General features: G+C 45.0%; 4 protein-coding genes across 4 annotated transcripts in view; 1 reads left to right on the top strand and 3 right to left on the bottom strand.

Annotated features, from left to right (window-relative positions):
* Positions 1 to 49,202: 49,202 nt before the first annotated feature.
* LOC134039184 (melatonin receptor type 1B-B-like) lies at positions 49,203 to 67,759 on the bottom strand. The gene is made up of 4 exons (XM_062484891.1): positions 66,872 to 67,759; positions 50,731 to 50,849; positions 50,086 to 50,430; positions 49,203 to 49,941 (listed from the first exon to the last, which is right to left on the bottom strand). The coding sequence occupies exons 1-4, from the start codon at positions 67,083 to 67,085 to the stop codon at positions 49,516 to 49,518; spliced, it is 1,104 nt and encodes a 367-aa protein (XP_062340875.1). The 5' UTR covers positions 67,086 to 67,759; the 3' UTR covers positions 49,203 to 49,515.
* Positions 67,760 to 73,068: 5,309 nt separating this feature from the next.
* On the bottom strand, positions 73,069 to 123,723 carry LOC134039177 (protocadherin Fat 3). The gene is made up of 52 exons (XM_062484882.1): positions 123,584 to 123,723; positions 119,715 to 122,686; positions 119,434 to 119,568; positions 119,066 to 119,267; positions 115,325 to 115,443; positions 114,325 to 114,523; positions 106,979 to 107,040; positions 105,019 to 105,333; positions 104,721 to 104,931; positions 104,525 to 104,596; positions 103,344 to 103,477; positions 102,875 to 103,150; positions 102,185 to 102,395; positions 101,560 to 101,774; positions 101,105 to 101,263; positions 100,236 to 100,357; positions 99,702 to 99,884; positions 99,478 to 99,592; positions 98,998 to 99,279; positions 98,183 to 98,533; positions 97,701 to 97,874; positions 96,733 to 97,263; positions 95,918 to 96,282; positions 95,360 to 95,513; positions 94,548 to 94,655; positions 94,228 to 94,411; positions 93,710 to 93,930; positions 93,042 to 93,494; positions 92,006 to 92,140; positions 91,449 to 91,866; positions 90,957 to 91,153; positions 90,000 to 90,153; positions 89,628 to 89,861; positions 88,931 to 89,323; positions 88,588 to 88,802; positions 88,352 to 88,489; positions 87,013 to 87,156; positions 86,012 to 86,209; positions 85,524 to 85,801; positions 84,799 to 85,361; positions 84,195 to 84,326; positions 83,914 to 84,071; positions 82,948 to 83,464; positions 82,661 to 82,814; positions 81,196 to 81,352; positions 80,590 to 81,000; positions 80,128 to 80,383; positions 79,525 to 79,620; positions 78,719 to 78,778; positions 77,474 to 77,512; positions 76,948 to 77,013; positions 73,069 to 75,978 (listed from the first exon to the last, which is right to left on the bottom strand). Exons 2-52 carry the CDS (start codon positions 122,667 to 122,669, stop codon positions 75,212 to 75,214), a joined length of 14,388 nt encoding a protein of 4,795 aa, XP_062340866.1. The 5' UTR covers positions 122,670 to 122,686; positions 123,584 to 123,723; the 3' UTR covers positions 73,069 to 75,211.
* Positions 123,724 to 124,304: 581 nt separating this feature from the next.
* On the top strand, positions 124,305 to 139,278 carry LOC134039182 (multidrug and toxin extrusion protein 1-like). Its single transcript, XM_062484888.1, is given in 12 exon segments — positions 124,305 to 124,602; positions 124,742 to 124,843; positions 125,106 to 125,174; positions 125,397 to 125,545; positions 125,866 to 125,908; positions 125,997 to 126,041; positions 126,163 to 126,260; positions 127,364 to 127,461; positions 128,156 to 128,269; positions 128,388 to 128,455; positions 128,592 to 129,361; positions 139,240 to 139,278. Coding segments are annotated over 11 exon segments (1,167 nt in total). The 5' UTR covers positions 124,305 to 124,428; the 3' UTR covers positions 128,799 to 129,361; positions 139,240 to 139,278.
* Positions 139,279 to 144,082: 4,804 nt separating this feature from the next.
* The window catches only part of LOC134040007 (protocadherin Fat 3-like), a 3,218-nt gene continuing 3,121 nt past the window's right edge, over positions 144,083 to 144,179 (bottom strand). The window contains 1 exon segment of the mRNA XM_062486226.1: positions 144,083 to 144,179. This exon segment is cut by the window's right edge and continues 1,599 nt beyond it. Within this exon segment, the coding sequence (XP_062342210.1) occupies positions 144,083 to 144,179 (97 nt within the window).

The following is a 144,179-nucleotide window of genomic DNA, read 5'->3' as shown; positions in this document are numbered from 1 at the left end:
CCTCACACAAAGGCATGTGAGAGGTTCCTAGCGCAGATTTCATGTTTGTGACAACGTGTTCCTTCTGTGGCTTCATTGTCACGATAATCTGTGAACTTGCTTGTCCTAGACTCATCTTTCCATCAATCTGTTTACAAGTCAATCTGCCTGTCCATTCATACCATTCCATCCATCACAAACCAATCCTATTTGTTCACTTATTCATCCATCCATGCTAAACACATACATTTACACGCCACAGTACTGCATTGGCACAGTCGCAGTCTAAATCCATTATGTACCAAACAAGCTCCCTCTGCCTTCACCTCCTCCTTTTCATCTCTCTTTGAGATAATGTCGATAACAGCCTCAATGACCAGGAAACAACCAGAAATCATTCTATCGATTGCCTGGCCCACAGGAAATCTGTTACAGGGGGGTGAAGCTAGTGGACCCTACGGCACGACACCAAACACAAGGATAAGGTTGGGGCTCGACAGGGTGTTTAATGAGGAATGGAGAATCAGGGCAGACAGGACAGGGCAGGCTTGGCTGGTCGGCAGACAGGAACGAGTTGGAGGCACAGGAGACAAACGTTAGGTTAAGCAAACAAGAAACTCTGGTAACAAGATTCAAAACGTTGGTTGCTAACTAACTGGGGTCAGTAGAACTACCAACTGGCAAGGAGTGACTGGAATACCGGGGTTGAGAAACTGTTGGGTTAGGGGTGCCTAGGTGGTTCACCGGGTCGACAGGCCTAACGTAGGGCCCAGGGTTCGATTCACTGTCTATCAAATAAATTCAATAAACGCCTCGAAAGACCCAAAAATCTTTCAAATAAAACAGTTGGTGAGAGAGAGCGACAGGCTGCAGCAAGGGCGGAACAAAATCATGATTTGCTCCTCCTAATTCACTCCTCACCACACCATGGTGAGGAGTGACCTTAACGCTAACCCTAGCCTTAACTAGCTAGGTGTGAGGAAATGGTTGTATCCCTTTAACTATCAATCCCTGCTTATTAATGTTTACATTATTGGGGGATTTATAATGACCCAGAAACAATTTTCACATCTGTAGACCCTGTTGATCTTAACTTGTGTGGTAGTCCTGTCCTCAAACACACTTCTATTCTACTGTAAACTACAGTACCCCCCCCCCCCCCCCATACACACACACAAACACCCTTTGCAGCTAAGCGAGGGACAGACACACAAAGAAACTCAAAGAAAATCTCTTGCAGAAACTAATCTCTAGTCTCTCACTAATACGCTGTAGCTATTTTCAACCCACACAATCACTAATACAGTCCCCTATTTCCCAGCATCAACACAATCAATGTGACAGTTTTTGAGCGAGGTTGTGTGCGTGTGTTCCCCAGATGACAACATCAGAGACAAAGGGACCTTCCTATCACCAGAAGTCTGGTGGGGGGGATCTGAACCACTAGAAGTTTCTCTCCTCCTCGTCTTCTCTCCTTTCAGAGTGGGAGCCCAACGGTGGCTTTTGTGAAGCTTCTCAGAAATGAGAAGAAGATGCCGGGTCTTTGTTCTCCGTAGTGTGAGGAGAGATGCTGCGCTTCAGGCCAGGAGTCTGCCACCGCTCTGTAAACACCTGCCAAACACGCTTACGTAACAGGCGTCAGCGCTCAGAACATCTCCTGTATTGTCTTCTGCCTGCCTGCTTCCATCCGGGGGTGGGAAACACGAGTCCTGTCATTTCTGGAAGCGTCTCTTTGCGACGGTGTTGGCTGAGGAAAATGAATGGCAGACTCACGAGCAGAAGCACGCGAAAGCGCCGGGAAAGCGATAGCGCCGCGCGCGAAAAGGTGGGTCGAGGCGGGAATCCAACCGCCAGCTTCCACATGGGAAACAGTTATGGCTGGCCAGGGTAATCTAACTTTCAGAGGCAAAGAGAGAGAGAGAGAGAGAGAGAGAGAGAGAGAGAGAGAGAGAGAGAGAGAGAGAGAGAGAGAGAGAGAGAGAGAGAGAGAGAGAGAGAGAGAGAGAGAGAGAGAGAGAGAGAGAGAGAGAGAGAGAGAGAGAGAGAGAGAGAGAGAGAGAGAGAGAGAGAGAGAAATAGAAAAGAGAGACCAGACTAAAAGAACCAGCGAGAAGGACAGAACGAACGAAAGGTGAAGACATACCCCTGTGAGCAGCGCTTAGGTTAACAGATCGAAGCACTGCCAGGGTAGACACAGTCGAGGCAATGACTCAGTGTCCTGCCTCAGGCCTTGTCCAGGAAAACATCCTCTGACCTACCCAGCAATTAGTCACTCTCCTTATGTCAGCACAAACACCCTCCCCCATCATCCCGGGGCCAGGTTCCCACATATCTGTCGGACACAGGGCACACAGAGGTCCTGATGACCACACAAACTATGCGGAATGATATCCCGCCTCGTAAACATATGCTGCACACCACGGAGGAAGGATGTGACTGCAAGCTTGCGTGCAGAGCGAAGAGCCAGCTCCTGAAAAGAACACAGGGAAACACCTAAAAAACAAGGGTACAGAACATGACATGTTCTACGCATTTTCGGAAGTGTTTGAAAATAAACACTCAAGTAATGCTATTAGTAAAATAATCCAAGTTTGTGTTTATTGCATGGACAAGGGAATGAACAGTTGAAAAGGATATGGTAAGAGCCTGGTAACACCACGGAAACAAACACAGCTTCCTTTTAAGGTACAGTTTCATCTTACTTACTGAGTAAATAGCCATGTGTTACCTGGTATCACTGTGTAACATATATATTACAAGCTCATAATAAGGGTAACGTTGACAAAGTAATATTCGGTTACAAAGGATATGGTAAGAGCCTGGTAACACCACGGAAACAAACACAGCTTCCTTTTACAGTACAGTTTTAGTTTACTTACTGAGTAAATAGTCCAAACATGCGCAAGAACTTACCCAGTATCCAAGAAGATTTACCATGATAGTAGAGGAAAACTCTTCCCGCGGAGGTTGTTACCAGCCAAGTAAATGAGTATGGCCATCATCGATAAATGTATCTGAAAAGGTATTTTATTGGAAAGTACTATCTTATATTATAATTAGACGTGGATTGTTACTGACATAAACCTTAGGTAACTGCAGGGTAATAGTAAAGCTTTTTCTTAGTAATTCTGCTGGAGCTTGGCCGTCTTTACCTACTAAGTAGCAGTGGTATTTACCCAATAACACATTATAATTTACCATATGTATCTCCTGTAGTTACCAACTTACTACCAGCGGTATTTAAATAGTAATATTTATAAGTTTCCAGGTAAATGCAAAGTTTAGTTTTTTTCTGTCTTTACCTAATTATTACCAGTGAAAATAACCCAGCAGCAAGTTCGTATTTAGTTAATGGGTAAATACTTCGAATTATCTCTGTATTTACCACCTTGGTACCAATCGGTAATACCCAATAATACACAAAACATACCCTTTATTTTCTACAAAAATACCTAGTACTTAAGGGGTAAATACTTTGAATTTTCTCTGTATTTACCACCTTGGTACCAATCGGTAATACCCGATAATACACAAAACACACCCTTTATTTTCTACGTAAATACCTAGTACTTAACCCTTGTGTTATCTTCGGGTCATTCTGACCCATCAGTCATTGTGACCCACCGTCGTATTGCGACAACTTACCGCATACAAAAACAAAGTGAAGCATTTTCTTTTAACCGTTGGGCTGTCTCAGACCCCCCACATTGCGAAGGTTAAAAGAAAATTATTTTTATTTGTTTTTGTATTGGGTAAAATTGGGTAAACACAACGATGGTTCGTTATGAACCTTTGGGTCATGTGACCCGAAGGCAGCACGAGGGTTAAAGGACTGTAAAAGGAAGGGTTACTGAAAGATCCAGCATTCCTTTTAAGAGAATCCAATTAGACAATGCTTTTGTTAAGCTTGTTTTTTTAAAGGGTGACTGTCACCTAATTGCAAAACTCATAATTACTCCTGTTAATTGGCTGTATGGCACCCCTTTCCAATTTCGATTAGTAATGGATGGATGGAGACCATGGGAAGAATGCAAGAGAGAAAGGTATAGAAAGAGAGGTTTGGAGAAGTAGTTAGCATTGAGGGAATTGGGCAGTAACAACCTTGTCACCTTTTCTTCACTCATTTGCTATCTCTCTCTCTCTCTCTGCTGGACAGAGAGAACAATGGAGAACAGGGAGGAGCGCTACTATGGCATCCGTGCACTGGGATCTTAAGTGTAAGAGACCAATCATAAAACCTCTCTTCACCTACTTCAATCTTGAAATGAATGTATGGGGCGAGAGAGAGGGAGGGGTGGGGATGGGGGGTGTTATCATCTGGCTTCTTATCCACCAGCCACACCAAAGGTTCCTGATCTCGCATCTTTCACGGGCACTACTGGACAAGAAAAACATGAAATAGCCATGTTTCCAGCTGACGTCTCGCTAAGTTGCCGTGTCATTTCTGGGCTCGTAGCCAAGCGAGTGGGCTGTGCTACGGCGTGTTCCTGTCTCTGGGGACTCAGGCCTCATATCAAAGGACGTCTTCTCGTCTCCCACACCCAAGCGTTAACGAGGTGCGTGGCGTAGCACGGCTATCTCACTTCCTGCTTTATCATTTAATTACTTGCAGATGACGCCCACACCCAGCAGATGAACACGCACGCGTTCTCTAACACATTTTCCTCTGCTTTCAGACAACTTATTTTGCTTTGGGAGGTGTGTTTGTGTGTGAGTGTGTGTGTGCCTGTGTGCGTGCGTGTGCGTAACTGCAAAAAATAAGACGTTTTTTTTTTTATCCGGGGTGGGATTCTAACTTCAAAGACAGTGCAGTGATGGCACAACGCTAGTCAACAGTCCGTCAGCGGGACATCAAAGGGGACGAGCACGGCAGAGCTTTACTAAACAGATGTCTGACTCCTCTTCACCCACATGCCCAAGCACAGGCCACAGACCTGGCAGATCTTACCGTGGCAATTCAATAGTTGAACTAGTCCAATGATAGCCTACCAGAGATGTACACAGTCAACAGCAGAGATGTGGCGAAGGAGCTGTTGTGCCCTTTCAACGTGGGACAAAGGAGAGTCGACGGTAATGTGAGAGAAAAAAATAAGAACAGGTGAAGACGGATGAGTGAGACGGTCGCAAAATCGGACGCCAAACGAGGATGTGTCACTGATGACACACCCAAGTTGACACTGATGCATTGTGGGAAGAGGAGAGGAGTGTATGAAAATTCTGCTCTAGTTCACATTATCACTGGAAGGGAATAACATAAGAAAAAGAACAAGAGAAAAAGAAACATACATTCTGCCCCCCCCTTAACCTTGGTGGACAGGGTGCGTAGACAAAGATAGATAGAGAGAGGGGGGGAGGGGGGGGGGAGTGAATGAGAGCAAGACAGCGTGGAATAAAAGAGTTCATCTCTGAAATCTGTTTGTGTGTTTCAGAGGGACGCCTTGGGGTGCCATGGGGTGCACAACAGTGTGTGTGACAAGCTCCCCAGTGACAGGAGCAGAATGTGCACATGCCGCAGGCCCATAGCCGCTCGTTAGTCCCGTGAGTTTGTGTGAATGTGTGTGTGTGCTCGTGTTGGAGTCCAGGATGTTTACTTCGCCCTCTTCATTCCATCAAGCCAAGCCAGTAGCATGCGGCAGGGTAAGACAGACTCCTCGTTGAGCCCTGAGGAACACAATAATACTCCACCTCATTCTATATCTGGCTGAACTCTCTCTCTCTGTCTCCAAACAATGTTATCTTAACTCTCTCCCAGACATGTACCGATTCCTCTGGGATGTTGTTTGCTCAGACAGAAAGAGACAGGCAGGCAGGTCTGAAGGCTTGCGTTTAACCTGTTTACGCTCCTGTTTCGCCCGCGAGACAAAAATGCTGCCTCCCCCTTCCTCAGTTACGACGCACTAAATTCTAAAAAATATATTTTTTAGACGCTACACATGTTATACATCGTTGGAAAGCTACGATTCTTGTGCTTCCATTGAAATAAACCAATTCAAGATCAAGTCGCAATAGCAAGCAAAGTCAACGTCTTTTTCCGGTGAACATTCCTTCAACAATGCCAAAGAAAAAAGTTGTACTCACCCTAAGTTGTTCAAATAGGTCCAGGTGTGCAAATCATGCCATCAAAACTTGATCTGCGTAAGTCCCAAGGGTTCAAAGTATCTAACCATGTAAAGTAATTCGTCCAAATACAATGTTTTACGTTCATGAATAGCCATTATCCTTTGTTTCATTATGCAAGTTAGCCGAAGGAAGAAACAACTTGTTCACATAAAAGTGTTATTTTCTCCGATTTATCAACGGAGTATTTACAAAATGAAGGTCTCAAAATGTCCGTTGAACCCTCCCCTTTTGATTGACACCTTGTTCGACCCAATAGGAGCTTCCATGCCCCGTTGACAGCCCTCTAAAGCCAACTAGGTCTGTGCGTCCTGCCCCCCCCCCGCCCCCCCCCCCCCCCCACACTCGTTCTAAACAAATTTCTCGAACTGGCTTCGACTGGCTCTGAAATTAGCTCGTTAGCCTTGTAGCTGACAGCTAGCTGAAAATGCCAATACCTCATTTGTATGCGTCTGTGGAGCCTTCAAAATAACAGTCGATTGCGCAATATGGTTGACAGAATCAGTGTTCTTTGTGCGCCAATCCTTGGAATCAGATAAAGCACTCCAATGTGTTCATGCTTCAGTTTTTGTGTTTCAGTATTACTAATTAGGGATTTAGCTATTATATATGATATTTCTAAGTACCAGAGATGGGCCAGAGATAACAATTATGAAAAATAATACCTTTTTATTTGACCTTGACCTTGGTTACAAAGGGTCATTTTGGAGTCTCCAAAAGACCCTTTTAGAAAATTCCTGGATGTACTCTTATAAAAACATGTGTCAAATATGAATATATTGTGGTATTATGTTTGACTTTTGATTTGAATTGGGTAAGGCTTCAACCTGTGGTCCAATTTAGTCTTCCAGATAATACCTACCACCTCTAGGCCTCTTCAGGCCTCTGTTTTCAAAACAAAATCTAGGCGGAAATAGAAATTTTCACTTTCCTTGTGTTCAAGCTTCTATTACTCAACACTAGAAGGACTGACAGGGGTCCTGACAACAGGGGACATAACTTCAGAGTGTCAGCTTTCAAAAGAGATCATTTACATGCATGTACTCCAAATGGTTCAAGAACAGCTTCCAATTTACTTTGGGTATGCTGTTTAGGCGTTTTCAGGCAAATTTAACAGGAACATGAAAAGGTTAAGCGTTCTCTGTGTTTGTGCATCTGGACGCTGCCTGACCGAGGCATTATTCCACTTCCATGAATCATTCACTCATTAGAAATTGGGAAGTAGTCCACGGTTGTTTATTCAGAGTTCGATGGATTTTTTATTATGTTCAGTGCTGTAATTGTGAACGAAAGAAGAAAAAAAAAGATATTCAAGGCCTGAAATTTTACCGTGAATTTGGACTTTGCTAAATTAATCGAAACGTTTGCGCCGGCACATACATTCTTTCCTCTCTTCCCCTTCCCTTTTTTCTCCTTCCCTCCTCTCCTTCCCACCACTCACCATCCTTATTAGAAGTGACAAAACACGCTCCACTGAGCACCACCCTGGTATGCGCTCATTGTGCAGCCCTTATAAGGCTGACATCCCAGCAGCAAACAAATCAGCTGTGTGTGAGTGTTTGTGTGTGTGAATGCATCCGCATGCTGGTGCGAGTGTATGTGTGTCTACTGCATAGTTGGGGCAGCATGCCTGCATCTGCCTGTCATTTATAATTGCTGCTTGTGGTTCCAACCGACTATGGGTTCAAAGGCTGTATTTTCTGACCTGTTGATATGCAGGGACTAGGACTGAAGCTGTAAGTGAAGCCCTCACTGTTGTCTTGGAGATAAGGTTTTACCGTATTTTTCGGAAATAAAGCCACGGTTTATACCCCGTTTTTAAATTTTTCTTGTGGTGGTGTGGTTTTTATTTTGAAACGGCTTATAGCACGTTTTTATAACAAAACAACAGTAGAAACACTTTTTTCTTGAATGCTATTTAAATATTAGTTAATTCCCGGGCATTAAAAAACATACATTACGCCCTTACTTACTTTTGTTTTCGAAGTGTGTTACAAAACGGCATGCTGTAAGATTCCTTCCGAAAAAAAAAAATACTTTTTTACAAGTTTATACAAGTTTTATTTGTAAGTATACTTAAGTATAAAAAGTATACTATTATCATCGTACTTAGAGTATACTAGCAATGTATTTATTTATATACTATTTTTATACTAAGTAAACTAAATTGGCCCACTTTTTAGTTCATTTACAGTTTTTTGAAATGCTTACAAATTCCTTACTTTTCACACAATTTCTGAAACCTGACACAAACACCAGAACCACACCTCAAATCTGCAAACCCATAAGCACATTTTGGGCCTTTGACTCAGTTTTCAATTTCATAAAACACTTTTTGCAAAACACAACACACAATTCTCCACGTAACACACACAATTCTAACAGGAAGCATCTTGATTTTCTTTTAAAAACACAACCAATCAAAATGACACACTAATTCATCAGTGCCTTACACTAACTCCTCACAAAAGTTTGGTTTCAATCTTGTTTTCGTGTTCACCATGAATTTTTCATAATCTCTGCCATTCTGCTTGTACAAAAATGTAGCCTACAAAGGAGCTCATGAAAGAAGAGCTTTAGGTTTTGAATAACTGTGTGTATATGATATATACAAAAATGTAATATAATGGCAAAAGTGTTTGCAACATGAGACAAATGTGTGCTTTTGAGACGTGTTTGTGATATTTTGAATACAGTGCTTCATTTTGCAAGAGAAGCAAGGCATTTTGTGTGTGCAGTTGTTGGATTTGTGTGTTACAGTTTTTTCCAATTGCTTACGTAATGTAAATACTTCAAGAAGTAAACTTAATAAATGTCTATTTACTAGGATTTACTAATATATTTAATTGCTTGGGGCCCCTCAAAGGCCGCCGATCGGGGCACTCACTAATTATTAGCTGAAGGAAGCTAATTACTGCCATGAGCTTACGAAGGAATTATCCAGCTCTTCTTATCAAACGTAACAGTCATTTAACTCATGGTTACAATAGTAAACCAGCACAACAATGACAATTACCAAGCAAAAAAACACTACATTCTAAGCAGACACATAAAAAAAACGAAATTCATAAAGTTGTATTTCGAACAAACGGCAAACTTATCAGCACATTTTAACACTCTATTTACCGCCTTGCATCATGGGAATAGACCAGCCAATGAGCCACGCTATCTTAATTTTTTCACGTTGTTATTTCGTTCTTTAGTCAGTTTGACAGTATAACCTTCAAATGCATAATGCAACCCTTTTGTCTACTTCTTTCTCTTTCTGTTTTTTCCATTAAAACTCCAATTGATCATTATTATTATAGTATACGAGTATAGGGCTTCAAAATGTTTTGGCAGTAATTAAGGTTACAGCTTTAGTAACTAAAAAGATTCAATGTGCAATGCATAATAGATTTTCCAAGACATGAATAATTAGAATATACAAGATCCAAGCATACTTCTTAAAAGTATATCAAAAGTGAACTAAAAGTGTCCGATCCATTTTGTAGTATAGTTATATTATACTTTAATATACTTTTTTTCGTAAGGGATCGCCTATACTCGTGCATTGCTTGCTATAATTGTTCCTGTATCAAGTGCGGCATATATTCCAGTGGGGTTTATACTCAGATTTACAAACACAAAGCTTCCATTCTGGTGGGGTGCGGTTTATAGAAAATGCGGCTTATTTTCCCCAAATACAGTAGTCAGACGTGATAATTGCTTGACACAGTAAACTGAGGCAAAAGTAAATTTGTTTTCATAGGCAATGGAAGCAATTGTTACCTCAGTCTTCTGCCCAGCAACAGCTGTGTGGGCAGGGGTGGCGCCAGATAATTTTTAAAGGTCCCATGACATGAAAATTTCACTTGAGGAGGTTATTTAAAATTAATATGAGTTCCCCTAGCCTGCTTTTGGTCCTCAAGTGGCTAGAATTTTTTATAGGTGTAAACCAAGCCCTGGGTATTCTTCTCTGCCTTTGTGAAAAATGCTACTTTTATGACATCATAAAAGTAGCATTGTCCGCCCAGACAATCTGGCACGCCCATGAGAAACTGAGCTACAACCGTCTGGATCAGTACCAGCTGTCTTTGGTCCAGCTTCAAACCTCGGACAAGTTAGCCAACTAACATCATTTTGTTGCTTTACTGTATAGCCTATGGTTACCTAGCTCAAGTAGACTATGTGTGTAAATACACACACTGTAACGCCAGTGTTGTACCCTTTGTTATTTGGATAACTGTTCTGCTGTTGGTGTTATGGCGTGCGAGATTGCCGCCTCTTCCCTCCTCATTAGCATTTAAAGCTACAGAAACAGAAACGGCACGTCCTGAGGAAAGCTCATTGTGGGACTGCTCGTAGTGGCTGTAATTCTGCACCAGGGCTGAATTTCGGGAAAGAGTCTTCAGATACAGTATTAGGGGACCACTAAGGCCTATATAAAAGCATCCAAAAACAGCATGTCATGGGACCTTTAATAATGCAGGTGCTGAGGGGGTGCTAGATCATTGACAGGGGGAGCTGCGCAATTATATATAAATACTAATAATAAGTAAGCAAAACTTTTCCACTCGTGATGCTAAGTTGAATGGAACTGCAGCTGTGCTAACTACAACTGCAGTTGTACTCCGTACAATTAACATACGATTCTCTGATCGGATTTTCTAGAATTTATTTTTGGAGGTGCTATCGGGGTGCTTTGGTCTGTCTTGGAGGTGCTGAAGCACCTGCTAGCTCCTCCCTAGCGCCGCCCATGTGTGTGGGACATTAAATTATTGTAAAAACATTAATGTCCGAATGTCAGATAGGTGTGAGAGACTGCAAGAGACTTACCCCATCAGCTACTGTAGGTGTGAGCAAGTCAATACATACACACACACACATACTATATGGCCATAATGTGTTTGTCTTGATGTGCATGTGGTAATCCAAGCCAAACATATAATTTATGTAACAGCTGCTTTGTAAATAGTTCTGTCACTCTGAGCTGCAAATCGAATCTTCTTCTTTCCAAGGACCCGTCTTCCCATAGCCACAACACAAAAGCCTTTTCAATCACATTAATCCTGTCTGAATGTACGCTATATGCAGCAAGCATTATATAGGAGACGTTGCCTTTAATGGATTTGTTTCTGTTACCAGCAATAAATATTCAAGTATCTATTTGTGTTCCACAATAAGTTGAAGTAGGTCAAATGAAACTGTACCCGGTCCTCTTTCTTTCTTTCTTTGTGCCCTCGGACAACCTGTGACCGCTTAGAAGTTTGTGATGTGTGCATGTTGTGTGTGCACGACAGCTGCGAAGGAATGAGAGGATGGCAGAATTGCGTGTAAGATGTTGGTTGTCACACCACAGTATCTGCAAAGTGTACCATTATACTTCTGTATTCGTTGTTTATTAATATAGTGAAATGTGTTTCTGGGATAAGAAATTTCCTTCTTCTCAATTCGAATAAAACAAAGGTGCACATTTTTGGACCTAAAAAAACACAGAAAGAATTGACCTACTTAAAAAAATTACAGCGGGTGCAAAATGTTGCTGCTAGACTATTGACCGGAACCAGAAAGTATGGCCACATAACATCTATTCTCGTCTGGCTCCCTATCCAAGCCAGAGCTGATTTCAAAGTTCTATTACTAACCTACAAATCTCTGCATGGATTGGCACTACTATACCTCTCTGGTCTTCTTGCACCCTATCACGCCGAAAGGTCACTAAGATCCCAAGATGCCGGCTATCTGGTGGTTCCCAAAATTAATTTTAAAAATTAATGTTCTCATATAGAGCACCTCTTCTCTGGAACAAATTACCTGTCTCAATTAAGGAGGCTGATATTGTTTCAACATTCAGAATGAGGTTAAAAACGTTTTTGTTTAGTTAGTTCTACGACTGCTAAAGTGTGTGTGTATGTACTTTCAATGTAAACCTGAAGTGTGTGTTTGTCTGTATATGTATCATATATAACTTTTGAATTACAAATAAAGCTTTGATATGTTCATGTCGCCCCATCTAGATTTTACAAATAAAGTAAACCTGTTACTGTATATTGTTACTGTTATTGTTTCTGTTACTAGTTGGAGACGACGGGGGACGGGCATTCCCATTCCTATAAGAATAACGTATTTTAGAGTTTCTCTTTCCTGGAACAGATTTCATGTTCCAACCGAGGGGGGCTGGCGCTATCTTAGTGTCTAGGGCTGCATCAAATACCCTTTTTGCTCTGCTAAATTGCTGCACTAGTCCATACTTGACCGGTGGGGATCTCATCTCTAATTACTGCTCTCCTCTCTCTGTCCCCCCTCCACACATCCCCTGTGGTGTGGGGGGTTTGAGCTGTCAGCATCTGCCTGGTCGTGGGTCGTCAACACTGGACCGGGTCGCCAGTGGACGTCGATCTGTGACAGTCTGCCAAAGCTGGATCTAGTCGCCAATCGGAAACAAGTTTTTATTCTATATTATTTTATTTATCCTATTTTATTTTATGTTATATTGTATAGCTCTGCCAGTAGTTTATTTTATTTATTTTATTTTGTTGTACATTTTCTTTTTGTTCATTATGTTTAAATCTTTGCGCTGTATGCACCTGCCCACCAAAGTAAATTCCTTGTTTGTGACCATTTACTTGGCGATTAAACACAATTCTGATTCTGATTCTGGTCTCCATGACGGACAACAGCGAGTTCCCAGTCCCTTTTCTCACCCCACAGCCTGTGATGCTGCACCGTTCACAGTCCCCAGCCCTGTGGCTACCTCATCTTAAACTGACATTTACCAACTGCCCCAAGTTAAACACTGGATTTTGGGGTTTCAACACTGTTTCCACTTCCCTGCTGTATGACTATGTTAAGCCTGTGTTCTGCAACTCTCTTTCACCAATCTCTGGAGGAGGGGATCCCTCATTGAATTGCTCCTCCCAAGGTTTCTTCAATTTTTTCTCCTTTAGTGAGTTTTTCTGGGAGTTTTTCCTTGTCTTCCTTGAGGGTTTAGGTTGGTTGAGGGGCAGTTATATGGGTGTATGTGAAGCCCTCTGTGACATTGCTTGTAAAAAGGGCTATACAAATACTTTTTGATTTGATTTAATTTTTAACTGGTGCTACCGAGTCAAACTCATTCGATATACAGCCCACCCTCAAATTTCTAGCTTTTCTGTGGCATTGCCGGGAAAGCATTAGGTAATACATTGCAATTTATTCTTTTAGCAGGGGTGTTTATGAAAGGTTTATGTATTTTGTTTATAATTCCTATCCTATGAGGTGCACAGTTTTACGGATGTCAACATTAACCATTCAGTTGTCTTGGGGTCATAATGATCCAAAAGCGTATTCAAACCTAAGAAAATTACATAAAACATTAATCTAAGTAAGCACACAAAAACATCAGTTTAGCTCCCACAAAAAAGTAACACCTATTTTTTTAGGACCCCGGGTGATAGTGACCCAATGGTAATAGGTAGTATTACCAATAACTATTTCTAAAGACAATATTAGGGTAAAAAATACCATAAAAGAAAGTTGACAGTCTACACCTCCTGCCTCATAGTCAGTGTTTCATTTCCAACCCACTTTGCTGGAGTACAAATACAACTGTGATTGTGTTAGTATCCAAATACTGCACTGTTTTAGTGCATTCAAGGACTCTTGCACACATTTCAAAACACTGTAGCAAAAACCTCAGGTTCCCAATGCCTCCTTTCCTCTTCTGTGGCACACACAGCCTGAGCCGAGCTCTTTTGAGCTGCCTCCCCTCCACCTCACAGCTCTTTCTCGCCCTCTCTTTTTTCATCTCCCCCCCCCCCCCCCCTCTTCCTCACATCCAGTCTTTCTCGCTCGCTCTCGGACTACGCTTTGTCTTTCTTTCTCCTATCCTCACTCCCTCTGCTCTCCAGCTCAGCTCATCTGAGGGCCATCTCATCTCGGAACATGTCTTGGCCATGAGGCTCAAACCACTGACACCAGAGAAGCAGCGAAGATTATGAACTCGAGAAAACAACATACAATTAAAGTGGCAAACACACACCCCTGCCTTAAACCGATTGAAAGTGATACAATTTAATGAATTCTAGGCACATTTTGTTTGTGGTGTTACAAGGTAGCACAGGGGTGCACAAGTGTTTTTTGCTAAATAAGTGTATACAGTACAGAAGACTCAAATGGTGAGACAGAGAGAGAGGAATCTCTAAACCCACCTAATGTGGCTGTGTGTGGTGTTGGTGGAGCCAGTGGGAGGCAGTCATGGATTATATGGGAGGAGAGCAAAGGAGAGCCAATTTGCTGACATATTTAGGACGCATTAATGACAAAGCGAGATATCAGCCGTGTCATGGATGATGTCATACCTTATCTGCCTGACAAATGCTTACATTGAGTGAATGCTGCGTATCCTGGCAAACCCACAAACACACACACTCACCCCTTATCTGACGATTGAAGACTGACAATGTTCAAAAACATAAACAAACTACTGACACCAGCATAGTCTCAGGGGTGTTTTAGGGTGGAAGTATACTGCATAAATCAAAGAACAGTTTTTTTTCTATAACTTTGGCTTTCAAATGAATTCCTTGGCAGGAATAAGAAAGGACAAAGAAGAGCAATTACGAAAGCAAGGCCATTTTCCATGATCAAAGGACTCAACAAAGGTGAATTTTAAATAAGTAAACTACTGGCTAAGCATTATGAAAGACAGATTGTGTGAACAGGAGGAAATGATAGCTTCTGTGCCAGAGTAAAATGTGGACAGGGCATGAGCAAAGACCAAAAGAACTTCAACCACAATCAAAGTTTGGCAAACTAGCTTTTTGCCCTCACCAGACATTGCGCACACTAGTAAAAATGTGTTACAGCAGACTCTTTCATCCAAAGCAACGTACAGTACAGGGAGGATTTGAACATGCTTTTTCTCATTTCTTTCCATCTCATTTCTTTCCATCCGCTGTTGGCCACTTCAACAAGACCAAGGGCTCACACTGACTTTAATGACTTTAATCAGTATCTGCACAATGACACCTTGCAATTTGCACTATTTGTATTTTTTGTACTATCTGTATTTTTAGATTGTAAATTATGGCTCTTTATATATTATTTTTTATTCTAAATCCCCTTAGTATTAGCTAGACTTTGTTCCTTTTGTATAGTTAGACCACATATTTAAGCTTTAAGATTCCTATATGTTTAATGTATGCACCTTCCTGCCAAAGTAAATTCCTTGTCTGTGCAAACTTTCATGGCGATTAAACCCCTTTCTGATTCTGAATCAGAATCTTCTGATTCTAATGCAACTTCTTGATCTGCCAAATGCTCTAACCATTGAACAAATAACCTCCCAATTTCTGGAGAACAGAAACATCTTTTAACATGTTTTATCAAAATAAATGTCCTTAACCAAAGCACACAGCCCAACCAACATTAGAGGGGTTCATTTAGGTGTCTGAATGTTCTTCAGTGTTACAGCCAAAGCCAGACTGAAACCCCCTTCAATCTGAGGAATGACCTGAAGATCACAGTTCTCAGATACTCCCCACCCTATCCAGCAGAGCTTCAGAGGATCTGTAATAAAGCCCACAAAAAGCTTCCCCACAGTTAGATTACCTATGAACTCAAAAGCTTTGCCTCTGCTACAAAGTACTGAATACAGGACATGCAAAGATTGAATATGTGCCCATGGAAGTAAGATAAGAGATGAGTAGATACAACTGTATTAATCCTCAGAAGGGTACATTTGGGTGTTACAGCAGCAGAAACACAGGCAACTTTTTTGGACAAATAATAAACAAAAAAAACAAAAACAATTTGACATTTAAATGGCACTGTAAACATATAAACAAAACCAACATAAATATGTAACCAATAACATAAATAAACCAACAATGTACATGTAGTAACAAACAGTGTAATCGTTAAATGTAAAATGTTCAAGTTTACCCCATTTGGGTGTAACAGCAGCAGAGAGACCGGTGGAAAATAGAGATAATACATATAATTAAATAAAACAACAACATTCAAGTAAATTCATCTCATGTTGATAGCGCAGTAGTGTAAACAATGCATTGTGTTTTCCGAGATACTAGTCCTTTCTCTGTGTCACAGTGATCCTCCTTTTTCGTTCTGTCCTTTTGTTTCCTTTCTTCTCTTCACTCGTCTTCGCCTTGGTTTGTTTTCTAGTTTCTCTTTTTCTCCACCTGAATGCTTTCCCAGCTCCTTGAGTTCATGAATACTACGACACATTTTCTCCTTTGTGGGACGGCTACATTTTCAAACCTTTTCTTAAACAATGAGGATGGGAGTGCACGACCATTAGTAGCTATAAATCGCAATGCTTGTCATTATGAACCACACTAGTGCAGCAAGCTAAGTGCCACTCATCTGGAGCTGGTGAATAATGGGCTTTTCCAAGGTAAAAGCCTTCTCGCTCCCCAAAGTCCCACTTCAGGCAAGATGCTGCTGATTGGGTAAGGTACAAAGGACAAGTTTTTTTCCCCTCAAGGCCCTCTCTTTTTTCAGTCAAGATGATTATGGCGGATGTAAATAACAGGACACAGAGACACACAACCAGAGATTTAGGATAGCTTTTTTTCCGCTGGAATAACACTTCCCTGTCACTGATTAGAGTCGATGAGCGCCTCCGGAGCGAAACGTTTTATCAAGCCATATCAGATCTCATAGCACACATTGAGCACTGGAGAATATTGATAAGTGGCTTTCCAGGATATACAAGAGCCCAACTATATTTCAGCATGGAGGGAATATTTTTGGTTTATGATTCCACGTAAATTTCTGTGGCTTAATGTTAGCCAGAGGTTGTGTTAATGTTAATCTGAGCTGTGAGATGGCCTGAGGAGTCTCTGGTCTTCTTGTGGGATTTTAACATATTATGTTAAAGAGATGACTGCAGAATTCAGATAAACCAGGAGTAAAAGAGTACTTTTACATGTCAATACCGTTTGAGGACCACGCACAAGCTCATCCACATGTGCACAGGTGCTCCAATGTTAGTCCATGACTTTTGGATGATGTGAGTGCCACTGTAGAACAAACTGTGTGTGGGCAGTGTTTGGCTGGCTTGGTCTTGCAAGCGTTCAGTGTGTGTGTGTGTGTGTGTGTGTACGTGTGTGTTTGTGGGCGCATGTGTGTACATGTGTAAATGACTATGGGTTTTTCTGTTGTCTTTCCGACCACATCAGTGTTGTTTGTCAGGCTGCCCTTCCCTTGAATTAATTATTACCAAAGTGCGGTAACAGACAGACACAGCACACAGGTAGCTGGAGACACTCATTCTGTAAGTGTCACTCTCCTGCTCGAAGCAGAGCACTCCTCTAATGAGGAAATCATTGCATTTAAGAAAGACTAAAATGTTTAATCAGTTACCTGGGAAGTTACAGCCAGTATAACTGTTAAACGGAAGGTTCCAGATGTTTAAAAAAGCAACAACAGAGAAGAAACACTTGAGTGTTTGTCCTCTTTTGGGTAGTATCCTTAATCCATATAAATCCTTTGCCTAGCAGTCATGGATACATTACATTTACATTTATTCATTTAGCAGACGCTTTTATCCAAAGCGACTTCCAAGAGAGAGCTTTACAAAGTGCATAGGTCACTGATCATAACAATGAGATAGCCACAAAACATTGCGAGTAGCCAAAACATGAAGCACACATTGTGAACAACCAAAATAAGTGCCAAAGGGAAGAACCATAAGAGCATGTAGTTAAACAAGTTACAATTAAACAACATGAACTGCTATAAGTGCAAGTGTACCTGTGGAAAAAAGCAAGCAACAATAATAAAAACAATATATCACAGCGAGTACAAAAATTTAAGTCAGTTACCACTAACCACAAGAGCAACAAGTCTCTAAGCAAGAGTCATTGTGATCCTTGAGGAAACTAACATCGGGTCAAGCGAACCATTCCTAAGTACCGTTGTACTCCCGGAATAAGTGCGTCTTGAGCCTTTTCTTGAAGGTGGAGAGACAGTCAGTGTCTCTGATGGAGGTGGGGAGTTGATTCCACCACTGGGGGGCCAGACAGGAGAAGAGCTTGTGTTGGGACCGGGTGGTCTTGAGCGGTGGGACCACCAGGCGGTTGTCTGAAGAAGACCGTAGGTGACGGGTGGGGGTGTAAGGCTGCAGGAGAGACTTGATGTAGACGGGTGCAGTCCCGTTCACTGCTCGGAAGGTCAATACCAGGGTCTTGAATCTGATACGGGCCATGATAGGTAGCCAGTGGAGAGAGATGAGGAGCGGGGTAACATGGGAGCGTCTGGGTAGATTGTAGACCAGGCGGGCCGCTGCGTTCTGAATCCTCTGAAGGGGGCGGGTTGCACATGCTGGGAGACCAGCGAGCAGCGAGTTGCAATAGTCCAACTTGGAGAGGACAAGTGCTTGGACTAGCAGCTGGGTGGAGTGCTCAGACAGGTATCTCCTGATCTTCCGGATGTTGTAGAGGGTGAATCTACACGACCGGGAGACCGCAGCAATGTGGGCCGTGAGGGAGAGCTCGTTGTCCATGGTAACCCCAAGGTTCCTGGCAGAGGATGAAGGGGTCACAGTCGCAGATCCCAGGGTGATTGAGAGATCGTGGGAGATGGAGGATTTAGCCGGGATGATGAGAAGTTCTGTTTTGGCGAGGTTCAGCTGGAGGTGGTGCTCGGTCATCCAGGCGGAGATGTCTGTGAGGCAGGCCTCAATCCTAGCTGAGATCCCCGGATCGGTCGGGGGGAACGACAGGTACAGCTGCGTGTCGTCAGCGTAGCAGTGGTAGGAGAAGCCATGGGAGGTGATGATTGGTCCAAGTGAGGTGGTGTACAGAGAGAAGAGGAGGGGTCCAAGGACGGAGCCCTGTGGGACACCAGTGGAGAGCTGGCGAGGGCCTGACAGTTTGCCTCCCCAGGAAACCTGGTAGGATCTTCCCGACAGGTAGGATGAGATCCACTGGAGTGCAGTGCCAGTGATGCCCATCTCAGAAAGTCTGGCGAGCAGGATCTGGTGGTTAACCGTATCAAACGCTGCAGAAAGGTCCAGCAGAATGATGACGGATGACCTGGAAGCCGCTCTGGCAGACTGGAGGGCAGTGGTGACTGAAAGGAGGGCAGTCTCTGTGGAGTGGCCAGTCTTGAAGCCCGATTGGTTGGGGTCAAGCAGGTTGTTCTGAGAGAGAAAGTTAGACAGTTGGTTAGATACAGCACGTTCAATTGTTTTTGAAAGGAAGGGTAACAGTGATACCGGTCTGTAGTTCTGGAGAACGGCAGGGTTAAGGGAGGGTTTTTTGAGTAGAGGGGTAACTCTAGCCTGTTTGAAGGCAGAGGGGAAGGTGCCAGAGGTAAGAGAGGAGTTTAGGACATGGAGAAGAAAAGTTATGATGGAGGGGGAGATGGTTTGAAAGAGAGGGGAAGGTATAGGATCAAGGGGAGAGGAGGTGGGGCGATGAGAGAGAATGAGGTCAGAGATCTCTGCCTCAGACAGGGGAGAAAAAGAGTTTAGACATTTAGTTGGGTCAGTCATGGAGGGTGAGAGGGTAGGAAAGGTGGGTTTAGGGAACCGACTGCTAATGTCGGCGACTTTTTTCTCAAAGAAGGAGGAGAAGTCGTCTGCTGTCAGGGTGGAGGGAGGGGGTGGGGGAGGTGGGTTGAGAAGGGTGGAGAAGGTAGAAAAAAGTTTGTGGGGGTTTGAAGCAGAGTTAATTTTGTTCAGAAAGTAGAGGGTTTTAGCACCAGTTATGTGAGAAGAGAAGGATTTGAGGAGGGAGTGATACTTATCAAGGTCCAGACCGCCTTTGGACTTGCGCCATCTCCTCTCAGCTGCCCGAAGGGTGGACCGTTCTTCACGAATAACATCCGTAAGCCACGGGCAGGAGGGAGAAGATCGCGCAGGCCTGGTTGACAGGGGACAGAGAGAGTCAAGTGATGCAGTTAAAGTGGTTAACAAGGTGTCGGTGGCAGTGTTAGTGGGGTGAGACGAGAACTCGTCAATGGAGGGGAGGGAGGATGTTACAATAGAGGAGAAATGGGAGGGGGATAGGGAGCGGAGGTTGCGCCGGAAAGTTACAAGGGGAGGGGAGGTAGAAGGAGTTGGAGGGAGAGAGATAGAGAATTGGATAAAGTAGTGATCAGAAATATGCAGTGGGGTTACAGAGGTTAAGTCAGTGATACAGTTTCAACTATATGATTGTCTGAGTGTATGTTGCTGTGTGTGTGTGTGTATGTGTGTGTGTGAGTGTGAGGTGATAAACAGCTCATAGCCAGTGGGCAGCAAAGAAACTCCATCTCTTTTGTCCTGCTGACCCCTCAGCACAGGCTGACCTACTTTCAGGAAAGGAGACGTGAGGCAGGACATTATCCAATCTCTGAAGCGCAGACTCTTGGGAACATAATGGGTGTATCGTATATACTTAGTTTCTTTAGGATTATTGTCCTATCTTTCTTGACACGCATGACACGTGAATGTTCCTTCTCTACGGTCTGTAATTAATTACCACCGTTGCAATGCATGTAGAAGGGCTTGGAGTACACTTGGCCAGGAAGGGGCTCAACGTGGTCCTGTTGGCATCCGCTCAATAACACTCTACCGTGTCGCTGCAGACAACACTCCAGAACACGGCTACACTCCACAATCAGCAATGGACGCTCCCGGCATAAGGACCCAAGGTGTATATATATATCCATGCCTGTCCCCACTTAAACTAATTGGAAACCAACCCCCGCCCCTACTTGTGACGTCAACACGGGAGAAAAGGTGACAGAGGTGAATCAAAATAAAAGTTCCCTACACTCCTTGGTCCCACCGGCTACAATCCACCCCCTCCAAATGAATCGGCGACCCGACGATGACAGCTCAAGTCCTGGACTCTTCTTCTTCTGTACTTATTGGTTCGTTGTTCCTGGCACCCACTGCTCGGGGGAGGTGATGGAGATGAGAATGCTGACCTTGCTTGGGTCTTACTGAGCGTCGCAAGGGGGGGGTCGTGTCTTCAGACCCAGGATCCATTTCAACAGCAAGGGGGGTGTCAGGCGGTACAGGCATATCCAGTTCAACAGCAGGAGGGGTATCAGGCGGTTCGGGCAGGGCTTGCGGTTCCTCTCCACGGTACCAGACCACCACATCCCCCGTGTCACTTTCCTCTAAGGCTGGAGGTACCCCAGATAGTCCAGCTCCATGGGTCAACGTCGTTTTGCCTCCCTCTGAGGCAGGAGATACCCTGGGTAACCCGGCTCCACTGGTTGATGCGGTATCACGATCTTCTGTGGGTCGTAATCCGTCAGGGACGCCCCGCATCTCGGACCGATGTACCTGCCGGATCCGTCCATCCCCAACTGCCGGGGCCACTGTGTTAACTACGCCTGTTCCAGAGGGGCCACGTATCACTTGGAAAGCTGACGGATTCCAATAATCTTGAATTTTATTTCTTCCTTGGACACGGTTTCGCAAATAAACGAACTCCCCTTCTTTGAAGCCAGCATCATTTACTTGGTCATTATGGTTTTGGTTACTCGTTGTCTGACATGCTCATGAGTCATTCTGACGCTTTGTTGGTGCTTCTGGACCCACTCCTCCAGGGGCTGGTTGGTTAATGCAGCCTCTCTGGTCCCAAGCAAGAAATCCACTGGCAGCCGGGGGTGGTGTCCAAACATCAGATAGTATGGAGTATGTCCGGTAGTCTGATGGGGTGTGGTGTTATAGGTAAAGGTAACCTGAGGAAGATGTTGTGGCCAGCGTCGCTTCTCCTCCACAGGCCTTGTGCGTAGGAGGTCGTGCACGGTACGGTTAAACCGTTCACACTGTCCATTACCCTGTGGGTGATACGGCGTGGTTCGACTCTTCTGAATCCCATACATCTGGCACAGCTGCTGGATCAGCAGGCTCTCAAAGTTTCTGCCTTGATCTGAGTGAATACGGGCAGGGGGCCCAAACCGATGGAACCATTGCTGCACCAATACCTGGGCCACAGTTGGTGCCCTCTGGTCCTTAGTGGTGATGGCTTGCGAGTACTTAGTGAAAATGTCCGTGAGGATGAGCACATTCTCCCTTCCATCACTGGCGGGTTCCAACACCGTAAAGTCGATGGCCAGGATCTCATTAGGCCTGCAGGGTGCCCCAGTAAGTGCGGACCTTGGGTTTTGCCAATACACATCGCTGGCACTGCTGGCGCCCTAGCTCCATGTCCTTGGTCATACTTGGCCAAAAACATTGGCTCCGTAGAAGTTGGAGTGTCCTTTCAGTGCCCTGATGACCCTGTCCGTCATGTACACTCCGCAAAACTTCTTCTTGTAAGCACTGGGGTAGTAGCAGTTGGACCGTCTCTGGGCCTCCCCCCGGGGTGTGGATTAACCGGTACAGCACCCCCTCCTGCTCAGTCAGGCGGTCCCACTGCCGGTGTAGCGCTCTGCTAGACCTGGACAAAAGTTTTCGTTCTCCTGCCCCTGGCCGCTGCCCCTCCTGATAGTACTTCTGTACTGGTCCGATGACATGGTCCGATTGCTGCAGCAGGCGGAGGTCCTGAGGTGTACGCCCTGGCAAAGCGACTACTTCCTCACATTGTCCCACTGTGAAAGGCACTTGAGCAACCTCCCCCAGGGCCCCCAGCACTGGGACCTCTTTCCCAAAGGCAAACCTTTCTAGATATTGGCGGGACAGAGCATCCGCATTTTGATTGTTCTTCCCAGGTCGATACTTGATGTTAAAATTAAACGATGCCAATTGAGAGGCCCATCGCTGTTCAGTCGTGCCCAGTTTAGCTGTCTGCAGATGACTGAGGGGGTTATTATCAGTGAGAATGGTGAAGTGATTACCTAGCAGATACTCCTGAAATTTCTCCGTCACTGCCCATTTGACTGCAAGCAATTCCAGCTTCATGGAGCTGTAGTTCTCCATATTCCTCTCTGCCACTCTAAGACCTCTACTGGCAAACGCCACTGGCCGCACTTTGCCCTCATGGTCCTGTGCGAGAACAGCACCAAGGCCCCCGTGACTGGCATCTACCTCCAAGATGAAGGGCTTCCTAAAGTCGGCATATGCCAGCACTGGAGCTGAAATAAGTCTCTCCTTTAGGGATAGGAATGCTCGCTCACAAGCTTCATCCCACGCGGATGCCAGAGGGACTGGAAGAGTCTTCCCCTTTCTGCGTGGCCCACTGAGCTTTCCTACCAGTTGGTGTAGAGGGGCGGCAAGCTTTGAAAAGCCCTCTACAAATCTACGGTAGTAGCTTGCAAACCCAAGAAAGGATAGCAGCTCTGCCAGATGCCCAGGGTGTCTCCACTCTTTAACCACCTCGATCTTGGCTGGGTCAGTTGACACCCCCTCAGTAGACACCACATGCCCCAGATAGCTGACCTGGTGTTGGAAAAAACTGCATTTGTAAAGTTTAACCTTCAGCCCCTGTTTATTCAATCGTCCAAAGACTTCTCCCAGTCTTTCGAGATGTTGCTCAACCGTATTGGAAAAAACAATCACATCGTCCAGGTACAGTAAAACAGACTGGTATCTGCGATCCCCAAACATGCGCTCCATTAAGCGCTGGAAAGTGCCTGGGGTATTACAAAGGCCAAAGGGCATTCTATTAAACTCGAACAGGCCAAACGGTGTACAGAAAGCAGTTTTTGGTTTGTCACGCTCAACTACAGGAACCTGATTGTATCCACTTACGAGGTCTAAAGTGGAGAACCACGTTGCCCCAGACAGCGCATCCAACGACTCCTCTATGCGGGGGAGGGGGTATGCATCCCGACGGGTCTTGGCGTTCAACTGTCTATAATCGACGCAAAGGCGGAGACTCCCGTCCTTCTTGGTAACGAGGACAATAGGGGACGAGTACGGGCTGCTACTCTCCCTGATCACTTTACTATCCAGAAGCTGTTGAATATGCGCCTTCACGGTCTCGTACTGGGAAGGTGGAATTCTCCTGTAAGGCTGGCGGACCGGGACATCGTCCGACAATGGGATTTCATGGCCAATTACATTTAGTCATTTAGCAGACGCTCTTATCCAGAGCGACTTACAGTAAGTACAGGGACATTCCCCCGAGGCAAGTAGGGTGAAGTGCCTTGCCCAAGGACACAACGTCATTTTGCACGGCCGGGAATCGAACCAACAACCTTCTGATTAATAACCCGACTCCCTAACTGCTCAGCCATCTGACCCCCCCCCCAATTAAGGATGTGCATCCCAAGTCTCCGTCGTTTCGGGAGAAGATACTACTGTATTGAGCGAAAAGAGCCTGGGCCTGGGAAACTTGGGGCTGAAATAGTTCTGGAAAATCAGGCATAGTGAATTTGTGTGCACTGGTGCGTTTAACCACCAGGGCCCCCCGCTTCAAGACAGACTGAGGCCACAGACTGTCCAATTGGGCTTGTTGCTTAAGAACCAGGTCTTTCAACTCAAAAAATTCTGAAGATGGAGTAACTGTAGCTGCACACTGCGATACACCCTGTGCTTCACTGCTTCGGCCCGAGACACGAAGGCTACGGTCGCGATCCCTTTGCCCCTCCTCCGCCCACCTAATGGCTTCTTTTCAGACATCCAGAAGAGACAACCCCCCATTTTCCCGCACTAGTCTCTTGAGTTCCCTGCGTAACATAGGATCACAGACATTCTCGCAAAACTGGTCCCTCAATACAGTATCAGTGTTACGAAGTGAATCACTCTTTGCCTGTTTTATCTTATCCATCAGTGCCATTAATGCATTCAAACAAACTTTCATGTTCCTTTTGTTTACGATCAAAAAAACGCTGCTGCCAGTATACATACGACTTTGGACATCCATATACCTCTTTTAAGACTTTGATAATCATATCAGGATCTTCGCGAGTTGCTATAGGTCGATACTTTATTTCGTTACGGGCTTCACCCTCTAAGTGATCAAACAAAAACAAAGCTTTTTCAAAAGCTGACATGTGCCTCAACCTTATACAGCTTTGGGCTTACTCCACCCATTCTTCCACCGACAGAGACCCTGCAGTTGCAGAGCTGGACAACTTGGGGCACCGCCGCTCCCGAGGCAAATAAAAGGCCTGTTCCTGTCTTGCCAGCTGGGTGCTACTCCCACTAGCATCATGCCCAGGGCCTCTCGACAGCCTCTCATTCTCTGCCTGGAGATGCTCCATACGATGTCGCAGCTGTTCCAGCTCCAACGCAGCCCCCTCCGCGTCAGTCATCTCGTTGCTAGCTGCTGTTCTCTTTACTCGCACGCACACTCAAACACGTACAAAGCTACACGGGTGCTGATTGACTTGACCAACCTAGCGACACACTTTTGTTCAAGAAACTTGATCCTGCCGACTACGCCAAATTGTAGCCCTTGGTAGGCCTATCACCAGACTACGCCACCCCTTGAGCTACCCTGGAAGAGCAAGGGAAACTCCCAATAATAGTCCAACACAGGTTCTTTGGCAAAATATAAAATATTAATTTTATTCTTGGTTCTTGTTAAAACAAGGTGTCACTTGATTGTCAAATAGATAAATACATAGACCATACATTAAAGGGATTTCATGGGAGATAACCAAGCCAATGGGCAACAGTCCAGAGCCACTGACACCCAGACTAACAGGGGCCTACCTCCAATACCACACGTGAAGGAGAGCACACACTAAAAGCTCATTGGCCACACCACTGCATGCGCACCACTCAGGCACATTAAGAAAAGGGGGTTCACACTTCACTGCATTACACTGCACATCATGTCAAGGGTGAGAACAATATTCTTGGAGGAAAACTGGCCGCCCTGTAATCTAGGCTTGGGCCCAATCAATACCCGGGCTATTAATGGAGGGGAATGACACAAAGGAGACAGATAACAAAACAAAAAAAAGAAAACCTCTAACCTGGGGCTCACAATATCCTCCTAACCACATATATATCACTAGGCCACCAGGCTAGAGTGGAAAACAAATATCATTATATTCTAAAAGCAGCACCCGTATTTACATTTAAACAAACATAAGAGAACAGCAGCCAACAATGCTGTATAGCTGCGTGCTTCTATAGCTTCTTCGTTGTCTAAAATACCTGATACACTGACTGCTACTACCACCGTTGCAATGCATGTAGAAGGGCTTGGAGTACACTTGGTCAGGAAGGCGCTCAACGCGGTCCTGTTGGCATCCGCTCAATAACACGCTACCGTGTCGCTGCAGACAACACTCCAGAACACGGCTACACTCCACAATCAGCAATGGACGCTCCCGGCTTAAGGACCCAAGGTGTATATATATATCAGAATCTGAATCAGAATTCGGTTTATTTGCCATGTATGTTATACAAACACGGAATTTACTGTGGCAGGGAGGTGCAAAACACTAAACATATACAGATCTTAAATTAAGTAAAAGTACAAAAGTTTAACTATTTCTAAGAACTAAACAATCTAAGAATACAACAATTTAAATATAAAATAAAATATATATAAAAATAAGAATAATGAGCAGCGTGAATGGTCAACATAGTGCAATTGGATACTGAGATAAAGTGGCTTATGCATACTGAATTGCCATTAGATGGACTTATAATAGTTAAATAAGTGAATGAATGTCAATGGGAGTCCTTGGCCTTGTTGAAGAGGCCAGTAGCAGATGGAAAGAAACTGTTCTTATGGCGTGAGGTTTTGGTCCTGATGGACCGCAGCCTTCTGCCAGAGGGGAGTAGCTGGAACAGGGAGTGACCAGGGTGGGAGGGGTCGGCCACAATCTTCCTCGCACGCCTCAGGGTCCTCGAGGTGTGCAGGTCCTCGAGGGTAGGCAGATTGCAGCCGATCACCTTCTCAGCAGTGCGGATGATACGCTGCAGTCTGCTCTTGTCCTTGGCAGTGGCAGCAGCGTACCAGACGGTGATGGAAGAGGTGAGGATGGACTCAATGATGGCTGTGTAGAAGTGCACCAATATTGTCTTTGGCAGGTTGAATTTCTTCAGCTGCCGTAGGAAGTACATCCTCTGTTGTGCTTTTTTGGTGAGGGAGCTAATGTTCAGTTCCCACTTGAGGTCCTGGGAGAGGATGGTGCCCAGGAGGCGGAAGGACTCCACAGTGTTGACTGGGGAGTCGCACAGGGTGATGGGGGTGAGTGGGGCTGTATTCTTCCTGAAGTCCACAACCATCTCCACTGTCTTAAGAGCATTGAGCTCCAAGTTGTTCTGGCTACACCAGGTCACCAGGTTGTCAGCTTCCCACCTATAGTCAGACTCATCCCCGTCAGAGATGAGCCCAATGAGGGTGGTGTCGTCCGCAAACTTCAGAAGTTTGACAGACGGATGACTGGAGGTGCAGCTGTTGGTGTACAGGGAGAAGAGCAGAGGGGAAAGGACGCAGCCCTGAGGAGATCCGGTGCTGATGGACCGGGAGTCAGAGACTTGTGTTCCCAGCTTAACGCACTGCTTCCTGTCAGACAGGAAGTCTGTGATCCACCTGCAGGTGGAGTCGGGCACGTTCAGCTGGGAGAGCTTGTCCTGAAGCAGGGCAGGGATGATGGTGTTGAAGGCAGAGCTGTCCACAAACAGGATCCTGGCATAGGATGCTGGGGAGTCCAGGTGCTGTATGGTGAAGTGGAGGGCCATGTTAACGGCGTCATCCACAGATCTGTTGGCTCTGTAGGCAAACTGCAGTGGGTCCAGGAAAGGGTCTGTGATGGCTTTGAGGTGTGCCAGCACAAGGCACTCAAAAGACTTCATTACCACAGAGGTCAGGGCGACGGGTCTGTAGTCATTGAGTCCTGTTGGCCTTGGCTTTTTGGGCACAGGGATGATGGTGGAGGACTTGAGACAGGCTGGCACATGGCATGTCTCCAGGGAGGTGTTAAAGATGTAGGTGAACACCGGAGACAGCTGGTCAGCGCAGTGCTTGAGGGTGGCAGGAGAGACAGAGTCTGGCCCAGCTGCTTTGCGGGGGTTCTGCCTCTTGAAAAGTCTATTAACTTCACCCTCCTGAATGGAGAGAGTTGTCACTGTAGAGGGGGTGAGGGAGGAGGCCCCGTGGAGTACAGTCGTTTAGCCTCTCTCACCGCCTTGCTAAACCTGTTCTTCGACTCCTTGAATCTGTCTCTATCCCCACTCCGAAATGCTTCCTCCTTCTCTGACCTCAACCTTCTGAGCTCTGCTGAGAACCAGGGCTTGTCGTTGTTGAAGTTCACCCTGGTGCGTGTTGGAATACAGCAGTCCTCACAGAAGCTTATGTATGATGTCACAGCCTCTGTGAGTTCATCCAGACTATTGGTAGCAGTCGTGAACATATCCCAGTCAGTACAGTCCAAGCACGCCCGCAGATCCTCCATAGCCTCACTGGTCCACTGTTTTGATGTCCTCACAACAGGTTTACAGAGCTTTAATTTCTGCCTGTATGCAGGAATCAGATGGACCATGGTATGGTCAGAGTGACCCAGTGCTGCACGAAGGACGGCATGGTAGGCTCTACTGACTGTAGTGTAGCAGTGATCCAGAGTGTTCTCTTCTCTGGTTGGGCATTTGATGAATTGTCTGTATTTAGGGAGTTCGTGGCTGAGATTACCTTTGTTAAAGTCGCCGAGTACGATAACAAGGGAATCCGGGTTTGCTCACTCCACACTCAGAATCTGGTCGGTGAGCATGCGTTGGGCCTCTTTAACCTGTGGACCCGGTGCCATGTAAACGCCAACCAAAATGAGTGACGCAAATTCTCGTGGCGAGTAAAAAGGTTTACAGTTTATAAAAAATGATTCCAGATCCGGAGAACAATGTTGCAGAATCACTGTCACATCTACACACCAGCCACTGTTGATGTAGAAACAAATACCACTGCCTTTGGTTTTGCCGGAGAGTGCAATGTCCCGGTCAGCTCTCACGAGTTGAAAGCCTGCCAAATGTAATGCAGTGTCCGGGATCAAATCGCACAGCCATGTCTCCGTGAAGCACAAAACCGAAGATGAAAGAAAGTCTCTGTTTTTCACCATCAGTAGCTGAAGTTCGTCCATTTTATTGCACAGTGAATGTACGTTGGAGAGGAAAAAACTTGGAAGCACTGTTCGGATTCCACGTCTGCGAAGCCGAACTAACGCTCCCGCTAGCTTTAATAATAGCATCCCCTTCTACAGCGTTTCACTGCATGAGCAAAGCCTAGCGCGGCACTGGCTAGAATTCCCACTAAATCTGCCGCTGGAAGCAGAAAAGTGGGAAACAAATCCACAGGAGTTGTAGTCCTGATGTTTAGAAGTACTTCTCTTGTTAGAGAACCCCGGAAATCTTGGCAGAACACTGAATTAACAGACAAAACAAGACTAAACAGAGCGCACCTAGCAACCGAGGCAGCCATCATCGGCGCCATCTTGGATCGAAACCAGGATAATAGGGAAACAGACAGGATACTCACAGTAACAAGGGTATGGGTATATAACAAGGGTATATATCCATGCCTGTCCCCACTTAAACTAATTGGAAACCAACCCCCGCCCCTACTTGTGACGTCAACACGGGAGAAAAGGTGACAGAGGTGAATCAAAATAAAAGTTCCCTACACTCCTTGGTCCCACCGGCTACAATCATCTGTCTTGTTTGGTTCTGTGTATTAATTTCCTGTTTTGTGCCCATTTTTTGTCTTGTACTTGTACCCTTATACTTGTGAGTATCTTGTCTGTTTCCCTATTATCAAGAATAAACCCTTGTTTTGATGTTCTACCTGGCTACCTCTCCTGCATTTGGGTCCTACCCCACCCCACACTGTCACACTTGTAGATAACATTCACAGAGGAGTGCAAATCAGAAACCATGTTCAAACTAATAGAGTTCTCTTTTGTATTGTGTTCAGTAATGCTAAAAAAAATTAGACCATGTATCAGAGAAATCAGACCTCCTCTGTTTTCTGAGTGATTGTGTGCCTCTCCTTCCATTTGGGAAATTGCATAGCTTAACCATAATCAGTGTGTTTGTGGGTGGGTGGGTGGGTGTTTATGTGTTTTTCTTTCGGTACATTACTGAATAATATAAATGTCTCTGGCCAGGGAATGGCTGAGCACTTGGACCCTGGGCACTGCTGATATAGCTGATACCAGCCCACGGGTGCACAACACAACAACATTAGCAAAGGAAACAAAAGTTGAAAACACAACAACATTAACAAAAATTAAACATTTATAAAAATGCTGCATTTAAAAAAATAAAAACTACTTACAACACCACAACATTAAGTGACCGCACAACATCCGAGAACACAGCAGAATTAGCCCAAAACACAACATTGGCAGAAACGCTGCATTTCAAGTTGCTCACAACGAAAGTGTTTTCAACTTTTGTTTTCTTCGTTAATGTTGTTGTGTTGTACACCCGTGGGCCACCGTATCTGAACACTGCTCCTGGCTGCCCAGGGAGGAAGGACAGCAGGATGGGAGAAAAGCAGAGACTAATTCCTCCGATGGGGGACCTGGTGTGTGTGTGCCATTTGTGTGAGATGATTAAAGGATTCTTCTCTTATTATTTTTGTCAGTGGGAAGAAAAATTCTGAAAGCAAATAGAAGCTGTAATGACTGGAGTGGAGCGTAGAACGAAAGAATTTACAGGATTTGTGTAGATTGTATTGTAGTTTAATTAATTTACAGTGTGAGGAAACAGTATTGAGCAACAATGTTTAATAGCTACTCAAACAAGGTTTATTAGAGAACGATCAGAATCCTTTCATAATCATAATCATTTCCTTAATGTAACAGGTGTTGGACAGAGGCTGTCCAAACAACCTGTCCAATAATAGCATCCAGAACATAAACTGCATAATTGGGTATGTCTATCTGTAAAGACTTCAGCCGAAGACTACAGCTTTCAAGCATCTGCAGGAACGCCATAAAAATCCCCCATCTAAAACATTTCAAATGTGCCGGACACCCACGGTTTCAGGTGTGTGGGTTACTGTGTTTGTGTGTGATAATGGACCCCCCCTCCTCCCTCATAATTAGGAGTCTGGGGGTCGGCTGGATAATACATTAAGCCATAACGTCTCACTGTGACCTCCTGTTGACACCTTATGAGTCTCTGGCCCCCTACTTCCCCCATCCCACTTGCATCTCGCCCACTTCTACTTCCCTTCCCTTCTAAAGGACTAGTGCACAGTGCCTGTGATGCAGTCGGTGATCACGATGTCAATGTAACACACAAATACAGATTACTTGAACTATAGATAGTGCACAGTGCCCTTGATAAAATTGGTGGTACAGATTCTTGGAATTACAGATTATAGTGCAGTGCCTGTGATGCAGTTGGTGATGACGGTTCTTCTCAGTGATCAAAATGTATTATATTGGTTCTCTGTTAAATTGTCTTACCACCACAAACATCTAGACATTTAGTTCATAACAAAAATCTTTATATGCACAATGGTTGAGCCAGTAATTGTAGGCCTAATTCACCATACAGTGCTTGCATGTACAGTTCTGCCTAAGGGGTGTTTCCATTAACGTTTGTATTATGCAATGCTGTAAAATAGTTCTGTATTTTATGTATCGCATTTGCATAAATAAGACACGACAACTGACCGAGGAGACTAAATTCGTACAAACATTGTTCCTATCGTATGCCCGTTTGTGGATCGCTAGATCCATGCCTCAAGAAACGACCAAGGAGCCTAAAGTGGTAAGAATAGTGCCCATGTCTTTGATACAGGATGATAAAATACACCATATTATTTTATATATTTGAATTAAAAAACGATGATTTTACTACATTAATTGTTGACTACGGTGAACATTTGTAAAGTTGTAAACTTTATAATTATGTATTAAATATTACTGTGTAAGCCTATTTGACGGTATGTAACAGACGTAGCCACGCTCCGTCACGACAAGGTATCGTTCGGCATTCACGGGATTCGAACGCTCGACCTCCGACTTGCCAAGCGCGACCAACGCCAAAGAAAAGATAGCTCTTCATTGACGCAGGTGGCCTGCTACATACCTGAGGAGTGAGTCTCACGGTTTTCACACCGTTACACTTACGTACTTTACCAATGTTCACCCTATATCATTTAAGCTACCTAACTACACAATGTTGGGAACAAACGGACGTTCCATGTGGTTACCCTGATAAAAATGAATGAAAATAAACGGATTGATCTGTTGAGCCAGCATGCCTGTAGTTGTTTCTGAACGGTTTGTCTATTGGCAGAGAGAAATTATTTGTCACGCGTTGCACACTAGAGTGCAGACATACCCAGGGCCAGGTTAAGGTCATCTGGGGCCCGGGGCAGAAGCCTCCCCGATATTTTTAAATATATATATATATTATTATTACTATGATTTTGATCAATATATATTAGAGAGAGGGATTGGTAATTAAATTATGACAGACAAAAATATCAGTATGTGATACATTGTAATGAGTGGCAGCTGCTGGTCTTTCAAAGAGGGGAAGCTCATTTTCGGCCTACATCCTAAAAAATGTTTTATTTATTTGGCTGGTTCACTGGCTAGTTCCCCCTACGACACTATCCTAGCCTACTGAATGAATGAACGAACGATCTAACAAAACAATATTATTAATAAAGGAGGAAATGTGGAAATTAGGTTAAACTGAAACAAGGAACGTGGTGTATAATTGTATGAAGAAAATTGGTTAGCAATTTCGCCAAGCAAATACTAAGAAATAGATTGCTGCAGTTTGTCTTTCAACTACAGTTGCAAAATCCGCGATGGGACTGAGCTTGAATAGCTTCGGTGACTTTTTGTAGTACAAAATTACTGTCAATCAAAAGGAGATGCAGTCTTTCGACAGACCCTCCAATCATCACGCGGAAGCCCAGCGTCCAGGCCAGCCCACTCCTCCATTCACCCCCAGAGACGCTGAGGGTCCGAGGCGGGACATAATCTCAGCATTCATCCAATGACCGTATAGTTTCGAAGCACTGAAAAAAAATGGTAAAAGCAGCCCCATTGAAGTCCATGGAAGCTGAGCTTCAACAGGGAAATGCACTGTGACGCTACGGGAATGTATGAGAAGGAAATCAGTCAGTCGACCTGCTAATATATGTAGCTGATTCTGAAAGAACTCGTCTTCGATATGAACGTGTTCTAACGCATTTAAATTGTTAACACAATAGTAAATATTTGACCATTCATTTTTTTTAATTTTAGGGGACGCTGAGCTTCCCTTGCAGTCTTAAAGAAATCGCCACTGATTGTAATACATTGTAACACGCACCGCTAGCCAGCCACGATGTCAAATAAATTGGAACATGCAGTCTAGCGTGCACACACACAACCCAGCGAACACATATATACAAACAACTCGATTGAACAATTTAATTATCAGGCTTTGGCCGCCTACTGAAAAGAACATAGGCTAGATAATCAGTGTGGGACTAGTTTAAGTCCACTCGTCTAGTTTTTTTTAAGGCAAAGTCACGAATCAAATCGTTGAAGTCAATTTGGGGAAGCAGGTCAAACTCGTTTGACATCACCGTCATGCGAAGCCATTGTTGTCTTGCATGCTTTGATACCGGCAACGACACGTGACGCTAAGAGAACGTGGACTTCACTACGGGTGGGTAAATGCATCAAAAATATGTATTATTATTATTAATTTTTTCTCCCGTGCCGGGGCCCTCTAGTGGCCGGGGCCCAGGGCAGCAGCCCCTCCTGCCCATTGCACAAACGTGGCCCTGGACATACCGAGAGAGAACCTCCAAGTGGATTTTGAAAATTCAGCGGAGATATTCTAGGAGATGGACGACATCAAATTAATTCTTGAAGTTGAATAACACGTTTCCTAAATATAGCCTATGCCATGTTTATGTAACATGTTAGCGTTAAATGTGAAAAAGGAAAGCTCAGAGGAGGTGAAAGGCTTGATGACCCGCGCGGAGAAATGTGCGTCTGGTGTGAACAATAGACATAAAGAGTAGACGCCGTGTCGACCGCTACTGCCTACTGGCGCTGACGAGCCGTGGGGTCGCCATCTTGGAACTGGCACCCGCTCCACTCAGTGTAATCAGTTTGGTAGGGGCAATGAGCTGTCAGCGCATTTAATTACCGTATTTTCCGGACTATAAGGCGCACTTAAAAGCACTTTAATTTTCTCAAAAAACGACAGTGCGCCTTATAATCCGGAGCACCTTATATATGGATTAATTCTGGTTGTGTTTACTGACCTCGAAGCGATTTTGTGTGGCACACGGCGCTCTGTCAAAATGTTTTTGTACGACTTTGTTAAACTACAAAGCCGCACCGCTTGCAGCATTACGGCTACCGTAGTCAGGAGCGTCGCGGAATAATACATACTGTGCTTCAACATAATATTACATTGTGAATACGCTAACGTTCGATTTAGCAGTATCAGACAGTTTTTTTTACGTGTTACAACTGAACAATGTTGAGAGTTATTGTGAACACGTTCAATAAAGTTTGACTGATTGACGTATCTGACTTGAGAGTTATTGTGAACACGTTCAATAAAGTTTGACTGATTGACGTATCTGACAGTTTTGTTTCGCTTAATGCGCCTTATAGTCCGATGCGCTTTATATATGAAAAAAGATCGAAAATAGACCATTCATTGACAGTGCGCCTTATAATCCAGTGTGCCCTATGGTGCGGAAAACACAGTAATCATACCTCACTGAATACCAAATTGATTTTCATGCTGGTTTTTTTTGCTGCAAAGGTCATACATGTAGTCATGATACAGGACATGGTTATTCTAGTCATGAAAAACAACCAATAGTACGGTAATGTTATATCTTACTTGTGAAAAGTCATCCCCCGAGCACTGTTTACGATGATCCGCCGATTTGAGCAGGAATATGCTGCACAGTGCTGGCATCTTGTTATTTCTGCTGCTACGCAACTAGGAGTATGCCCGGTCCAAGATGGCGGCCGCATTACTTGCGCCCAGCAGCCAATGTGGCATCTACTCTTTATCAGAGCCATAGAAAAAGAGAGTTGCGACACTTCCATAGACTCCCATTGTTATCGAGGAATGCGGAAGTAAAGCGTGTCACATGCGACCTGTAGTTCCAAACATTGCATTTTCCACCGTTCAACCCCATTCATTTTCAGTGTCTCCGAAGCAAGTTAGCTGGTAAATTGATGAAAATCCTTCATTTTTTCACCACCACATATAAATTGTTATTATTAGTATTTCATATAGCTAGCTTTAGATAAAGTTTATCGTAAGATTATAGCTTGTTTGATTCGAAACGCAGTTAGAGCTAGACTGTAGGTCTAGCTAGTATCTAACATAAGTAACACTTTTACTGAAGCTAGCTAGAGAGCACGTGTATCACAACCAGAAGTCAGTTGGCTTATAGTCTGTCAAATTAGTTCTAATTATTGGTGTTCGTTGGCAAAGTAAGTCATACAAAGTAAGTCTTCTATATATAGGTCTTATTAGCCTAGTTAGTAGAGCTAGCAACAATGAATATCAGATTAAGGGGTCCGAAGTAAGTTAGCTGGTAAATTCACGAAAATCCTGCATTTTTTCATATTTCTACCACCACATATCAATTGTTATTAGTAGTATTTTATATAGCCAGCTTTAGTTAAAGTTTATCGTAAGCTTGTTAGATTCTAAATGCAGTTGGAGCTAGACTGTAGGTCTACGTAAGCAACACTTGTACTCTAGCTAGCTGTAGGCCTACATGTATCATAGCCAGAAGATCACCACAAACAAAAGGAGTGGAAGAACACTGGACATATTGTACAATAAAATGTTTTATTGAATGCAGTTGGTTGCCTTGTTTATTCTGTTCTATTTACCAAACTCCTTTCTTGTCTTAAATTGAGCAGTTGCTGGTGATAATGGTTAGATTCAACTTGCATCAAGTACTACAAATAAAACTAGAGAGGGTACAATTTCTGGGGAAATTGTAGGGTGTGCTTGCTTGCGTCGGTTGCACAGGGGTCCGTTTTTGAATGACATTTTTACAACTGATATTTCTGTATATTTTATATAAAAATGCATACTTATTATTTATAAAGATTATATAGATTTAAAAGCTTTTTTTTTGCTGATCATTTACAACTGAAAATACGAGTGAAGTGTAGAATGAAATAGATGTCTTCTCATTTCCCCTGCAAGAGGCAGCCTCATCGTTGAATCAAAACGAATACATTTGGCAGACCGGTGTAAAAATTGACCTAATCTCTATGACTTAAACGTCCTTTTAAGTTTTTCCCTTCTCGTGATATTTTAAGGAATTTAGTCTACTCATATTGCATTCATTCATGAATAAAGAACCCCCTTTGAAGATTATTCTACGACGTTACCGGCAGTAGAAGATGGAATCGCGATTCAAACGGTACCATCTGCTAACTGAAAATATGCCCCCAAAAACGTAAATAAGCTTGACATTTATTTAGTGGAAAATCGCTTTCATAAAAAGCTCAGTGGTAGCAATCATTGTCAGTAACAACGCCAAGTGCGATATAGCCCTGTGTGGAGAAGCTGCCCCGGTACTACGGTACAGTACTAGACTACTCCTGTGTTCGTTCGTCTTGGTAGCGATTGCGTTGGTTGAATTGGATTTAACGTTCCGTTGTACGGTTTAGGCTGAAATTAATTATTTTCATGAACAGATTGACAAAGTTTAGGCTGTGGCAATGAAGTTAAGGTTAGTAGTTAGATAGACTTTTGGTTTAAGTAAGGGGAGTGCCGAACATGTTCTGTCGCCGTTTGACTTCCTACAGCTGTGTAGATGTTTTTGTAGTGTCTCGGGTAGGCTACAGCGTTGCAGTGAGCAACACTGGTTTGAAACCACAGGTAATTATAATTTCACCCACAAATCGTTTACTTGTAATGTAATGTCATAATAAATCCTACAACGAAAATGTATTTGTGAGGAATGTTTATTTTAACGATTGAAAACAGATAACGCTACATCATAGACCACTGTAGTATGTGTTGCCCGGGCAACACAGGCTAATGTCATGATGCTAATACTTCAGTGAAATAGTAGACTACTGTTTCCGAAAGTAGATGTACTTCCTTAATAATATCAGCTTATATTGTACATTACACATCACAATTGTGTGTCATATCACAAAGTAAAATTAGTAAGTAGTTATCACCTGGCCTCTTTGCTTGTGGCGTTTCTGCAGCTGCCTTGCAGTAAAGCTATAGTTAGCCTAGCTATCTCCCAGAAGTTAACGAGCTGCTAAACTAATATTCTGCTAGAGGTAGTCACGCGGGTTTTCGTGACGTTAGTGACGTAAGTAGCGTCATTGACTGTGGTTAGCAAGTTAGCCACCGTTAGCTTCACTTTTCGACACAAAAACGTAATTTCTACTTAAACCGTGCAACGGAACGTAAATCCAAATACAAGCAACTCAATCGCTACCAAGACGAAACTTTTGACACCTACGTTGTCTATGTAGGCCAAATATTGACTGAGTTTTAGAGGGGCAAAAAGAAATAATAACTAGAAACGGCTGTTCCTGCGAAACAGCAGTGAGAATGCTGAAAACCTGAATGGGGATAGCTGACCATGCTAAAAAAGCTGAAAATAGTGAAAATTTAGTAGAAAGTTATAAGCTGAAGCTTCAAAGCAACCGAAAGGTATTTTTGAAAGGGGCTGGAGCAGCATTCCAACAATGATTTGAAAGGATTTACCATTACTTTTAAAGGGAGAATAATTTGCACAAAAACCTTAATATTTTAAAAAGTATAAAAGTGAGAAATGAGAAAATACCCGCAAGCTGAAATGAATTTCAAAAATGTGTGAGTGACACAAAAGAGGCAGTGTGGAAGCTGAACTGCATCATCTGCATCATCTTAACAAAGCTAAGAGCTAAAATAGCCTACAATGCGGGAGAAGCTGAAAGCTGAACTGTTAAACAGAAGAAGTAGGCTAGCTAGTCGGAACAAGAATATTATCGTTTTAACAGCTGAAATTATAGTTGGGATAGTAATAGCAGTAGCAGATGTAGCCTACCATTGAGTGCGTTTACTCGGCTTTCTTAGTAGGATTCAATGTGTTGATGGAATGAAACATACAGCAGTAGAGCCGATACAGGAAGACACAGCGACACTTTGTTGCAGAAGGATGATGGTGCAAGTTTTGTCCGTGGAGCATACAACGATTAATAAAAAAGAATCATGTAGACGCGTTTATTGAGTAATCGCATAACTAATTACACATGTAAACGGAGTAATCGTATTATTGGCATAAACCGACAATTGCTAGTAATCGTGTTTCTCATGGTCAAGTAAACGTACCAATCACCTGTGTGAGAGACTGAGTGGTGCGTGTCTGTCGTTACGGTGATGGTGCAGCTATGATTGCTAACGCGCTGAGGGCAGAGAATAAGAGAAATGTAGCTAGAATCCACACCTCAAACAAGATAACCTAGACGCAAAACTGTACGTCCAATCCAAAATATAAGGATATTTTCCGAGACCCAAGACTCTGCCGAAACCAGAGATATTCTTTATATGTCTGTGCAGTCAGAAATACGACTCTACCTGCAGTTTCAAAAACGTGTTCCTTTTGCTTTCCTGGTGCTTGTTTGTTTGGTTGCCACGGTGATGGCGCAGCTGTGATAGCTAACGAGCTAGGCAGAGAGAAAAACGAACATTTACCTAGCATCCACACCTCAAACAAGTTGACCTAGACGCAAAACTATACGTCCAATCCAAAATATAAGGATATTTTCCGAGACCCAAGACTCTGCCGAAACCAGAGATGTCCTTTATATGTCTGTGCGGTCAGAAATACGACTCTATCGGCAGTTTCAAAATCTTGTTCCTTCTTGCTTTCTCTGACTGATTTTACTCACCTCTCCATTGAAGTTAGTGAGAGAATTTGAAAGGCTGCTCTCGCTTCAAGGCTCATAGCTGAAAATCTGTAAACGTGAGCTCTTTAGTAGTTACATTGGCTGAAAGAGGACAATTTTTCCCATATTTTAAGGTATAACTTGTTTCTGTAAGTTAAACTATATGAACGTTAGAGGAATTTGTTTGACAAATTAGTTGAATATCAGAAAAAGAGCAGCCAGCAGAGTGGCACTCTGCTTGCTGCTCATTCATAAAAATCAAGAAGGAGCAAACATTTTAATGTATTTCAAACTGTCATAATTCAAAATTGGCTGAACATTTGAAAAAGCTGAATCATTTGGGAATAGCTGAATGTCTTGTGAACATTTTAAAGGTTGAATGGTGTCTCTAGCTGAAAGTAAGCTGAAGTAGTTACGTTTGAAAGAGGAGGAAGCTTTTTAATGATTTGAAAGGATTTACCATTACTTTTAATGGGAGAATAATTTGCACAAAAACCTTAATGTCTTAAAAAGTATAAAAGTGAGAAATACCAAAAGTCATAGCCATCATCTCCTGAAGGAGCTGAACGTTTTGATACAAAAGTTGTAGGAATCGGTTAAAGTATGCAGAACGAGTTAAAGGCCAAAAAACGGCGGAAGAACTGAGAAGTTGAAAAGCAATAGTGAGAATGCTTAACAGCATTCTCACAATAAAGAGAAACAGGAAAACAATAGTGAGAATGCTTAACAGCATTCTCACAATAATAAAGAGAAACAGGAAAACAATAGTGAGAATGCTTAACAGCATTCTCACAATAATAATAACTAGAAAAGGCTGTTCCTGCGAAACAGCAGTGAGAATGCTGAAAACCTGAATGGGGATAGCTGACCATGCTAAAAAAGCTGAAAATAGTGAAAATTTAGTAGAAAGTTATAAGCTGAAGCTTCAAAGCAACCGAAAGGTATTTTTGAAAGGGGCTGGAGCAGCATTCCAACAATGATTTGAAAGGATTTACCATTACTTTTAAAGGGAGAATAATTTGCACAAAAACCTTAATATTTTAAAAAGTATAAAAGTGAGAAATGAGAAAATACCCGCAAGCTGAAATGAATTTCAAAAATGTGTGAGTCACACAAAAGAGGCAGTGTGGAAGCTGAACTGCATCATCTGCATCATCTTAACAAAGCTAAGAGCTAAAATAGCCTACAATGTGGGAGAAGCTGAAAGCTGAACAATAGTGAGAATGCTTAACAGCATTCTCACAATAATAATAATAATAAAGAGAAACAGGAAAACAATAGTGAGAATGCTTAACAGCATTCTCACAACTAGAGAGGGTACAATTTCTGGGGAAATTGTAGGGTGTGCTTGCTTGCGTCGGTTGCACAGGGGTCCGTTTTTGAATGACATTTTTACAACTGATATTTCTGTATATGTTATATAAAAATGCATACTTATTATTTATAAAGATTACATAGATTTAAAAGCATATTTTTTTTCCTGCTCATTTACAACTGAAAATACGAGTGAAGTGTAGAATGGAATAGATGTCTTCTCATTTCCCCTGCAAGAGGCAGCCTCAACGTTGAATCAAAACGAATACATTTGGCAGACCGGTGTAAAAATTGACCTAATCTCTATGACTTAAACGTCATTTTAAGTTTTTCCCTTCTCATGATATTTTCAGGCATTTAGCCTACTCATTGCATTCATTCATTAATAAAGAACCCCCTTTGAAGATTATTCTACGACGTTACCCGACAGTAGGAGATGGAATCGCGATTCAAACAGTACCATCTTCTAAATGAAAATATGCCCCCCAAAACGTAAATAAGCTTGACATTCATTTAGTGGAAAATCGCTCATTCATAAAAAGCTCACTGGTAGCGATCATTGTCAGTAACAACGCAAAATGCGATATAGCCCTGTTTGGAGAAGCTGCCCCGGTAAATTGTACTACTACGGTACAGTACTAGACTACTGCTGTGTTCGTCTTGGTAGCGATTGCGTTGGTTGAATTGGATTTAACGTTCCGTTGTACGGTTTAAGCTGAAATTAATTATTTTCATGAACAGATTGACAACGTTTAGGCTGTGGCAATGAAGTTCAGGTTAGTAGTTAGATAGACTTTTGATTTAAGTAAGGGGAGTGCCGAACATGTTCTGTCGCCGTTTGACTTCCTAAACAGCTGTGTAAGTTAGATGTTTTTGTCGTGTGTCTCGCGTAAGCTACAGCGTTGCAGTGAGCTACACTGGTTTGAAACCACAGGTAATTATAATTTCACCAACAAATCGTTTACTAATGTCAGAATAAATCCTACAACGAAAATGTATATGTGAGGAATGTTTATTTTAACGATTGAAAACAGATAACGCTACATCATAGACCACTGTAGTATGTGTTGCCCGGGCAACACAGGCTAATGTCATGATGCTAATACTTCAGTGAAATAGTAGACTACTGTTTCCGAAAGTAGATGTACTTCCTTAATAATATCAGCTTATACTGTACATTACACATCACAATTGTGTGTCATATCACAAAGTAAAATGAGTAAATAGTTATCACCCTGGCCTCTTTGCTTGTGGCGTTTCTGCAGCTGCCTTGCAGTAAAGCTATAGTTAGCCTAGCTATCCCCCAAGTTAACAGATGCGAAACAAATGTTCTGCCAAAGGTAGTCACGCGTGTTTTCGTGACGTTAGTGACGTAGTGACGTTAGTAACGTCAGTGACTGTGGCTAGCAAATTAGCCACCGTGCAACGGAACGTAAATTCCAATAGAAGCAACTCAATCGCTACCAAGACGAAACTTTTGACACCTACGTTGTCTATGTAGGCCAAATATTGACCGAGTTTTAGGGGGGCAAAAAGAAATTAAAAAAAAAAAAATAATAATAATATATATGTGAGAGAACAAAGGTTGTGCTCTCGCCGAAGGCTTGAGCACACCCAATAATAATAATAATATATATGTGAGAGAACAAAGGTTGTGCTCTCGCCGAAGGCTTGAGCACACCCAATAATATATATGTGAGAGAACAAAGGTTGTGCTCTCGCCGAAGGCTTGAGCACACCCAAAAAGTGTTGTTAATGTGGTAAATTGTAAGTGGGCTGATGAATAAAAAGTCCCATTTACTTCAACAGTCGAAGGTTAAATGTTAAGTGGAACAATATAGTTAGTCCTCATAAGGCTACTGTTTGGTATGTACAGTATGGTACAGTACAGTTGGTACAGTATGGTAACTAGCATAGCCATTTCTAGCTCTGCTTCACAATATTGCGTTATGTATTATAAGTTCATGTAATACATACATCTTAATAAAGTATCATACATACATGATACAACACACCAGTACCCAATTGACATTGGCCGGGTTTCCCAGATTCGTTAAGAAGCTCTTAAGCGCTAAGAGCTTCTTAGGAGCGTTCTAAGAGCGCTGTGAAAGAAGGACGTGTTTCCCAGAGTCGTTCTTAGCTTAAGATCTTTCACTATCTATCTTTCACTAAGAAGGAAATGTAAGATCAGCCTGACCCACTCTTAACAGCCTTCTTAGCGACCAAACGCTCACTGCAGCTGCATCAGGGAAAGTTATATCTGACACTCAAAGGAATACTAAAACCATGCGTGATGATAAATGTGCGCCCACAGTTGCAGAACAAGAAAAATGATAGCATAAGAAGAAAAATAAAGATATAAAAATAAATAATTGCCCATGTGTTCCTAAATAAAATGAATCATCATTACTATCACTCATTACGTTTTCACACACATTCGGCATATGCATATGAGTTTACATTAGCTATAAAAACATCAACAACCCTGTGGTATTTCACAGATATCAGGGAAACTGACAGGTGTAATTGAACTCGGCTGGAACCTCATCAAGAGAGGCTCCACCTGCTAGTCTATATAAAGGCGTTGCTGAAGTCCACGCGTGTGAGACACCATGGCTGCAATACAGCATATTCTCGCTGCTAATCAACAGCGTCGCCGTGCGCGAAGCCAGACAGTTTATATAAATGCCTATGTGCGTCAGCACTTCTCCCCACTGAATGTGCTGTCGGACCGGGCTGTCCAGTCCAAGTACCGGCTTCCCCGTGTGGAGATCCAACGCCTCGTCAGAGGGCAACCCGATGCAATTTTGCCCTCAGCCCGGAGGTGCAGCTCCTGGCCGCGCTGCGTTTTTACGCAGTGGGGAGCTTCCTGGAGGTGGTTGGGGACGGCACCGGCCTCAGCAAGGCATCGGTTTCACAGAGTGTGGCAGCCGTGACACCGATCCTCCTGCGCCATGCCCGGACACACATCAGAATGCCCACCATATGGGACGAGGTCCGCCAGGTCCACCGTGGATTTCATGCCATGGCTGGGATCCCCCGGGTGATTGGTGTCGTGGATGGCACACTGATCCCAATCCACAATCCCTCCCTGGTGGATCCGTGCTGGATTGGGAGGAAACATTACGCTGCCTTCAACATAGGGTGCCACCCCCCTACTCCCAACATTAAACCCACTACCATCACACAACCCATACCAACTATCATGTAGGCTATAGGGCTTGAAAGCTAGGAAATGACGCAAAATGATCCACAGAACACATGGTTGAAAAGGAAAATAAGTTTATTTAAAAAAAAGAAGAGAAACAGGGTGTTGTGTGTGATTTATGCGCTGATAAAGTGGTGGGTGATCGATTTGCCTGGCATCGATTGACTTAGTTTCAGCACCACGGCGGTGGGCAGCTCCCTCTAAGAGCTTCTTAAGAAGCTTCTTTGGCGGGATCCTAAGAAGGCAGTTAAGAACGCGTCTGGGAAACACCCCTATCTTAGCGCTCTTTCTTAGTCGAACCCTTCTTAAGAGCCTTCTTAAGTCCTTAAGAACGATCGAATCTGGGAAACCCGGCCATTTTGTGTTAATGTACCGAAAATGTCCGTGGATCGAGATGGTGCTGCTGTCTGTCCCGCCGAAAACCATTCAGGTTGACAGCAGTGGGGGTTTTGTTTAACTACAGCGAGCTACCGGAACCACGTGACAAAAAAGCTCTAGCTTTTTTCCTGTGTTTCACTGGCAGTGAGTGTTCACAATGTTGTATTTCACTCCATTATACACCAAACACGTCAGGGAGGACTACCTTTTGTAGATACGAGTCTGCTGAAGATAGCTAGAATATCGGATTTCTTTAACCGAGCCTGTTTCATTCATCATTTGCCTGAGAAAGCGACTTCCGTTGGCCAGCTTCATTGAAAACCATTCAAACCGGTTGACAGCAGTGGGTTTTTTGGAACTACAGCGAGCTACATGAACCACGTGATCATGTGTCGGCGAGATCAAAGCGTGTCGCAACTCTCTTTTTCTATGGCTCTGCTCTTTATTATGTCTATGGTGTGAACAGCCTAGCGCCATTCGTAGCCGATCGTGGCGCTTCCGGGTCCTTCAGTCAACTCAACATGGCTGAGAGTTGAGAGCAAACCGAGCAAAACTGGCAGCGAATTATGTTTTGACAATGTTGAAATTCTCGTTGGAATCTAAACCCATTCTAATTCGTACACAGATACACACACTGAGATTCATGGCATTATTAGAGAGATGTATCTATTCTTTTTATTTAGTTAGTTCATTTGACTCAGTGAGTATGCATAGAAAACCATTTATATTTTCCAGTAGCAGGGCAGATGTTTTTTACGTGAGACATGCAAGCTTCTTGGGTCCCACAGGTGCATAAAAGTTAGTCCAGTTAGCCACTCAAGAAAGCAAAATTATGCATTTTATGTATGTATGTTCGTGTTCAAATCTGTATTGTGAATTCTCGGAAACAGTCATTCAGGTACATGGCAGCTGTGAGGTTTGTAGTAGGTGGAGGGTGTGAGAATCGCTGATGCACTGAGCCTTCTGATGGGTACAAGGACAGTAAAGTCTGTTTTCTATTTTATATCTATTTTACCAAGCACCATGTTATTCATTTGTGCCCGAACCACAGTTCCCAGACCAATCCTATGAGGAACTACTGCAGCTATGGGCGTGGTTGAAGTTAATCTGTTATCGATGGTGATAGTCAGATGATTCATACAATCACCAGCCAAATACTTTTCGAAAGTGCCTGCTCTTTTCCAAACAGTTTCCAAGGACAACTTCCCAGACGGTTACGTCAAACCATCTGGTGAGTCACATCACGGTGCATCATTGACTTTACCAGCAACTGTAACATACAGTAATTGATTAAAGGGGTCATTGACTGCAAAACCGAGTTTACCTTATCATAGTTGAATAACGACAGTTCGGTGGGTAAAATGGACATACAGTGAACCTCAAAGTCCATTGACACCTCTTTCCTATGCAAATCTCACAATTTGAAACTGCTGCTGTAAAACGGTCGGTTGACGTCAACTCAGTGGCTCCACCCTATTTGGCTCTGGTCTGTTCATTTGTCACGCCCCAGTAGATCTCAGACACTAGTTTTAGCTGTGCGCTGCTCTGTGTACTTCCACGGGAATTACAAAGAAGAAAGTTTCTAACCATTTCTCCAAAGACAGTTTTGAAAACCTTAGACAATTTAAAGCAGGATTTGCTAAGAGGCTGTTGCAGAAAAGAGATGCTGTTCCGACCGTATGCTCATCACAACCGCAATCTTTAAGTATGATTTTGTCGCTAACAGTTATTAGCAATGCTAACGTCTCCTGTATCTAGCACCGGTAGAATGTGTGATGATTTAGTTTCTTGGCAATGGGGCTAACGTTATTTCATTTTCCTGATTGTGTTTCATTCGAATAAATAACCTGTGTTGTCATATAAATCTACAATTCACAATGCATGTTTGGCTATGTTGCGTCTTTGCTCCGCAGCTTCGCTCATTGTAAACCAACCAATCAGTGCGCAGCTCTTCTAAATATTTATGTGCATACCATAAAAGGGAGAAAACCTCTCGTTTTATTTCTAGGGCTATTTCACAAGGTTGCATTCGGGAGCATAGAACAGCACCCGGGCCATTTTCAGCCCAACCAATGTTACATACCCTATTCGGAGACCTTAAGGAACAGTGTACCCTATAAAATCAGTCAATGACCCCTTTAAAGTCCTTTTTATAGGGTATTGTCTATGACCCTTTTTCAAGAAACCCCCCAAAAAAATCTAACTATGCCCATCATTTTACAACTAGATTCAAAGACATTTAATGTGTTATTGGTTCTAACTTTGTGAACCTCTTTTATACAGTACATGCATATCTGGGTACTATGGCAGTTTAGTGTAACTGCGAAAGAGCTAATATATCCATTTACACAATAGTTACATTTTGCAGAAGGCCATTCTAATACCAGTCTGTTTCCTTGTGGTGGGATATTAAGCAATAACAAACTGAGAAGCACTCTCAGTATAGAAGTACAAAGGACCAACATATTTTGGCAAGGGGTTAGAAAGTTTGTGGTTAGCAGCTGTAGCTTTAAAAGACAAACATTAAACAGCTTCATTAACATACCATTGGCCGCATTGTTTTCTTCATATTCTTAGGAAAGCGTATGAATGCTGATTGGGTCCTGAGGTGCAATTTATTTTCATTATGTTCGTAATATGTGATTGCTGTGTTGTAAAATTCAGCTACTCCATAGCATGGACAGATTAAATACATGATTTCAGCTTTGGTTCAACCGATGTGAACTGCTCTAAATAACGGTTCACCAACCCCAATGTTTCTTCAACGACATCACACAAGGTAACGATCATGTTGATTTTTATTTGTTCAATCAGGTGTTGAGGCTCTGAAGAAAACATGTAAACACATAACACTTAACTCTCGATCCACACTCATCCCTTTGTTCCCCTCTTTTTTTGCTCCCAAATTGTGGTTCATCATAAACAGAAGAGAAAACACTGGCATGCAAGTTCACTGTTGCCTGTTCCCTGGGACATGATATGAGTCTCTCATGTCCATACTTGACATTTACCAGGATGGAAGCTGGGTAGTGACTCAGCAGAGCTATCCTACCCAGCCCATCATACAAATACCGCATTTTCAGCCCACACTCCTAAAAGGATTTTCTCCCCATCCCTGTCTGTAGTCACTCTGCCAATCAGCATAGTTTGAGTATGCAAAATGTGTAGTATGTTTCTAAGAGGCAGTTTGAGGCAAAAATATCAGTCTTCATCTGTTGTGCTTTTTTACAAGGAATTTGAAGCCACACAGTTCAAGACACACTGACCCAAAGTGTCAAGTCATTAAAAATAAAACATTTTGGCATAAACACTTTGATGTTTTGGTTCCGAGGTGATGATTTGGCACTTTGAGTTTGTACTAAGTTCAACTTACTAATAAACACTGTGAATTAGTGTTATTTTCATGGGTGTAAGGCATTGTTTTTTATAGTATTAATATTATGAAATAAATAACATACATTTCTAAGTTCATTCTCACAACCATATACTCTATATTCCATAGATGTATTCTATACATTCATAAATTAACATGACAACCTACTGAATTATAAGCATAATAAAACCCTATTTTGACTCAAGCAAATATACAAAAAGAGAATGTACTGAACAGAGTAAAATATATTAAATTACCTTCTTTTTTGATTGTGTATTCTACTTTTTCTGGCATGGATTCAGAAGAAAACGTTTCACAGGCACCTTGAGCTCTGAGGTGAAGGAGCACTTTACCCAAACAACACTTTTGATAATTACCTACTGATACAATTAAATCCATTGATGTAAAAAATATGTTTTTGTTGGTTAATACTGAATGTATTCTCAATCTTCAAAGAGTGTGGTGTGCATGCAAATGGTATTGTAATAAGATCATTAAAATGTTCTCACTTTCCGGGGGAGGGGGGGAGATTGATGAAAACTATTTGTTTTCAAGAAAAGTGCTCCTTAACCCGTTAAGGAGTAGCGTCGCACATATTTGATCATTCAAATGTGGGTCCCACAGCGTAACGTCGCGCATATGCGATTTCGAACATTCCAATTGAATATTTTTCGATAGACAAAAACAATGCGACAAACACTTTAGTATGGCCAAAGAGTATATAAGAACAAGAGGCGAAACTCTGATGCTTTTTTGGTAACAGTCACTAGGTGGCGCTTTGGTAGTGCGGCTGCCATTTTGGGGTGAATATTCCAACTGGAGTTACTGGACAACAGCACAGATAAGATAGTTACATACTAGCTAGTTATAGCTAACAGTCATTTTTTATATATTTGTTTTGTGTTGACGTTAGCTAGCTAGCGGCGGCTGCTGTGTACCTAGCAAGCATTAGCAGCATTTGTATCAGTTAAATGTACGTAGTTAAATATCAGCTAGCTAATATTCAACTGTAAAGTATACACCATTTAAAGTATCCCTTGGTAAATCAGCCTCTGCCGTGTAGAAAGGGACATTTTAGAAGAAAGGTTGGTTAACACCAACATTTAGTGGCAAAATCAATTTTTATGTCTACAAAATTATTTTAGATATAGTATAGTATAGTAAGTTTAGCTAGCTGGCAAATACTGAGGAGAGCCTCCCGAAGTTGAGTTAGCCAATGTAGATGCTAGCTAACGTTAGTTTGCTAGCTGTAGGCTATATAACATTTCACTGGGCCTTGCAGCACTTCTTGATTTACTGAAATTATTATGAAATGTTATGTTCTACAAGCCATTTGCCTACTGTAGCAAGTCGCAGTATTTTCAACCCCTGATAGTGTAACTGAGACGACACAGTAAATAATTCCTCTTTCAAGTAATAAGCCCCCGTTGACGTGTTGAGCATTAAATTAGCTGAATAGTATGTGATCTTGGGATGAAGCCACTTTTGTGTTTTGCTAATGTAGAATTCGGTCAAATATAATCGGTAAAATAGACGTAATGAGTGGCACATAACGTTAAGTAACATGGCTTTTCTTTTTTTTTTACTTGTCCAGTGGGGCAAGTAGGCCTACATTTCTCTTCCAGACCTACAAAAAAATCCCCAGACAAGCCTTAATGTCGAGCCCTGTACATGGCTAGACTCTTGATACAGATCAGAATCCATCATATCTTGGACACCCAAAATCAACGAATCTCACAGCCAAACAGCGCAATAGAAAATGTGCTTTAAAGAATTTCAAACCAAACTTTTTTTGTGGAAAAAAAGTGGAAGACTTGTCTGTAAGTCTGTGAAATAAACTGTTAAAAGGGATTCGATGATCACTAGTCTAATGATTACGTTATACTGTGTTGTCATCATTCAGTTTTTTTTAAAGAAAGCAGCTGATATTGCCAAAGCAACAGCAAGCTAGTGGACTGCCGAGTCGCTTTCACCCCAAAATGGCGGAAACGTAGCGCTGCTACTGGGCAGTGGTGTTGCAATGGAGCGTTCTATTGGCTTTCACTTCTTGTCAATATAAGTTCTTTGGTATGGCTTCAAAATGTACCAATGAGGAAGATAATAAGTAACACTAGCATTATAGCATTGTAACAGTGCTAGGAGTGTTATGCTATGTAACTAGGTAATGGAAGCTAATTAAAGCTAGCTAGCTTTCGTTTTGGAAAAATTACTTACGCTGTGGGGACCGTCGGAAATATTTAGAACTCACGCATCTAAAGGTATTAGATATGGTAAACCTTCATAAGAACCTTGCCTCACAAGTTCAAATTAACATCACCACAAGACAAAGGCAGGCAGCCTATTACAAAAGAATGGACATTTCAGGTCACAGTTCGGAGTGTGTCTTAAGTACATTAATGCTATACCAAAGACTCTCTCTAAAGGAGATGCCAGCCACAGTTACCAGACAGAGGGTCCGTTCAAGCTAAGATTTCATACTTCTGTCTTTCAGGTCTTTGAATGACTCGTTGTTGTTAAACTGCGGCCCCGGGGACGGTCTGCTTCTACCGGCATCTGTGGCGGCCCGTGACGTCTCTGTGTACAGCAGGCGCGACACCCACACGGACGTGATAATGCGCTTGTACTCGTTCCGGAAGTTTCTGTTGAGGAGGCCATAGATAATGGCATTCAGGCAGCTGTTGAAGTAAGCCATGAAGTAGCTGACCACAAACAGCCACTCAGGGATGCGAGGGGCCAGACGAGGCGGGTCTATGGCTACAGCCAAGCCAATCAGGTTGAGTGGAGCCCAGCAGATGGCGAATAGAATGAAGACCACAAACATTGTGACAAAGTTCCGCATGTCACTCGGTTTAAGGCGGGGGCCCTCGTTGGTCTTCACTTTTCTCCGCACCTACGTGAGACACAGACAAAGAGTTAGCAATGTCAAACAGAAATCTCAACTTCCTAGCAATCCAGGAAGTCTCAAGTCATCATGAGACACATCTCAGCAAATGACAGCACAGATCCCAAGGCAGCAAACCAGGAACACACCCACCTGGATGACCAGCACCCATATTCGTAGGTAACAGAATGTCACCACGGCGATGGGGACCAGGAAGTGAATCACCACCACGGCCACAGTGTAGGAGCTGCTGACGTTCTGGGCAAAAGTGCAGGAGTAGACCCTGGGGTCATAGCGCAGGGAGCCCACAAACAGGTTGGGGAGGATGGCCAGGACGGTGAGCAGCCAGATTAGGGCGACGAAGAGCAGCGTGTTGCGGCAGCTGTATAGGCGGTGGTAGGAGAAAGAGTGGCAGATGTAGCAGTAGCGGTTCACGGCGATGCCAGTAATGTTGAAGATGGAGCCGATCACGCTGAGACCCATGAGGAAGCCACTCACCTACGTGTATGTGTGTGGGTGGATGGGTGTGTATTATGCGTGTGTTTGTGTGTGTGTGTGGTTGTTTGTGTGTGTGTATGTGTGTATATGTATGTCCGTGTGTGTATTGGGGTGGTAGGAGTGGGTGGGGTGAGAGGACAGGGGGATGGAATTGTGTAAGCAAGAGGGCGGCGGGAGAAGAGATTTAAACCAAAGAACAGGATGAAAGAAAAAGAGAAAAGAGCAGGAGAATGAATATCTGATCCATTTTCTCTTCCTTTTTCAAATTTCAATGTATAAATACGGCGAATAATTTCTCACCATGCACTGCGTGTCACCGAGGGACCATTCGTCGTGAAAGAGTGCATAGAGGACCAGGGGGTATGGGTAGAAAGCCACCACCAGGTCTGCAAACGCCAGGCTAACCACAAACACATTACCTGAGGAGGGAGAAACAGAGACATCAAAGGTCAGACGGAAGACAAAGAAATAGAGGAAAAAAAGCTTTCTTTACATACCAGAAATTTCCTGATGACCCCTATTCAGTTCAACAGTAACTTGTTTTACATGGAGCCACTTATAGTCTGTACAACAGCACCAGGTTAATGTTGAGGTGTTACAATCATGGCAAATGAGTCCAGTTAACCGGAATTTCCCCTTTCTCATCAGCTAACTCCCCTTGACATCTCTGCAAGACAGTCACACACCAACACTACCACAGAATGCATATAAATTGGAGGACACGCACGCCTTCTGAAAAAGCAAGTAAAGCAAAAGAGTGACATTTCGTAACCTCTCCACTATACAACTTCTTTCCTATCATCATCAAGCTTCCCCTGAACAATGACTGAGAAATACGTACTGGCACCGAGGCCATAGTCTTATTTCGTGTGTGCGTGTGCACATGTGCCATTTTCTCTGCTTAATGAAATCAAGACTGCATTTGATTACACAGCTTTTATCATGCCATCCATCTTCATCCCAAAGTTTCACTATCCCTCGCTATCTCTTGTACTCACCCTCCACACCATCTCTATCCTCCGCTTAATGATCACACACGCACACACTGATAAAACTCAGAGCCACAATCAATGTATTCCCTGTAAAATAATATTACACGCCAGACCCATGTGAACAAGTGCTTTTTGTGCTGATTGCCATGTGGGAGAGCACAACCAAATTTCTGTCTCACCCACGATCACACTCACTCACTTGCAGAAAGCAGACATCCAATCTCTCTTTCTATCTTTTGTTCTCTCTCTCGTTCTCTCTCTCTCAATCTCGATTTCTCTCATTCATGTTCTCTCTCTCTAACATGTTCTGGGGATTACTGTCAAACCCACATTGGAAGGGCACTCTTAGCCAGACGTGCATGCGCACACAATCTGTTGAGACCTCTGCTTGGTCTTTACGTAAGCTGTGGCTGATTGAGACGACCTGTTGATAAGAAGTGTCACTCAGCCGGTGGCGGTACACACACACGCACACACACAAATGAGCTACTCTGACAAAAACAGGAAAACGTGAGAAAGTATTGTGTGCTTGTGTTTTTGGACAGATTTTGATAGATTTGGCAGGGGTCACATAACACACTAACTGGAATCCTCTACCATTCAGCTGTAAGCCTGATAAGCTTTGCTGCTATTTTTCCCAGGGCAAGAAATGAAAGATGAACATCTGTGATCAAGCAGGAAGGTGTGCACACACACACATCCTATCACGCCGGTGCTACACCAAAGTCAACTGTTCAATAAGCCATGGATTAGTGTCATTATAATGACATTTTCTCATTATGAAGAGTTTGGAATTCTAAAATCATATTGTAATCACGTTACACAAATCAGGAATGAAGCCCAAAGCTGCCGTTTAGACACACATCGGCGAGGCCTACCAGTACAGATACTGTGGAAAGATTGCCACGGCGACTGACTTTGTTTGCATTTAGATTCCTTTTAGCTGGGAAGAAAAAGACCTGTGGGTTTGAGGGTTATGATGTGTCCTTGAACAAGGGAAAATATATTGTGTTAAGGTGAGACCAGAGAAAGACAGGTGGGAGAGAAATCTATGTCAAGAAAATGATAGAGAGACCAGGGGCCTCATTTATCAACCGCTCGTACGCACTAATATGTGCGTAAAACGTGCGTAAGAATGGATCCACGCAAAATTTTCTATTTATCATGACAAGAGACTTCTTGGAAGGGTGCGTAAATCTAAGAATCGTCAATACCAGAGGTGGAAAGTAACTAAATACATTTACTCACATTACTGTATTGAGTAGTTTTGTTGTGTAATTTTTATTTTTCAAGTAGTTTTTAAAATCGGTCATTTAAAATTTACTTGATTACGTTTTGAGTCAAGTATTGTATTTCGCTAGATTACAAATCCCATCCATTGCATGAGTAAAAAAAAACTGTCCTACTGGCGGTACGGACAAAAACCCCGAAAACAATCGGGTTTATGTAGCTCGAGTTGCTACAGCCAGCAGCTAACGCAGCCTGGCAACTGCAGCGCTACACTCTTGGGGTATGAACATGATGGAGGCTAATGAACATGCCCCCAGACTGTAGCTCTGTAGCTTCCTGGCTGTCTTAGCTGTAGGCTGTAGCAATTTTACAAGTATTAGACATTAAGCGCCCAGCCTGCCATCAGAGTATTTTGCTTTTTTTTCTGAAATGTCCCCGACAGCGATATTTTTGTTATATTTTAGTCATTTATGGAGTCAAACACTTGATTTGGCCTTGATGTGCTTATTAACTGTTGTATGGCCCTCACTTTCAATTGATTGTTTGAAAACGTTTTATGTAATGTTCTGTCCTAAAATTACACGTTTATAAGGGTATTACATATCATATGTGACATGTTATATGTTGTTGTTGCATTTGTATAGATTTGTATACATTTTTATAGATTTTTATTTAATTAAAACAAAATAGTTTTGGATTTATGACCCCTTGTCATATTTTCACTACATGGGAGAGTATGTCCCGCCCCGTTTGACATATATAGATTTTTTATGTAACTAAGTAACTTTTACTTAAAGTAGGCTACATTTTAAATGAACTACTTATTACTTTTACTTTAGTAATCTTTCAGATAGGTAATTTCACTTGTACTTGAGTAATATTTCATCAAAGTATTGGTACTTTTACTTGAGTACAGTATTTTATTACTTTTTCCACCTCTGGTCAAAACTATGCGTAGCTGAGTACGAACAATTTCAAGTGGTGAAACAAGGCAATTGCATCGTGAACACGGGAACTCAATGTAGGCCTATAAGATTGAAATCAATAATGAAAGCATTTCGCAAGGATTTCCATGAAATATTGAATTCATGAAATATTGTAATGATATACGTAATTGAACACCATAAAGGGAGTTGTTAATATTGGGGAATTTATGTAATGTAGTGTAATGTATGATACAACAATAGGTAATATGCTCGTGGACCACTATAAAAGACGGCACAAACTACTTTTTTCTTATTTCTGCCAACAAGCGTCTCTGAGAAGATGCTGAGTTAACAGCAATCGCTACCTTTTCCCAAACAATGATTTTTTTTGGGTGGTCAAACCGTCAAAGCACCGCTTAGTGTTCCGAATAAAATGTTGTGGTTGCACTCAACCTCCGACACCAAAACCTCCATTTCCTTTTGGGAAAAACCAAAACCTCCACATTTCCTTTAGGGAAAAAATATTTTTCTTTCCTTTATTTTCTTGTTCCATTATTATTATTATTATTATTCAGGGAACTGGGATCAAGCGTGTGTAGAAATTGTTCTTACGTGGAGGCTTGGAATATTCCCAGTAACAGTTCCAAGTGCGATTTATCAACCATTGGTACGAGCGGCGTACGCACACTTCTAGGAGATTTTTCTTGATAAATATCACCTGTTCTTAGTGTATAATCTTGTGCACAAACAAAAGTATTTGCATATGAAACGCCCCATATTATCTAAATTAGTTGAATCACCACCAATAAAAAGGGAGCTATCAAGTTAAACTGTACCAAAGTGTTTCACAGGAAAAGGTCAACTGGCCACCCCAAACTGGATAAACAAATACTTACAATGTTGTGAGTCTGCCATCTGAATTTAAGGACTAAGAAAAGTATTAAGTGCAGTCATTCCTGCCCGACCAGAACGACAAGACCACCAGACATGGTAGTAGAAGCTCTCTTTCTTCCAGACTTTCATGCTCAGCTAATTTCCCTCATCTGTCTCCTAATCTAAAAGAACAGTGATTTAGGACGCCTGCTGCTTTTCTCCTCCTCCTTCATCTGCCCGTGTCCATTCCACCCTTCCATCTGTTTTATGGGCCTAAGCAGACTGTAAAAGACAGGGTTTGCCATAACTCTCAGGTCCGGGCGGTTTAGTAAAAAGGCTAAGCTATGACGCTCTTCTGGAGGTCATGGATTGGTACCGTATCAGACTTGAACCGTACGGAAGGGTTGAACCAGACAGGAGGCAGAAAACAGGGTTATGTTGGTCCCAATGCACAGGATACAAGGGTGGAAAATAACTGCATTGGGTCAGGACTGGGGAGACTGTACATTGTTTGTGTGTGTGTGTGTGTGTTATATCCTCTAATGGTATTGGTTTTATGGGTAACATAAAGACTGTGACAGCCAAGATCTAGTGTTCAAAAGACTATAATTTAAGTAGCAAGTTGTTAAAGAGAAAAATGTTTATAATAAAGTAGGACTGTCAACAAATGGTGTAGTAAACCTTTTCTACTGGCATGTTCATTCCAGCTGTTTACCTTCACCTTCACCAGAGGTAGGAACTACTTTACTAGATGGATAGAAAACAGAAAAATGAGTGTGTATATGAAAAGTATACAACTCTCTGGATTGAAACATGGCATGATGAACCTATTTGCAGATTTTGGGGTAGACCGTTTTTTTGTATGAATATGTAAAAGCTTGTTGTGTTCCCATTCATTTGAACATGCGCACGTGCACAGACACAGAAAACCACAACTGCGGATGGTTCAAACGCTTGATTGTGGTGCATGTGCCCATATAAAATGCATGGGTTTTCCAAGCCTGTACAGTATGTTCCGGACTGTAAATGGCCGTGATAATGCCAGGGAAAAATATCCGGCGGCAAAAATCTATAGTAAGATGTTCATCAAATTGACATCTGGTAACGAAATTACTCTGCATTTGTTTCCTATTCCTCTCATGTCAACCGATGCACTGCAACAGGAAAGGGAAAACAGACGTACAGTATGGAAAACCAACGAGCGCTTGTCAAACCGGCTCAAAAGGTACAAAATCATCTCATTCTAATCGCTACAAGGTAATCCTCATTTGTAACTGCTCACACTGGATTAATACGGATTCTGTTGTGTTGTCCTTGATTTATTCATCCTTTGATTTAAACACCATTCCCATAATGAAGTCATTAATTACAACGAAAAAACAAGGAGTAATTTTGGGGGGAATTGTCTGTACGCTGACGTGGAAGACAATGTTTTAATGAGAAAGTGAGTAGCAATTAGTTAGGAAAGCAATAACACAAAAAAGTTTTAAAAGTCGAAGTTGACCACCCGAGTTGACCTCCAGCCCTTAACTCGGTAAGACTGTTGTGAACACGGTATACAGTCTCTATTAGCTAGAGAGTATAGCAGACCACCGTGCGGATTAAAACTATGGTGGATGACCCCTCCTTAGCCCCGTAAACACGCACTAACACACAAAAACACACACCCGCAAACAATGAGAGGGGGCGAGAGATAGATCTCACACTAACAAGGGTATTTGGGCGGGAATAGAACACGCAGTTCTCTCTGTCCAGCCATTACGTTCTGCCTAGGTGCCGAACCTGTCAGTGAGCCGGCTTTGTCCATGGTGCTGAACCTGTCAGTGAGCCGGCTTTGTCCATGGTGCTGAACCTGTCAGTGAGCAGGCCTTGTCCATGGTGCTGAACTGGCCTGTCTGCCTGCATGTTGGCCTGTCTCATGGTTCTTGGTGCCAAGTTTTTACCCTGCCAGTAAGTAATTCTCCAGTGTGTTGCGAATGCACTAACGCAATCTATCTGGCTTCCTTCCCAGCCTGTCTCACTCTATCCCCCACTCAACAAGGACCACAGCCGTGCGGTCAGCCGAGCGGTTAGGGAATTGGGCTAGTAATCCGAAGGTTGCTGGTTTGATTCCCGGCTGTGCAAATGACGTTGTGTCCTTGGGCAAGGCACTTCACCCTACTTGCCTCGGGGAGAATGTCCCTGTACTTACTGTAAGTCGCTCTGGATAAGAGCATCTGCTAAATGACTAAATGTAAATGTAACATTTCACAGAGACAACAGAGTGTGGAATGAGTGAAAGAGACAGAAAGAGAGAGACAGAAATAAATAAAACAGCGCAGCGTCAAGGCGCAGATGTACCCTCCTTGTCTTAGACAGTTAAAGAGAGGCACGAAAGCAGATGAAGAAGCCGAACCCACTGATGAGGCAACAAACTACAACTCTCATAAGCCATGAGAGTCCCTTCATAAGGATGAAGAAGGGTCCCCCTCCAACACCAGACCACAGAATCACTGTGCTCGTACTGTGAAGCCTACAATTATTTAACAACGCCACATAGTGACCTCTAACTGGACGTAACAATTCAGATGCAGCACCAGCAATCTTCCTCCATGCTGGGTTTGCAGAATTCCTCATGTTCCCACCAGGTGGCGCTATACAAAAAGTCTGACTCCTGCTATCAACTAGAACGCCTTGGACGCAGGGACACGCTAATCCTCTGTTTACCATTTCAGTTGTTCGTCATCAGCTTGGCAGCTTTCCGGGCATGCAGACAGGATGTTTAAGTTATCCCCCACGCAAGAGCATACAGGAAGAATAAGGGAGGAATGATTGGTGGGGTGGAGGGGTTGCAGAAGGAGCGTGTCGATGTATAGGGCTTTTATGGCCCTCAACTTTATAATTCCAAGGGATTGTGGACTGGTGGGGGGGTTGGGGGAGCACTGGACCAACGGCATTTCGGTTGGCCTCTGCCATTGTCATGGAGCTGCCCGATTGATAAGGGTTGAGTATCCCGCAGTGCGTGGTGAACAGCCCGGGTGTCGGAAGAGATGTTACGACCAGCTAACGAGGGCCTCACCTCCCGCTAGCTCAACAGCACTGCAGGAAGTCCCAACGAACTGCTTAGCGCTCGCTGAGCACAGCCCAGACTATATCTGAATCTGGGATGATGAACTGGCGAGATGATTCAGTTTGGCACCACAGTGTGTATTTGTGTGTGTGTGTGTCTATGTTGTGTGTTTGTGCACGCACGTGTCTTTATGTGCGTGTGAGTGTCTGTGCGTGACAGACGGAGAGAGGAAGAGACAGAGACAAGTCCAGGAAGATCGAGAACGAGAGGTGAGAGAGTAAGTCTGACAAAAAGTGCTTTCAACAACAAAAGATGAGGTAAAATCACTTTGCTAGGTGGAGCAAACGGAGACTCTTCACTTTTCCAGGGCGTTCATCCTTCTTAGGATCACAGCTGTGGAGGATTCACTACAGTTCACAAGATTCTTCATCTTCGAACACGTCGGTGTGCAGTCAACATTTGAGCATGATCATACAGGACATGACAAAGCACTCTTACAGAGAATGCTGGCCTGGCTACAATGCCCTGTGTTAGCAGTTCCAACTCTCTCTACCTACCTCCCTCCCTTCTCTCTCACTTTCTCACTTTCTCTCCCCCTCTTATTTTCCTATTGCTCATGCCTCTCTTTTCTGTAAAATGAGAGGAACCACAGTACATCAAAGTGTGGTGATTAAAAGGGGTCTCTGGAGTTGACCAGGGATAATTTCTGAGGAAGGGTATGTGTGTGTGTTTGTGTGTGTGTGTGTGGGGGGGGTATATGGTAAGTAACATAAGGACACATTGAAAAGCTGTGATGGACAGGCTTGATGGTTTGCACCCATGAATTGCCAGTTTTGATGTTCTCTTCAAAAAAGCAAGAGAGGGAAGAGAGAAGTTTCGAGGGTAGGCATGGCGAGACATCAACTGGAAGGAAACAGATGGCGTCACAATGCAGTTCCTCCGATGCAAGCTGGAACGGACAAAGCCTGTTGAGAGATGAGCGTCAATGAGTCCTAATACTCTGCGGTCCGTGACATACCGAGCGTGTTGCACCGCTCACGTCACCAAGAACAAACCTGAGCACACACACACTCGAAGATACACATGAATTGTGATGATCAAATAAATGGACGGAGAATACATTGTATGAAAGCGTTCTCTTTTACGGCTAATCCCCATCAGGAGATAAACCCAACTTTTTGTGGCCTGCATGCTGAGGGAATAATACAAGTTTCAGTTTTATTCCGTGTTCGGCATAAAACCAAAAACACCCCCAGAGCCTGTCCCAATTTGTTGAACCTGAACAACAGAATGACAGCTCATCTGCTTGGCTACTCAAAACAAATGTTCCATGGGGTCTTTCTGCTCAGTTTCAGCCCCTATGGCTGACTTTCTCTGTCTTACGTAAAAAGGCACCGTCGTCGCTGCCATCTGATTTTGTCTGACGTCTGAGGAACTTGCCGGCGAAGTCGTAATTAATTCTAGTTGACAAATGCGCAGACAATGAAGGCCTTAAGAGGCTCAGGGCGCTCTGACTCGTGACATTTAAGAATGATGATATTTTTCCCTTCAGACTGGGATTCACAGCTCACGTGCACATACTTTCAGAAAACAAGTCAGTCGCATAAATTATGTATGTTAACCTGACATTATTAGCAATTGTATGTATTCTTTTTATTATTTACCATACAGATACGTTATCTAATAGGCCCATACAGAGATGTCGATTGAGTCAATGGCTTGACGGAATGTTGAAGGTAGAAAACACGTCTGATTTTCATCAATTATGCAAAGCCAACCACCTGCTACAGTAGCACAACAGTAGTTCCAAACTGCTCAAAAAGACATAAATTGGCACTAATTTCAATAAAATTCTACTTTCTTTGCTGTTTGCATGCAAGCAATGTCAGTGAAGGCTTCAGAAAGCACACATAAATTTGTCTGAGTATGAAATCAAATCAAATCCTTAAAATGTGAGACCTTGGTTTCCACAGTGTCTTCGAAGAGTGAATTAATTTTTTTCGTGACATCAATGAGGTCAACAGGGAGGCTTCTTTGTACACACGCGTGTTCCCATCTCTCTTATGTAGATTAAAAACTCAAGTTGTAACTGCATATCTACAAAAAGATCTCCTTTCGCTCAGAAGTAGAAAAGGCCTTATTAGTGATAAAACAGATCTCATTCGGAAAAGGATGAGAAGTGTTTTTCCATTAGTGTTTTCCTTTCAACTACTTCACAAAACCTCTCCGTTGTCACCAAGTTGGAAAAGACAGAGCTTGAGCCTTGATTTGTTCAATGCAAATAAAAGACCGCAGTTCTCTGTAGTACATCCTTAATGTCAGTTCTCAAAATACTTTGCGTTAAGAGACTTTGCCTCGTAGCAACTGGAGCAGTGATTTCCTGACATCAAGTCATGCATTATTTTTACAACTGAGGACACTGCAGCTCACAGCGGGACAGTCTACTTACACAATTACTGTCACGTAAGGCTTTTCTGTGATTGTAGTCGGTAAATTTTTCACTATAGCTACTGTATTGATGTCTTTGTCTACTTCAAGTTTAACAGCATTTTAAGACAGCTCAGCTGAAAACGGGGTGTGAAGTGTGGTTAGGCTTTGAATGTGCGTGGGAGTGGGAATCCAGCTTTTCTGAACATGTCAACCACAGTGCTTGAATCGGTTCACATTGAAGGGTACACACTCTCCTAAACAGGTGCAGTTAGAAAGAAGAGGGAGCGAGAGGAGGGAGGGGGTGAGGAGAACGAGGGAGAGAGAGATGGAACGAGGGAACAGGAGGGTGAACGAAGTGAAGGAAAAGAGAGAGGGGTTGCTTTCTGTGGGACTTTTCGAGCTTTGTCAACTCAGTGTTGTGTGGTTGCGGCCAAAGTCATTCATGTTCTTCCTTCTCTTGTCTCTCACTTCCTTCATCCCCACACGTCCCTTTTTCCTCCTCTTCCACGCTGTACTTGTATCTTTTCGGCCTCTCCCTCGCGTCAAACTCTGTTCAACTTCGACACTGGCGCAGCACCACAACTGCACCTCTCCCCGTTTTCCTCATCCAACTTCTCTCTTTTCTCTCCTCACTTCTCTCACTGCTCTCACTCTCTTCTTTCAGTCACACTCGCTCTCTCTCTCTCTTTTCTCCAACCCATCCCTCGCTTCAACCACCTCATCGCCCACCATGGCCTTGGGGGTCTTTAGAGATGGTTATATAAGCCTCGTCAAATTATCACAATGCATGTATAATGGATAGGAGAGAGTTGTGCTGTGGCAGAGGATTTGAGAAGGAATAAAAGGCTAAAAAAGGACTCATCCTTAGCTTGGCAGCTGAAATAGGTCAATCAGACATGTCCATGGACGGGATGATAAATGTTTGTGTGTGTATCTGTATAGTGCGCATGCTGACGTGCATGTGTTATCGTACAGCGTATTTCCCGCTGTGCTGCACTCCAAGTTGTATATAACAGGGGTTTGATGGAAGTTCCATATGGCAGTGCTGCTTCCCATATCTCCAGCAGGGACACTCATCATGGGGGGGTCATGATGAGCCCTTTCTCTCCCTCTCACAGAGGGCTGTCCTTCGCTCCCCCTGCTCAGCAGGGAACGAGAGAGAGAGTTGGCTAGAACCTTCCAGCATGACATGAGAGAAAATGGTGGGGGGAGGGGGGGGGGAGAGGACCAGAGCGTGAGAGAAAGAGATGAACAGACAGAGAGAGGGCTGCTGTGGGTTTACGATGCCCTCCAAAAAGAAACCACAAGGTCTACTGCTGTCACTTCCTCCCCACCCCTGCTCCTGGACCACTCAGACTCATAACACCGTCCCTGAGGGATGTAAACAGTCAGCAGCACTCAACAAGCAGCAGTACCTACACAGTGACACACGCACGCACGCAGACAGAAACAATACACGCACGTTTAAAGGCGCCATCACGCGCGCAGACAGAAAAAATGCGAGTTTAAAGGCATAAGCCCGGCACAGAGACACACACACGCACAGTGTAGAAAAACACTTTGACCACAAGTGCACACAGACGCGCAAGTCTTGTGTGCACTCTCCCTCTCCTCATGCTAAATGGACCAGTGGGATGAGTCCTGTTGGAATAGTAGAAGACTTCTGTATATGGCAAATGGATAATGGCTGTGGAACATGGCACAGGGCCAAGCAATTTGCAAAAGGACGTTCCTCTTGTATGTTATTCCCTGCCATCCCCCCCCCCCGCCCCCCCACAATTTTTTTCTTCTTCATGGAATTAAATCAATGTAATCCATGCATCAGATTCTCAATTCATTTATCTTTTTTACCTCTCTCTCTCTCTCTCTCTCTCTGCAATGCCATCTCCAACTCAATGTCAATCTCTGACTTTCTTCCTCTCTCTTTACCTCAACAGGCCTAATCTCTCCCTCCGTCTCTGAGCATGCCACCTTGCAGAGTCAGGTGTTGAGTGACTCAGAGAAAAACAGCTGTGGGAGCTTTTTAATGTTCCTGCTCCTTCATGTGAACACTCTCCCAGTACCTCTCCCCATGCCTGGGTCACCTGGCACATTTTATTCTGAGTACTCACAGCCACACACACACACGTTACTTTCACACGCAGGCTGATGAGTCTGGAAGGGATAAGGGTGATACACGCACTGTAACACATTTCTGTAATTTCTACAGCAAAATTTTACAGTAACTTCTTGTTCTGTCATTTTACAAAGTGTACCTGTATATTGCAATGCATTGTGGGTCGAAAAACGATTACAGTAGCCAACAGTTTTTTTCTACAATAATTATTGTGAAATTACAGGCATATTTGCGCTTGACTGTAAATGATGCAGTAATACAGTTATTTACTGTTGAATGCGTTGCACGAGGCAGTTAGCTTGACGAAAGACCATTTGATGGCAGATTGCAGAGGAGCAGCCACATTTCCACTCCCCTCATCTACAATATGTAAGTATACATAGCTATAAATAATAGCTATACATAGCTATAAATAGCTTACATAATTAAATTGTGGTTTAACTTGTTTATGTTGGTTGAAATAACCTACATTGACCGTGTATCAGTCTAGTGCAGGACCCAATATAAAGTTCACTTATAGCTAGGTAACTAACTAAGTTAGCTATGTTAGCTGGAGAAATGTCAGAAGACATTTTGAACAAGCAATCCAGGCGAAGCAGTTTAGCTTATGGTAATAGTACTGAAGTAAAAGTATAGTGGGTATTATGTTACCGTTAATCCTTTTCATATTTATTTCATTTTGAACTGAGCGTAGTAGTGGAAGTAGAAGTACTAATCGTGTTTTTCAACTGCTGCATTGTTTAGCATAGATAGCTAGAGGTCTAGGAAAAAAATCCGAAAGGGAGCGCCATCGCTGCACAGTGATCAACCAAAGGCTACATGGATGAAGACGATTTTCAGGTAAAAACGTTTGTCAGTTATGCAATTATGTTCTGTGGCTTTTATAAATGTTACAGTTTGGGTGTGGGTAGGGAAGCACTAGTAATCTTCAGGGTTGGTTATATGTGGCGGTCAGCTAGCAAGATCTTCAAGCCATGTCGAATCAAATGCTCCGTTTGCCTTCTATTTTGAGTGCTGCAGCAGCCCAAACAATTGATCAATGAAGTCAGGCTGTTAAACTTTAAAAAAAACTTGTTGAGAAGTTAGGCTAATAATGTAGCCTAGTAGTTAAACTTATCAAATCAAAACTTGGTTATTTTTATGCACTATACATATTACATACTGTAATTTGTAGCATTTAGGTAGGCTAAGGAATGCATAAGGTTCAGGTAAATGTATTGTTACCCGTGGGTAAACTGATGTTACTGAAAATGTTGGATGTTATTGTATTTAGCCGTGCTATTCTAAGAGAATTTTCTTTTTCTCATAGGCCAAACAACATGTTTGACACTGACTCCCGTGGAACCAGAGATTTTCTTCAGATCCACTATAGAGGATCCTCTATCTTCTGAATCGACCGACACCTCCACCACTCAAAGTTTGCCTAGCAGTAATAGCTCCAGTATGAATTTGAATTTAAATGCCTGGCCTGAGAACTTCATTGTTCCATGGAACCAAATGCCTGCTGGTATAAGGACCGCCATTGCACAGGAGAAACGTCCATCTGCTAAAGACCGCAGGGAAATGGTACGAATCATCACAGATAAAATGAGGCTGACTGAATTAAATCCGTCAAGATCTCAGTGCCTGACAGTGGCCAAGATGATTGTAAAGCAGCATCCTGGAAGCTTTGCTGATGTCATGAGAGATGGCACCATAATTGGAAGTGGCTATGGATCCCTTTTGACTCAATTAAAAACACGAGTAGAACATGTTAATCGTGGAAGTTCTCTCTCCAGACGAAGGATGCAGAAACGGGTTCCAAATTCAGCTGCAGACATACCTAGAGGACCAGTTGACCAATATGGATGTGTGAGATGGCAGCCTGACTGTCCACAAGGGGAAACTGACGAGAGTCTCAAAGAGAAGCAGAATTAAATGAAAGACCTCTACCATGTCGAGGGTCCAGCTGGTGCAGACAGGGGATATTTGAGTAAGTTAATGGAAACAACCTACTTCCTTCAAAGAAAAGCCATCAATGCCAGCCCACCTCCTTCGATTGCTGAGCTGAAAAATGAGTGGCCCTATCTGTTCACACCAAAAGAGCTGTACAGCCATTTCAAATTACTCACAGACGTTGTTGTCCTGGATAAGATGAAGGAGGCTATGGAAAAAAAGGGGAAGCTGATCCTTCAGTTTTTCGAACAATAGCCAGCAGGGACTAATGCAGATGAGGTAAAGCGCATCCTAGGGATGTACAACCTAGAAGAAAAGTGTGATCCATGGCCAGTCATAATCCTCCTGCTTATGGCACACTTCAAAGAAACACCGGAGGCACTCCTGCTGCAGGCAGATGTAAGTGTGAAATTATTATATTATGAAGTTTTCAAAAATGATATTGCAATTATGTTTACAGTCTACAGTTGAGCTTAGGAAAATTACTGTACATTTTGAATTTTGAACTGTACATTTTTGTCTTTTAGGTGTTGGCAACAGCAGCTGACGTTGAACAAACACTGCAGCTTCCTGACTCTCCAAGACTGATTGTCTTAGGTATTGTATTTTTTTTATTATTATCAGTTGTAAAGCATTGCAAAGACAGACTATGAAGTACACAGATTAGTTTAACGTGGATATGTTTATGTGGAAGGCCACAGAAAAAAAAAATGTTAACCATTATTTTTTATTATTTTTATGTTTAGGTGAATTGCTCACAGCAACCGTTTGGATGCTGAGCATTGAGGGTCAGGTGGTTGTGCCTCCACATCCCAACTTTGTGGCTGGAATGGCAGCTTTGTTTTCTAGCTACTACAACTTTAATCTGGTGTACCAGGAGCAAGCATCTTGCACACTGGAATTCATTCAAAGGTAACTATGTGCTTGAAGTAGAAGACGGTTGATCATTATTTTGTAAAGTTTGCTATTATGAGTAACAGATTTTATTTAGCTTTAAGTGTACTTAAACCCCTTTAACATTTTGAGTAAAAAAAAGGGTAAGTTAGCAGTTATTGTAAAGCAGTTAAGGCACTTTTTAATGAAGTTTATTTTCATTGTCATATTACACCTACAAAAGATTTCATGAAATTTGTGATTTCAGATGCTTCATCGGACTTAACCCCTTCAGTGGGACCAAGGCAACCAAGATGGTGACCCAAAAAAGTGGGAAGGTACAGGAGAAGAAGAGAAACTCCATTAACCCTCACGTCTCTTCTTTACTAAAGCGGCTAATGGACTTTGAATGGCTTATATTGTAATACGACTTCCTCACTATGTGAATATAGTTTTAATGTTTTATTTTTGTCGAGGTGATGTTTTGAACAGTTTTTCTAATCCAGGTCATTATTTTAAATTGGGTCTTCAAGCAATGTATATGGTAACTTTGAATATAGCTGGACCTCGTTGCATCTCTTAATTTAATTGAATGTTTATTGTTTAATGAGTTGTTAAGAAACTGAAAAGTTAAAACGTACAGTATTGTAATACTGTATTGCGTTAAAAAATAAAGTGTCATGATTTTGTATCTCGGACTGGTTTTATTTAACAGTTAAAGAAAAATTAATGAAATGATTTGTGGATTAAAAGCAAACCTGGTCTTATTTAAAACACTTTACAATAAGCATCAGCAAAGCTGCAAATGTAAAAAAAACAAAAATTAACTGTAATTGTTTTTACAACAACATATTGTATTGTGAAATATTTACAGCTTTTAGCTGGCAACTCGAGTTGCCAGGTAACATCTGTAATTTGAAAAGAATACAAGATAATGTTGTAAACTAAATTACAATAAAGTTTTGTTTTTTAAGAAAAAAACAATACATTGCTGTAATATATTTACACCAATAACCTGTAAAAAAAATCCTGTATTATACTGTAATTATATTCACAGTTATTAACAGCAATTTTACAAGACTTTACTGGCAACTTTTTTGCCAGGTATTTACTGTAAAATCTACAGTCAAATTTGTTACAGTGCGCGTGTGCAGTGAACGAGAAAAGAACAGATGTTTTATAAAGTACATTGAAGCTTGGTGAAAGAGTGAGCCCCTCTTTGAAGACTCCAAACACACAGTTTCATACCTACATGTGACACACACACACTCACACAAATATCTGCATAATGACTGTCCCTGTCTGTCAGCTTTTCTTTAACAGCCTCAGATCACCTACTTTGCTTCAAAGAGTGTCAGAGTGACAATTCACCCTCACTTACTCTAGGAAGCTGGTATTGCAACTGATTTATGGGCTACACAAACCCACCAAATCACCTGGGGAATCATAAAAATTATATCTGTATCAATCCCGATCCATATTCATGAGCGCTACCAGATTTTCAAACACTCATGCACACACACACACATACCTACACTCATGTGCGCACACACATACACAGTTTAATTACATTTACATCCCCCAACGGATATTAACTATTCCTTAATTAGCTCCTAAGAATTTGAACTAACTTTCACCAGTTTCAATGGTGCTGACAGACCAGAAATAGACCTGATGCCCCGGGCTTCAACACACACATGTTCAAGCACACGCACACATACACATTGTTGTATAACCTCACTTCTCAAGGTTAACTTACAGTCGCTTTACATGGTGTGTAGCTCAACAATGTTAACATGGAGATCGATTGTTTTCCCCCTTTTCAATAAATAATCAATTCAGAGCGACACAGTGTGATGTGGCAGCACATGACCAGATCAGTGTTAATGAATGAAATAGGCTAACCAAATAGCCTACATCTGAACTTATCGGACAGGTTAAGTAAAGTAAGGTTAAGTATTCAAATGTATTGTAAGGCTTATGTTTTTAAATGTATCTTGTTGCCATCGGACCTTACCAGAATTCCTCAGCTTTCGGTTCCTAAATATCGAAATGATCACGAGGAGGTTGCCGAGCACGTCCACCACCGTAGTGAAGATCAACACACTCGCCAGAACCGCTATTGCCCATGCCGGACGCGTTCCCTCCTCACCCGCCAGTCCACGTTCTACCTGTCCGTACCCTGACCCTGAGTCTGTCCGGTTCTTCAGGATATCGAAGGAGTCAGGCATCCCTAGCCAAACCAATCTGAACCTTAAGTCCCCACACAGCCGCCAATAACAGTGATCCCTAAACGAAACATCGTGCTCACGTTTGTGTCTCTCAGGGAGCGCACTGGAGTTGGTGATCGCAGGATGATACCCGTGGCAGCATTGGAACAACAAAACCGATAAATGCAGCTGTTGAATTCAGTTGACACTCAAAATGAAACCAGTTCATCGTGATGCATTAGTACAAGTGTACGTACTCGCTATGTTTTGTTCTATGGAAGTCTGTTTGGCGGGTCTACCTGGAGACAGTGCGCTTCTCCGTCCACTTGCTACGGTACTGATATCCTTAGTGGTCGGTCCTGACAGATAGAGTCTCTGAAGGCAACCTTATAGCATCTTTTCACCTCAAGTCACATTTCAGATATTTTATCGTCGAAAAGTTCCGAGTGTAATAGGTAATGCGATATAAGGTCCTCTTTCGCCTTCCTCCGCCAAAGTGTGGAATGAAAACAACGGTAAACTCAAATTTATTAGGTTCGGTTCCGCCAACCCCGAATTATTTGGCGAGCATAAGAATCGCGCTCGGGATCAAGACCCAGACGGTCCAGTGAGTCGAATACCATCGTACAGTCTCCGGGGAGGTAAGGTCGTCCATCTCTCCGTTTCTCTGCAGGGATGAAGGTTTCAACTACACATAATATAAAACGAAGCTAGCGTCCCTCTTGGTAATCTTGGTAATCTTTTAGGCAGAGAGAGAGAGAGAGAGAGAGAGAGACAGAGAGGGGGGGGGGGGGTAGAGCTGGAGAGTGTGAGACAGACTAGACAGACGCATATGCTAGCAAATTTCTTTCAGTAAAAGGTGAAGTAACAAACGGACAGAAAGAACAGTGTTTCTCTAAGGGCAGTGGAACATTCAGTGCTCGTGGATCACTTTCGAAGATCCCCCCCCCCCCCTCTCTCTCTCTCTCTCTCTCTCTCTCTCATATCCGCTGTCTCTTCCTGCCTGTAGTGCCTGTCTGTGACACCATGCTAAGTTAGGTATGACTAAACACTGTTGCCCCCCCCCACACACACACCTAATTTTCTTTCACCACCCATCCCTCTATCTCACAGTAGTCTGTTTGGGGGAGTCAGGTGGCTGAGCGGTTAGGGAAGCGGGCTAGTAATCAGAAGGTTGCCAGTTCGATTCCCGGCTGTGCCAAATGACGTTGTGTCCTTGGGCAAGGCACTTCACCCTACTTGCCTCGGGGGGGTATGTCCCTGTACTTACTGTAAGTCGCTCTGGATAAGCGCGTCTGCTAAATGACTAAATGTAATGTTTGATCTTAGGCCCAGCAGAGGTGCTGGTGTAGCCAGTTTACACACAACAGGGCACAGCGCAACCCCCCCCCCCCCCCCCCCCCACCCCCCTCTGGCAGAGCACAGAGCAGGCAGAGCCAAGCAAAACGTTCTCATTTCATCATTCCCTTTAGAAGAGAATACAAATTAATAAAAAAATTATTAACATCTTCTAAACAGCTTAGAGGTCCATAAAACTCGAATGCAAATACGAAACCACATGTACAAGTCTACATTTACATTACATTTACATTTAGTCATTTAGCAGACACTTATCCAGGGCGACTTACAGTAAGTACAGGGACATTCTCCCTGAGGCAAGTAGGGTGAAGTGCCTTGCCCAGGAACACAACATCATTTGGCACGGCCAGGAAGCAAACCAACAACCTTCTGATTAATAGCCCGACGCCCTAACCGCTCAGCCATCTTACTCCCTGCTCAGCCATCTGACTCCCTAGTCTACAGTGGGTTAGCATCCTGCTAGACTACATAGCCCACTTTGCTGAAAGCCAAGGCTTTTCAATGCTTTATGCGTTTAACTTTGTAAGGCTTTGAGCCTTTTAAAATATTCATTGGTTACTCAGTATTTGAGGGTGGTCTCCCAACCCATCTCCTAAAGATAGGCACATGGCGTCTTTCATACTGGGAGGGGGTCGTCATATTGTTTTGAACATGGGGTACAGTCTCGCTTCAGTTGGACAGGAAGACTCGATCAATGCGACATCAATAACCTCAATACTGGTTCTGACATATTGAGGGCGGTACCACCCGGTTATATAATGCCCTGCCCCACTGCATGTGTCATGGCAGATGTGAACTGGGATTAGCTCTTCTCAGCCTCACGCTACCTCGAACCATCTTAAATTAACGATTAAATGATCCCCGGACTGTGTTTAAAAAATGAAAAATAAATCACCTTGAAAAAAAATCTTTGATTGACTGACAAGCAGAAATGATGTGTCTGTGAATGAGAGGTCAGCGATACGCACACTGTGTACACACAAACACACCCACACATAAACACACATTTGGTAGAGGGACATTTGTATAGCATTTTTTGGTTCAGTATTGATCTGTCTGTACAGTCACACGAAAGCGGTCTACTGGGACACAAACAGAAACATAAATCCTACATACAAACAAGCTAGCACCCCATCACTGCATGCAAAAAGAAGAGGAGAGAGAGAGAGGATAAAAAGTCGAAGGAGAACCGTTTTAAGTGAAAACATTCTGGGTCCAATGGCGGATTGGAAAGAAGTTCACCCTCAAGCTATGTTTTCTTGAAATTTATGAAACTCTTACAGGATCCCTCAAAATCTGATCGTGCAAGGTACTCTCTACTACCCAACCTCTGTCACGGTGTTGGAAACTCGGAAAAAACGACTGCTGGAAAAGAGTGTAACCTTGGCAACTGTCTGTGAGTTTAAGTTTTGGTTTACAGAATTAAGTAAATTGACAGTCACATCACTAGAAGGGATAAAAGTTTACAGGTGTGTGTGTGATTGTACACACTCCCACATACAGAGAGACACAAACATCACACACTAGCACACACATGAGCCATCTGCATCTGCTACGGTAGGATTGCTTTGAAATCATCTGAACAACAGCAAGGGACATGGGTTCAACAAGCACACACAAACGCATATATGCTGCAATGTATTGTTGCCTACAGCTGTTAACAGTTGCTGAACAAAACTAATTGTTTCTTTGGAGACAGAGAGTATTCAACATTGGATAGTCTGGGGTATAGGTACCAAACTGTTGCTGAAATTATTTGACCGTTTAGTCACATCGATGTGTAAATGTGTCAGCAAGATATGTTTTATGCTTTTATTTGTTTGCCTGAGTATGTGAAAACCTATGCGTGTGCTTGTGGATGTGTACGCTAGTGTGCGTGTGTGCCTGTGTGTTTGCATGCGTGTATGCACGTGGTCCTGTTTGTGTGTGTGCAGCAGTGTGCAGTGGCAGATGCAGATGTTGAGATGAGGTCTGCTCAGAGTGTGTGTAATCCTGGTATTACTGAGAACAGCCTGTGGGTATAATCACCACACAACTACCCCTCTAGTCCCCAACCATAAACAGGGGAAGTGTGTTAATCCCTACCTTCCCTCCCAGCCTCTCTCTCTCTCTGTCCGTTCTTTATCCACCACAACACTGGTCCCTTCCGGTTTTGCTCATGGAGATAGACGAAGGGTAAGGGACCGGATAACGAGCAAAGGAAGGGTGGTGTAAGTAGCTTAGCTTAGCCCCAGTGGTTCAAACACCAGGTGGCCCTACAACTGTTTGTGTGTGTGTCTTCGGTGGGGGTTCTCACTGTGTTCGCTTGACGTTGTTCCCTGTCTCCCCTCTCCCCCAGATGAGAGAATGGTGCATGTGGTATCTGAGTGGAGCAAGAATCTGAGACACTACTCAAAACAGTACTGTTGATGATCTCTGGGCTCTGGTGTCGAGGAGGGGGAAAATCAGGGCCGGGGTGGGAAGGAGCCGTCATGATCGATGCGGCATTGATTGAGTTCAATCACCCTTTATCCCTCTCCCAATCCCTGTCTGTCCCACATCCCAATCATTGGTTTGTTCTTAGGACACCCCACCCATCCCATCCCATGTTCAAAGGAAAGTACTGACAGGTTCGAAAAGATCCTTCACCCCTCTACTGAGTCTGCATCAATCAGTGCGTGGGCGGCGGGGGGTCTGGGGGGGGGGGGGTTATGTGAGACCCAGACCCTGCGGATTTAAAAGTCTGCCTCTGTCACAGATTCATTAGCAACTTCTCTTTTATCTAGACAGACCACTTAGCAAACTCATGACACGCACGCACACACACACAACCCATGCACCAGTTTTGTAAAAAAGTTTTATATCCAAATCTTTTGACAGTACGTTTGACGTTGTAGGGGGTTAAATATTGGCCAAACAAGCAAAAATTAATTCCCCTATGGTTTAAAGGAAGATGGGAAACTGAACCGTGTATTAGCATGAACCAAATATTTGTTTTTTCACAATGTATGCTTCATGTTTTGGCTGCTCGCAATGTTTGGGGCTATCTCGTTGTTATGATCAGTGACCTATGCTCTTTTGTAAAGCTCTCTCTTGGAAGTCGCTTTGGATAAAAGTGTCTGCTAAATGCATAAATGTAAATAATGCCAATACAAATAGAATTACAGTTATTTGACTATATGGGATAAATCAGAGCAAGAATGGTCAAAGTAAGGTTAAAATGAAATACGCATTTAATAACATTGGAAATGAATGAAATCAATTACAAGGCAAACATGTTACAAAATGAAGGCAGGTAAATCAGAGAGAAGAAAGAGGTGAGCAAGGAGTAGGACAGTAGGACAAGGGAGAACTCAGGAGAAGGTCTCAGGAGATGAAGAATCCACAGAACAATGCTTTACATTTCATTTTATACACAAGGACAACCAATCAGACCAAATCTTGAATGGGGTGTCAGAGCCATCAACTTGAGACCGTCCAGAAACTCCAGACTTTAGCATATGAGAGGTGGAGGCAGGTTGACACCCAACCTTACCAGTGGCGAAAATCTGCTATCAATTTTGGGGGGGACAATTATATGACATTCTCTCAAGAACAATTCGTGAGGGGGACACCAAAATTACTGCTGTACCACATAGCATACATTGTAATATGTTAAATGTTAAATGTTATTTTTCCCAGGATGGGGGGGTCGTGTCCCCCCCCCGGGATTTCCGCCTATGAGCCCCACAACGTACTGGTGTCTTTTGCGACAGGATGACCTTCAATGAATGAATTTGGAATTAATTGGGTCCAGGTTATTTTGTGTCTCTGGCTCTCGGGTAGCTCAGTGTTGGTTGTTTACTAATAACGAGAGCAGAGCGGAATGGGCACACAGACAACCGGACCACAGTGAGTTGACAGGCCCCCCTCTCCTGCTCCTTCACCCCAGGGATGAGTGCTCACCCCGGGGCTAATCGCTGCTCCTAGCCCCTCTCCTCATTGTTCACTGGAGAGAAAAAAGAGGTTTGTATGTGGTTGAACGATACTGCTTTTCTCTGGGTTCTGGCAGCTTTCTAACCTGCTCCAACCGGTTTCGGCTCAAGTCCTCACTGGGAGAGAGTTGAAACAACATAGTGTCTACCATCTGGATCACTGGAATGCACACACCCACTGGAACATCAACCTAAACACACAGACCCACATGCTTGCACATGCCGGTTTGGATGCATTCAATCACCTTGTGGATGAAAACAACTCATACAGGAAAAAGACAATAACACCCGAAGATAGTAGGTGACCTTGGCATGCACACATTTCAGTGCATTTGTCTCACTAATAATGGATGACTATGTATGACAGCATATGTTGAGATACAGGCATTGTGCACATGATGAGAATGACATGCTTGCACCCAATGTATGTACAACTTTAATTAAGACACTCACTACACACACACATACGGACTCTGCCCCGTGGAACCTCACAAGGCAAAAATTGTTACATAAGGTCTGATTAACTCAGACGGAAAAGCAACATGACCTAAGGCAACAGTCCACTTTCTGAGGCGTCCGCCTGGTTGCCATGGGAATGTGATTAGTCTCATAATTCTTGTCTGTTTCACCGCTCAGCGCAGGGAAACAGCTGTGCAAATTAGGTACTTAGAACAGTAAGGAATGACCGCTGATCAGACACCAAGATATTTTTATACAGTGAAACTAAATAATTCAGCGACCGGGTGAAAAAGGCACAGGGTTAATTGATTCCATGTCTGGAAAAATAAACATGCAGAGTTAATTGACATCTCAATAGGAGATAAATTGACCCTGTAAACAGGAAATGTGGAGGAAAAAGATAACACACGAAAGAGAGGTTGCAGTATAACCTTTTTAATAGTCTGTACATTTGTCTGCATTCTGATCAAATGTATATACCCTAACCCATAAAAACAGGCTCATGTTGTCATTGTCAGGCCTACTTTAGTGATGAAATTCCCTCATAGGAGACAAAAAGTTATGGTTCAGGAAGCAAGTCTTCCAAGTGATTGACAGCTTCCACTGTACAGGAGATCCTAAACTGAAAAGTTGGTCCAATGAGATGGCTTTTTAAAATAAAAACCTGGACCTGGCCTTACCTACAATTCACCAAACTCTCTAATGACATTGTATTTTAAGAACGAGCCGCAGCTTGTTTCCGGGTAAAACCAAGCCTTTACCATCACCAACAAGGTCGTTCTTGAGGATTGTATTGTACACCCCCATGGACTTAAGGAATTATGTAAATTAAATTACAGTATGGGACTTTTCATCGCAAGAAATAGACTTTGAACTATTACTCATGAGCCAAGAGGCCGTCTCTCTCTCTCTCTCTCTCTCTCTCTCTCTCTCTCTCTCTCTCTCTCTCTCTCTCTCTCTCTCTCTCTCTCTCTCTCTCTCTCTCTCTCTCTCTCTCTCTCTCTCTCTCTCTCTCTCTCTCTCTCTCTGTGTTTTAAGAGTGGAAATACTTGTATTAATGGATTAGCGCCGTAATGCAATTACCAGTGGACTGACTGTAGCTATAATTTTGTAAAATAAATTGTCCATGTATGTAACCAACTATCTAACTATCTAACTATATAAACACATTTGGCTTTCTATTAGAGAGCTTTATGAGATACAGTATATTCTGCAGAATCTACAATGACCTTTGTGGTGGTGGAAAGGGAATCATTGCTTCATACTGTATGTAACATCAAAGCAGTGAGCGGTAACAGACAGCACACACTGGGTTAAGCCTACTAACTTTACATTGTTGATAATGGGACAATGAGCTACATATATATTGCCTAAATACATTACATAATGAAGTATTGTACATATATCACAGCCAAAACATTAGGCCCCAACACAAATAAATAATCATCCCAATAGAGTTATCATGTCACAGTTAAATGACCACAAAAATATATATAAATACTGTGAACAAATACATACAATAAAACTGTAAAGCAATCTAAAATGTACTTTGTTCAATCTCTGGTCATGTCCTTTTAATGGCAGCAAAGTGGAGGTTGAAAGTGGTCTCTTTCTAAAACCAACAGCAGTTTCAGGGAGCACAGAACACAGAGGAAGTAGTCTGTCCTGGGCTTTAATGCTACACAGAGTCAAACACAGCCTCTCCCAATCTCGCCAAGCTACTCTACAACTGTGCTACAACTGTGCCGTGGCATTCTCCAGTGTCAGACCTCTTGTCAAGTTCACAGTCCTTGTTCAGTACAGAGAGGATATCTGATGGATATCAGGTTCAGAGGAGAGGACCCCCACCACACAGCTCCCAAGTCACCTTGTCTACACACCTGATCATCACGTCAATGATACTCTCCCGATACTCATCGGTTAGTCAGGTGAACCAGTAGCCTGCTTTAAAGACAACCTCGCTATACCAGCTACTTACGTACTTACGCTACCCACTCCCTCCCCCCGTTCTCCTCCTCTACTCTCGAGCTCCCCCTTCTGCTGTCCAGGCACCTTGAGGGGGATCGTCCGAGCTTGTGACCCTGGGACTCATCCGCCCCATCTTCCAGTCTTCTACCTGGATTCTCTCTCTGACTCACAAGATGTGTACATTCATTTAGCTTGTTCTTCCTTTAAGTGAAACCCAAAGAAACATATCCAGTTGTTGGGGAGATCTTTGACCTTGTGAATAGATTTTTGTTCTTCTAGTTTTCTCTGAATGTGTGTGTGTTCATGTGTGTGAGAAGCACAAAGTGACAGTGTGAGTGTGTGTATATTTGTGGGAGAGAGAAAGAGAGAGTGTGGTGTGTGTGTTTTACACACACCACAGTCAGTCAGTCAGTACATGCCCGCGGTGGGCTCGGAGCTGACGGAGGCTCTGTGAGTGCGTGTGGCCCGCCTGGCCCTAAGAGACACCAGGTTCAGCAGTCTCTCCAGCTCGTCCCCGGACCCGGACCTAGAGCCCATCCCAGACGCCAGAGCCCCCTGGCTCTCCTGCAGGGGCTTCCAGCCCTCCACCTGGCCCTCCCAGGCCCGCAGCGGAGGCAACAGCTGGGCAGGGTGGAGGTTAAGCCCCGGGGGGCTGGAGGGGTAGCCCTCGTAGGCAGGGCGTGTCGGAGGCAGAGTGTCGTAGTGTCCCTCCGCTTCCTGCTCCGGTTCGGGGACGCTGTCGCGGTACTCCTCGTAGATGGGGGAGGAGCTCTCCTCGTCGCGAGCGTGCAACAGTGGAAAGTCCCTGTGACCGTGGGCCCCAAGACCCTCCGATGGCCCCCTCCAGCTCTCGCGCCCACTCGCTTGCTGGTGCCCCCCCCTCCTCCCTCCCGCGAACCACCCGTCCTCCCCGTGACTCTGCCCCCTCAGAGCGGTCTGCCTCCTCTCCCACTGGAACCCCCCTTTGTGGTCCTCCTGCAACCCACAGCGCGCCCCGTCCCTGCCCCTCTCGGAGCCGGAGCTTGCCCTCCTGTAGTCCAGCTGGAGGGAGCGTGTGCTACCTGCCCGCATGTAGGCGTCAGGGTCATCTCCGGATTCGTAGTGTGGGGAGGGGCCTGCCTCCAGGGGGCGAAGGCGAGATGGAGACAGCCAATTGGAGGACTCCCAGTGATAGGCTGGACGGGAGAGGGGGAGAAAGAGGAGGGGAGAAAAGGGGAGAATGGCAGTCAAGAGAGAGCCGGACTGCAAATGAGCCTAACAAAGAGATTCCACTGTGAAAGAAACAACTTTGTTCACACTATTTTGTGGAGGAGGTATGGATTTTTTGGCAGCAGCATTCACTAACTAAGGTTGGACAATGGGTTGTTGGAACATTTGTGTCTACCATAACACACACACACAGCACACACACACAAACACACACACATTGACATTACGCTGAGCAGTTTCAGACAGCTCCGTAACGGCCCCTAAAAATTAAACCCTGCCAACACAGAAGGCTGAATTGTTACTGACAAACAACAACAGTTTTTTTTGCAGAACTAGCTGTTGTGTTAGCAGTTTTTTGTTTATGTGGGACTTGTGGAGTTTGTGTAGCAGTGTGTTATCAAAAAACATGAGCTCTCCCATAACGTCCCCTACACAGTTTTTAATCCTGTGTAGATGACACTGATCTATAGGAGATCTATAAATCACTTCTACCTTCCACCTTAACCAAGGAGTTTACCTATAAAAAGATCCATATCAAATATCATGCATTGATTGCTGCCTCGGTGCCTCCTTAGCAACAGCTGGTCAGGGTGCATGGATATACATTTTAATGTTAAAACATGTATGTGTTTATACTGTGTATAGTGTGTGTGGTATGCGCACACAAAATATGATTATCATGTGAGGTATTGGGTCTGCTTTAAGACTTGACTAGGACCTCAAAGGGAGTCCATTCATTTTCAGCTCAAATCAAGATCTCAAGCACCTAACATTTAACAATAACCAGTCATCTTCTACAGTCTTTACAAACCACTGATTGATAAAAAAACATTTCCTTTAAATTGTTTTGGTTAGGGATGACTGAGGGGAAACAACAGACTTCGAACCCTGAATCCCTCCCTGTGCTTGGAGGAGAACGTGCTAACCGCTCTTACAGTCCACGATGTACTCCTTGACGACCTCCACGCGTATCTCGTCCTGACATCCAACATGGCGGCCAGCTGTGAGCGTGAGAAAACAGTGGCGTAGGAGGGGTGAGAAGGAAGCCTTTGATGAGGAGCAGAACTCAAACAAACACAACAATTAGAGGGTGGTGTGAGTGGATTAATTATGCAAGTGAATATGAGGATGCAAGTGAATCTCAGAGAGCGCAGAGGAGAGGAAGGGGAGAGGACTGGATCTGTCGGAGAAGACACACAAAGCCAAAGCGTGCACACCCGCACGCACACGTACACATACGCACACACACTCCCAAGACTGTGTAGCAAAGCATAAAAACATGACAGGAGGCGGAAGAATGGAGGAAACAGGCGTATGGAAAAAGAGAAAACAGGAAATTATTTCTCCCAGGAAACATATATGGGCTCATGAAATAGAAGTCGGGATTCAAAAAGTTTAGTTAATAGGACACAGATGAGACAGGAGAGGTGAGGCAGAGGAGAGTCCGGGAACATCTGTTACCTGTTCTTCTGTAAGGATGCCCTCCATCCATCTCTGAAACTGAGGGAGAGAAAAAATTGAAATGGGAGAGAAAGAGAGGGAGGGAGGGAGAGAGATAGTGTGTGTGTGTGAGAGAGAGAGAGAGAGAGAGAGAGAGAGAGAGAGAGAGAGAGAGAGAGAGAGAGAGAGAGAGAGAGAGAGAGCATGAAGGCGAGCACTCAATTCAGTATCAACCACCTGCTACTCAATCCCCTCATCATCTTCACAGCACTACCAGACCCCAGTGCATGGTGTAAGCTGAGCTATGTGACAGACAGATGTCCTACTAGGGCAGATGTCTCTCTTCACTACTCGAGCTGGGGAAGGTTGTCCTATGACCTTGCAAACAGATGTTCCCGAGAAACAAATCCACCGGAATTCTGAACTCTGACCCTTGAAATTGTCCCAGTGACGTGTCCCATCTGAGGCTTATAGGACAGGATGAAAACGGACCCTGGATCTTCAGTTCGCATAAATGCTCTGTTAAGGGCCTGTGTTCAGTTTAACGTGTATCACTGCAAATCACATTCCTGGTGTATTCTTGGTATGCATTTCTCAGGGCAATAAAGCCTGCTACTGTTTGGGGGATTTTCTCGAACCAAGTCTGTGTAAAATACGTCTACATTGTTAGTAAGCAAGTAGGGATTTGGTTCAAGTAATGCAACATATCCTTTTAGAGTGTCCCACAGTGGCAATTTCACTAGAGCCCAGATTCCAACACATAAACAGCACAGTCGTTAAGACTAAAGCATGTCAGACCAACCCCTTTCAGAAGCAAGTCATTGTTGACAATGTGGGTATTGTTTACTAACTGGGCACAATGGCTTTATCCAATTTATCACCAAAAGTAAGGATGGCACAGTGGAATACAGTATGACTGGCAGACTGGTTCAAGTAAGCAGGCAAACTTTGCCAACTGGTGTGTCTGGTCTTGCTGTGTTTGTCTGGATAGCGAGCTGGCTGGCTGAATGGCTGACTGTGGTACTTGAAGCTGCTCAGGAGAATATCCTTAAAACAACATGGACTAAGGGGGTTTAAATGGATACCCAGCCTGTGGGAGCACACAGTGGTTCGAGCCAAACACACTTCACTGAGCTCTCACGACTGTGTTCCCAGAAATCCCAGGCAAGAGTAGAGGAGAAAATAGGACAGGATGGAGGAGAGAGAAGAGGTAAGGAGACCAGAGAAGAGAGTTAAGACGGGAGGTGAGGGGTCATTTTCTCATACCTTCATTTTCGATCGAGTCCACAGCATCGTTTACCAGCCGTATGACGGTCACTATGGAGGCTGAGAGAGAAGGAAGTGTGTTCACAAAAAATAAACATGGATACATGGAACCCATTTTGGAGAATATTGCCGTGACTCTGCCAGCCTTCTGGCCTGAAAGTATGTGTGGGATATTAGAAGATATGTGTTCTGGAAGTGGGTCCAGAAATAGGGACATGGAGTTTTCCACAAATAGGGGGCTCATTACTTCCATGATTCTGTTCCCACTCCAGAGATGTAAGTAATCCTAAGTAGTGGATCTGTATCTGTGGGGATAATTAGACAGAAAACACTGACACACACCTCAGACCCGTGCTCTCTCTCTCTCTCTCTCTCTCTCTCTCTCTCTCTCTCTCTCTCTCTCTCTCTCTCTCTCTCTCTCTCTCTCTCTCTCTCTCTCTCTCTCTCTCTCTGTCTCTCTCTCTCTCTCTCACAAACACACACAAACACACTCTCACAGACATGCCTTCCCCTCCCCTCCCTCCCAACACGCGAGCAGAGACACACACACACACACACAGTTAGATGTCACTCCTGGTTATATATAGCCAAGAAGAAACAAAATTAGATGTTTTTGTGTGTGAGGACAGGTTTTACAGGTTTAAAAATGAAAAGTGTGTAATGAACAGAAACTGCTTTTCCTGTGCATCTGACTTAGACTCCACTGTACCTAATAGGAGGGACCTTTTATTCATCGTATGCGCGGAGCCGGGACACCTCATTTGAATGTGTCCCCTCGTGTAATGAAAGAGCGTGAGGCCTCTCACCGTTGTCGTCGAAGGAGTCTGTCGTGAAGGAGCTGAGAGAGTGAGCTTCTGAGGCGCTGTCTGAGAAGCAGGTGATCTCCTCCACCAGGTCCTCCACTGCACACACACACACCACATATACACACACACGCACGTACATACATACAAAGAGAGAGAGAGTGTGTTGTTTTTTGTAAAATAGGATGTGTGTGTATGTTGTGTGTATGTTAGCCATTGCATTCCTAGTTGCCGCGTGGTTAAAGCTTTAGTAATCTCTAACACAAAAAGCTATACATACCATTGTATAATACAATACATCATGTGAGAGCAGACACCGAAGTATTACATAAGGCAGAATAAAATAATTTAAATATATGCAGTTTATATTTGTTGAATATCATAGTAAGATGGGATTGGATGGGGGCTGGACACTAGGGAAAGGAGTGAGTCAGACCCTTAGGCACTGAGGTGCAGGAGCCCGTGTTGTAGTTATCCATTTGAAATGAAGTTTCTCCCCAGGAGACAAATACATAATGAACATATTTAGGAAGAACTGGACACAAATAATGTGTGTGTGTGATGCCAGTTTGTTTGTGTATGTGTGTGTGGGTGTGTATGACTTACCCCGCGGACTGCCAGTTCTCTGTGTTCTCTCTAACTCATAGGCTCTCTGCTCCCACTCCTCCTCCCTTGTATCTCTCTCCCTCTCCATCTCCTCCCCCCTCTCTCCTGCCATCTCCCAGGACACTTTGTGGGAGGGGCTTCGTTCTGAGTGACAGGGTGAGGTCAGGGGCAGATTGGGTGCCACGCTGCATACGGCCACGCCCCTCCGACTGGCCCCTCCCAGGATGTTGGGTAGGTCAGACAGGAAGCTGCTCATCTGCGTAAGAAGAGACGCTTATTTGTCGATTGAACGCACATGGGAGGGCACATATAGTGGAAACACTAAGACACACACCTGAGCAGGAATCGAACCAAGGACCTTCTTGCCGTGTCACCATGTCACAAGCGTCATTACACACAAACAGACATGCATACATCCCAAAGATACATCATTGAAACGTACAGACACACACAGACACACACCTGACTGCCTTCGCTAGAAGTGGTCTTGTCCCCATCAACACTCCGATTCCCCTGGTTTCCCGGGTGACCGGGGAGGGGGGAGTGGGCGGTGGGGCGTACCATGACCTGGGGGGGGCCGGCGGTGCCCACCCCGTCTCCATAGCTACCGCCGCCAGCCCCCGGAGAGCCGCAGACACGGATGGCTTTGAACTCAATCCCATCTGCCCCCATGCCCGTCTTCTGCAGCATGTAACTGGTTTCCGTGGAGACAGCCGAGACCCCCATAACCCCCTGTCCGAGCGTGTTGGGGGCTTTGCTGAAGGACACCTTCTTCCTGAAGGCCATGAAGAGGACGAGGAGTAGGAGGAGGACCAAGATCAGGACCCCGATTCCGATGATCTCACCCGGGCCCAGATAGGACAAGGGCTCCGCCTAGACGGTTTAGGAGAAGCTGTGTCAACCACCTCATACTGCATGCAGGGGTGTGTGTGTGTGTATGCGTGTGTGCATGTGTGTGCATCCACACCTATGTGCTAATTTGTAGTGTATTGGTAGTGTATCGATACACAATGTTACTATAGGATATACACTGTCTACACTGTGTGTGTGTGTGTGTGTATTTTTTACCTTGGTGTCATCTCCAGGCTCCCCGAGGGCCCGCTCTCCACAGAACTGACCCTCAAAGCCCTCGCTGCAGTTGCAGTAGAAGGCTCCGAACGTGTTCACACAAAACCCTCCATTCTCACACTCCTCCCTCTCACACTCGTTCACGTCCTCGTCACATCTGCACGGGCACGGAGAGGGGACAGGAGGAGAGAAAGACACGGAGGGGGAGGAGGAGGAAGCGGAGGAGGAAGTGGAGAAGGAAGTGGAGGAGGAAGTGGAAGAGGAAGTGGAGGAGGAAGCGGAGGAGGAAGCGGAGCAGGAGAGGTGAAGTACATGGTGACGTTAGTGTAACGGGTGTGAACCTGTGAAACTCACTCCTCAGGTATGTAACAGGCCACCCGCGTCAACGACTAGGTAGCTTTTCTTTGGCGTAGCTGGTTGCGGTCGCGCTTGACAAGTCAGAGGTCGTGCGTTCGAGCCCAGCGAGTGGCAAACAACACCTCGTTGTGACGGAGCGTGGCTACGTCTGTTACATACCGTCACATTAGCATGTTCACGCATATTTAGCTAATTGCTGCCTCCCTCCACCATGCCCAGCTCCTCCATATTCCTACTTATTAGAGGATTTATACTACAGTGTGCGCAATATACATTGTTATTGTACATCAGTATGACTCGCAAGCTGCTCCAAAAGGCAGTGAATTTCCCTTCAGTAAAATGTGAAACAAAAAGTCAAACAGGAGTATCCTGACCGAATTATAGAAACAGACAGAATGACAAAAAGCCAAGCAAAGCAAACAAACACAAGCTGTAGCTGTCCTGCAGTTCAGACAGAGGGAAGACAGATGACTCTCTTTTCTTCTCTCCTCTTCTGTCTTTCTCTGGCAACACACACACACAAGCGGGTACACACCCGACCTACATTCCAAGCCTGGCATCCCGCTGGGATGGAGGCAGCGAACACACCGTATTTTCCTTTCAATTATTTCCTCACGTTGACAGGTTTTTAAAGCGTTGTATGAAATTGGTGACAGGAAATTGAAAATAACAGCTATTGCAGAAGAAATTACTACCGATAGTCAATAATTATTATTTTTTGTTTCTTTTGTAATTTATTCAACCTTAATGTCACTTATTAACGCCTAATGCATGTTTTTCATAAGCTTTACTATTTCTTCTTTAAGATCATGTTAATGCTGTTATTCGTTTTTGCATTGATCTGCGAATGGTTTGAGTTTATAGTTCGCTTAACAAGCACCACTGGGTGAGTACGACCAAACAATAAACTGTAATACCTAGTTGATGAAGTGCAGAAAACAATCTCTGGGCCGTAATTCAATTGACAACGCTGATGTGTCGCACATGGCTCGAACACACGCAGACAGCCACGAACACATGTACACAGACATGTACACACAAACACACACACGTTCTCCCTAAAGGTTGGGCGGGGGAGAGAGGAGGAGGGTTGGGTGATTCTACTCACATGAGTCCGACCAGGCCTCTAGCACAACCACAGAGGAAGGTGCTGCCCACAGACTTACAATCCCCTGCGTTCTGACAGGGGTTAGGGATGCATGATGTCAGCTCCACCTCACAGCGCCCTCCAGTGAAGCCTGTGCTGCAACTGCATTCGAAACCTACAGTCACATACAGACGGGTTGAAAAGCTAGGTCACACACAATCCATACATACGTACTTACACACATGAAAAAACCTAACCCTCTATTAGGTCAATAAAAACAGACACAAACACACACACACAAAACACACCCCCAGAGGGCAGGCTGTTGCAGGTGGCTCCGTTTGAGCAGGGCTGGTTGACACAGGGGTCGGGGTAGAGGACGCAGCCCAGCTTCACCTCACTCAGGCCAGCTATCTCAGCATAACGGCTCCTCTTGTTCTGGAGGGGCAGCTCGTTCCCGTTCAGGACCAGAGAACTAAGGCAGCCCTTGAAGCCATCCTGGGCCCTTGGAGGGACCCTAGTCCCTCCTGCCCGCTCCCCGGGCCCCGGCCCCTGACCCTGGCTCTCCGCCTGGCTGCTGGGGGGCCTGACCTGGGCCCCAAAGAAGAAGGAGGAGTCTGAGGCCAGGGGCCACAGGCGTATGGGGGCCCTGGCAGCCCTCCGGCGCTCCACATAGCTGTCGTCCAATGAGAGCAGGGTGTAGTTCTGAGTCAGCTCCAGTGCCACGGCATGCCAGCGTCCATCACTGATTGGTCGGCCCGAGATACCCATGATGCCTAGGGTGTTGTCGCAGTCCTGCTGGAACCACAGGCGCCCCCCTTCGATCTGTAGATGAGACAGAATAATACGCTGTTGTTTGTGTGGGTTTGTTTGTGTGAATGTGTGGTTTGGGTTGATGTGCGTGTGTGTGTTTGCTAGAATTTATGTGTCTGTGTCTCCGTGTCCATACGTGTGTGTTGAATGTGTGTGTTTGTGTACGTCTCTGTCGATATGTGTGAGTGTGTGTGCTGGCATTTATGTCCATGTGTGCCTGACTGAGCTTGCATTTCAGTTGTGTGTGTGTGTGTGTGTTTGCGTCTGTGTGTATGCATATGTGTGTCCCTGCGTGTGTACACGTGTGTGCGTCTGCATGTTTCCCCGCATGTGTATGTATGTCTGCTTGTATCCATGCGTGTGTATGTGTGTGTCTGCATGTGTCCATGCACGTGTCCATGTATGTGTATGTTGGTGTCTACATGTGTCCATGCGTGCGTCCGTGTGTATGTGTCCAGTACCTTGAGCATGGTGCAGGGGTTGGCCCGTGTGAACATGATGACTCCCCTGCTCTGCAGCGTTCTGATCCTCAGCCCCAGCCTAATCTCTCCATCCTGGATGCTGTCAGTCACCCTGTACTTTATGTAGCTGTTCCCCGCAAAATTCAGAGACGTCTGACCTGCAAACACACACACACAAACACACACAAAAACAAAACAAAACACATTGGTGCCATCCTTGATATAAAGAAAGACCAAGAACGTTCTCTGAAGACTGTGTAGTAAAATATCCAGTGTTTCACCTGCACACTCTTCCAGTCTGTTGGCTAGACACTGGCAGACAGAGGGCGCTGTAGGGCCGGAGCGAACACACTGCATGTCCCCTGGACAGGACTGGCCCTCACACTTCTCCAGAGGTGTGGGGCAGGCGCCACCTGTAGGAGGGACCGCAAAATGACATCCTGTTACCTGGCTAATTGTGACTACTGGGGATGGAGGAGGTTGACACCTAAACTAGATTTGCGTGTGTCTGTGTGTGCTTGTGTGTGTGTATTTGCGTGTACATTTACATTTAGTCATTTAGCAGACGCTCTTATCCAGAGCGACTTACAGTAAGTACAGGGACATTCCCCCGAGGCAAGTAGGGTGAAGTGCCTTGCCCGAGGACACAACGTCATTTGGCACGGCCGGGAATCGAACTGGCAACCTTCAGATTACTAGCCCGACTCCCTCACCGCTCAGCCACCTGACTCCCTACATACTGGGTGTGTATCTATACAGGTGTGAATGTATATGTGTATATAAGTGTGGTGTATATGTATATTGGTGTGCATGTGTGTGTATGTGTGTGTATGTATATAAGTGTGTGTGTGTGTACTGTATGTGTGTATAGGTGTGTGTGTTCACCAGGGCAGGAGCAGGTCTCTGTACGTGTGAAGCGCGGTGTCACCAGGCTGAGTCTGTCTGTGTTGTAGGGGGACGCCGGGCGCGCCTCCACTACCAGCCTCGCCTCACACAGCTGCTCCCCGCAGTCCAGCTCCCCAGAGCAGCCCATCCCCACCACCTCCGCCCCCACCAGCGCCCCCCGCAGGGCCCCCCGCCCCCGTGCCAACCGCAGCGCCTGCGCCACCTCCTCCGGGGAGTAGAAACCCCCAGAGTCCCCCTCCACCTCCACCCCCAGCTCCGGTCTATCCACAGCCATCAGCAGGTCCAGGTCGGGGGTGCCCAACACGGGCTGTAGGCCCAGGACATGAAGGGGGTCCTGTTGGCCCGGGGACCAGCCAAGCAGGGAGCGCAGGGTGCCCTGGACCTCGTCCAGGTGGCGGCCGAGCAGCTCCTCGGGGGTTAGGGCGGGGAAGCGGAGCGCCATGGCGCCGCGCAAGAGCTCGTCCGTCACCTGCTCCACCCGCAGCCGCACCTCCGCGATGACGGAGAAACGCCCGTCGCTCACCGTGGCGTTCAGCTGGTAGCTGAGGGGAGACAACAGTTCCTCTCTATGTAACAGACAGGCTTTTAGGGGAGGGGTAAAGATTTCGAAAGAATATCTTTTTGGGATGATCAATAATGCGTGAGGTATGTATATTTGGTGTGTATGTGTTTGTGTACGTGTATGTGTGTATGTGTGTGTTTACCCTCCAGGCTCCAGTCCAGCCATGGCCACTATGCTGCCATCCTGCCTGTTGACCTTGAACATGCTCTTGGGCAGGGGTTTCTGGGTAAACGAGAGCACGTCGGTGACATCGCGGTCCGTGGCGGAGATCCGGCCAATCGGACCACCTGGGAAGACGTCCGTTGCCATGACGATGAACACCTCTAGCGGGTAGACAGTGGGCTTGTATTGGCTGTCCCCGATCACCCTGACAAACACCCAGGACGACGAGGAGAGGCGGGGCTTACCAGAGTCCCTGGCCTGGGAGACATCACACAAACAACAATAAACAAACAATTGATTTACAATAATAACGTATTCACTTTGCACAGGCTTTTATCCGAAGCAAAGAGTACTGGGACGAACTCTTGACCTGCAGTCAAGTGCTCTAACCTCTAAGCTAACCCCCCCCCTCTCCTGTTTATCATGTATCATTCCTAACGTCAACAGCAGAACAGAAAGGACTCGGACCTGGACCTCCAGGGTGAACTCTCTGGTGGCATCGGGTCCGAACACACGGTTGGAGCGCAGCTCCCCCGTCTGGTCCACAGAGAAAGTGTTCCCCTCGTTGCCCGATATGATGCGGAACTCGAACGGAGGGCCGTTCTTTGGCGAGTCCTTATCGGTGACGGACAGCTTGAGCAGGGTGGATCCTGCCGGCTGGTTGAGCTGGAGGGGGGGAGGGGGTAGGGGGTAGGAGAGGGACAGGAGAGTGGATTTTATCACCTGAGCGCAAACCACATATGAGAGTCCAGCCTCCAAGAGGTGTGGATGAGGATCGCTCCCAAGCAAAGACTAAACACTTGACTTCAATGTGCCATGCTGTGTCTTTCGGTGAGCAGGTGTGAGCCCGATGGAAAGAGAGTGACTGGCGAAGGTGGAATTTAAGTCACAGTTCGTCTTGTTTTCTATACTCTGAATGCTGCCTTAGTGCTTAAACCAGCCCCTTTGGCTGCCAATATTCGGAATTATATGTGTAACCCAGGGTCCTGTTCCATAAAGCGAGTTTACCGAACAAGCCAGGCTTATTTTGATTAGTCAGACTTATTTTTCAGTTGAATTGGTTCCATACAGAAATTCAACATACTTCAGTTCCCATAGCAACTTTTGTTGAGAAACTAACGTGGTCCGGGACAGGTTAACTGTCCAAGCTGGCTAAGCGTGGACAGTAACAACTGAGTTGTTCCTTTCTTAGATATATCTTGAGGGATGTTTCTGTCTTTATAATTTTTTATATTGATAGTATAGTCTGACAGGATAGGCAGGAGAGAGAGAGGGGAAGACATGCAGCAAAGGGCCTGGGACGGATTTGAACCCAGGTCCCATAATAAGGCCTCAGCCTATGCGATACTTATTGGGTGAGCGCCTCCATAAGTTGTTGCTTAAAACAGTCCCCAATTTTCTTAGCATGCTTTCAGGAACAGACCCCGGGTCTCTCAGTGGTTGTCACAGCGAGACAGGGTGACCCCTACCTGGATGTTGGCGGTGGCGTTGGGCGGGGAGAAGACAGGAGGGTTGTCATTGACGTCAGACACGTTGATGTTGACGGTGACGGTGGAGGACATGGCGGGGGATCCGCTGTCAAACGCCTGGACCGAGAGAGAGTACTTCGACACCTATACAGACACACACACACACTAGTAAACTTCCTGCTGAAAAAATAACACATACATTTGTTACATCCTGACACAGTAACAGGCTATTTTCTGGCCTACTGAATACCTTTGGCAAAAATGTTCACTTGATGCCAAATGTTGCAGCAAGATTACCGACCAGAACCAGAAAATGCAACCGCATTAAACCTACTCTCGTTTCTCTACACTGGCTTCCAATCCTAGCCAGGGTCGACTTCAAAGTCGTACTCCTAACGTGCAAATCACTCCACGGATTAGCACTGCCCCGATCTCTCAGATCTCCTCGCACCCTATGACCCAACAAGGAAATTACGATCCCAAGACGCCGGATATCTGGTGGTTCCTAACATCAAGAAGGAAACAGCGGGGGGGGGGGGGGGGGGGGGCGTTCTCATTTAGACCTCTTCCCCTCTGGAACAGACTTCCTGCTTCAATCAGAGATTGAAGCACGATCTCAACATCTAAAGCTAGATTAAAAACCTTTTTATTATTTTCTCACGGCTGTTGAAGTGTGTGACTTGAGTGAAGCTAGGTTGTGTTGTGCCGAGTGCTTGTGTGGCACAGCAGGTTACTGCATCGTCTGTCTGTGTTGTACTGCATCCTATGAAATTAGTTAATGTGTTTTACTAGATGAAAAAGATGGGGGGGGGCAGGGCGTACATTTATAGAACTTCTATCCTCTGGAACACACTGCTTCAATCAGGGACGCTGACATTGTTGTTGTGTTTAGCAAAAAATTACAAATCCTCTTTTTAGTCAGCCCTGCGGATGAACTGCTGCACTAGTTCACACTTAACTGGTGGGAACCTTACCCTTACTGTTTTTGCTCATTCCCCGCTCTACCTGGTGTGGGGGGTTGAGTTAATATCTGCTTTAGGCTAGTTTAGGTGCAGTTCTATGGGCATATGTGAAGCCCTCTGTGACATTGCTTGCTATAAAGGGCTGAAAAGGGCTATACAATTAGAATTTGATTGGACTTCAGGGCACTCTGCATTTCAAAACTTTAAGTTGTTTGGAATTCAAACTACAGTATACAGTATATCCAATTATATATCCTGCTATGGTTAAAGGAAAATGTGGTTATTAGCAGTAAGTTAGTTGTGAGTTGTAGTATTTGTTAATTAAAAGTAAATTCATCTAATAAAGCCATGAGTTCTGTTTGGGTGTGTTCCCCTACCAGTTCCCGATCCATACGCTTGTTGACTTTGAGCAGGCCTGTCAGCGGATCGATCGAGAACTGGTTTCCACGGTCACCCTTCAGGATAGAGTAGGTGATGCGGCCATTGACCTGGCTGTCCAAATCCTCAGCCAGCAACTAGAGGAACACAAGAGAAACAGCCTGGTCACATTTACACACACACACAACCAGCAATTGAGACTCTAGATATCAGTAATAATCCTACTGGCGGTTACCCTGGTGATGGTTTGTCCGACTGATGCATCCTCGCTGACCAGGACATTGTAGATGTCCTGACTGAAGGTCGGGGCGTTGTCGTTGACGTCCATAAGCTCAATGGTTACCATGGTAGCAGCGCTGAGGGGAGGGGCTCCGCCGTCCCAGGCCTCCACAGTCAGGAAGTAGTCTTTACACACCTCAAAGTCCAGATCATCAGCTATGGAGATGGAGCCTGCACACACACAAAAGGGAAGTGGGTTGTACTGAGTTACGGTCAACTGTTCATTTTCAGAAAGATGCAAACACTGACACACTGATTGTGTGATATACACACAAACACACACACACAAACACACCCACCCATGGTCCGGTCTATGGTAAACTTCCCCAGCTCGTTCCCGGAGCGTATACTGTAGCTGATCTCCGCGTTGGGACCCATATCAGCACTGCTGGCAGTCACCCTCAACACCTCTGTTCCCAAAGCAACGTCCTCGGGCACGGTGACAGCGTAGTCCCTCCTCAGGAAGACGGGGGCGTTGTCGTTGACGTCCAGCACCACCACGGTCAGCTCCGTCTGGGAGTACAACGCCCCCTGCTGCCCACCCCGGTCCGCCGCTTGGATCCTGACCCTGTAGGAGTCGCGGGTCTCGCGGTCCAGAGGTTTCTCCAGGACCAACACACCCGACACTGGGTCGATGGAGAAGAAGCCGTCGGCCGAGTCCAGCAGGGTGTAGAGCACCATGCGGTTCAGGTCTGTGGGAGGGAGGCGTGCACACACACACACACACATGCACGCACACACGCATGCAAACACACACACACGCATACACACACACGCGAGCACATACACATGTATGCACACATGTACACGCGCACACACAGACACACACAAACATTCATGCACACACACATCCCCACCCATCCACATATATAATAGGCACATGATTAGGTGTACTTTATGTGATCACTTTCACCTGCTAAACAGAGCACATGTGCAATGTAGAACGCATAACCCATCATCATCATCATCATTCTTTTCTACATGCCCCTAGCCCACCTTCGTCAGGGTCGTTAGCTTGCAGTCTGGTCAAGAGAGCTTTAGGGGCGGCATTCTCGTAAACCGTGGCCAGGTATTGGCTGGAAGAAAATCGGGGGGGGTTGTCGTTGATGTCCAAAAGCTTGAGGGAAATCTCAGAACGACAGAAGAGCCCTCCTCCATCGGTTGCCTGGGCAATAAGCTTGTAGCTGGCTGTCTTTTCACGGTCCATGAGGGAGGCTGTCCTTAACTCACCTGGGTTCACACACACACACACAACATCAAAACAAACTGGGTCAATATACTACATCAGGTGTGTTTCATGGCGCCTGATCAGTGAAGTGTAATGCGACATATTCCTCCGTGTGTGTCTGTGTGTGTCTGTGCGTATACCCGTGTTGGCGTCCATAAAGAAGTCTTCCACTCCTATCCCAAACAGTGAGTACTGGATGTCAGCACTAGATCCAGAATCAGCATCTGTAGCCCCCACTGTCAAGATGCCCTTATTCGGAGGAGTATCTTCAGGGAAGGACATGCTGTACACCGCCTGGCACACACACACACATTGTTATGCCATATGGCTTGCCAAAGAGAAACTATTAAATTAAACACGTACCACTGCCCTGTACTGGGCAGATTCCCTATGGCGTAATCATGCAGTGCCACCGCCTAACCCTGACCCTGCTTCAGGCATCCCTATCCAGCTCTCTCCCGGCCCTGCCTAACCATAACACACTCAATTGAGCCCCTAACACTGTAAAAAACTGCCCCAGGTCTAGTCCACCACTCACACCCCCAAATTAAGCCTTTATTGGCAAAAGAAACCTTTTTTCTTTTCCAATGTATGCCAAAGGCTTTCCTCCAGGCCTCCCCATACCTGCCTGTCATTTTGAAAATGTTCTTCTGTTTCTGCTGCTTTGCCTAATCACCTCTCTCTCTCTCCACCCCTCCCCCCCCTCTCTCTCTCTCTCTCTCTCTCTCTCTCTCTCTCTCTCTCTCTCTCTCTCTCTCTCTCTCTCTCTCTCTCTCTATCTATCTATCTCTCTCTCTGTCCTTGCCTCTCAATCTCCCTTACTCTCCACACTCCCTATCTTTCACTTCCTATATTTCTGTCCCTCATTCTCCCCCTCTTATGTCTCTCTCCATGGCTGTCTCTCTATGTCATCTTCTCTCCATGTCCTTACTCTCTACTCTCTCTCTTGTTCTCTCTCTTATTCCCCCTCTCTCTCACTTACTCTATCTCTCTCTCTTATTCCATCCATCTCTCTCTCTCTTCCGGTGCTGATCTCATGCTAATCGTGCACGTCGCTTCTGTAAGCCCAGACCAAACCCTGACCCCTGGCCCCTGACCTGGTTACAGACGGGGCTGTTGTCGTTGGCGTCCATGATGGTGACCTCCACGGCGGTGCGAGTGACGTACAGGCCGTCGCTGGCTGTGATGTTGAGCAGGTACCAGTCCTGCTGTTCTCTGTCCAGCTGGCCGTTCACAAACACCTTCCACTCCCCCTGGACGGGGGCCAGGGCAAACACGCCCCGCGGGTTACCCCCTGGGGGGGGGGGGGAGAGGGAGAGGGGGAGAAGGGGAGAGAGAGAGAGAGAGAGAGAGAGAGAGAGAGAGAGAGAGAGAGACTGACTTGACAAAAATATATTTATTGGGAAGTCAAAACTGCAAGATATCCACCAGTTACATCACAACAGAGATAAATAGAAAGAGGAAGGAAGGTTCATAGCCTAATATTATCAAAAACTGTGATGTCAAGTTGATCTGTCACAAACACCTGTCAATTCTAGACTGCTAGATACCACGTCTCACCAGTGATGTGACAGCTGACCGTATCTCACCAGTGATGTGATAGCTGACCAGTCGACTCTGCTCCGAGCTGTCTCCATCCTTTGTGCTCAGAACAGTCACCACCTCCCCAACTGGGTCGCTCTCCCGCACTGCGCCCCGGTAGAACTCCCTCTCGAAGCGCGGGGGGTTGTCGTTGACGTCCGCCACAGTGACGGTAACCAAGGCGCTGGAGGAGAGAGAGAACAGCTCGCCCAGGTCGGACGCCACCACCATGAAGGTGTAGCTAGGGCAGGCCTCGTGATCCAAGGGGCCCGTGGTGGTGATCCAGCCCGTCTTGCTGTCGATGGCAAACACAGCGCCCGTGTCGATGGAGCGGGTCGGGCTGAAGCTGGCGGCCGAGTCTACTGAGGCCCGGTCGGCTCTGGAGTCCTGGTTCTGGTTGAGCGACGGTCCAATGCTGTATGTGACCTGGTCGGGTCGTATGGAGTGGTCATAGTGAAAATAGAGCATGTAGACTGTCTCACGTCAAACAAACTAGGAATATGAATGATAACCAATCATAATCATAATCTAAATAACAAATAATTTGTGCGAGGTGGGAGCAGACCTGTCCGTTGGAGCCCCAGTCTGGGTCCAGTGCCCGCACCTGCACGACCCTGGTGCCCACCGGCATGCCCTCCATCACCATGGCAACGTAGGAGCTGGTCTCGAAGGACGGCTTGTTATCATTCACATCTAGGATCTGCAGTCAGACAGTACAGAGAGATCAACTGAGCCTCTGTGTCTAAAATGAGATGTCTAAAAAAGTATTTTACAAATGAGTATTCTTCATTGAACTGTATCATATCATAACGTCTTTTATTGTTATAAATTGGACTATCTTGTGAATTCGTAACTACAGGTCAGGAATTACTGATGAGATGTGGGATGTAAAAGAGCCAGCTCTGATTGGTTCATAAGAGGAGAAGAGCTCAGTAACCAGGAACAAGCTCTAATTGGTTCATCAAAGAAGCCTCAAGTAACGCTGGTGGATGAATGTGGAAGATTCATGAAAATATACATAACAAGTTTTTTCATTCATTCCTCATTATGTTCATCAATCATTAATACAAGCTTCTCCTGTGTATGTACAAATGTTTTCAACTATTTATAGAACTAACTTCTACTGTCTGACTGTGTGTCCTTCAATTTGTGTGGAATGTTTGGATGAATGGCTTTTATGCATTTGTTTATCCACTTCAGGACATGGTCAATAGTTTATTTAGGTTCTGTCTAACCTTGGCTCACTGTAGGTGGTGGCCCCAGAGAAAATGGAGGTCCTATCTGGGTCCAGGCCAGATGAGTTATCGACTTGTTCCTTTGTATTGAAATTCCTTGACTATCCTTTTACAATAAAGATGTTCTCTGGCTTATTAACAGATCATTTGCAAAACCACCATGAGTCTCTTTTCTGGCTATTTATTTGACTCTGTATAAATGAATCCTTTCAGATAAATTTACATGTTTTATCTGTTAGTCCCTTTTATTCCTTTCATTAATTTCTTTCTTTCTTTCTGTCTTTTTTTTCTTATCTCTTTGACGATTTGATTTCCCAGAGAAGGTACACTCACGACCTGAGGGGGGCCGTCAGACATCACACCCACCTTAACCTCCACGTCCACCGTGGAAATGGCCTCAATCAGGTCTCGGCGTGTGGTGGCCATCACCTTGAAGCGGAAGATGCTGACCACCTCGTAGTCCAGCGCCACGACCAGGCGGATGAGGCCTGTCTCACGATCCACCAGGAACGTCCCCCCCAAGTTGCTCTCGGGGGTCTCCCCCCCAACCCCACTGAAGGCCCCCGTCTGGCCAGGCCCCAGGTAGACGGAGCCCAGGGCTGTGCCCACGGGGGTGTCCTCAGGGATGGTGAAGGAGTACTGAGGCTGGGTGAATGAGGGCACGAAGGCATCCGGGGGCAGGACATGGATGAAGGCCGACACCAGGGAGTGTTTGACGGGCGTGCCGCAGTCCGTGGCTTTGACGAAGAAGGACAGGATGGTGCCCTGGAGGTGGTCTACACTACCTTTGGTCACCATCCACCCGCTGTCCGGCTCCACCTAGTGGTGGTGGACATCAGACAAATATCCTTGCATTATACATTCAAAATGTCCCAATTAAACATTTATTAGTTTTTCAATTTCACAAAAATAAAATTGAAAAACAAATAAATGTTTCTATCTAGTTTAGCACCCATAGGGACCATTAGATACATTAATAACAGAAAACCAGTAACGGAGAGACAAGTCCGGTGTCCATAAAGTTAAATTCGAACCTCCAAGACGTCGACTAGGGGCAGGCGTGCCTCACTGTAGAGGGAGTAGCTGACCCTTCCATTGGGCCCGGCATCCAGGTCCGTGGCCTGGATCTGGGTGACTAGCGAGCCCTTGGCCACATCCGACTTGATGCTCATCCGGTACTCCACCGCCCGGAAACGTGGAGCATTGTCGTTCTCATCAGCCAGGACGACGCGCACAGTACAGAAGGAGGCACGACCTGGAAGAAAAAGAGAGAAGTTCACATGCACTGTTATTTATCTTCTTCTTTTTTTTTAAGGAAGTCAATGAAGAATTGGTGACTTTATGATTTCTGGGAGAGCACTAAAATATTCTAAGCCACCGATGATATCTCTTCATGCTGCTCAGAAGCACAGAACTATTACAGCTACGCTTACACCTTTAAATCCCCTTTAAGACCAGGATTTGAAAACTCACTGAATGTAAATCCTCCAAATGTGCCTCTCATCCACACTGAAGGTAGACGCCGACACGCTGACAGTGACGGTGAGCTTACCTCCACCGTCTAGAGCCATGACGGTCAAAACTACGTCCTTGTTGAGCGGGTTCTCTCGGTCCAGTTTCTCGGCGGTGGTGATAAGTCCTTCTGGGTTGATTCTGAACTGAGTCTTTCCGAGGTCGTTGATGAAGGAGTAGGCGATCTGACCGAATAAGCCCAAGTCTTCGTCTGTGGCTCGCACCTGAAGTTTAGCAGTGAACGGCACTGTTTACATTACAACAAATCTACAAAGGTTGCATTATGTGTAGAATTTGGTTGATATAGCAGAATATGGTCTCGCTATGGAGTGTTTTTCCTGGTTGGCCTGGGTTTCCTACCTGTATGACTTTTGACCCTGCAGGGGCATTCTCTCTGACCTCAGCCAGGTAGAACCGCTGGCTGAACACAGGGCTGTACAGGTTGGCGCCCAACACACGCACGTTTACCTGGGAACCAAAAAACTCATCACCACTACCATAATCACCTTTACATCACTGTCATCCTGACTTTACTACACCAACACCCATTGTCATCACCAACACAAGCATTTTCATCACCATCCGTTTCATTATCACTATTGTCCCTATCACCGCCATCATCATCAATCTTCAGTATTTACATCATTTATCAATCATTGACATTTATTCATTTAGCAAATGCTTTTATCTAAAGCGACTGACAAACTGTCATCATCATCAGAAGAAGAAATGCTTATTTGTCCATCCACATGACACACTCATGCATGCATGCATGCATGCAGGTAGATGTCACACACACACACGTGTTCTCGACATTGTCCTTCCTCCACGGGTAGGTAGGAGCAGTGGTCAGCCACATTGAGGCGACCTGGGGCCAAGTCCATGTGCTCCCCACATGCCTGGACAGGAGAGTAATCTGTTCTGCATGTTGTTATTTGGGTTCTTTGCGGCACAGGGTCCCATGTGAGCACAGGGAGAACATGCAAACCCCACACATAAAAGCCTGGGAGATAGCCCACCTGAGCACCGGACAGTGCCCCAAGCAGGACTCAAATCCAGAACCCTCTTGCTGTGAGGTGACAGTGCAAGGCCACACTTACAACCATCATCATTCACCCTTATAATCATCATCATCTTCACTATTGTCACTGGTGATGTGTGAGGCAGCCTACCTGTGCGGTGTTGGTGAAGACCCCGTCCGACACAGACACGTTGAGGCGGTAAGATCCCTTCGTGCCCTGCCTGCGCTGGTTGGACAGGATGATCACCCCCGTTTCGGCGTCCATCCCAAACGTCATCCTCTCGTCTCCAGATAGGATGCTGTACCTACAGCCAGACAAACAGGAATGATGAAGGAGGAGCTTCTGGTCCACTTCTTAACACTACAACCACCAACATTCAGCAATATCCCCTAGAACCACCAAGAGGGTCATCTTTACCCCCTGCCGCAACAGCCCCAGCCATCACATAGATGTCATGAAGAAGTAAAATTTTGCTACTAAATTTAGAAACTTTTCTAAGGATGCCATGACTGAAAAAAGGTTAGGAAAAACTGTACGAGATGATTAAGAAACACATTTTAGAAAAATTCATGAAATGAGAGAGGTGTTTAAAAAAGTTTAGTGCATTTCAAAATGCCATGGTGGTAAAGTGTTCCCGTGGCATTGGTTCTATAACGTTATGAACAGTGAGGGGAGCCAGTGGAGAAACTAGCCTGTCCTTTCGCTCACCTCAGTTTGTCGGCGTCACAGATGTCCGCGTCCGACGCCTGAACGCAGGTCACAAAGTGCCTCCGGGGAGCCAGCTCGCTTACGTATGCCTCATACGTCCCCTGGCTGAAAACTGGCGGGTTGTCATTGGTGTCGGTGACCATCACCGTGACGGAGACGTCGCTGCTGAGGGGGGGCTCCCCTTGGTCGGTTGCCCGGATGATGAAGTTGTAACGTTGGGTGACCTCGTAGTCCAGCATGCGCGCGGTGAGGACCGAGCCACTGCTGCTGTCCACGTGGAAGTAGTCGGTGCTGTTGAAGACATCTGACAGGATCTGGTAGCTCACCTCTGCATTCCTCTCAGAGTCCTGGTCCAGAGCTAGCACCTGGACACACGGTAGGGACATCAGGTCAGGCTTAGACTAATGTTAGACTTGGGCTAGACTAGGGTTAGACTACGATTAGATTTGGGTTAGAACAAGATTAGATTTGGGTTAGCAGAATAGGGTTAGATTAGGATTAAAATCAAATTAGATTTGGGTTAAACCAGGAAAACATTTGGGTAAATAAACTAGGGTTAGACTAGGATTAGATTTGGGTTAGACAAGGATTCGATTTGGGTTAGCAGACCAATTTAGGACTAGAAAGCAAAGGACAGGATATGTTGGGATGGCTAACAAGATTAGGTCTGATTTCAGTTGGACCACATTCAGTTAGGATGTAACATTAATAAACACAAATATTGTATGCTTGCACACACACACATGAATGCTCTCTCTCTCTCTCTCTCTCTCTCTCTCTCTCTCTCTCTCTCTCACACACACACATACACACACCTGCAGCACAGCTGTTCCAATCATGGAGTTCTCGGCCAGCGTGGCAGCGTACGCGGCGTTCTGGAACAGCGGTGGGTTGTCGTTGACGTCCAGCACGGCTATGTCCACGTCCACTTCCGACCGAGCCCCTGTCAGAGTGTCCGTTGCCTTCACCGTCAGCCGGTAGTACTGCGTGTTCTCGTAGTCCAGCGGGTACACCACGCGGATGACCCCCGTGTCGAAGCCGATGTCGAACTGCAGCGACGGGTCGCCCTCCATGATGGTGTAGATGACCGTCTGGCCCTCAGGGCTGGTGGCATTGATGCAGAGGACGGCCGCCCCCAATGCCACGTCTTCCCTGACCGTGATGCCGTAGAAGGGCTTGTCGAAGACGGGCATGGCCTTGTTGACGATGGTGATGGGCACCTCCACCTCGCTGGATAGGGAAGGGGAGCCTCCATCCCGGGCCACCACCACCACCTTGTACTCGGCGTTGGATAGGTCCACCTCGAATGACCTCCTCAGGCTTAGCTGACCGGTCTGGGGGTTCACCTATGGGTGGGAGGGGCTAAAATATTAGATGGCGTAGCACTGCACAAAAGTCTTAGGTACACAAGATTTTTTTATTGTTCTTGTCTTTTGTGAGGCAGTATAAAAGTAAAAGTAATATAAAATGTTTGCTTAATCTTTTCATTGCATTATTTCTTTAGATTAAGTTTTTTTTATAATTATTTGTGCTTAAGACTTTTGCAGAGTACTGCAGCTTTTTTAAATGAGATGCAATGACATACAACATCTCAGAATATTATTATGATCATATAAGAAGGCCATAGAGGCATGGAGATATACCACAGCATTCTTTCTGAACCATTTACTGGACAGCACCCCCCACCCCCACCACACACACACACCCAGAAGTCCTGCCTCACCATGGTCCTCAGAAGCACAAGGACCTCCAGAGGGCCCCTTTAAGAACAAGACTCGACTACCTCAAAATTCTTGTGTTCCTCCTTGAGGCTGTAGGTCACCGCCCCGTTGAGGCCTGCGTCCTTGTCGGTGGCCGTCACCCTGAAGATGGCTGAGCCTGGGTCCGCCTCCACCTGCACTGCAGCGTAGTACGGCAGGTTGACAAACTCCGGGGAGCTGTCATTGACATCCTCCACCTGTAGAGGGAGACACCCATTAGAGAGTGTGTGTGTGAGAGAGAGAGAGAGAGAGAGAGAGAGAGAGAGAGAGAGAGAGAGAGAGAGAGAGAGAGAGAGAGAGAGAGAGAGAGAGAGAGAGAGAGAGCGCATGCATGTGGGTGCAAGCATACAGTATACTATAGTTCTGAGGAAGGGAGTGAAGACTTGAGGAGAGTTGAGAGGGTGAGTGCTAAGAGACTTCCAATTGAATTCCTCTGAGATACACACATAAACACATACACAAATACTGCACACACACCTCCCAAAACAGACACGCCTTTCCGTACCTGCACCTGTACAGTAACCCTAGCAACCCTGAGGCGGTCGTACTCGCGGCTGGCCTCGACCACCAGCTCGTAGCTCTCCTGCTCCTCGCGGTTGAAGGGAACCCCCGCTGTCAGGACCACGCCAGACGTGGGTCGGACCGCGAAGCGACCGCCAGCGTTGAGCAGCAGATACTTCAGCGGCTCATTGAGACGGTGTCCGATGGCGTTGACCACGGTGACCACGGTTACGTTGGAGCTGTTCTCTGGGATGGAGGCGGAGTAGAAGGGACGGGTAAAGAGCAGGCCGCTGTCCATGGCCTCTCGGACCAACACGGTGACCAGCGCTGTGCTGGAGAAACGCCCGTCCCACACCTGGAGAGCACATGGCAACGTCACACAGCTGTTCTGGTCACTATCTTCTGTCTGTCTGTCACAACCTTCTGTCAGTCTGTCACAAACTTTTTTCTGTCTGTCCATCCATCCATCAGAACCTTCTGTCTGTCCATCACAATGTTCTGTCTGTCTGTCCATCACAACCTTCTGTCTGTCTGTCAATCACAATGTTCTGTCTGTCTGTCCGTCATAACCTTCTGCATGTCTGTCCATCCGTCCCATCTCTCTGTCTGTCTGTCTGTCTGTCACAATCCTCTATGCCAGTCAACATCAGCTGTACGTCTGTAAGTAAATTCATATCTAGGACTACTATAGAGAGGAAGTCTTGTGATGTGGACCCACAGATGGATGTATTGCCCAGTCTGGAGTGCACCTACAGTGCAGAGAAAAAGTTTAATTCATCAAATGGAAGCGTTAAACCTGGCAGCCGGCCAAACGGTCACCTTGACGTTGAAGCGGTAGCGGTCCTTGAGGAGGTTGCGGTTGGTGAGGGTCAGGATGCCGCTGGAGCGGTCCATGGAGAAGTGCTCCAGGGTGTTGTCTGCCAGCGAGTACACCAGCCCAGAGCTGGCCCCCAGGTCAATGTTGGCCCCGGGGTCGGAGGTCAGGTCGGGGTCGGAGGCCTGGAGTCTCAGAACCTCCACCCCCAGGTAGGTGGGCAGCAGTAGGACTGTCTCGTAGGCCTCCTGGGAGAACTTGGGAGGAGAGTCGTTGATGTTCAGCACCTGGACGAGTGACAGAGGGGTGAGAACTGTTCTGGTTAGATCCCAGTTTGCGTGATGATCGAAATGTCGTTCCGTGAACTGACTGATCAACAGAAGGTGAAGTTAACGTGAATAATGTAAACAACATCGACAAGGCCAAGATGGTGGTAAATTCTGTTGTTTACAGCAATGTAGGCAACTGCGTTCATGTGTGTGTACCTTAATGAACACCTCCGCAGGGCTGTCCGCAGTCCTCTGTGGTTGCCCACTGTCCCTCACATGGACCCTGAAGGAGAACTGGGAGAAGGTCTCGTAGTCCAGAGAAGAGATGGTTCTGCAGGAACACTCACAGTCACTGACCCCAATCCAACACATGGATTTACCAACCGCTCAAATAAACACACATCTCCAAAATGGCGGTCTGCTCTGGCCCCTCCCCCCACCTGATGGAGCCGGTCCCGGAGTCCACGCTGAAGAAGAGGCGAGCGGTTTCCTCGATGATCTGGAAGACCAGCAGGGCGTTGTGGTTGCGGTCGCGGTCGGAGGCCTGGATGACCAGAGGGTTGCCCTCCTCCCCCAGGACCACACTGTTGACAGGGGCAGCCTCGCTTATCACACCCACGTACCTGCAGGGACAGGAGGAGCCACTGAAAGACAATGCCGCAAAGTCGCAAAGACACACACTCAAATGCTAACAGGGAGGTAGAATAAGAGCCGTCTCAGTCAATTCTAGCAGGGAAATTGTCATTTGTCCGATGTATTTAAGCTTGTAGAGCGAACCACATTCATGAAACGACAATCTGTAATTCTAAAGTAAATACAGTAATCGATAATCAATTCTTTTTGTGTGTTTGTGAAAGAAAAACTAAAATGTTTTCATATTAGGCTGAATACAAACACCCCTGAGACTGAGGTTTGAAACCTAGTCCTGACCAGAGCTCAGAATTTCCTGGGATGGTAGAAAGGGTCCAGGTTACCTGGTCTGCTGGAAAACAGGCGGGCTGTCATTCTGGTCTGCCACCTGGACGCTGATACTGGCACTGGCCTCCATCCCTGCCATGCTCCGGGCCCGCACCACCAGAGAGTAGGATGCAGCCCGCTGGCACACACACACACACATGCATGCACACATTCACAAACACACAGACACACACACACACATACATGTGAACACATATACATACACACATACACAAACACACATATACACACACATACAAGAACACACACACACATACACATGTGACTTTGTATAACAGCAGGGGTATAGCGATGAATGCAGAGGCTATGTCGACCATTAAATATGAATTAACTGTAATTTCCTGTTGTACAGTCTACTCTCCAGTGTGGATTAAACAGTCATCTTCATTCATGTCCACGCAGCCAGATGTCTTTAAGTTGCCTATTTTAATTAGCCTATTCATCATTTTTCCATTTACACGTTCAAATCTAAATTTCTAAATCTTTTTCCTCGGAAAACAAATCTCATCAATTCTGTCCCGTGCGTTTTGCAATTACAACTGTCATTTGTGGACTTTCTGTTTGGTTCATGATTAGCTTCCTGTTTGGTTCAGGATTTACTGGTGTACTTGTAAATAAACAAACAAAACTTTAATGTGGAAAATCCTGTGATCTCTGAACAAGCGTGGATTTAGAAGTGAAACAGGGTTGGTGGTTTCTTGAATTAGATTCCGGAATCTTCTTATAACCCAAACTATTAGTGGCCAGTAGATTTACAGAACGTTGTCACTTGGAGTACATTTGTCTAATCACACTCATAATTTAACTATAAGCTAAGATCATTATCTATCAATATATATAATAAAAAGGCATAAAGTAGACACACCTCAAAGTCGAGTATTTTGCGTGTGGTGATGACACCGGTGTGGCGGTTGATCGTGAACTGGAATTCCTCGTTGCCCCCTGTGATGTCATATACCAGCGCTGAGCGGCTGAGGGCAGTGATGGTGGTCACGTATGTTCCTGGAGCCAAGTTCTCCATCACCTTCAACATGACATTTCATGATGATATAACATGAAACCAGGTCATACTATACTGTAGACAGCACATGCATGTAGTATGCGTTATCCAATCGTTTTATACCACCTATCCATCCCTCCATCCATTAATCCATCCATCTATCCATTCAACCATCCATTTATTCATCCATCCATCTACCCATCTACCCATTAATCCATCTACCATCCATTCAACCATCTAATCATTTAACCATCCATCTATCCGTCTATCCATCCATTCTTTTATCCATTCATCTGCCCTCCCTCCCTACTTCCCCTCACCTCGGCCTGGTACTCTCTCTGGGTGAACTTGGGCAGGGAGAGGTCAGAGAGCGTGAGGGAGACGCGCACCGTGGCGGTGGCTGATAGCGGAGGGGTGCCGGCATCGCTGACACACACGGTGAGGATGTAGTAACCCACGGAGCTCAGGTCCAGGTCCCGGGCTATGGAGATGAGGCCCGTGGTGTTGTCTATGCCGAACATGCCACCAGAGTTCCCTGAGGGGTGGAGGGGAGGGGGAGGGGAGGGGGGCAGTCAGACGGAAAGTCAGTGAGAGAGAGAGTTAGAGAGCACGTGTCAGAGAGATTGGCAAGCAGGCAGGCAGGCAGTCAGACGGACAGACAAACAATCAGACTGACAGGCAAACTGACTGACTGACTAGAAGGCACAGTGCAGAACGTGAACTGTGCCTAGAGAAATCAACGATATTAGAGCGCAGCCGGGACAGACTCCACCCACTGCAGCCTGCACCTGAGATCCACAGTCAACAGTTCAGCTGCAAACCTCATACAAGTTACACATTGAAATGCTTCATATCCCGTAATATTAAAGACAAAATACAATTACAATCCCTAGGAAATGCTCTACTCGATGCTCCAGCCAGTCTGCTCCAGGCAGAGCCAGTTACCTGCTTCTATGGAATAGACGAGCTGGCCGTTGACACCAGTGTCTCGATCCAGGGCTGTGACCTGGAGGACGGAGGCCCCAGGGCCCGATGACTCATAGGCCACGGCGTCGTACACGGTGCTGGTGAAGTAGGGGATGTTGTCGTTGGAGTCCTCCACCGCCACCAGGATACGAGCCAGGTCCCTGTTGAAGGGGAACTCCTGGTCCTTTACCTATTGGGGAGGGGGGGAGTATGGGGGAGGGGGCAATGAGGAGAGGGGGAGAAAGATATTGAACTATGCTTTTTATCTCTCTCTCACAAATGCACTTTGTCCTTGACTCCCAAATATGCTTGCTACCATCTTATTTCCCTTCCCTCTTCCTCTCTCTGTCTCTCTCCCACCCTCTACCTAACCTCCCATTGTCTTCCTTTCTTACCACTCCCTCTTTCTGACGCAAACCTCCCTCCCTCTTCCCTCCCCAACCCTCTGTATTTCTCACTTTACCTGCCTCACCTCCCAACTTCCCCACTCCCACACTCACCCTTTCCCTCCCTCCCTCCCTCCCTCAGACCACCCCCCTACCTTTCAGCCCCCCCCCAGAACATGCCCCGCGCACCTCCTCACTCCCCCTCCCTCCCTCCTTCCCTTCCTCCCCCAGAACATTCCCCTCACACTCCCCTCCATCAGAACTGCCCCTCCCTCCTCCTCACCATGATCGTGAGAATGTGCTGGGTGCGAGCTTCGTAGTCCAGCCGGTCGGCAGTGTAGACCACGCCGGTCCCGGGGCTGACCCTGAACAGCCTCATGCTGGCCGGGTCCACGCTGCCGTGGACCGAGTAGCTGAGTCTCGCCCGTTCGTCCCTGTCCGACGCTTGCACCTGGAGTATCTCCGTGTCGGCAGGCGTGTCCTCCGACACGCTAAGGTCGTACGTGGGCTGGGAAAAGACTGGGGTGTTGTCGTTGCTGTCCAGGACTCGGATAAACACCTGGGGGAGGTGGGGTTGGGGGTGGTGGGTCAAAGGGTCAGGTTTATAACCAAAAGTGTTATTCTGTGTGTGCATACCTGGGTGTGTATGTGTGTTTCTTTGTGTGTGCATACCTGGGTGTATGTGTCTGTGTGTCCATCCTTGTGTTTCTGTGTGTGTGCGTACCTGCGTGTGTGTGTGTGTCCAGGTGTACCTGGGTGGTGGCGACGTTGGTCCCGTCAGTCACCTGGACCGTCATGTTGTAGACAGACTGCACCTCCGCATCCAGCGGCCTCGCTATCACAACAGTTCCCATGTCCAGCTGCAGCGAAAACAGGTCGAAGCCACCTGGTAGCAAACACACACATGCGTGTAAGTCAATGTGTGTGCGTGTGTGTTTGTTTCCAATGTGAGAGAATAAACATAAACACGCACACACATTGACTTACAGGCTTGCACACACACATGCACGTGCACACACATATAAGAACATACACCCGCAAGTACACACATGCACACACACACGCACTTACATACAGACACACACACACACATTGACAGCTCAGCTGGGTTTACCTCTCCCAGAATTCACACACCGAAACACTTCCTTTTTACACTTACTCTCCAGTAAGTAACAATAGTTCATAGTTACTTATTGAAGTGTAACTGTTCTGCCCAGCGGTGTGGGATTGTGAAGTCAATCGTTCTATAGCACAGTTCCATACAATCTTAGGCTTAGGATTGAGGGACATAGAAATGTCATCCAACCACCCCCGACCCCCCCCCCCCCCCCCAAACAAAACAAAAAAAAATTGTCTGTCTCTAGAAAACACACAAACTAAATATCTAGTCTTATCACTCTCAAACAGAGACCAGAAATCTGCATTCGATATGGGAGCTCTTTCCCTTCACCGCAAGCTTACAGGTTTCTCCATCCTGTCTGATTAGGGTTCTGGGTTCTCTGCGTTATTGGGTATTCAGTGCCAGCGCTGGTCTTCTCTCTGGTGAGAGAGAGGGGGGCTTAGAGTCCCTCTCGCGCTGGAATACTGATCGAGTCTGCTCCTTAGAACTACCAGAGCGTTGCAGGCTAGAGATTACCACAGGGATTTAGCATTAGCCATCCGATTGGAGGGCGATGGCCAATATAGCACGGCCACGCTGAGAAAATGCTTCTCCTGATTTATCCAAGAAAGTCTGGACTCTCATTTCTGTGTGAGGTATTCGTGAGAGTCTCCCTTACCGAAACGGCTAGACGTTTAAGGCACTTAGGGTTCTTGTGTACACAGTGGCCATCAAAAACAACATGGTGAGAGTTGGTAAATGGGCTCTAGTTGTGAATGAGGGTTATCTGGGAGAATGCAGAGCAGCAGCGACAGTTAGAGGGTTCTGTCAGACCTGTGTCAGCCGTGCAGTTCCTCCCACACCCGTTCTGAGGAATGTAGAACATCTCCCTGGCTGGCCTTCCTCCTTCACAGGAAACGAGGGAATGAGAGAAAGAGAGAGAAAGCGAGGTTAACCATCGTCATCGTTCAAAAATGCAAAGGCGCCACATGCATTTCCTTGAGTCGAACCCGCATTATCGTGACCTCACCGATGATGTCAAACCAGAGCGGTGCGGTTGTTTGGCTGACGGCAACAACGCCCACGGGCATGGCTACGGAGCTGGCCTCAGAGATGGAGAAGTTGTAGTACCTCTGTGTGAACACCAGGGGCACTGTGGAGGGCACGGGTTTGCGCACCCACTCAATCTCCAGTCTGGCAGTGGACCACAGCAAAGGGACACCATTGTCTATGGCCTTTATCTGGTTGGACAGGAGGAACATCAGTCAAACATCAGTGGGCGGGACACACAGCTTGTGAGACCCCCTGAAGCAGGATATGATCTGTACCGTGAGAGTGTCGTAACTTCCTGCCGTGACCATCTTTTTGGAGGACACCATAGCAGTCCTGGTGTCGATGGTGAACTTGCCCTCCTCGTTGCCAGTGACGATGCTGTATGTAATATTGGCGTTCTCTCCCTGGTCGCGGTCGAAAGCGAAGATGCGGTAGATAGGATCGCCGCGCTTGTTGCGGTCACGTTCGACCAAACTGATGCGGTAGGTGGACTCGGAGAAGGTGGGCTTGTTGTCGTTCTCGTCCAGGATGTGAACTATGACCCACACCGAGGACTGACGGGAAGCTACAGGCCCATCCATCACTGTCACCTGAGAACACACACATACACAGGCATTCAAAAACAGATATACACTCCCACACACACAGTCACACAAGATTTCAACTTCATCATTAGGCTATACATTGAGGTTGGGAAGATGTAGGTAGGTGTGTGTGTGAGTGTGTGTGTGTGTACGTGTGCATTTGTGTGTGTGTGTCCCTGTATTGCGCCAGGCCCACGTGGACCAAAGTCCACGGGCAATCTCCCTGTCCCATTGATCTCCGTGCTGACAGAGGTCTGGTCACTGATCAATAACAGCGGATGAGCCAGTGCTGCTGGCAACCCCCCAGACTGCTAAACAGATCAGAACCGACACACAAGGCTGTCCTGTTGGACCAGGAATTGGTTCTGAGCCGGGACTAAGTTGGGCTAGGTCCAAGGATGAGGCTGGGGCTTGGGATAGGGATGAAGATGGGGCTGGGGGCTAGGGATGGGGCTGAGGGGTTGAGGGGTTGAGGAAAGGTGGGGGTCAGGGATACTAAACCACTTCATTACATTCTCATCCTAACAGTTTGGTCTGTCATGCCTGGGTTTAATTTAGCTGACTCAGTTTTGCCCTGACAAAGAGAGAAATGATTAGTCTCTGTGTTTGTCTAGGTGTTAATGAATGCAGAAACAAGTCGGTCTCCAGACCAGCCAGGCGTGTAATAAAAACTGTCACAGAAGACCACATTAAACCTGCTTTCTTTAGTCTTAAACACTGTTTGGAGAAGCACAGGGTAAGAGGACACTGTCTAAGTGAGATGTGAGGTGTGTTTGTATGGTGTGTGTGTGCGTCAAAATGTTTGTCTCCCTCCCCAGAGGACTGTGTATCCCTCCAAGATCTCTGCAGCATACTTTTCATCTGCATGCGGAGGCGCAGCAGGATATGGTAATCACACACACACATCTGGGACCCAGCGCCTGCTCCTATCAGATGAGAGCAGAGCAGACCAGCTCCTTTCCACCTCCTCCTCCTCTTCCTCCTACCCCGACTCCTCCTCCTGCTCCTCCTCCTATTCCTCCAACTCCTCCCCCTCTTTCTCCTCCTCTTCCAGCTCACCTCCATAACCTCCTGCTCCTCCAAGTCCTTAACCTCCTGCTCCTCTTCAACCCCCTGCACCTCCTCCTCAACCTCCTCCACCCCTCAACCTCCTGCTCCTCCTCTTGCTCCTTAACCTCCACCTTCTCCTCTGACTCCCCCTCCTTCTCCTCCTCCTTCTCCTCCTCCTCCTTCTTCTCCTCCTGCCTCTGTCCTGAGCCGAGGAGATAACTGATGACAAACGACTCCAGTTTAGAAATACAGCCCGAAACACTTGGAGCCCGAACTGAGCTCATTTATCATAGTTTATATGAAGCCTGAGGGCAAAACAAGGCTGCATCTCTCTTTCTTTGTCCCTCTCTTTCTCTCTCTCTCTCTTTCTCTCTCTCTCAACACTGAACTGTCACAGGTGTCGGGGAACGATAAGGACCTTGGCCACTGCAGAAAAGGAGGAAATGAGGGTAAGGAAGAGAGGAGGAAAAAGGAAGGAAGGGACTAGATTAGGGACTAGGGAAGAATTCTGCCCCCCATGCGTTTATTACAGAGAACCTAGTCCTGCAATCTTGTAGCCTTTTTTTAGCCCCCCCCCCCCCCCCCTCCCTGTATAGCCTACCTCTAAAAAGTGTTCTGCTTGCTGCTCTCTGTCCAACTTCCTGGCAGTTGTGGTAATCAGACCTGAGGAACAAACAGAGGTACAGAAAAACAGTGTTGGAGTCAGAAGTACTTTTTCTTAAGAACAGGTGAGTGAATAACAACAATGTCTAGATGCCTTCTTGCCTTCTTGTCCCTTTGGGCCAGTAGTTAGTCAGTGTGTGTGTGTGTGTGTGTGTGTGTGTGTGTGTGTGTGTGTGTGTGTGTGTGTGTGTGTGTGTGTGTGTATGTGAATGTGTGTTTACATATTGTAATGTTTAGGTCTACATACATGTGTAGGACATGTAAACAATGAGGAACTGAAGGGCCTACTCACATCATTAGTCAGGGTTAAACATTTGCTTTATATTTTCCTGCATATTTACATTTACATTTAGTCATTTAGCAGACGCTCTTATCCAGAGCGACTCACAGTAAGTACAGGGACATTCCCCCCGAGGCAAGTAGGGTGAAGTGCCTTGCCCAAGGACACAACGTCATTTGACACTCTACTGGACCCCCTGCAGTTTTCCTACAGAGCCAACAGGTCTGTGGACGATGCAGTTAACATGGCCTGCCACTTCACCCTACAGCACCTGAACTCCCCAGCATCCTATGCCAGGATCCTGTTCGTGGACTTCAGCTCTGCCTTCAACACCATCATCCCCGCCCTGCTTCAGGACAAGCTCTCCCAGCTGAACGTGCCTGATTCCACCTGCAGGTGGATCACAGACTTCCTGTCTGACAGGAAGCAGTGTGTTAAGCTGGGAACACAAGTCTCTGACTCCCGGTCCATCAGCACCGGATCACCTCAGGGCTGCGTCCTTTCTCCTCTGCTCTTCTCCCTGTACACCAACAGCTGCACCTCCAGTCATCCGTCTGTCAAACTCCTGAAGTTTGCGGACGACACCACCCTTATTGGGCTCATCTCTGGTGGAGACGAGTCTGATTATAGGTGGGAAGCGGCCAACCTGGTGACCTGGTGCAGCCAGAACAACTTAGAGCTCAATGCTCTTAAGACAGTGGAGATGGTTGTGGACATCAGGAAGAACACAGCCCCACTCACCCCCATCACCCTGTGTGACTCCCCAGTCAACACTGTGGAGTCCTTCCGCTTCCTGGGCACTATCCTCTCCCAGGACCTCAAGTGGGAACTGAATATCAGCTCCCTCATCAAGACAGCACAACAGAGGATGTACTTCCTTCGGCAGCTGAAGAAGTTCAACCTGCCAAAGACAATGATGGTGCACTTCTACTCAGCCATCATTGAGTCCATCCTCACCTCCTCCATCACCGTCTGGTACGCTGCTGCCACTGCCAAGGAAAAGAGCAGGCTGCAGCGTATCATCCGCACTGCTGAGAAGGTGATTGGCTGCAATCTGCCTACCCTCGAGGACCTGCACACCTCGAGGACCCTGAGGCGAGCGAGGAAGATTGTGGCCGACTCCTCCCACCCTGGACACTCCCTGTTTCAGTCACTCCCCTCCGGCAGAAGGCTGCGGTCCATCAGGACCAATACCTCACGCCACAAAAACAGTTTCTTCCCTTCCGCTGTTGGCCTCTTCAACAAGGCCAAGGGACCACACTGACTCTAATGACTTCCTGCTTAAAACACACTGCTTTTTGCACTGCATTACAAAATTGTATCTTGTACATTTGTATTTTTTGTAATATTTGTATTTTTATATTGTAAATTACAGCTACTTATATTTTATTTTATTGTATATTTTATTTAATTCTAATTTAACTTAGTACTGTTAGTTTTATGTACCCTTAGTATAGATAGTCCACATATTTAAATTTTAGTTCCCTATATGTTTATTGTATGCACCTTCCTGCCAAAGCAAATTCCTTGTCTGTGCAAACTTTCATGGCGAATAAATCCCATTCTGATTCTGACACGGCCGGGAATCGATCTGGCAACCTTCAGATTACTAGCCCGACTCCCTCACCGCTCAGCCACCTGACTCCACAGGTGCACTCCACGTATTTGAAGAGGATTCAACCAGTGTAATACCCATTCACATAATCACGTCATCATGACAGTCCTGCTTTATCAGTTGCATCATATTCACACAGTGGTCACACACAGCTACAGTCTATTGTTGGTCACCACTATTTAAACAGACAGGTTTTGTCAACATGGTCACAAAATATTGCTTTTTGGTGTCCGGTCACATGGTCGCAGCCACTAGCGTTTGGTTCAACGACGTTGACGTTTGGGTCAACAAGACCTGCGTAGAGTTGTATGTACTGTTCTGACGAGGAGCATGTCCGACAGGGTTGAATCCGACTCTTGGTGCCTGCACAACCCAGTGGACATGGGATGGACATATTCACATCAACGCTCAGCCTTGTTTTACCCATGTTTCTAGGTCAGTGTGTAAGGGCTACATGAGATCATAGCCCGGGGAAGTATATTTGATCCGTTTCATCTTCCAGAACACACACACACACATAAACATACACACACACAGATATCTGATTCAAAAACCTTTTAGCTCCTCCACTCATGAAGCCTACAGTAAAGGTTGTAATACTTTTAGATCCAGCGCAGACATGAGACAGTGTAGGAAACACAACAGGTCCATTTTCTGATCAATAACCTGGACTACAAAAATGGAAAATAAAAAATGGAGGATTGGCTAGACTCGCTTGGTCCCTCCCCTCCCTGGACATCCATTGGCTGAGAGGGAGAGTGGTAGTGAGGTTTTAGGTTATCAGTTATCCGTATTTCAGATGGATTGGTGACAGCGTGTGTTTGAAGCATAAGGGCAGTAGGACAGTCTGTGGGTGGGACACACATACAGAAGTTCACACACACAGACACACACTCGGACACCCAGTCACACAAACAGGCAGAGTTGCATTCACAAGCGCTTACGGATGCACAAACACACAAACAAACACACATTGAAATAACCCTTTGACTTTGGCTTCATCCCATAAATGAATGGCCACAAAGTGTTTGTTTTGGAGCAGTCAGGTAGGATAATCACCTGATGTCATTACAAATGTCTGTACATACACACACTCACACAACACACACACACATCTGTGTCACATTGGACTGGCGGTGCGCTCCAATTAAAGAGATGAATCCAGAGCAGTGATCACATGCCACAGAGACAGTGGGTTCAGAAGAAGACCAACACAGATGATCTCACACCTAAGCATGAACCTCCGATGACCCACAATGTATGCACTCTGATCGAGAGGGGCCATCATACCGAACCAATCAGAAGCCACCAATAACCAATCAGAAGCCAAATGTATCTGCTCTGGTCTCTACATCCCCCTAGGGCATCATGCCTCAGTCATTCAAACAATACTTTACAACGTTATACCATACAGGGCCATATGCACACACACACCCATACAATACACACTGTTCGCATGGGTGACATTCATCTGCGGTGACATGGCAGTGACACAGGGCTGAAGAGCTTCACAGTCCACACCCCTGATCAATGAATAGATTGAATAAAGAGAGACACACACATGCCAGGGTAGATTTATGTGCTACTGCAGATCAACAAGCTAGGGCAACAACAGGAGCATTCTACACCACTCAGGCAGATATTCACCACAGCCAGGCAGTATGCATTATGCTATACATTATATGACTCTGCAAGGGAATACATGGAAAAGTCCCTGCCAAATGGAATGCGTCATCTATACTAGTGTCTATGGGGATGGTGTCCCGAGGCAACAATACAGTACAATTCCCTGAAATTAACTGTCTGTCTGTCTGTCTGTCTCTGCCTGCATGCCTGCCTGCCTGCCTGCATGCATGTCTCTCTCTCTCTGTCTGTCTGTCTGTCTGTCTGTCTGTCTGTCTGTCTGTCGGTCTGTCTGCCCGCCTCTTTTCCTTACAATACTACAATACTTTGACACGAAAGTTAGATATGAGCTTGATAAATTCACATCAAAGAAAAAAGAACATATCTAAAATGCATAACACACACATTACAAACACAACTAGAGAGGGTACAACTTCTGGGGAAATTGTAGGGTGTGCTTGCTTGCGTCGGTTGTAAAGGGGTTTTAATGAAATTTTTACAACTAATATTCCTGTATATTTTATATAAAAATGCATAGGGCCTACTTATTATTTATAAATATTACATAGATTTAAAAGCATCTTTTTTTTGCTGCTCATTTACAACTCAAAATACGAGTGAAGTGTAGAATGAAATATGATGTCTTCTCATTTCCCCTGCAAGAGGCAGCCTCATAGGTGAATCAAAACGAATAAATTTGGCAGACCGGTGTAAAAATTGACCTAATCTCTATGACTTAAACGTCCTTTCATGTGTTCCCTTCTCGTGATATTTTCAGGCATTTAGCCTACTCATATTGCATTCATTCATTAATAAAGAACCCCCTTTGAAGATTATTCTACGACGTTACCGGCAGTATAAGATGGAATCGCGATTCAAACAGTACCATCTGCTAACTGAAAATATGCCCCCAAAAACGTAAATGAGCTTGACATTTATTTAGTGGAAAATCGCTCATTCGTAAAAAGCTCACTGGTAGCGATCATTGTCAGTAACAACGCAAAATGCTATATAGCCCTGTGTGGAGAAGCTGCCCCGGTAAATTCTACTACTACAGACAGTACAGTACTAGACTACTGCTGTGTTCGTCTTGGTAGCGATTGCGTTGGTTGAATTCGATTTAACATTCCGTTGTACGGTTCAGGCTGAAATTAATTATTTTCATGAACAGATTGACAAAGTTTAGGCTGTGGCAATGAAGTTCAGGTTAGTAGTCAGATAGTTTCACCTATTGAAAGACTTTTGATTTAAGTAAGGGGAGTGCCTACTTCCTTAATAATATCAGCTAATATTGTACATTACATTTCACAATTGTGTTTCACATCACAATGTAAAATTAGTAAATAGTTATCACCCTGGCCTCTTTGCTTGTGGCGTTTCTGCAGCTGCTTTGCAGTAACAGTGCGTTCACACTGCAGCGGAGCGGGCGGCGCGTGGCGTCGGCTTCCAATTCATTTTCAATGAAACCAGGCGTTGACGCTCGCGTAGGGCATTGTGGGAAGGCGAGCGGAGCGGAGCGGAGCGTTGCAAGTTGGATTTTCTCAACTTTATGTAAATGAGGAGCGTGAAAACGCTAGCGTTGGCCAATCGGATTGTTTTCTTGTTTCTTGTAACGTAGCAACCTTTGGTCATGATAAACATTTCTAGGTTTCACAATTTCAAGATGGAGGAGAAACTTTTCGTATGTGTCTGCACACCCAGTTCTGTTCAGAACAAAGTTACTAATGTGACGAGCCTGAATTTAAAGATTACATTAAACTAATAATGCATGGTGCATGGTTGCCGATGTCGTCATTGTTCCTAATGTGTTTTTATAGCCTACTTTTAAATGTAGTCGTCACATTACGTGACTGTTCTGTGCCACTGCTAGCTCGCTAGCCCAGCCTACAAACGACTGGTTGAGTGACCGGTGGCGTAACATGTATTCTACTGTCATCTTGCACTAGTAAAATCTTGCACTTACATAAATGTTGTGTAAAAGTGGTATTTTGATCGATATTGTGAGTACATGAACCCAAATCTGCACGCTTGGCCATGACTACAACAGTGACCTTAGAGAACTTAACTTGTCTAACACGCCCCCGAGCGTGGTGTACTGTGGGAAGGCAAGCGGTGCAGAGCGTTAAAAAACGCTGCAGTGTGAACGCAGCGTAACAGTGCGTTCACACTGCAGCGGAGCGGGCGGCGCGCGGCGTCGGCTTCCAATTCATTTTCAATGAAACCAGGCGTTGACGCTTGCGTAGGGCATTGTGGGAAGGCGAGCGGAGCGGAGCGGAGCGTTGCAAGTTGGATTTTCTCAACTTTATGTAAATGAGGAGCGTGAAAACGCTAGCGTTGGCCAATAGGATTGGTTTCTTGTTTCTTGTAACGTAGCAACTGTTCGTCATGGTAAACATTTCTAGGTTTGACAATTTCAAGATGGAGGAGAAACTTTTCGTATGTGTCTGCACACCCAGTTCTGTTCAGAACAAAGTTACTAATGTGACGAGCCTGAATTTAAAGATTACATTAAACTAATAATGCATGGTGCATGTTTGCCGATGTCGTCATTGTTCCTAGTGTGTTTTTATAGCCTACTTTTAAATGTAGTCGTCACATTACGTGACTGTTCTGTGCCACTGCTAGCTCGCTAGCCCAGCCTACAAACGACTGGTTGAGTGACCGGTGGCGTAACATGTATTCTACTGTAATCTTGCACTAGTAAAATCTTGCACTTACATAAATGTTGTGTAAAAGTGGTATTTTGATCGATATTGTGAGTACATTAACCCAAATCTGCACGCTTGGCCATGACTACAACAGTGACCTTAGAGAACTACAACTCTGTATTAACTTGTCTAACACGCCCCCGAGCGTGGTGTACTGTGGGAAGGCAAGCGATGCAGAGCGTTAAAAAACGCTGCAGTGTGAACGCACTGTAACAGTGCGTTCACACTGCAGCGGAGCGGGCGGCGCGCGGCGTCGGCTTCCAATTCATTTTCAATAAAACCAGGCGTTGACGCTCGCGTAGGACATTGTGGGAAGGCGAGCGGAGCGGAGCGTTGCAAGTTGGATTTTCTCAACTTTATGTAAATGAGGAGCCTGAAAACGCTAGCGTTGGCCAATCGGATTGGTTTCTTGTTTCTTGTAACGTAGCAACTGTTCGTCATGGTAAACATTTCTAGGTTTGACAATTTCAAGATGGAGGAGAAACTTTTCGTATGTGTCTGCACACCCAGTTCTGTTCAGAACAAAGTTACTGATGTGACGAGCCTGAATTTAAAGAATACATTAAACTAATAATGCATGGTGCATGGTTGCCGATGTCGTCATTGTTCCTAGTGTGTTTTTATAGCCTACTTTTAAATTTAGTCTCGTCACATTACGTGACTGTTCTGTGCCACTGCTAGCTCGCTAGCCCAGCCTACAAACAACTGGTTGAGTGACCGGTGGCGTAACATGTATTCTACTGTAATCTTGCACTAGTAAAATCTTGCACTTACATAAATGTTGTGTAAAAGTGGTATTTTGATCGATATTGTGAGTACATGAACCCAAATCTGCACGCTTGGCCATGACTACAACAGTGACCTTAGAGAACTACAACTCTGTATTAACTTGTCTAACAAGCCCCCCAAATATATATAAACAAAAAGGAGGTGTGAGGGGTCATCCACAATTCCTGCCTGCCTACCTGTCAGCCTGCCTGCCTGCATGTCTGTCTGCCTATCTGTCTGCTTGCTTGCCTGCCTGCCTGCCTGTCTATATGCCTGTTTGTCTGTCTCACCTGTCTTGGGATTGATGGAGAAGAAGTTCTGCGGGTTGCCAGCAGTGATGCGGTAACTAAGGCGAGTGGGCGTGGCGCCGGCGTCAGGGTCCTGAGCCTGAATACGTATGACAGAAACATCCTTGGGAGAGTTCTCCATGACGACTGGGTGGTAGATGGGGTCAGAGGTCAGCGGGGCGTTGTCATTGACATCCTCTATCTAAAAGTCAAAAGCATGCACATGTCACTGAGAGAGAAAGCAGACTAGGTTAGAGTGCACATCTGGGTTGAGTAGGTTTGATTGGGGCAGGGGCTGGGGCTTGCAGGTGTCCTCTTTATAAGCCAACGGAGTGCAGTAGGCTACCGCGATTGAACTAATGAGATTAACAAAGGCTTCCGCAATGAAATGAAACTAAGCGTAGTAAGGAAAATAAGGAAATTCTGTTTTGTTATTTAAAAGCAAATTCACTTTTACAACCCATAATCATCTGCTTTCAAAAGGGCTGGCAAGCGAACAGAACTACAAGTGTAAACTTTCAGTATAGATCAGTACATTTTGTTACATAAATTCATGTGTTTACTTATGTCAAAACTGCCAGTACATTGCAAATGTACTAGCGCTGTATGGTGAATTAGGCCTACAAGGTTGTTCAACCAGTTGAGCAACCTGTTGTTGTAAGACAATTAAACAGAGAACCAATATAGTAAATTTTGATCAACGTAACATAAGCATTTTATAAAGTAGGACACAGCAGACAAATGAAGGCTACATAATAATTTGCATGAATGTAGGCTACCACAGCATTTGCAATTTGACTAGAATAAATGTGGAGTACTTCAGAGATGACAGAGAATTTCATTTGTGATCTGAGAAATATAGTTACCAAAACCACTGAGAAGAACTGTCATTACCAGCTGCATCACAGGCACTGTGCCCTATCTATAGTTCCAAGAATATGTGTGTGTGTGCCACAAATGTTATCAAGGGTACTATGCACTAGTAATTGAAAATAACAGATACCTGAATGAAGATCTCAATAGAAGCAGAGAGGGGCGTGACCCCACGATCTGTGGCGTAGACTGTCAGCCAATAGGAATCCTTCGTCTCACAGTCCAGAATACCAGTTGTGTAAATCACACCTGAGAAGGTGAAAGAAGAACAAATGACAGCGTTAGTGTGTGTATGTGTGTGTGTGTGTGTGTCACCCGTCAGGAGAGTGTCCGCCCAGTCAGCAGTGTCTGACATGCATAATAATCAATGGATTGCCCAGAAGGCAAAGACAAAAAACTAGAGAGCGCTTACTGTTCCCTCTCTTCTCACACACATGCACACAGACACACACACAGTAACCTTCAGATTTTCAGTCTTGCTTCAGCTAATCATAGCTGACCAAATTGCTCCCACCAGTATTCCTGTTCAGGGACTCTAGCTGGGACTGCAGTGCTGCGCTAGACACACACTCAAAGAGTAACACACACACATGGCCTGAAGAAAGGTAAGCTTTTGACAGAGGTTGGGGTCTGGGTCTTCTGTTTCCCACCTAGCTCTCTACTGTGAAAACACACAAATAACAAACACACACTCCATAACTAAACAGCATATAACCAAGTAGAATGAAGGGACATGCCACCCCATCTGTCTGTGTGTTGCTCACCCGCACCAGTCCCTGAGTTAGACAGTGTGTCTGTGGTTCAGCTGCTCTCTGCTTCTCTCTGGCCTAAGGGCCCTCAACATAGCACCCCCCCTCCCACACAAACACACAACCACCACCTGCCATAAGGCTATGACACACAAACATACCTCTTGCCACTCTCACACTTGCATCAGCAGTGTTTGAGTGTGTCACCTGCTAAACACCACCACCAAAAGTTTGTATGTGTGACACTTTGTGCGTGTTAAGTGTGTGTGCCACCTTGTAAGAAGGCTGTGTCTGTGTTTGTGTGTGTCTGTGTGCCAGCGAGCGTGAGAGCTCGGAGCCCAGGGCATGACGAATGCAGAACAGTGTTTGCTGCAACTCATCCTTGGCGACGCTGTCCTTGACATTGCCCTTTTCAAACCCAATCTCATCTCCAGCCCAGGGACACGCGGGGACCGCCTTTTAACAGCACTCTGAACTCTGACAGCGGCAGCCGCTTCGCTGCAAATTCAACACAAATACGACAAGACAGCGTTCGTCCCCGTCACCAATAACAACTTTCCTGATTGAATTCAAAAAGTGAAAGTTGTCAGCTCTGTGCCGTCACGTCTGTCATTCTCAATCAGGGGCACAGCGTCCACAGCGACACATGCGCGCGCACTTCGAAATACCGATCAATAGAACTATCAGTTAGCAAGTGGGTGAAACAACTAATAATACCTGCTACCTACATTCAGACCTGGTCATCAACTGCGCTACTACAAACTGTTTTGGACACACACGTAGCTTACTGCACACACTAACCCACACACACGACTGCTGAGCACACACACCTCTCTCCATCAAAAAGTAAAATACACAGCCGGCACATTATTTGGGATGCGTAATAGACAATAAAAAGCTCCCTCAAAAGTAACTGTCTGCAAGGAGGGAGTTTCAACCTAAAGTGGGCTTATACAGCTTGTTAGCAAGGCTGCAGCATAGGCTGCCCGCTAATAGAGCTGCGCTGGTTTGACAGCAGGCCAATGAGAAATAGCTCGTCTCTATTCACCAAAGCAGTGACAGGAATACCAATTTGTACTCAAAGTACTGAAGGATCCAGAATTTAAGTCTGTGGATTTACAATTTCTACTTTTTCGAAACGTTGTGCTTTCATCTTGGCCTTGCAGGGTCGGATCTGTCTGGGACACGGCGAGATCGGGCGTGTAACGAAGTCTGCATATGAATGATTTGTGTTGCAAGTGTGTCTCTCTGGGGTGGGAATTTGGGGTTATTTGGGCCATAGGGGGTGTTTAGTGGGGTTACGGGATGTGATAAAAAAGTTGTAGCGTTTAGTCCAAAGCACATCACATTTTTAAATAGAAGTCTCAGACCATCAAATAGACTTCTGTGTGCTCTGAATGTGGTTTATATTCCCATGGTCTACACTGTGTTGGATGAGCCTGCTTTTAATTTATTTATTTTTTACACAACTTATTCCCCTTTGTCCTACCTTTCATCTCTTTCTGTCTCTCCCTCTCTCTCTCTCTATCCCTCCAGGGGCAGTCATAGAGTGACAGGCAGTCATAGCAGAAACACTGCATGGCAGCTAAATGTATAGAGGGTGGATGGTGGGCGTGTTACACTCACTACAGTCACTGTCAACTGACAGCAAAGGCTCTTTCTCTCTTTCTGGTGAGTTAAATCAGTTTGGACACTTGGTGCAGGCAAATGCCGTCATGCAACACTTTGCTTTTTGCTTTGTCACAATTTCAATGGTCACTGAAAGCACATTTTCAGTGAAAACCCTTCCCTATCCTAACAACACCCCTGCTTCAGTCCAGTAAAGGTGTTGCAAGCCTATGCTCCTCACCCCTCCTTCCTCATGTCTTCCATCCATTCTTCTGTTCTCCCTTTAATTTCCTTCCCTTTTCCTTTCATCCTATCCTCCTCACCATTCCCTGTACGTGCTAGATGGTGGGCACTTTGATTGTCCATGGAAGGTCAGTCCAAAGGCCCCTTCCTCAGTGCTTATTTGGCAGTTAGAGAGAGTTAGAGAGAGAGATATACTGTACTGTGGAGAAAGCCCATGCAGCAACTCAGCTTTGCTCTCTCTTTTCTCTTTCCATACCTCTTTTCACTATTCTCTCTCTCTGCCTCCCCTCTCTCTGCCCCTCCCCTTTCTTTCTCTGCCGCCCCTCCTTCTCTCTGCCTCTCCCCCCAGACCAGTCAATACTAATTAGCCTAGTTAGAGGTCAATTTCAGCACCTCCCATTTAAAGTTGTGTACGGTATTTCAAACTGCAACTAAAAGTGACAGATGTTACTATGTATGGGTAAAAATAACTAGGTAGCATGGGCAGCTTTTATTAAAATGTTTCAGAAAGTCATTGTAATTCAGTCCAAGAAGACTTACTGACTACTATCACTTTTGATACGCAGAGTTTTTGTGCATCTTTCTGGCCACCGAATGACATCATCCTATCAACAGTTTCTCACAAATGATTACAAGAAATCTGTATAATTTCTTGTCATTTCAGTGCAAGGCGAAACTAAACTTCAATTTGTCTAAATAATATAGGATTCGTAAAGCTACCCTGCCCTGCCCTGTCCTGCCTGGTCTATTCCGACCCCAGGCCCAGTCACTGTCCAAGTGCCACCATGTCCTCATTACAATAATGACCCATTCCGTCAGAGCACAATAACCACGTGAGGCACCACGAAACACACTGACTCCTAACCCCCCCTTCCCCCCTCCTCACTCTGATCTGTGAGTATGAATGTGTGTCCCTCTCTCTCTCTGTCTCCCGCTATCTCTCACACACACACAGTGTCATCAGTTCAGATGCTTTGCCTGTATGTTGATGCTGGTGGGTTGGGGGAATGTGCACTGAGTGTGACAGAGAGAGGACTGATGCAGGGGGGAGGGGGGGGTGAGACAGCTTAAAATTGTACCCTTTCATCTATTGACAAGTCATACAATAAGTGAATTTAAAAGATAGCATAGTGATAATCACCATGTGCTGGGATACACAAAAGATTTCTGGTCAACACAATTCATCCTATAAACAGCTCTTCTAACTTCTGAATACCGACCTCATAATCATAAGGGGAAAAAATTGTATGCGCCCGCGATGCACTTAATACCTGTTTCTTCATCGATTGAGAAGCTGCCCAGACCGCTGCCAGCTCTGACAGAGTACCTTAGCACGCCATCCCTGCCGCGGTCATCGTCTTTGGCGTTCACGACTAGCACAGTCGTGCCCACCCGCGAGTTCTCCTTCACTGTGCCCCTTACAGCAAAGTCAGAGAAGTAAGGAGCATAGAGGTTCTCATTGACATCTACCACCTGTGTAAAGATGGAGACAGGCTGTTACTGAATTGGAGCAACTGAGGTTGGGATTATGTATGTGTTTGTATATGGTTGTGTGAGTGTCTGTCAGAAGGTTGAACATGTGGCTTGCGTGGGGTTGTGTTCATGTGTGTGTGTGTGTATGTGTGTGTTAGTCACACACCTCCACCTCCAGGAAGGAGAGAGAGCGCAAACTTGGCAGTCCTCTGTCCTCAGCCAGCACAGTCAAGTTATAGAACTGCTGCCTCTCATAGTCCAGCTCCTTCCCAATCCTCACAGCACCACTCACAGCATCCACCTACACAATACAGCACAAGAGTACAGAACATGATAGGCTATGTGTCAATGCGTTCATTGATATCCCGCTCGCATTATGTTCAAACGGCTCCGACAAGACAACAACACATTCAGCAACACAGTAACCTTATTTTAAAGGTGGCCCACCTCAAACGTTCCATTGAAGTCGTTGACCAAGGAATACTGGACCTGCCCCCCAGGGCCGACATCCGGGTCCTGGGCTTGCACCCAGGCGAACACCGCTCCTACGGGGAGGTCTTCCAGGACCCTGGCACTGTAGCTAGTAGGGATGAACGTTGGAGCACAGTCGTTGATGTCCTCTAGCGTGATGGTCAAGGTGGTGACAGAGAGCCTCTGGCTGCTCCTCTCAGCCTTGTCTCTAGCCTCCACCTTCAGGCTGAAGACTGGCACTGCCTCCCTGTCCAGCTGCCCTGCGACAAACACCCCACCAGTCTCACTGTTGATTCCAAACTGGGGCACAGCACTTTGCAGGGCATAGGTCATCTCTCCATTCTGACCTTGGTCTTTGTCGGTGGCTGCGACACGGATTACATCTGTGCCCACAGCAGTATCTTCTGGGATGACAGCCGAGTAGCTTTCCTGAGGGAATTGTGGGTCGTTGTCATTGGTGTCCTCGATGTTGATGGTTAGCAGCCTCCAGCTGGACTTTTGAGGAAGGCCCTGGTCATACAGAGTGATGTTCAGGAAGTAGCGGTCTGTCCTCTCGCGGTCCAGAGGCTGGAACACGGTTATCAAGCCGCTCTCCATGTCAATGTCAAAGCAGCTGTCTTTGTTGCCGTCAGATATTGCGTGGAGAATACGCCCGTTGAAGCCTGTGTCGCCGTCTTGCGCTTTCACTTGGAAGACACTGGCACCGACAGCCAGGTCTTCCCTTACTAGAATACTGGTGGGAAAAGACTCGAACTGCGGAGTCTGTTTGTTCACAGAGAAAATGTCTGTGTAATCATCGACTACCCTGGGCTTGGTCATGGCCGATGCTTTGGTCAGCAGCATCTCAGCCAACTTCTCGGCCACCTTGGTGTCCCTGCAGGTGAAGCCCCGGGGCGGCATCCTACCTCTCACGATGGACACGTTCACGAACGTGGGCTCAGAGAACCCCTCCCCATCGGTGGCAACTACCTTCAGGTTGAACAAGTTGCTCTTCAGATTTGCCGACGCCAATGATCTCCTCAAGGATAAGCTCCCAGAGTCTGGATTCAGGTTGAAGTAGTCCAATTCATTCCCTGAGATGATCTGGTACTTAACCAGGTCCAGCTCATCTACGTCTATGGCCGACATGGTAAGGATGGGTTGGCCAATGGGGAAGTCTCGCGCTATCATGCCTCGGCACGCGTCCCTCTCGAACAGCGGCTTGTTGTCGTTGACGTTCAGCAGACGGACCGTGATGTTCACCTCGCTCTCCCTTCGGTACGGGGAGCCCCAGTCAGACGCACGCACGGAGAACATGTACATCTCAGACGAAGCCTCGAAGTCTAGCTCCTTAGTGACAGTCAGCTCCCCTGTATCTTGATCTATGGTGAACGGTATGGAATGCAGACCAGCAATGCTGTGGGTTATGCAACCGTTCTCCCCATTGTCGATGTCCACCGCTGACACCACCAGGATGACAGTGCCCACTGGTAGGCTCTCGTTGATAGAGACCTCATAGCTGGGCCTGGGGAACGTGGGAGTGTTGTCGTTAGCGTCCTCTATGCTGATAAGAACCGTGGTTTCAAGTTGAGTGAAAGATTCCAACACCGTCATTTGCACAGACTGCTGGGATATGGTGGTCAGCTGATTCACAGTGTTAATGATGCCTGTCAGTGAGTTCATGGTGAAATACTGTGAGTCAGAGAAGGAGCTCAAGCTGTAGTTGACGTTGAGAGGAGCAGGGGAGATTTTTACTACCTCTACTATGGTGCCAGGGGGTGCTATCTCACTGATCTTGACCCTATAGACCTCCTTCTCAAATCGAATATTCAAAGGCTCTGGCGTCCTCACCTGCAGCCGAACCACCTGGGTGTTGGAAACCTTTGGAGGCGAGCCCCTGTCTTTGGCTTGGAGGGTCAGGTTGGAGCCGTAAGGAAATGTATTCCAGTCTACTGGCTCTAAGGTCTTCACCTTGTAGTCATTACTCACAGGAGACCGATCAACAACAAACTGCTCTAACGGGTCACCATCGATGATGGACACCCACTCTATCTCCCCACCGACACCCTCATCTAGATCCTCCACAGTAACAACTGCATATATGGGGTCTATGTCCAACCAGGATGGGTTGAGTGCCACCACACTCAGAACCGGTGCAAACTCGTTGATGCGTTCCACAGTGACAACCAGTTTGGCCGTGCTACTCACACCGTTGTTACCGTACAGCTTCATGCCACGGTCCACAGCCTGCACCTCCAGTTCGAAGCGATTCCGTTCCTCCATGTTGGGCCTGCCTGTGAGGGAGATGACCCCGCTGGTCGGGTGGATGGAGAAAAGCTCCACCCTTTCTTTGAGGAAGTAGTAGAACTCACCGTTGGAACCCACATCTGCATCGGTCGCCGTCACCATTCCCACGCTTGCACCCATGGCACTGCTCTCAGGGACAACAATAGAATAGGAAGTGGGAGAGAACAGGGGTCGGAGATCATTCATATCAAGGACATTGATGTAAACAGTGGCCCAGGCCTCCAGCCCTCCCATGGCGGATGCCTTCACCGTCAGTGTGTAGTTGTCCTGGACCTCCCGATTCAAGATGACTGCACTGCCGCTATTTGTCCGGATGCGCAGGAAACAGAAGTCTCCCAGAACAAATTTCTCTGCCTGAAAAAGACCATCTGTGTCTCCAGATTCGATAGAGTATTTGACAATGGAGGCACGAGAGGGCCTGAGAACAACTCCCATTTTGACCTCACTCTTGATGTAGCTCCTAGCTGCAGAATTTTCAAAGATGGAGGCATTGTAGGAGGTCTGCGTGAAAAGGAGCCCTGATCTGGTCCTTGGATCCTGGGGAAGCTGAGCTTCACCGGAGGGGAGAAGCAGAAGGAGAGAGAGGAGCAGGACCAGAAGGGAGAAAGGCAGGATCTTGCCACAGAGGTGTGCAATCATTGCCATCCCATCACGCTATCACCCTGAAATTAAAAAGGATGTCTGATTACTGATTGAAACACAAATACTGTTACAATACATTAAACTTTATTAAATATAAATACACATAGCATTTCAATTAGATTCACATGGCAACAGAGAACATTGTGCCTTTTGATGACAACAATGTCAACTATGGAAAAGTACAGTAAATCATCAATTTGTTTTCCAGAATGGCACATTACAAATCAAAATATGGCCCTAAATAAAAAACAAAAAACAAATATGTGCATGCAAATAACAGTGCTACATAGTACTATACAGCGGTGAAAATAAATGTAGCTGATCTGTAGCTACAAATAATACAGAATTGATTATACGTGTTGCCAAGGGAAAAAATATATATCACTTAACCAACGATGCTGCACATCTGCTGTGATTTTTTCTCATGTGAGTGCATCGACGTTCTTATAATGTTGTGGGACGCGCCACTGGGTGACTGGTAGCCTATACTATTCTGCCATCAATACCACACACAGTATTAGGGGCAATGGGGCATATAGCACGCTACTCTTTAAGTGACCAAACAATATGGGCGAGGCTATACAGATTAAATGCAACATTTGCAAATACTGAGTGGTAGGCTAAACTTTCCGTTCCATGCATTTCAGCTTCGTAATAAATCACAACTTTATGCAGCCATTTAGTCCTTTTCTATTTATCCACGTGACATTAGATACTAGGATGATCCAAATTCGAAGAATCACATTCTTTTGGAATAGGACATAATCAGGAAAGATTCGTTTCCATTTCGCCTATGAACTTGTTTAACTGGCCGCAGTATCAGGACGCATCTTTCCTTTGGAACAAAGCACACATTTCTGCAACCCACGTTCCATGTCTACCTTAGAGACAGATAATGTAGTCTAACTAATTCTTACCTGCGGAAGGGGGTGACTGTAGACAGTGTCTTGGGTGTAGTGATGTTGCCTCGTCGGGCAGCGCAGCGCTGTGGCATTTCAGAGGTTAGTGGTATAGGCACACTGCTGCGCGTTTCGCTTACAGTCACTCAGCATAGACCATATTGATGTGGCCAAAAGGGGAAGGCTGTATCATGCGCGCGTATTTGGATGTTTCCAGTTTACGTTTGCAGGCTACATTTACTATGTTACTAATTGGAGCTTGTTAAAAACGCAAAAAATCGAAAGGTGCCCTCTGCCATCTCTTGAAGTGAGGTAAGATAGATTTCAGACATGACAGGATCTACACCAAATGATAGAAAAATATAGAAATATAGCTACAGTAGACCTACAATAAATACATTGAATAAAAGGACAGATACAACGCATAGCCTTTGTGCAATAATACTTTTATTGAAAAAATAAATACAGTGTCCACTTCACCATTGGAAGTTCTTTGCACAAATAAAGATGACCCCTATTCATCTCGAGCTGTAATAAACAGGTTATAGACCACGCCCGACACGGCTACTGCAGTTCATCTTTTCGTTCGTGCGTTTACTTTTTTCTGCAGTTTACTTTTCCTCTCACTTTTCGGCCTCCCACGCGTCATCACCGTGGGGGTCAAATGAAATAGGCGGAGTTCAGCATTGTATTGACAGAACTGGGAGACCACGTGTCGTGTACACCGACGCTAACACAGTGAAAGTGGTTACCACAGAGCTTACCTGATTGTTCCGAATGTACGTCGGCAAGATTACCAGTAGCTTTTACTTTAGTTCGCAGCTCCGTTTAGCCTAGCCCATATTCGGGGTCCCGGTCACACAATGGCAGAATCAGCAATCAAATCTAACGGTACCAACGGAGTGAACCTTAACGTTGACGATAAGACAGATTCGGATGCATGCTGCGGTGGTTGTCGAAAATACACTAAAAGTTGTGCTATAACGCAAGCATACAGAAATGAAATAGTACAACTTTTACAACTTGCTGGACCTGTGGTATGTAGCCTCTTACTTTTTTTTTGTTGTTGCGTAATATATGTATTTTTTGGTGACCAGTAAACGAATAATTAAGGCTGCTTCTTTTACATGTGTTTTGGCTTTAATTCACCGTTCACATTGTCCTTTCTTCTTGTAGTTTATTTCGCAGTTGATGATCTTTCTTATAAGTTTCATCAGCACGGTGTTTTGTGGGCACATGGGCAAAACGGAGCTGGCTGGAGTTGCATTAGCAATAGCGGTGAGCTGTCATTTCAATAGCCTACTCGGGTTTACCTGTTGGTCAATCAATCCGGTGTCAACCGACGTTAAATGAGTCGGTAGTAGTGATTCTTTCATTGTGACTGATTTATCACGTGACGCCTTGTGGTCCCACACTAAAACGTTAAAGGTCATATCAACCGCGGTACTGTAGCCTAGATACCAATCGGAATAGTTCTGTCCACTTGCAGGCAATTCCCCCCCTCCCCCATTCCCTAAAGCCATTTGTCTTGCTTCTCCAGGTGATCAATGTCACAGGCATCTCTATTGGTTCTGGCCTGGCTTCAGCCTGTGACACACTCATATCTAAGGTCAGTGATTACCCATGGGGCTGTAAGGGCACTAATTGGCTGGAAGGAATGTTTTAATAACTACTAATGACCTCTTTAGGGGAACTTGTTCGCAACAATGTAATAGTAAAAAAAAATGCTAATATACAAACATAAAATAGGACACACAACTATGAAACATGCTGAGCAAATATGTAGTGTGTGTACCTGACTAAAAGTGTTTGTGTGTGTGTGGTTCTCCAGACGTTTGGGGGTGGTAACCTGAAGCGTGTGGGAGTGATTCTTCAGAGGGGGGTTCTGATCCTGATGCTGGCCTGCTTCCCCTGCTGGGCTCTGCTCATCAACACTTAACCAATCCTGCTGGCTGTCCGACAGAGCCCAGAGGTGGCCAGGTAACACACACAATCACACACACACACTATCAGTTGGCTGAGCAGTGAGGGAATCGGGCTAGTAATCCGAAGGTTGCCAGTTCGATTCCCGGTCATGCCAACTGACGTTGTGTCCTTGGGCAAGGCACTTCACCCTACTTACCTCGGGGGAATGTCCCCGTACTTACTGTAAGTCGCTCTGGATAAGAGCGTCTGCTAAATGACTAAATGTAAATGTATCACATCTCTCTCTCTGATCACACAGAACCTTCATTGTGTGTGTCTTGTATGTCTTTGTGTGTGTGTGTGTGTGTGTGTGTTGTCCGTCTTTGTGCCCTCAGGCTCTCCCAACTTTACGTGAAAATCTTCATGCCCGCTCTTCCAGTGAGTTCTCTGTAGATATAACATTGAGAATTTGGAATGTTTTTGTTGTTTTAATCCATCCGCTCAAGCTGTCATATCTGTGCTGCAGGCTGCCTTCATGTACCAGCTACAAGGCAGGTACCTACAGAATCAGGTACAGTCTCCTAAGCCTTTTTGGGGGGGATATTTTAAAGCGGTGATCGTTGAACAATGTCTGTTGGTAGGGGTGGGGTCCTTTTAACAACCTTTGACAGTGCTGTTCTTTGACCTTGCAGGGTATCATTTGGCCACAGGTCATAACCGGAGCGGTGGGCAACATTCTCAACGCTCTCATCAATTACGTCTTCCTGTTCCAGCTGGACCTGGGCGTGGCGTGAGTGAGCGCACGATCGTCATCTTTAGATCAGGGAGTCAGGTGGCTGAGCGGTTAGGGAGTCGGGCTAGTAATCTGAAGGTTACCGGTTCGATTCCCGGCTGTGCAAAATGACGTTGTGTCCTTGGGCAAGGCACTTCACCCTGCTTGCCTCAGGGGGAATGTCCCTGTACTTACTGTAAGTCGCTCTGGGTAAGAGCGTCTGCTAAATGACTACATGTAAATGTAGATCACTGTGGCAAGAGTCACACACAATACTGTTAGTGTAGTACAGGCCCTGTATAACTTTGTTCCTGCCTAAACATTTTTCATGTTGGAAGTCTTGCTCCAAATCTAATCTAACACACCTGATTGTAATACTGTGCTGGCTAAAGTATATTAGTTCAAAGTCAAGCTTGGAGTGAAAACTGTCAGGATATAGAACGGTAGCTTAACAGGAACAGAGTTAGACAGCCTTGATACAGTTTATCCAGATGGCCCACACTGTAGTGCCAGGTCAGTGTCAAGTCCCATTCTTGAAGAAATTGTCTCATCCACCTTACGTGGTTACAAAAACATTGTAGACAAAATTAATCCATAAACAGTGTAATTGGAGAAGGGAAATCTCCATACATTCCAAGTTTTATTTAATATTGTGAATGAGAAAAGTGTATCATCTAGACCCGTGTTTCTCAACTGGTGGGTCCCGACTCAAAAGTGGGTCGCAAGCTTGGTGTGGAGAGGGTCGCCGACGTGTGCTTGTCAAAAATTATAACTTTTATTTTTAGAAGTTACCAAACTTCCGATGGTAGGCTAAGTTTTCATTTTGAAAAGTGGGTAGGCTCACACCTCATAGTGTGATAGACATTTTGGAATACAGCACAAATTGTTTTGTGAAATAAATTATAATGGTTTGGAAATGAAATTATTTTGGGGTTGTGACTTAATGACCAAGGACAAATATGGGTCCTGAGGTTAGACCAGTGGACAACCACTGATATAGACTATACTGTCTACGATATGTTCTATTGCATGTAAGCTAAACTCACAGACGGTCATTTTTCACACTAAAAATGAGCATTAACTGTCTCTCTGCTCCATTACCTCCTGCCTCCTGACTACAGTGGATCTGCAGCTGCAAACTCCATATCCCAGTACTCCCTAGCGGTGCTCCTCTTTGTATACATCGTCTGTAAAGGGCTGCACAAGCCCACCTGGGATGGTGAGTTCTTTCTTAGGGAGGGGGAGGCGTTTGAGTAGGATATGAGTTTAATTGTTTTTCTTCATTCTAAAATGGCTGTTAACTATTCTATTTCTCAAACAGTTATGGGTCCTTGCTAGTTGCTGACATTGTAGCATGTACCACACATCTGAATGATCATGAGAATTTAGCAAATTCTTTTTTAGATTTATTAACAAGTCTTGAGGAGTTGGAGAAGTCATTTTGAGTGAATATCCCTTTAAGTGGTCTATTTTGAGATATTTTGGTTGAACACAGTTTGCACTCTGCTCTAGTCCCTCCTGTCCTGTCTTTCGGTTACGGTTAAGGTTAAGTTACGGCTTGCGTTGTACTGCACAGTACTGGTCAGTACATTCCTGGGGTCCAGTTACCCTACCCACTGTCCTAGTGAGTAATATTTGACTGACAATCTTTTACTGGATAATTGTGTAACACAGGTGTTGAGGAGAGCTTACCAAGGAGGAAATGACACAGCATTTCCTTTTTTCCTCAATTCACACACTAAAGTGTACCACAATGTTGGGAGCTCATGTCTAGAACTCTAGACTGTACAAATTCATGTTGAATTCAGCACAATTGGGCCTGGGCAAAACAGGTCCGGAATTCCAATAACGACCCTTGTTACCATGTCATCGTATTGTTACCACATAACACGTGTTGTGTTTCTGCGCACTAGGCTGGTCACGTGACTGTCTGCAGGAGTGGGATGCCTTCATCCTGCTGGCCATACCCAGTATGCTCATGCTCTGTCTGGAGTGGTGGACCTATGAGATCGGAGGCTTCCTAGCAGGTCAGGTTTTTCTCTTACGCCAATCACATCCATCCATGACTATCCACTGAAGTCCCTACAGGAAGCACACCTGGAAAGGAACAAGTTGAAATTATGAATTCTTCTTCGTTTTCCTCAGGGCTGATCAGCGAGGTCGAGCTTGGGGCACAGTCGGTCGTGTACGAACTGGCTGTCATCGCGTACATGGTAAGACCCTTCAGATAGGCACACCATCTCGCCAGCAGTGGATCACGTTCACTAATCACGACTGACCTTGAAAGTGTGTTTCGTCTTGCGTCTAATGACCTTTAAGTAACGATCTTGCCTACCCTGCCTCCCTTAGTTCCCCATGGGCTTCTCCGTGGCTGCCAGTGTGAGAGTGGGCAATGCTCTAGGAGCCGGGGACATGGAGCAGGCTAAGCTGTCCGGCAAGGTGTCCATCATCTGTGCATGTACGAAACCAACACCCCACACTAGCAATGCATATGCCAGGATACCCTGCTATATACCCCGCCCTATTAGGAAGGTGTGCCCCGACTGCGTGATATGACGAGTTGCTAGTGACGCGCTATGTCTTGCGTCTTCGGCATGAACCAGCTCCGCTTGATTAGTGCCAAGGAGCAGTCCGTAATTTTGTCTGACACGTGCAACAATAGCGATCAACTGCAATATAACATTATTCTGATGATAGGACAGTGCAACAAAACAACATAAGATATCAAGTGCAACATTGTTTGTAGGTGCAGTCTGTTAACAAGACAATACTACAACAGAATTAGAAATACAACATCAAAAATCGAAAAAGGTCAGTCAAGGTCAAATACAACTAGTAACAAGAAATAAACAGTTAAGTGTAGTTTAAGGTGCAATTGAGTCGAGTGATAAGTTGTTAGCCCAGGTGGAGTTTGTAGAGGTTCAACCTCAACTCTGCCAAGCCATCGTATACCGGTAATAATGTTAATGTGGAAATATTTTTATTTGAAATGTGCGTGAGACTCTACCTGAATGACTGGAATTGTTTCCTCTACCCTATCATGTTATTGTTTCTCTCTTTGTGGGCGGCATCTTTGGAGGGATGAAAGATGTGATCGCATACGTCTTCACCACAGACCTGTGAGTACAGTTTCAGCAGCTGGATCACCACTGTACAGGGCCAGGTTAAGGTCATCTGGGGCCCTGGGCAGAAGCCTCCCCGAGGCCCCCCCTCCCCCACGCAAAATATTTGTAAATATATAGGCTTAATATAGCTATATTATTACTATGATTTTTATCAATACATATTAGAGAGAGAGAGGGAGAGATTGGTAATTCAATTATGACAGACAAAAACATCAGTATGTGATACATTGTAATCAGTGGCGGCTGCTGGTCTTTCAAAGAGGGGACGCTCATTTTCGGCCTACATCCTAAAAATGATTTATTTATTTGGCTATTCACTGGCTAGTTCACCCCTACGACACTAGCCTAGCCTACTAAATGAATGAACGAACGATCTAACAAAACAATATTAATCAAGCAGGAAATGTGGAAATTAGGTTAAACTGAAACAAGGAACGTGGTGTATGAAATGTATGATGAAAATTGGTTAGCAATTTCGCCAAGCAAATACCAAGAAATAGGTTGCTGCAGCTGTGGTGACTTTTTGTAGTACAAAATTACTGTCAATCAAAAGGAGATGCAGTCTTTTGACAGACCCTCCAATCATCATGCGGAAGCTCAGCGTCCAGGCCAGCCCACTCCTCCATTCACCCCCAGAGACGCTGAGCGTCCGAGGCAGGACATAATCTCAGCATTCATCCAATGACCGTATAGTTTCGAAGCACTGAAAAAAAACAGTTAAAAGCAGCCCCATTGAAGTCCATGGAAGCTGAGCTTCAACAGGGAAATGCACTGTGACGCTACGGGAATGTATGAGAAGGAAATCAGTCAGTCGACCTGCTAATATATGTAGCTGATTCTGAAAGAACTCGTCTTCGATATGAACGTGTTCTAACGCATTTAAAATGTTAACACAATAGTAAATATTTGAACATTAATTTTTTGAAATTTTATGGGACGCTGAGCTTCCCTTGCAGTCTTAAAGAAATCGCCACTGATTGTAATACATTGTAACACGCACCCCTAGCCAGCCACGATGTCAAATAAATTGGAACATGCAGTTTAGCGTGCACACACACAGCCTAGCGAACACATATACTGAGGATAGCCTGCCATGTTACTTGCACTGGCCAGTGCAAGTAACATGGCATTTTATTTTGTTTGAGTTTTAACTTGTCTAGTGACAAAAAATCCACTTTTCCCGAACAAGCGGACAAGCCTTAATGTCGAGCCCTGCTATAACTCATCAACTTGCTAGCTCTTGGACATTGAGTCCTGCTTACGTAATAGACATGACTCCATCATGTATTAACCAGCCTGGATGTCTTCAGACACTGGACCATGACCTCGATGTGACCAGTGGGGTGTACCCACACACACACCTGTAGTCCCTCCTCTAGCCCAGGGGTTAGGGATGTCACGAGAACCGATACTACCCACACCTTCCGGTTCTAAAATTACAAAACACAGACGATGCCCATTTTTTGAGGCACCGTAGACACCGTTGGCACAGTAGACACTGTTGGCACCGTAGACACCGTAGGCAACAATGCCAGTGTTAGCAACGATTAGGGTAACCAGACATCCGGATTTCGTCCGGACAGTCCGGTTTTCCAGCCCTTTGTCCGGACCGCTGTTGCGTGTCCTCTTTTTCGCCCTTTTGTCCTCCTTGTTGACCCTTCCTGCCCACCGTCGCAATTTACCACTCGCGTATGCTTTCAGATGCAAAAAAGAAAGACCTCCTTCAAACTTACGTGGAGTTCAGAACTCCACTTTGCCACTAAGAGCAGCAAAGATCAATATCATGCCTTCTGTAAGCTCTGTCGCATTGATATAGACGTGAGTAGTAGGGGGAAAGGGGCTTTACAGCGGCATGCCTGCACTAGGCAACGGCACAAGGATAATGCTAGTTCTGCCGGGCACTCATCCTGAACATCATTTTTTGCTCCGAACACAACAACCGCTAGCCTGGCTCTGCCCTCCTACGTACTTCCGCTCAATTTGGATTTTGCTTCTGTACTAGGTCTGGGATTTTGGTGCATCAGTCGGTTTTCAGAAACAATTTTTTTGTAGGTCCAATCAGCGAACAGAGGGAGTGGCTGAGAACGATGATGTTGATGTTGTGCATTAGAGAAAGATGCGAGCGAAGCTATTCTGCGGTTGTGGCAACGCTGCCGAATATCCATAAGTTAAAGCCGGAGCAAGAACAATCCTTGCTGAGTTTTGTTGGTGGTCATGATGTTGTGGTCCTCCTCCCCACGGGGTTCTGGAAAAGTTTGATTTTCTAGATTCGGCAGCTAGCTCCGTGGTGAAGGAGTTGGCTAAGGCAAACGCTAGCGATTGGTTATGGCAGATCAGAGTGGCTCTGGGCAGATCCAATAGTTTTAAACTTCAACAGAGTACCCGCCTTCAAGGAAGTTAACGCTTGTCAATGGAGCGATCCCAGACCCTCTGTACTAGGGGTGGAACGGTACATGTATTCGGTGCATGAAATTACACGGAGAATACACAGTATAAAAATAAATAAACTTGCATGCAAATTAATTAATGTAATGCGGAACTACTGTTAGATACTCGTGTACTTTAGGGACATCTAATCTGTAGCTCTGATTGGCGCCGCCGTGAGTCAGAGATAGGATAGCTAACAGCACTAAGGACAAGTATGGCGAGTGGTGGCGACCCGCGAGAGATAGAGGACCCGCCGGCATTTTTAAGATTGCAAGTTTAGGAAAACTTTGTCACTGCCTACCCTGCCAAAATTCAAACGTAAACATTTTTATTAAATCATTTTATTTAATAAACTTGTATTTGTATTTTTACTGTTTATTCTTGTGATTTATATATGCAATATGTGTGTTATTCCAATTGTTTAGACGTTACGATGACGAATGTACCAGTTACGCATAATCAAATACAAAAAAAATTGTAGAATAAGCAGTGCTTTTACTGTCCATTCACTGGACGACAAGCGAAAATCACTTGCGCACTTCGATCCTGTATTCTTCAACATGTACAGTACCAATCAAAAGTTTGGACACATTTTTCCATTCAAGTGCCTAGCCGCTTACTGACATCACCGCACGTCACTGGTTGTGGGGTATGTGAGTGGAAATACAACATGCATATAACGCATCTGGCGTGTGCTAGCTAAATGACTAAAAATATCCGACGCCATCACCCAGGTGTGCCAATCACTGGAACGAGACCAAAAAAACTGTTTAACTTCTCCTCCCTACAGTGCTTAACTAACCATTAGATACACATACAAATAGAATACAAATGCGCCGTATTCACTCGTAGAGGAACCTGGTTTGTTTTGCTTTTCCCTCCGTTGTACCGAACTCGTACCGAACCGTGATGTCTGAACCGCGGTATGAACCGAACCGTGACTTCAGTGTACCGTTCCACCCCTACTCTGTACAAATAAAATGTACGAGGGTCTGGTTAGGACCAGGCTAAACAACCGCTGCTGAGCTGACCAAATTATATATTTTAATTTCTATTACAATTTAAATAGTTTGGGGAATGGTACTGTCTTATTTTCTTATTTATCTTTTGACTAAACTTATCTCACTAAAGACAACAGAAAATCAGTGCACTTGTATTGAAGTATTGGATTTGTATTCAAATTACAAATGTTGACTTACTAAAATGACAAATGTTATTGTCAAAACTAGCAAAATCCACAGATTATACTAGTTTAATATAGTTGGGTGTGCTCAAGCCTTCGGCGAGAGCACAACCTTTGTTCTCTCACTTATATATTATTATTTATTATTGTTTATTTTCGCCCCCCTAAAACTCAGTCAATATTTGGCCTACATAGACAAAGTAGGTGTCAAAAGTTTCGTCTTGGTAGCGATTGAGTTGCTTCTATTGGAATTTACGTTCCGTTGCATGGTTTAGGCTGAAGTTAAGTTTTTGTGGCGAAAAGTGAAGCTAACGGTGGCTAATTTGCTAGCCACAGTCACTGACGTTACTAACGTCACTAACGTCACGAAAACACGCGTGACTACCTTTGGCAGAACATTCGTTTCGCATCTGTTAACTTGGGGGATAGCTAGGCTAACTATAGCTTTACTGCAAGGCAGCTGCAGAAACGCCACAAGCAAAGAGGCCAGGGTGATAACTATTTACTCATTTTACTTTGTGATATGACACACAATTGTGATGTGTAATGTACAGTATAAGCTGATATTATTAAGGAAGTACATCTACTTTCGGAAACAGTAGTCTACTATTTCACTGAAGTATTAGCATCATGACATTAGCCTGTGTTGCCCGGGCAACACATACTACAGTGGTCTATGATGTAGCGTTATCTGTTTTCAATCGTTAAAATAAACATTCCTCACATATACATTTTCGTTGTAGGATTTATTCTGACATTAGTAAACGATTTGTTGGTGAAATTACCATTACCTGTGGTTTCAAACCAGTGTAGCTCACTACAACGCTGTAGCTTACGCGAGACACACGACAAAAACATCTAACTTACACAGCTGTTTAGGAAGTCAAACGGCGACAGAACATGTTCGGCACTCCCCTTACTTAAATCAAAAGTCTATCTAACTACTAACCTGAACTTCATTGCCACAGCCTAAACGTTGTCAATCTGTTCATGAAAATAATTAATTTCAGCTTAAACCGTACAACGGAACGTTAAATCCAATTCAACCAACGCAATCGCTACCAAGACGAACACAGCAGTAGTCTAGTACTGTACCGTAGTAGTACAATTTACCGGGCAGCTTCTCCACACAGGGCTATATCGCATTTTGCGTTGTTACTGACAATGATCGCTACCAGTGAGCTTTTTATGAATGAGCGATTTTCCACTAAATAAATGTCAAGCTTATTTACGTTTTGGGGGGCATATTTTCAGTTAGCAGATGGTACTGTTTGAATCGCGATTCCATCTTCTACTGCCGGGTAACGTCGTAGAATAATCTTCAAAGGGGGTTCTTTATTAATGAATGAATGCAATGAGTAGGCTAAATGCCTGAAAATATCATGAGAAGGGAAAAACTTAAAATGACGTTTAAGTCATAGAGATTAGGTCAATTTTTACACCGGTCTGCCCAATTTATTCGTTTTGTTTCAACGATGAGGCTGCCTCTTGCAGGGGAAATGAGAAGACATCTATTTCATTCTACACTTCACTCGTATTTTCAGTTGTAAATGAGCAGCAAAAAAAAATGCTTTTAAATCTATGTCATCTTTATAAATAATAAGTATGCATTTTTATATAAAATATACAGAAATATCAGTTGTAAAAATGTCATTCAAAAACGGACCCCTGTGCAACCGACGCAAGCAAGCACACCCTACAATTTCCCCAGAAATTGTACCCTCTCTAGTTACAAATTAATATGCAATTGGTTTGTCAAAACACGATTACCCCCCAAAACGTTTTTTACAATGAAAATACAACCCGATGTAAAAGACAATTTGCGAGTGATTGAGCTGAAAATTTGCCGCAATTAGCCTAATTAATTGTGATTAATCTAGATTTATTAATTTCAAAATATTATATTGATTTACCCAAAACCATGTTGACATGTTAGTTTTCTTCTCTAAAAACCTTGAACTATCCAAAAAAAGGTGTGCAATGCTGTGAAGAAAAAATAGACATGTTCATTTTGTTAGCTGAATGGCTGCACTGCTATATGAGTGGGGAGTCAGGTGGCTAAGCGGTTAGGGAATCGGGCTAGTAATCTGAAGGTTGCCAGTTCGATTCCCGGCCATGCCAAATGACATTGTGGGTAAGGCACTTCACCCTACTTGCCTCGGGGGAATGTCCCTGTACTTACTGTAAGTCGCTCTGGATAAGAGCGTCTGCTAAATGACTAAATGTAATGTAAATGCTATATCCACTGTTTGTGCTAGTGTTTATGATTGAAAGGGAGGTGGTATTTAACTCTCTATAACTCGAGACAGCTATCAACTCTGCTGAAAACTTCCCTCAGTATGCCTGCGCCTCATCCAAGGCCGTAATGAATATTGGCGCATACTTCAAATCTGGTCAAAATGTCCCCCCCCAATATATTGATATAAAAATATAAATGTGCTACGCTACGACAGGCAACCACGCACGCTGTCCGAAATTATCATAAAAAATGTAATTCGTCCCCCCCAATGTTGACTCCATGGCTACGGCCTTGGCCTTGTCCATTAATTTTTTATAACGGGACAAGTTATCCCTTCTCAGCGTGAGAAATACAAGGTGAGGCATGTGATATGTGAAATGGTTGAAGTGTCACGGTGAATGCGTGAGACTTGAAAGCCCTGTGTCTAACGTGCAAAATTATTTGTGGCGTAGTTATTGGGTGTGCTCACGCCAGTGACGTGCGGTGAGGTTTGTGGCTGGGGAGGCACTGACTCTTTCAAAGTCAGATTTACAAATACATGAATTCAACAGAGCAGCATCAATTCACCATTCAACTGGCTGCTTGCACATTGCCAATGGTTATTTTCATATCCCATATCAGCATTCTTTACACACACATATTTGGCCAAAGAAATGAGTTAAATTTATAGAGGCTCAGAGAGAGCGCATTTGCTCCGCATCGTCTGTGTTCTTAATTTGCCATCACAATTCCACAATTCATACTCATTCAATAGAAATGAAAGTATATACAGTCCATAACAGAAAGACAAATGTTGTTTTATTCTTTAAAATAACTAGATTTTTCTTATCTGGTTTTATATAATTTTGTTATCTTCTTTCCCGTCGTTTGAAGCAAATCTTTTAGCTCCGGGCATCGATCTTTCATGATTTATCACTTCCAGTTTTGATTGAAAGTCCAGTTTTGAGAAATGTTAAGCTTATATGCAAGATATGCAAGATTATATATATATAATCTTATAATCAGTCAGGGCAAAAAAATATACAAATAAACGATAGGGTGCACTTTTTCTATTTGACTTTTTTAGCTAGCAACAACCATACATTTGTCTGTAATACATGAAGAAGAATAATAGCAGAACAAGCCTGTGTGCTCACACACGCCCCCTTCAGTGAGGCAGAGGTACTGGCTGCCTCCCCTCCTGCTTTTTCACTGCAGCGTTATGTACGATCAGCAAGACTAATATGTTATACAAATACGTAAAATACATGACCAAGACTATGAAATGTGAGGACATAATAAAAATGTGTACAAACATTACATTGGTGACATACAGAGAGATCAAATTGCACGTGCTCAAATTGAGCAAAAAGATTCCCAGCTCAGCCCAGTTTGTGTGGGATTGCGCAATCCGAGAGGAGGCACAGCTAGTCGCTGCCTCCTTTCGCTTCTTTCCCCGTATTTGAACAGGAAAATACACAAATTCAGCGATATTGGCTATAAAAATCATTGGAATCATCCAATAATTATATTTCTATCACAGATCAGTGGACAAATATTATTATTTTATATCATTCGTTTTTTACATTTCATGATGACACAGGGGAGGCACTGCCTCCCTTGCCTCCCCTGACCGCACGTCACTGGCTCACGCCTTCGGCGAGCACAACCATTGTTCTCTAAGATTTATCTTATTTTTATTATTATTATTTTTGCCCCCCTAAGGATCCTTCAATATTTGGACTACATAGACAACGTCGGTGTCAAAAGTTTTGTCTTGTTAGCGATTGAGTTGCTTGTATTTTTATTTACATTCCGTTGCACGGTTTAGTCTGAAATAAAGTTTTTGTGGCAAAAAGTGCCTTGTGTCAACAAAGGGAACTCAGTGCTAGCCTACGTCACAACATCAGCACACGTTAGCAACGACGCATGGATACAGCGTGCATAGATGTGCTGTTGCACAGCGAGTATCGTATCGTGCCGTGGTGTACTAGCAGCACATGTACATTTAAGCAAATAAAGACATGTACAGTAAGTAATGTCACATTAAATAATGGATTTAATCTCAAGCTTGTGTGGTGCGTCGCTGTCTTCAATGCCACAGCCTAAACTTTATGTCAAAAGAAACATTCTAATTTCCGGCACTTTAGCCATTTCCCCCTAAATAAATGTCAAGCTTATTTACGTTTTTGGGGGCATATTTTCCTCCAGGATCACAATGACTCTTATTGAGAGACTTGTTAATCTTGTTGGATAGTTGTAACGGATTTAAATTCTTGTATTCGCTGTGAAATATTTTACTGTTGATTGTTTTTCTACAGGTACACTCTTGCCCTTTTTGAGTTTCATGTTGTTTAATTGTGACTTGTTTAACTGCATGCTCTTATGGTTCTTCCCTTTGGCACTTATTTGGTTTTTCACAATGTACGTTCATGTTTTGGTTGCTCGCAATGTTAAGGGTATCTCGTTGTTATGATCAGTGACCTATGCACTTTTGTAAAGCTCTCTCGTGGAAGTCGCTTTGGATAAAAGCGTCTGCTAAATGCATAAATGTAAATGTAATTTGTCTGTCCACTTCTCTTTTTTCTGTATCAACTCCACAACTTCTCTCGCTTCAGTTTTTGATTCTTCAATGTAAACTTTCACTTTGATTGTCTGAGTTTCGTCAAGTGATTAAAATAACGCACGTGATTGGACAACACATCATAGTATGGAGCGCTGTCTGGGACGCTGAGCCAGCGCAGAATGTGTTCATTGTAAATAACGTTTGCTTCATCAGTATTTAATTGAACAACTATTTATGAGAAATATGTTGAGGTCCAGACAGAACCTTCACTCGGTCCGGACACGGACCGAGGTCCTCCAATTGTGCACCCCTGCTCTAGTCCAACACACTTTCCTGTTAATAATGATCAATAATTGCTTAATTTTGAAGAGATTGCTCTTTCATTACTACTCCGGCTGTCACTATAACCAAAATGTGTTTTTGATGGACTAGCCTGGATGGATCAGTCTCCTCCACCAACCACCATGTATGGAACCTGATCAATATGCTGTCCTTAGGTGTAAGATTCTGCCTATCGTATGAATCTATAATATTCTTTAAGAAGAAGAAGAAGAAGAATGGGATTTATTCGCCATGAAAGTTTGCACAGACAAGGAATTTGCTTTGGCAGGAAGGTGCATACAATAAACATATACCTAAAATTTAAATATGTGGACTATCTATACTAAGGGTACATAAACTAGCAGTACTAAGTGGGATTATAATAGAATTAAATATACAATAAAATAAAATATAAGTTGCCGTAAATTACAATATAAAAATACAAATATTACAAAAAATACAAATGTACAAGATACCATTTTGTAATGCAGTGCAAAAAGCAGTGTGTTTTAAGCAAGAAGTCATTAGAGTCAGTGTGGTCCCTTGGCCTTGTTGAAGAGGCCAACAGCAGAAGGGAAGAAACTGTTTTTGTGGCGTGAGGTATTGGTCCTGATGGACCGCAGCCTTCTGCCGGAGGGGAGTGACTGAAACAGGGAGTGTCCAGGGTGGGAGGAGTCGGCCACAATCTTCCTCGCTCGCCTCAGGGTCCTCGAGGTGTGCAGGTCCTCGAGGGTAGGCAGATTGCAGCCAATCACCTTCTCAGCAGTGCGGATGATACGCTGCAGTCTGCTCTTGTCCTTGGCAGTGGCAGCAGCGTACCAGACGGTGATGGAGGAGGTGAGGATGGACTCAATGATGGCTGAGTAGAAGTGCACCATCATTGTCTTTGGCAGGTTGAACTTCTTCAGCTGCCGAAGGAAGTACATCCTCTGTTGTGCTTTCTTGATGAGGGAGCTGATGTTCAGTTCCCACTTGAGGTCCTGGGAGAGGATAGTGCCCAAGAAGCGGAAGGACTCCACAGTGTTGACTGGGGAGTCACACAGGGTGATGGGGGTGAGTGGGGCTGTGTTCCTCCTGAAGTCCACAACCATCTCCACTGTCTTAAGAGCATTGAGCTCTAAGTTATTTATGTACTCTTTCTTTTTGTTTCCTTCAAGAGAAATTGTTAACAGGGTTGCCGACGTCATGTTGCTGTATTGGCAATGGGGCTAACATTATTTCATGTTCCTGACTGTGTTTCATTCAAATAAATAACCTGTGTTGTCATGTAAATCTACAATTCAAGATGTATGTTTGTCCAGATCTATTTTTCAGCAAGATAGCTAGAGCTAACTGAAGCTGAGTTGAATCACGATAGTTTGTCTGCTAAGCTGTAGTGCTAACGTTACCCACCTAAGTCTATCCTGTTTGCTTTGACAACAGAAGTGGAAACAACTAACGTAATCATTTCAAATGATATCTAGTCAATCTGTGGAAAACAACAGTGTTGAGTAATACATTTATTTGTACGTTTTTATTTCAAGTACAGTTAAGTCTCCACCTTCGTTGTTTCAGTGAGTGCTGTTGGCCGTGTCGCGTCTTTGCTCCGCAGCTTCACTCGTTGAAAACCAACCAGCGCGCAGCTCATCTCTATATTCATGAGAATACCATAAAAGGAGAAAACCTAGCGTTTTTTCCCGGGACAATTTCACAGGAAGCATCCGGGGGCATAGAACAGCACCCGGGCCATTTTCAGCCCAACCAATGTTACATACCCTATTCGGAGACCTTAACCCTCGTGCTGCCTTCGGGTCACATGACCCAAAGGTTCATAACGAACCATCGTTGTGTTTACCCAATTTTACCCAATACAAAAACAAATTAAAATAATTTTCTTTTAACCTTTGCAATGTGGGGGGTCTGAGACAGCCCAACGGTTAAAAGAAAATGCTTCACTTTGTCTTTGTATGCGGTAAATCTGTCGCAATACGACGGTGGGTCACAATGACTGATGGGTCAGAATGACCCGAAGATAACACAAGGGTTAAGGAACAGTGTGAAATAACCAAAAAACCCAGTCAATGACATCTTTAATTGTTTTGTTTTTTTTCTCACCAGACAAAGTTCATACCTCAAACCCCACAAACCTGGAAATGATTGTTTTTAGAAGATCTGTGCTGTCAAACTGTGCTGTCATTTGTTCATTGCAAAGTTCTCCTTTTTCACAACCCTCCCATCTCCAGGCTCATCCAGTTCTCTCCACCCCGGCCCAGGCGACCTGGTCTCAGTTGAGGAGAACGCAGAGGGCTTGGTCTCCGAGTGGGGGGAGAAAGTCGTCATCACCGTGGGGGTGGTGCTATCGGTCAGGCAGCTGGTCCTACGGCGTGGCCTGGCCGTGTTTCTCATGCTCCTCATCCTCGCCGCTGGGATCACCGTCAGCGAGGTGCTCACCAGGCTTCTCGGCTGACCCCTGAGGCTCCTCATCGCTAACCCCCACCCACCCACCACCCCACCCCTGATTCTCCGGTACCTGGCTCTGCCCAAACTGGTTCTGCGAAACTGAATGGGCAGCCCTAGACTGGCTGTACTCCACAAGGTCCGCCAACTAGGATCGTCAGTCTTATCATTATTATCATCATAATCATCACAAAAGAATAGTCGTAAGATAGGTCCAGATTGCTTGACACCACCCTGTGCGGCTTAATAGTCAGTTATTGGCAAAGATTAACGTATTTATTTTTAACCCTTGTGTTATCTTCGGGTCATTCTGACCCATCAGTCATTGTGACCCACTGTCGTATTGCGACAAATTTACCTCATACAAAAACAAAGTGAAGCATTTTCTTTTAACTGTCGGGCTGTCTCAGACCCCCCACATTGCAATGGTTAAAAGAAAATTATTTTTATTTGTTTTTGTATTGGGTGAAATTGGGTAAACACAACGATGGTTCGTTGTGAACCTTTGGGTCATGTGACCCGAAGGCAGCACGAGGGTTAATTAGATGATTATCTCTATACACTGATGTACTGTAATTCAAACCAAAGACCTCAATGCACTTTGGCTATGTATAATCATACATTATCTTTTATCTTCTGTAATTATCTACACACACTCATGGACTGGAGCTCAAACTAAAGATGTCAAGTGCAGTTCTGACATGTATAATCGTGCAAACTCTGGACACTGATCACTCATTGTTATCAGTGAGATAAGATACTAACGATGTAACTGTAAAACTTGGGGATTTGGGGTGTATTCCAGGCCCTGTTGTCAGATCTGCCATCTCAGCACTGCCAAAATGAATAATAATAATGATATGGTAATAAAAAGAATCATATTGTAAATGAATCACCACAAACGCTGGCATTGCCGAATCATGTCTTTTAAGATGTTTTGTGCCAAAACACCATTTTAGCCTGATGAGATGTCATAGCTAAGAAGGTGTCATAGCTTTTTTCTTATTGCTGTGAAGTAAAATGACTGAGAAGGGAAATAGAAAATGGATAGATGTTTCAGTGTTCATCATATCCTTCCACTGAATTTGTCTGGCTGTGGACCAGTGCAAACAATGAAGCACCCTATTATCCCTGGTTTCCTACACACTAAAGCCACTTTAGAGAGGGACGAATGTGAAACGCATATAGACGTGGAGCTGGTTCTCTGATGTGAGAAATGTATTCATTTAATAAACACAATTGTTGAATTCAGTACATGTGCGCGTATGTGGCAACATCATCATCATTATTAAGGCCTGGATTAAACTGTGAACACAAGCATTGATGTTCAATATGACCAGTGTTCCTTTTACGTAGACTGTCACTGTCTGTTGAACTTGGTGTTCTTACTTTATAAACCTCCCTATTGAACATGCAAATAAACACTTAGGTCAAAATGAATATATAAAAAAATATTTATAGATTCATACTGTACCATTGGACTTCATAATCTAGGTCAGTTTAGGAAAATCACTTATTTTTCGGATTTGAGGTTGGACTAAGCCAGCCCTCACCATTTTGTGAGTACACCTAAAAGTAGTGAAATACCTAGAGCTGTGCACTCAGTATTACAAAGTACAAATTCACATTTGACATGTCGAGTTTGTAAAATACAAAACTAATTCTTGGATGAGACATTTACAGTTCATTAGATCAATGTTTTGTTTCAAGCTAAACTTAGTTTGTGATAAAGAATCATGATGGAGGAGAAAGAAACAAGAATGTTCGGAAGAGTGAACCAGACTGATACTGTACTCCCCCCCCCCCCCCCCTCTCGCCCCTGCCCCAAGACAGCAGCAGGGAAAATGTAATGCAACAGTGAGTAACCAATCACGAATGAGTAATATGGGAGTTTAAATGAGAAGGCAACTCTACAATCTTCCCAAGTCTGTTTTTCCTCCATCGGTTCCTCCACCAGTCTCCACCTATCCCTCCCCCCACTCCCCGGTTGCAGTGCGGCACCTCAGAGGGTTAGGTGGGGCAAGGTCAGGTCGAGCCAGGGGGCTGGTGTCGGGGTGGAGGAGTAGTTGGCCCAGTCCAGTAAGGTCAGGTTACTCCTGCTCTGCATGGAAGGCCCAGGAGGGGGGCAAGCCAGGTGGACAGCAACCCCTGTGGCCAGGATAACCAGCAACACCAACAGGGTGAGGCCTCTCCGCAGCAGCAGCTGAGACATGGACAGCTCCGTTTCAGTCTGGCTTTCAGGGGCCAGACTGAAACGGAGACCGAACACATTCTCCCTCTCACACAACTATCGATGTACACATTTACCATGTCAGAGTTGAGAGTGGGCCGTGGATATTCTGACCCCTCTGGAATAAAATAGGAGCCTTTGACGGCACAATTGTGACAAGCCTACCCTTTCCAGCTCGCACTTGGGCCTGCAGAGACATTATGTGACTCATGATTACATCAGGGCTGTCTTAAATACCACAGCCCCGGCTCCACCCCACTCAACGCACAATGACTGTGTTGGAGTTCAGATCAGTCATGCGTTTTACCCAAAGTATACTGTCCTGTTCCGAAGTTCCGGCAACGTTAAACATTCTTGTATGACTAGGTGAGACTGTGACAGGGTTGTGTGCACTTGGCGGTGAGCATCTTCACTATCCACTCTGTACTGTACCTCCTCTGTGAATTTTTGCCAGTTGAGTTTGAAGATGAGGATGATGAAAAACGTCATCTGGATCACGATGCAGATGGAAAATCCTGCCCAAAACCCTGAGAGGGGGAAAGAAACATGGAGACAGAGAAGGAGAGGGAGAAATATCTACTACATTTTACTCAAACCCAAGAAAGAGAGACTGAGGGAGGGAACAGAGAAGATGGAGGGATGGCATAGGCCTACACAAGTACGTCACCAGGTTTTTTAAGGCAGCTATCGTCTGTTTCCCAGCCTCGACCAACCGTGTGTAGCCATAGAGAATTTCCTGAGGGAATTGTGGGTTGTTGTCGTTGGTGTCCTCGATGTTTTTAGTTAGCAGACTCCAGCTGGACTTTTGAGGAAGGCCCTGGTCATACAGAGTGATGTTCAGGAAGTAGCGGTCTGTCCTCTCGCAGTCCAGAGGCTGGAACACGGTTATCAAGCCGCTCTCCATGTCAATGTCATAGCAGCTGTCTTTGATGCCGTCAGATATTGCGTGCAGAATACGCCCGTTGAATCCTGTGTCGCTGTTAGATGAATTCTCTGTCAGAAGGCAGGCCGGAAGGAGGCACGACAATATAAAAGAGTTGACTTAGTTTATTAGACAAGCTGCTCGGATCACACCATCAGTTCATGACAAAATGATTAGCATGAGTGAAGACTCTGTCTCTCACGACGTGCTTAAATACAGTAGCTGGACATGTTCAAACATAGAATGCACAGAATCGCTCCTTACTGGGTCTCAGAGATCAGTACACTGATACAGTAGAACGGGCAACAGGTGAACCCGTCGTTACTCATGTAAGCCCCTATTTGTGCATGTTTTCCCCCTGCTGTCTGCTCAAAGTCTGAGTCGAGTACGTTCACCATGTCTATATTCGCTCTCAGTGAGGGGCCTCGCTGCATGACGAGAACAAGTTGCTCTTCAGATTTGCAGACGCCAATGATCTCCTCAAGGATAAGCCCCCAGAGTCTGGATTC

The sequence above is a fragment of the Osmerus eperlanus genome, chromosome 19 (assembly GCF_963692335.1).
Source record: "Osmerus eperlanus chromosome 19, fOsmEpe2.1, whole genome shotgun sequence".
NCBI lineage: Eukaryota > Metazoa > Chordata > Actinopteri > Osmeriformes > Osmeridae > Osmerus > Osmerus eperlanus.
This window is presented reverse-complemented; position numbering and strand designations above follow the sequence as displayed.

Excerpts from the sequence above, each read along its gene's own strand:
- LOC134039177 (XM_062484882.1), bottom strand. The coding sequence starts at position 122,669 with ATGGCAATGATTGCACACCTCTGTGGCAAGATCCTGCCTTTCTCCCTT. Across the intron at positions 107,041-114,324 it reads CTCCATCAATCCCAAGACAG|GTCTGATTACCACAACTGCC; the intron begins GTGAGACAGACA and ends TTTGTTCCTCAG. Across the intron at positions 93,495-93,709 it reads CCCTAGTCGACGTCTTGGAG|GTGGAGCCGGACAGCGGGTG; the intron begins GTTCGAATTTAA and ends CACCACCACTAG.
- LOC134039184 (XM_062484891.1), bottom strand. The coding sequence starts at position 67,085 with ATGCCTGACTCCTTCGATATCCTGAAGAACCGGACAGACTCAGGGTCA. Across the intron at positions 50,431-50,730 it reads TCGGTGACACGCAGTGCATG|GTGAGTGGCTTCCTCATGGG; the intron begins GTGAGAAATTAT and ends ACATACACGTAG. Across the intron at positions 49,942-50,085 it reads TATGGGTGCTGGTCATCCAG|GTGCGGAGAAAAGTGAAGAC; the intron begins GTGGGTGTGTTC and ends TGTCTCACGTAG.